At 45.0% G+C, this 139,088-nt stretch overlaps 10 protein-coding genes and 2 long non-coding RNA genes across 17 annotated transcripts; 4 read left to right on the top strand and 8 right to left on the bottom strand.

Annotated features, from left to right (window-relative positions):
* Window positions 1–21,327: 21,327 nt before the first annotated feature.
* Window positions 21,328–30,409, bottom strand: LOC143475587 (uncharacterized). Of its 3 annotated transcripts, XR_013121053.1 has the most exons (6): window positions 29,979–30,409; window positions 29,534–29,616; window positions 28,097–28,294; window positions 27,615–27,709; window positions 26,817–26,893; window positions 21,328–25,568 (listed from the first exon to the last, which is right to left on the bottom strand). It is a non-coding gene; the product is annotated as an uncharacterized LOC143475587 (long non-coding RNA). The 3 variants fall into 3 exon arrangements; XR_013121051.1 differs by lacking the exon at window positions 29,979–30,409 and having other exon boundaries at window positions 29,534–29,888; XR_013121052.1 differs by lacking the exons at window positions 26,817–26,893; window positions 29,979–30,409 and having other exon boundaries at window positions 21,329–25,568; window positions 29,534–29,882.
* A 10,408-nt stretch (window positions 30,410–40,817) lies between these two features.
* Window positions 40,818–51,347, bottom strand: LOC143475592 (uncharacterized). 2 transcript variants are annotated; one of them, XM_076973475.1, is made up of 20 exons: window positions 51,219–51,341; window positions 50,895–51,039; window positions 50,383–50,498; window positions 49,975–50,115; window positions 48,811–48,924; window positions 47,725–47,856; window positions 47,492–47,650; window positions 47,207–47,368; window positions 45,919–46,081; window positions 45,626–45,807; window positions 45,449–45,541; window positions 45,050–45,245; window positions 44,181–44,368; window positions 44,005–44,102; window positions 43,613–43,797; window positions 43,236–43,438; window positions 42,996–43,158; window positions 42,585–42,709; window positions 42,087–42,209; window positions 40,818–41,772 (listed from the first exon to the last, which is right to left on the bottom strand). In XM_076973475.1, the coding sequence occupies exons 1-20, from the start codon at window positions 51,297–51,299 to the stop codon at window positions 41,620–41,622; spliced, it is 2,922 nt and encodes a 973-aa protein (XP_076829590.1). In that variant the 5' UTR covers window positions 51,300–51,341; the 3' UTR covers window positions 40,818–41,619. The 2 variants fall into 2 exon arrangements, with proteins under 2 accessions (XP_076829590.1, XP_076829591.1); XM_076973476.1 differs by having other exon boundaries at window positions 50,288–51,039; window positions 51,219–51,347.
* LOC143474598 (apolipophorins) lies at window positions 51,335–67,279 on the bottom strand. The gene is made up of 42 exons (XM_076972099.1): window positions 66,714–67,279; window positions 66,413–66,570; window positions 65,838–65,908; window positions 65,075–65,240; window positions 64,728–64,865; window positions 64,448–64,625; window positions 64,199–64,338; window positions 63,996–64,099; window positions 63,568–63,733; window positions 63,278–63,463; window positions 63,048–63,200; window positions 62,742–62,886; window positions 62,490–62,648; window positions 62,264–62,382; window positions 61,963–62,178; window positions 61,740–61,892; window positions 61,379–61,563; window positions 61,098–61,280; window positions 60,916–61,007; window positions 60,650–60,819; window positions 60,391–60,544; window positions 60,188–60,267; window positions 59,872–60,052; window positions 59,452–59,607; window positions 59,250–59,377; window positions 58,999–59,157; window positions 58,666–58,849; window positions 58,305–58,516; window positions 57,930–58,118; window positions 57,658–57,800; window positions 57,316–57,475; window positions 57,102–57,185; window positions 56,721–56,855; window positions 53,502–53,618; window positions 53,174–53,394; window positions 52,884–53,077; window positions 52,502–52,726; window positions 52,227–52,375; window positions 51,904–51,981; window positions 51,650–51,753; window positions 51,434–51,515; window positions 51,335–51,352 (listed from the first exon to the last, which is right to left on the bottom strand). The coding sequence occupies exons 2-42, from the start codon at window positions 66,557–66,559 to the stop codon at window positions 51,335–51,337; spliced, it is 6,024 nt and encodes a 2,007-aa protein (XP_076828214.1). The 5' UTR covers window positions 66,560–66,570; window positions 66,714–67,279.
* Window positions 67,280–69,739: 2,460 nt separating this feature from the next.
* On the top strand, window positions 69,740–75,209 carry LOC143474901 (Krueppel-like factor 9). Its single transcript, XM_076972563.1, has 2 exons — window positions 69,740–70,571; window positions 71,266–75,209. Exons 1-2 carry the CDS (start codon window positions 70,070–70,072, stop codon window positions 71,526–71,528), a joined length of 765 nt encoding a protein of 254 aa, XP_076828678.1. The 5' UTR covers window positions 69,740–70,069; the 3' UTR covers window positions 71,529–75,209.
* Window positions 75,210–75,587: 378 nt separating this feature from the next.
* On the bottom strand, window positions 75,588–82,422 carry colgalt2a (collagen beta(1-O)galactosyltransferase 2a). The gene is made up of 12 exons (XM_076972865.1): window positions 82,039–82,422; window positions 81,120–81,233; window positions 80,628–80,745; window positions 80,183–80,317; window positions 79,853–80,057; window positions 79,632–79,751; window positions 78,648–78,721; window positions 78,406–78,512; window positions 77,858–77,990; window positions 77,407–77,534; window positions 76,972–77,178; window positions 75,588–76,026 (listed from the first exon to the last, which is right to left on the bottom strand). The coding sequence occupies exons 1-12, from the start codon at window positions 82,260–82,262 to the stop codon at window positions 75,783–75,785; spliced, it is 1,809 nt and encodes a 602-aa protein (XP_076828980.1). The 5' UTR covers window positions 82,263–82,422; the 3' UTR covers window positions 75,588–75,782.
* A 136-nt stretch (window positions 82,423–82,558) lies between these two features.
* LOC143475758 (uncharacterized) lies at window positions 82,559–91,680 on the bottom strand. 2 transcript variants are annotated; one of them, XM_076973682.1, is made up of 10 exons: window positions 90,364–91,680; window positions 88,769–89,749; window positions 87,713–87,785; window positions 86,847–86,981; window positions 85,031–86,025; window positions 84,788–84,920; window positions 83,950–84,169; window positions 83,733–83,854; window positions 83,462–83,637; window positions 82,559–82,993 (listed from the first exon to the last, which is right to left on the bottom strand). In XM_076973682.1, exons 2-10 carry the CDS (start codon window positions 89,736–89,738, stop codon window positions 82,800–82,802), a joined length of 3,018 nt encoding a protein of 1,005 aa, XP_076829797.1. In that variant the 5' UTR covers window positions 89,739–89,749; window positions 90,364–91,680; the 3' UTR covers window positions 82,559–82,799. The 2 variants fall into 2 exon arrangements, with proteins under 2 accessions (XP_076829797.1, XP_076829798.1); XM_076973683.1 differs by having other exon boundaries at window positions 83,462–83,634.
* LOC143475762 (uncharacterized) lies at window positions 88,397–89,339 on the top strand. Its single transcript, XR_013121111.1, has 2 exons — window positions 88,397–88,605; window positions 88,883–89,339. It is a non-coding gene; the product is annotated as an uncharacterized LOC143475762 (long non-coding RNA).
* A 28-nt stretch (window positions 91,681–91,708) lies between the features above and the next one.
* rc3h1b (ring finger and CCCH-type domains 1b) lies at window positions 91,709–102,078 on the top strand. Its single transcript, XM_076973681.1, has 19 exons — window positions 91,709–91,844; window positions 93,199–93,630; window positions 94,015–94,135; window positions 94,401–94,640; window positions 95,697–95,872; window positions 96,021–96,221; window positions 96,337–96,469; window positions 96,577–96,808; window positions 96,900–97,115; window positions 97,206–97,396; window positions 97,705–98,144; window positions 98,302–98,454; window positions 98,715–98,867; window positions 98,958–99,171; window positions 99,590–99,680; window positions 99,791–99,887; window positions 99,973–100,131; window positions 100,699–100,799; window positions 100,936–102,078. The coding sequence occupies exons 2-19, from the start codon at window positions 93,400–93,402 to the stop codon at window positions 101,093–101,095; spliced, it is 3,309 nt and encodes a 1,102-aa protein (XP_076829796.1). The 5' UTR covers window positions 91,709–91,844; window positions 93,199–93,399; the 3' UTR covers window positions 101,096–102,078.
* Window positions 102,079–104,761: 2,683 nt separating this feature from the next.
* LOC143475761 (putative oxidoreductase ZK1290.5) lies at window positions 104,762–108,214 on the bottom strand. 2 transcript variants are annotated; one of them, XM_076973686.1, is made up of 8 exons: window positions 107,921–108,187; window positions 107,516–107,764; window positions 107,295–107,396; window positions 107,104–107,195; window positions 106,820–107,002; window positions 106,154–106,213; window positions 105,728–105,831; window positions 104,762–105,276 (listed from the first exon to the last, which is right to left on the bottom strand). In XM_076973686.1, exons 1-7 carry the CDS (start codon window positions 107,979–107,981, stop codon window positions 105,736–105,738), a joined length of 843 nt encoding a protein of 280 aa, XP_076829801.1. In that variant the 5' UTR covers window positions 107,982–108,187; the 3' UTR covers window positions 104,762–105,276; window positions 105,728–105,735. The 2 variants fall into 2 exon arrangements, with proteins under 2 accessions (XP_076829801.1, XP_076829800.1); XM_076973685.1 differs by lacking the exon at window positions 105,728–105,831 and having other exon boundaries at window positions 107,921–108,214.
* Window positions 108,215–108,693: 479 nt separating this feature from the next.
* Window positions 108,694–112,168, top strand: extl2 (exostosin-like glycosyltransferase 2). The gene is made up of 5 exons (XM_076973684.1): window positions 108,694–109,058; window positions 109,326–109,738; window positions 109,848–109,918; window positions 110,074–110,186; window positions 110,325–112,168. The coding sequence occupies exons 1-5, from the start codon at window positions 109,054–109,056 to the stop codon at window positions 110,710–110,712; spliced, it is 990 nt and encodes a 329-aa protein (XP_076829799.1). The 5' UTR covers window positions 108,694–109,053; the 3' UTR covers window positions 110,713–112,168.
* Window positions 112,169–120,898: 8,730 nt separating this feature from the next.
* vcam1a (vascular cell adhesion molecule 1a) lies at window positions 120,899–125,965 on the bottom strand. The gene is made up of 6 exons (XM_076973317.1): window positions 125,813–125,965; window positions 125,425–125,700; window positions 125,059–125,337; window positions 122,243–122,494; window positions 121,883–122,155; window positions 120,899–121,746 (listed from the first exon to the last, which is right to left on the bottom strand). Exons 1-6 carry the CDS (start codon window positions 125,871–125,873, stop codon window positions 121,595–121,597), a joined length of 1,293 nt encoding a protein of 430 aa, XP_076829432.1. The 5' UTR covers window positions 125,874–125,965; the 3' UTR covers window positions 120,899–121,594.
* Window positions 125,966–127,696: 1,731 nt separating this feature from the next.
* On the bottom strand, window positions 127,697–135,781 carry cdc14aa (cell division cycle 14Aa). The gene is given in 15 exon segments (XM_076972660.1): window positions 127,697–128,789; window positions 129,184–129,556; window positions 129,760–129,882; window positions 130,144–130,232; window positions 130,891–131,029; window positions 131,706–131,868; window positions 132,088–132,318; window positions 132,568–132,655; window positions 132,804–132,866; window positions 133,110–133,176; window positions 133,508–133,587; window positions 133,725–133,817; window positions 134,611–134,686; window positions 135,172–135,262; window positions 135,533–135,781. Coding segments are annotated over 15 exon segments (1,752 nt in total). The 5' UTR covers window positions 135,579–135,781; the 3' UTR covers window positions 127,697–128,759.
* Between the last annotated feature and the right edge of the window lie 3,307 nt (window positions 135,782–139,088).

The following is a 139,088-nucleotide window of genomic DNA, read 5'->3' as shown; positions in this document are numbered from 1 at the left end:
TGATGTTGAATGGACGCAGGAGTGCGTACTAAGTTGAGTGGACGCAGTTGAATGGACGCAGGAGAGAGTACGCAGTTGAGAGTAATCAGTTGAGTGGACGCAGGAGAGTACTCAGTTGAGCAGACGATGTTGAGTGGACACAGGAGAGAACACGCAGGTGAGTACGCAGTTGAGATTACGCAGTTGAGATTAAACAGGTGAGAGGACGCTGTAAAATGGATGCAGGAGAGAGTACGCAGTTGAGAGTACTCAGTTGAGTGGATGCAGGAGAGAGTACTCAGTTGAGCAGACACTGTTGAGTGGACACAGGAGAGAAAACGCAGGTGAGTACGCAGTTGAGATTTTGCAGGTGAGTGGACAATCGACGGAGGAGAGAGTACTCCGTTGAGTGGACGCAGTTGAATGGACGCAGTTGAATGGACGCAGGAGAGAGTACGCAGTTGAGAATACTCAGTTGAGTGGACGCAGGAGCAGACACTGTTGAGTGGACACAGGAGAGAACACGCAGGTGAGTACGCTGTTGAGTATGCAATTGAGATTATGCAGGTGTGAGGACGCAGTTGGTTGGATGATGTTGAATGGACGCAGGAGTGAGTACTAAGTTGAGTGGACGCAGTTGAATGGACGCAGGAGAGAGTACGCAGTTGAGAGTAATCAGTTGAGTGGACGCAGGAGAGTACTTAGTTGAGCAGACGATGTTGAGTGGACACAGGAGAGAACACGCAGGTGAGTACGCAGTTGAGATTACGCAGTTGAGAGGACGCTGTAAAATGGACGCAGGAGAGAGTACGCAGTTGAGAGTACTCAGTTGAGTGAACGCAGGAGAGAGTACTCAGTTGAGTGGATGCCGGAGAGAGTACTCAGTTGAGCAGATGCTGTTGAGTGGACACAGGAGAGAACACGCAAGTGAGTACGGAGTTGAGATTACGCAGTTGAGATTATGCAGGTGAGAGGACGCTGTTAAATGGACGCAGGAGAGAGTACGCAGTTGAGAGTACTCAGTTGAGTGGATGCAGGAGAGAGTACTCAGTTGAGCAGACGCTGTTGAGTGGACACAGGAGAGAACACGCAGGTGAGTACGCAGTTGAGATTTTGCAGGTGAGTGGACAATCGACGCAGGAGAGAGTACTCCGTTGAGTGGACGCAGTTGAATGGACGCAGGAGAGAGTACGCAGTTGAGAATACTCAGTTGAATGGACGCAGGAGAGAGTACTCAGTTGAGCAGACACAGTTGAGTGGACACAGCAGAGAACACGCAGGTGAGTACGCTGTTGAGTATGCAGTTGAGATTACGCAGGTGTGAGGACGCAGTTGGTTGGACGATGTTGAATGGACGCAGGAGTGAGTACTAAGTTGAGTGGACGCAGTTGAATGGACGCAGGAGAGAGTACGCAGTTGAGCAGACGATGTTGAGTGGACACAGGAGAGAACACGCAGGTGAGTACGCAGTTGAGATTACGCAGTTGAGATTATACAGGTGAGAGGACGCTGTAAAATGGACGCAGGAGAGAGTACGCAGTTGAGAGTACTCAGTTGAGAGTACTCAGTTGAGAGGACGCAGGAGAGAGTACTCAGTTGAGCAGACGCTGTTGAGTGGACACACGAGAGAACACGCAGGTGAGTATGCAGTTGTGATTACGCAGGTGAGAGGACGCAGTTAGGTGGACGCTGTTGAATGGACGCAGGAGAGAGTACTCAGTTGAGTGGACGCAGGAGAGAGTACGCAGTTGAGAGTACTCAGTTGAGTGGATGCAGGAGAGAGTACTCAGTTGAGCAGATGCTGTTGAGTGGACACAGGAGAAAACACGCAGGTAAGTACGCAGTTGAGTATGCAGTTGAGATAACGCAGGTGAGAGGACGCAGTTGGGTGGACGCTGTTGAATGGACGCAGGAAAGAGTACGCAGTTGAGAGTACTCAGTTGAGTGGACGCAGGAGAGAGTACTCAGTTGAGCGGACGCTGTTGAGTGGACACAGGAGAGAGTTCGCAGGTGAGTACGCAGTTGAGATTACGCAGTTGAGATTATGCAGGTGAGAGGACGCTGTAAAATGGACGCAGGAGAGAGTACGCAGTTGAGAGTACTCAGTTGAGTGGACGCAGAAGAGAGTACTCAGTTGAGTGGATGCCGGAGAGAGTACTCAGTTGAGCAGACGCTGTTGAGTGGACACAGGAGAGAACACGCAGGTGAGTACGCAGTTGAGATTACGCAGTTGAGATTAAACAGGTGAGAGGACGCTGTAAAATGGATGCAGGAGAGAGTACGCAGTTGAGAGTACTCAGTTGAGTGCATGCAGGAGAGAGTACTCAGTTGAGCAGACGCTGTTGAGTGGACACAGGAGAGAAAACGCAGGTGAGTACGCAGTTGAGATTTTGCAGGTGAGTGGACAATCGACGCAGGAGAGAGTACTCCGTTGAGTGGACGCAGTTGAATGGACGCAGTTGAATGGACGCAGGAGAGAGTACGCAGTTGAGAATACTCAGTTGAGTGGACGCAGGAGAGAGTACTCACTTGAGCAGACACTGTTGAGTGGACACAGGAGAGAACACGCAGGTGAGTACGCTGTTGAGTATGCAATTGAGATTACGCAGGTGTGAGGACGCAGTTGGTTGGATGATGTTGAATGGACGCAGGAGTGAGTACTAAGTTGAGTGGACGCAGTTGAATGGACGCAGGAGAGAGTACGCAGTTGAGAGTAATCAGTTGAGTGGACGCAGGAGAGTACTCAGTTGAGCAGACGATGTTGAGTGGACACAGGAGAGAACACGCAGGTGAGTACGCAGTTGAGATTACGCAGTTGAGATTATGCAGGTGAGAGGACGCTGTAAAATGGACGCAGGAGAGAGTACGCAGTTGAGAGTACTCAGTTGAGTGAACGCAGGAGAGAGTACTCAGTTGAGTGGATGCCGGAGAGAGTACTCAGTTGAGCAGATGCTGTTGAGTGGACACAGGAGAGAACACGCAAGTGAGTACGGAGTTGAGATTACGCAGTTGAGATTATGCAGGTGAGAGGACGCTGTTAAATGGACGCAGGAGAGAGTACGCAGTTGAGAGTACTCAGTTGAGTGGATGCAGGAGAGAGTACTCAGTTGAGCAGACGCTGTTGAGTGGACACAAGAGAGAACACGCAGGTGAGTACGCAGTTGAGATTTTGCAGGTGAGTGGACAATCGACGCAGGAGAGAGTACTCCGTTGAGTGGACGCAGTTGAATGGACGCAGTTGAATGGACGCAGGAGAGAGTACGCAGTTGAGAATACTCAGTTGAGTGGACGCAGGAGCAGACACTGTTGAGTGGACACAGGAGAGAACACGCAGGTGAGTACGCTGTTGAGTATGCAATTGAGATTATGCAGGTGTGAGGACGCAGTTGGTTGGATGATGTTGAATGGACGCAGGAGTGAGTACTAAGTTGAGTGGACGCAGTTGAATGGACGCAGGAGAGAGTACGCAGTTGAGAGTAATCAGTTGAGTGGACGCAGGAGAGTACTTAGTTGAGCAGACGATGTTGAGTGGACACAGGAGAGAACACGCAGGTGAGTACGCAGTTGAGATTACGCAGTTGAGAGGACGCTGTAAAATGGACGCAGGAGAGAGTACGCAGTTGAGAGTACTCAGTTGAGTGAACGCAGGAGAGAGTACTCAGTTGAGTGGATGCCGGAGAGAGTACTCAGTTGAGCAGATGCTGTTGAGTGGACACAGGAGAGAACACGCAAGTGAGTACGGAGTTGAGATTACGCAGTTGAGATTATGCAGGTGAGAGGACGCTGTTAAATGGACGCAGGAGAGAGTACGCAGTTGAGAGTACTCAGTTGAGTGGATGCAGGAGAGAGTACTCAGTTGAGCAGACGCTGTTGAGTGGACACAGGAGAGAACACGCAGGTGAGTACGCAGTTGAGATTTTGCAGGTGAGTGGACAATCGACGCAGGAGAGAGTACTCCGTTGAGTGGACGCAGTTGAATGGACGCAGGAGAGAGTACGCAGTTGAGAATACTCAGTTGAATGGACGCAGGAGAGAGTACTCAGTTGAGCAGACACAGTTGAGTGGACACAGCAGAGAACACGCAGGTGAGTACGCTGTTGAGTATGCAGTTGAGATTACGCAGGTGTGAGGACGCAGTTGGTTGGACGATGTTGAATGGACGCAGGAGTGAGTACTAAGTTGAGTGGACGCAGTTGAATGGACGCAGGAGAGAGTACGCAGTTGAGCAGACGATGTTGAGTGGACACAGGAGAGAACACGCAGGTGAGTACGCAGTTGAGATTACGCAGTTGAGATTATACAGGTGAGAGGACGCTGTAAAATGGACGCAGGAGAGAGTACGCAGTTGAGAGTACTCAGTTGAGAGTACTCAGTTGAGAGGACGCAGGAGAGAGTACTCAGTTGAGCAGACGCTGTTGAGTGGACACACGAGAGAACACGCAGGTGAGTATGCAGTTGTGATTACGCAGGTGAGAGGACGCAGTTAGGTGGACGCTGTTGAATGGACGCAGGAGAGAGTACTCAGTTGAGTGGACGCAGGAGAGAGTACGCAGTTGAGAGTACTCAGTTGAGTGGATGCAGGAGAGAGTACTCAGTTGAGCAGATGCTGTTGAGTGGACACAGGAGAAAACACGCAGGTAAGTACGCAGTTGAGTATGCAGTTGAGATAACGCAGGTGAGAGGACGCAGTTGGGTGGACGCTGTTGAATGGACGCAGGAAAGAGTACGCAGTTGAGAGTACTCAGTTGAGTGGACGCAGGAGAGAGTACTCAGTTGAGCGGACGCTGTTGAGTGGACACAGGAGAGAGTTCGCAGGTGAGTACGCAGTTGAGATTACGCAGTTGAGATTATGCAGGTGAGAGGACGCTGTAAAATGGACGCAGGAGAGAGTACGCAGTTGAGAGTACTCAGTTGAGTGGACGCAGAAGAGAGTACTCAGTTGAGTGGATGCCGGAGAGAGTACTCAGTTGAGCAGACGCTGTTGAGTGGACACAGGAGAGAACACGCAGGTGAGTACGCAGTTGAGATTACGCAGTTGAGATTAAACAGGTGAGAGGACGCTGTAAAATGGATGCAGGAGAGAGTACGCAGTTGAGAGTACTCAGTTGAGTGCATGCAGGAGAGAGTACTCAGTTGAGCAGACGCTGTTGAGTGGACACAGGAGAGAAAACGCAGGTGAGTACGCAGTTGAGATTTTGCAGGTGAGTGGACAATCGACGCAGGAGAGAGTACTCCGTTGAGTGGACGCAGTTGAATGGACGCAGTTGAATGGACGCAGGAGAGAGTACGCAGTTGAGAATACTCAGTTGAGTGGACGCAGGAGAGAGTACTCACTTGAGCAGACACTGTTGAGTGGACACAGGAGAGAACACGCAGGTGAGTACGCTGTTGAGTATGCAATTGAGATTACGCAGGTGTGAGGACGCAGTTGGTTGGATGATGTTGAATGGACGCAGGAGTGAGTACTAAGTTGAGTGGACGCAGTTGAATGGACGCAGGAGAGAGTACGCAGTTGAGAGTAATCAGTTGAGTGGACGCAGGAGAGTACTCAGTTGAGCAGACGATGTTGAGTGGACACAGGAGAGAACACGCAGGTGAGTACGCAGTTGAGATTACGCAGTTGAGATTATGCAGGTGAGAGGACGCTGTAAAATGGACGCAGGAGAGAGTACGCAGTTGAGAGTACTCAGTTGAGTGAACGCAGGAGAGAGTACTCAGTTGAGTGGATGCCGGAGAGAGTACTCAGTTGAGCAGATGCTGTTGAGTGGACACAGGAGAGAACACGCAAGTGAGTACGGAGTTGAGATTACGCAGTTGAGATTATGCAGGTGAGAGGACGCTGTTAAATGGACGCAGGAGAGAGTACGCAGTTGAGAGTACTCAGTTGAGTGGATGCAGGAGAGAGTACTCAGTTGAGCAGACGCTGTTGAGTGGACACAAGAGAGAACACGCAGGTGAGTACGCAGTTGAGATTTTGCAGGTGAGTGGACAATCGACGCAGGAGAGAGTACTCCGTTGAGTGGACGCAGTTGAATGGACGCAGGAGAGAGTACGCAGTTGAGAATACTCAGTTGAATGGACGCAGGAGAGAGTACTCAGTTGAGCAGACACAGTTGAGTGGACACAGCAGAGAACACGCAGGTGAGTACGCTGTTGAGTATGCAGTTGAGATTACGCAGGTGTGAGGACGCAGTTGGTTGGACGATGTTGAATGGACGCAGGAGTGAGTACTAAGTTGAGTGGACGCAGTTGAATGGACGCAGGAGAGAGTACGCAGTTGAGCAGACGATGTTGAGTGGACACAGGAGAGAACACGCAGGTGAGTACGCAGTTGAGATTACGCAGTTGAGATTATACAGGTGAGAGGACGCTGTAAAATGGACGCAGGAGAGAGTACGCAGTTGAGAGTACTCAGTTGAGAGGACGCAGGAGAGAGTACTCAGTTGAGCAGACGCTGTTGAGTGGACACACGAGAGAACACGCAGGTGAGTATGCAGTTGTGATTACGCACGTGAGAGGACGCAGTTAGGTGGACGCTGTTGAATGGACGCAGGAGAGAGTACTCAGTTGAGTGGACGCAGGAGAGAGTACGCAGTTGAGAGTACTCAGTTGAGTGGATGCAGGAGAGAGTACTCAGTTGAGCAGATGCTGTTGAGTGGACACAGGAGAAAACACGCAGGTAAGTACGCAGTTGAGTATGCAGTTGAGATAACGCAGGTGAGAGGACGCAGTTGGGTGGACGCTGTTGAATGGACGCAGGAAAGAGTACGCAGTTGAGAGTACTCAGTTGAGTGGACGCAGGAGAGAGTACTCAGTTGAGCAGACGCTGTTGAGTGGACACAGGAGAGAACACGCAGGTGAGTATGCAGTTGAGATTACGCAGTTGAGATTATGCAGGTGAGAGGACGCTGTTAAATGGACGCAGGAGAGAGTACGCAGTTGAGAGTACTCAGTTGAGTGGACGCAGGAGAGAGTACTCAGTTGAGCAGACGCTGTTGAGTGGACACAGGAGAGAACACGCAGGTGAGTACGCAGTTGAGATTTTGCAGGTGAGTGGACAATCGACGCAGGAGAGAGTACTCCGTTGAGTGGACGCAGTTGAATGGACGCAGGAGAGAGTACGCAGTTGAGAATACTCAGTTGAATGGACGCAGGAATGAGTACTCAGTTGAGCAGACACTGTTGAGTGGACACAGCAGAGAACACGCAGGTGAGTACGGAGTTGAGATTACGCAGTTGAGATTATGCAGGTGAGAGGACGCTGTTAAATGAACGCAGGAGAGAGTACGCAGTTGAGAGTACTCAGTTGAGTGGATGCAGGAGAGAGTACTCAGTTGAGCAGACGCTGTTGAGTGGACACAGGAGAGAACACGCAGGTAAGTACGCAGTTGAGATTTTGCAGGTGAGTGGACAATCGACGCAGGAGAGAGTACTCCTTTGAGTGGACGCAGTTGAATGGACGCAGTTGAATGGACGCAGGAGAGAGTACGCAGTTGAGAATACTTAGTTGAGTGGACACAGGAGAGAGTACTCACTTGAGCAGACACTGTTGAGTGGACACAGGAGAGAACACGCAGGTGAGTATGCTGTTGAGTATGCAATTGAGATTACGCAGGTGTGAGGACGCAGTTGGTTGGATGATGTTGAATGGACGCAGGAGTGCGTACTAAGTTGAGTGGACGCAGTTGAATGGACGCAGGAGAGAGTACGCAGTTGAGAGTAATCAGTTGAGTGGACGCAGGAGAGTACTCAGTTGAGCAGACGATGTTGAGTGGACACAGGAGAGAACACGCAGGTGAGTACGCAGTTGAGATTACGCAGTTGAGATTATGCAGGTGACAGGACGCTGTAAAATGGACGCAGGAGAGAGTACGCAGTTGAGAGTACTCAGTTGAGTGAACGCAGGAGAGAGTACTCAGTTGAGTGGATGCCGGAGAGAGTACTCAGTTGAGCAGATGCTGTTGAGTGGACACAGGAGAGAACACGCAAGTGAGTACGGAGTTGAGATTACGCAGTTGAGATTATGCAGGTGAGAGGACGCTGTTAAATGGACGCAGGAGAGAGTACGCAGTTGAGAGTACTCAGTTGAGTGGATGCAGGAGAGAGTACTCAGTTGAGCAGACGCTGTTGAGTGGACACAGGAGAGAACACGCAGGTGAGTACGCAGTTGAGATTTTGCAGGTGAGTGGACAATCGACGCAGGAGAGAGTACTCCGTTGAGTGGACGCAGTTGAATGGACGCAGGAGAGAGTACGCAGTTGAGAATACTCAGTTGAATGGACGCAGGAGAGAGTACTCAGTTGAGAGTAATCAGTTGAGTGGACGCAGGAGAGTACTCAGTTAAGCAGACGATGTTGAGTGGACACAGGAGAGAACACGCAGGTGAGTACGCAGTTGAGATTACGCAGTTGAGATTATGCAGGTGAGAGGACGCTGTAAAATGGACGCACGAGAGAGTACGCAGTTGAGAGTACTCAGTTGAGTGGACGCAGGAGAGAGTACTCAGTTGAGTGGATGCCGGAGAGAGTACTCAGTTGAGCAGACGCTGTTGAGTGGACACAGGAGAGAACACGCAGGTGAGAACGCAGTTGAGATTTTGCAGGTGAGTGGACAATCGACGCAGGAGAGAGTACTCTGTTGAGTGGACGCAGTTGAATGGACGCAGTTGAATGGACGCAGGAGAGAGCACGCAGTTGAGAATACTCAGTTGAATGGACGCAGGAGAGAGTACTCAGTTGAGCAGACACTGTTGAGTGGACACAGCAGAGAACACGCAGGTGAGTACGCTGTTGAGTATGCAGTTGAGATTACGCAGGTGTGAGGACGCAGTTGGTTGGACGATGTTAAATGGACGCAGGAGTGAGTACTAAGTTGAGTGGACGCAGTTGAATGGACGCAGGAGAGAGTACGCAGTTGAGAGTAATCAGTTGAGTGGACGCAGGAGAGTACTCAGTTGAGCAGACGATGTTGAGTGGACACAGGAGAGAACACGCAGGTGAGTACGCAGTTGAGATTACGCAGTTGAGATTATGCAGGTGACAGCACGCTGTAAAATGGACGCAGGAGAGAGTACGCAGTTGAGAGTACTCAGTTGAGTGAACGCAGGAGAGAGTACTCAGTTGAGTGGATGCCGGAGAGAGTACTCAGTTGAGCAGATGCTGTTGAGTGGACACTGGAGAGAACACGCAAGTGAGTACGGAGTTGAGATTACGCAGTTGAGATTATGCAGGTGAGAGGACGCTGTTAAATGGACGCAGGAGAGAGTACGCAGTTGAGAGTACTCAGTTGAATGGACGCAGGAGAGAGTACTCAGTTGAGAGTAATCAGTTGAGTGGACGCAGGAGAGTACTCAGTTAAGCAGACGATGTTGAGTGGACACAGGAGAGAACACGCAGGTGAGTACGCAGTTGAGATTACGCAGTTGAGATTATGCAGGTGAGAGGACGCTGTAAAATGGACGCACGAGAGAGTACGCAGTTGAGAGTACTCAGTTGAGTGGACGCAGGAGAGAGTACTCAGTTGAGTGGATGCCGGAGAGAGTACTCAGTTGAGCAGACGCTGTTGAGTGGACACAGGAGAGAACACGCAGGTGAGAACGCAGTTGAGATTTTGCAGGTGAGTGGACAATCGACGCAGGAGAGAGTACTCTGTTGAGTGGACGCAGTTGAATGGACGCAGTTGAATGGACGCAGGAGAGAGCACGCAGTTGAGAATACTCAGTTGAATGGACGCAGGAGAGAGTACTCAGTTGAGCAGACACTGTTGAGTGGACACAGCAGAGAACACGCAGGTGAGTACGCTGTTGAGTATGCAGTTGAGATTACGCAGGTGTGAGGACGCAGTTGGTTGGACGATGTTAAATGGACGCAGGAGTGAGTACTAAGTTGAGTGGACGCAGTTGAATGGACGCAGGAGAGAGTACGCAGTTGAGAGTAATCAGTTGAGTGGACGCAGGAGAGTACTCAGTTGAGCAGACGATGTTGAGTGGACACAGGAGAGAACACGCAGGTGAGTACGCAGTTGAGATTACGCAGTTGAGATTATGCAGGTGACAGCACGCTGTAAAATGGACGCAGGAGAGAGTACGCAGTTGAGAGTACTCAGTTGAGTGAACGCAGGAGAGAGTACTCAGTTGAGTGGATGCCGGAGAGAGTACTCAGTTGAGCAGATGCTGTTGAGTGGACACTGGAGAGAACACGCAAGTGAGTACGGAGTTGAGATTACGCAGTTGAGATTATGCAGGTGAGAGGACGCTGTTAAATGGACGCAGGAGAGAGTACGCAGTTGAGAGTACTCAGTTGAGTGGATGCAGGAGAGAGTACTCAGTTGAGCAGACGCTGTTGAGTGGACACAAGAGAGAACACGCAGGTGAGTACGCAGTTGAGATTTTGCAGGTGAGTGGACAATCGACGCAGGAGAGAGTACTCCGTTGAGTGGACGCAGTTGAATGGACGCAGGAGAGAGTACGCAGTTGAGAATACTCAGTTGAATGGACGCAGGAGAGAGTACTCAGTTGAGCAGACGCTGTTGAGTGGACACAAGAGAGAACACGCAGGTGAGTACGCTGTTGAGTATGCAGTTGAGATTACGCAGGTGTGAGGACGCAGTTGGTTGGACGATGTTGAATGGACGCAGGAGTGAGTACTAAGTTGAGTGGACGCAGTTGAAAGGACGCAGGAGAGAGTACGCAGTTGAGCAGACGATGTTGAGTGGACACAGGAGAGAACACGCAGGTGAGTACGCAGTTGAGATTACGCAGTTGAGATTATACAGGTGAGAGGACGCTGTTTTTTGTGTGTGTGTGTGCACCTGCCTCCAAGCACAATTCTGTCTGCTAACGTGTTTCTTGTGTCCATACACAGGCTTGTCCAAGCGCCGGACTTCCACAGCCAGCCGCAGAACACAGGATCCTACAGACGCCGAGCTGCTGGCTGCATCAGTGGAACTGGACGTTGAAGGTGAGTTGTCCTGCAGGTTGGACTGAGTGAAGTACACTAGTATTGGTACATATAGTATTGAATGTCTTGTTGTTTGGCCTTAATTTGTTTTGTTGTAATGCAGCTGTATTGGAAAGGGAATGGGAGTGGTAAGGTAGGTAATGAAGGGTGGTGGTGCTAGAATAGTCATTCATTCATGCTGCACCTCATCAATATTCATAATCTTTAACTCAATAATTGCATGATATATATGTAGCCCACCTGAGGTATTCGGCTACTAAGCCTGTTTATCTGATTTAGAGTGCAATACTCATTGGTACCAGTAGAGCGCGCCTGGGTATGTTTTTTATGTAAGCACTCCCAGCGATCGTCGTAGTCTGACCTTGACCACTTCACAGTAATTACTGTAGCTGAAGATAACAAAATAGCTCACAGTAAATGAGTGGGAGAGAGAGAAAGGAGCATTGTGAACATTGTGAACCATAGTGAACTGTGAACTACAGTGGAACTCGACGAGACAGTCGTGTGGAAATCCCGGTGAGTTCAGTATGTTAACTGTTAGCCGAAGCTAATGGGGATATAGACAAATTACCTATTGTATGTTTTATTATTGCTAGTAGACACCTTGGATAAAAAAAAACCAATCGGGAGTTCATATGAACGTTGTTTGATGTCTGCTACGGTTTGGTTCATGCCCTATTGTGGTTGTTTAATGAAGCTGAGATCTCGCGTATGCTAATGCTAGCGTTAGCGATTAGTGCTAGCTGTTTATGCTAATTGCTAATGCTAATCGCTACGGGCGTCTGTTCTCTGTGGTTGAATTCGGTATTAGAGTGAGACAGCCCACTGTTATATTTCTATTGTGAGTGTTAGTTCACATTTGTCTATTGTATTGGTTTATTTTATAATGTGTTTTCTTAAATGCATTGAAATTGTTCATCATAATGTTTGAAGCTGATTGTACAGAATATGCTGTTGTGATACTGATGCCTTAAGTATGGGATGAAGCATTGATTGTTTCATTGAGAATAATAGCATTGGATAGTGTCATAATAATTAGACCAGGAACCGAGATATTTACTTTCTACACTATCGTGTAGATTGGTTTTTTAGTGACCTTTGATCTGTGATGGCGAGCCCAGCCCATGATGACTGTGGATGGTGAGACGGTGTGGCCAGCCGGACGCAACCATTCCCAGCAGAACCCGAACTGGACCACATTCAGTGAAATTCAGATAAGATGCATCTAAAAACACTACCCGGGTAGTCACAATTAGAACACAAAACTTGAACACTTGAACACAAAGTAGCCTTCTTTTGGGAGAAATCCCAGAACTTTGGACACTATACCAGGAACCCTTTCCCTGGAAAGAGACCAGGACTCTTATTTTATTTTTGTTTTATGTATTGTGTTTTACAGCCCTGTATAACTGTGTTTATACTGATGAGTGGTGAGGTAATAAACTGTTGCTTGTTCAGCCGTTCAACAGTTGTGGTGATCAATTGAGCATAACTACTCCTAGTACCGAGCCTAGTGGATGTTAGTGCCCGACACTGCACTGGTCCAGAAGGGGCGCTACACAATTCTTGGCGAGCCAGCCAGGAGGGCAGTGTTAAAAGAAAAGAACAACCACAAATTTATGGGTGAACAGCCTGTTTCTTACCTCACCTGTAGATGTTGACATTGTAAGGTCAAAATGGAGGTCATTCAAACGCAAAATGTTAAAGTACCTAATGCTGTTTTGGTAAAGCCTATAACTGGTACTGAGCTTGACAATGAAGTGGTTGAATATTTAGCACATGTTGGTTCTATTGAGCGAGTTATTAAAGTAACCAGTCAAGACCCACAATTTAAAGATTCTGCCATAGTGGAATTCAAATCAGGCGAACCCATCCAGTTCCTACAGGAGAGTTTGCCCTGTAAAAGAACTAGCAGTAATCCCACCGTTGTTCATAGCATTCAGTTGTTATCTGAGATGTATGCTACTGATAGGGGTTCAAGCATTACAAATGCTTATTTAACTCAGCTTCAAGGTATGGCCAAGCTTGCTGGTTTTGGTTTTGAAAAGGTCCTGCTGGATGAGTTAGCTCGAATCCAGAAGTCCACTACAAGTCTTGAAGTCACAGATGTGTCTGATGCTTCTCAAGAGCCACAGCCCTCGGGCGATGTGGCTCTACCTGAACAAAGTGCAAATGAAGGCTCTCTCTCTAGAGGCGATGATATTCTGAACCACTCGCCTGAACATGACTTACCACCATCTGTCATGAGTTCTGGAGCGGCTGCTCCACCAAAAAAAGAGACGGTGCGCTTAAATATTGAACAGCTTACTGCCCCAGAAGTACAAAAGGTAGTAGTTGAGCATGTTATAAAAAACACTGACTTTCCTTCACATAGCCATGTTAAAATCCGACCCTTCTCAGGAAGAATGCCTTGTCCTTACCCTGAGTCTGACTATGACACTTGGCGTAGTAATGTGGAATTCCATCTTTCTGACCCCACCATGTCCAATCAGCAGAAGGTGAGAAAAATCATTGAGAGCCTTGTCCCGCCTGCTGCTAACATTGTTAGGCACCTTGGGCCTAATTCAACGCCCTATGATTACCTCTCCTTACTTGATTCAGCATATGACACTGTTGATGACGGCGATGAGCTCTTCGCTAAGTTTCTAAATACCAATCAAAACCCCGGTGAAAAGTCCTCTGAGTATTTACAACGCTTGCAAATGGCTCTGAACAAAGTTATCAAAAGAGGTGGCGTAGTTCCCAGTGACTCAGATCGTCAACTACTCAAGCAATTTTGCAGAGGCTGTTGGAATAACTCCATCATTGCAAGCCTGCAACTGGAGCAAAAGAAAGGCAATCCGCCATTGTTCTCTGACTTGCTTCTCATGCTTCGTGTGGAAGAGGACAGACATGCAGCTAAGTCCAATCGGATGAAACAACATCTTGGCAGCTTTAAAAATAAAGCTCAGGCAAACCAACTCACTGTAAACGATGGGGCACAATGCAGCCGATGGCCTACCGATGAAACAAACATCTCAAATGTTACTGAAAATCCACCTTCAACCAACACTCAAAACCTTGAAAAGCAGCTAGCAAAGCTACAGGCCCAAATGGCATCCCTGAAGGCTTCTCTTTCTAGCACCCCCACTCAGTCATTCACTAAAGCTGGGAACAGTTCAAAACCCAAGGCCAAGGGCTCAAATAATGCAAACCCTAATTACTCACCTGAAGCCAAACCTGTAAAGAAACCCCGCCCAGGGTATTGTTTCAGATGTGGCGAGGATGGCCACATAGTGTCCTCGTGTGGCAACAGCCCAAACCCAACGCTAGTCGAAACCAAACGCAAAGAGTTCAAGCAGAAACAGAAAGCTTATGAAGAACACCACCACAAACTGTCTTTAAACTAGCCTCAGTTCCTGTTGAGGGACAAACAGGGGCTGAAGCAGGTCCAAAATGTCCCCTTCCAAGTTCAGAACAAGCAACGAACAAGCAAACAAAAGTACTTCTTCATTCCCAAACTGCAGAACAAAAGCAGGTCCAAATACCAAAAGGCCTTGTGGGTCAGAAATGTACAGCTGATGTCACAATTGCAGGAGTCCTGTGCAACTGCCTCCTGGACTCCGGGTCCCAGGTGACCACTGTGTCTTCATCTTTTTATCATGCAAACCTGTCAGAACATCCCATACATCCCATTACAGGTTTAGATGTTGAGGCCGCTAGTGGCCAAAATGTTCCATATCTAGGCTACGTAGAACTAAGCTTGAAGTTCCCAAAAGCCTTTGTGCAAACTGAGCCTGAAGTCTCCACTTTAGCCTTAGTTGTTCCAGATCTACGTTCGAACTGTGATTTGCCAGTGCTCATTGGTACCAATGTACTTGACGTAGTGTACGATGAGTACTGTGATGGAAAAAATCCCAGTGAATTGTCCCTAGTCTATGGCTATCGACAAATAATCCGAACTTTAAAACTCAGAAAAACGGTTAATTCAACTGGAAAGGTTGGCTTAATGATACTAAAGTCCAAGACACCGCATATCATTCCCGTTCAGGGAAGAGTGCTTTTGGATGGATATGTCAAAGCCAACAGCACCGGAGACTGTGTAATCATTGAACAGCCATCTACATCCAACCTGCCTGGCGGAATTTTTGTGGAGTGCTGTCTTATAAATTTACCTAAGCAGCATCCTCAGAAGTTACCTGTCTGGGTTAGGAATGAGACGAAGCATGCCGTCACACTTCCCAACAACTGTGTAATTGCAGAGCTTCACACTCCTGAACATGTTTATGACCATTTACCTATTTCAGGTAGTGCAGATTCCCTCCAGTGTTGTGCTGCCACTGTCCAGCCTACCCAGTCTCCAACCGAATGCCCGTTAGCCTTTGACTTTGGAGAGTCTCCTCTTCCAAAAGAATGGAAAGAGAGAGTGACCAGCAAACTGAATGAGTATGCAGATGTGTTTGCTCGTCATGACTTGGACTTTGGACATGCAACCAAAGTAAAACATCACATAAACTTGCATGACAGCACACCCTTCAAACAACGATCTCGCCCAATTCACCCAAGTGACTATGAGGCTGTGAGAAGACATCTGCAAACACTGCTGGATGCAGGAGTAATTCGTGAATCAGAGTCACCATACTCCTCTCCAATAGTAGTGGTTCGCAAAAAGAACAGGGAAGTCCGGTTGTGCATCGACTATCGCAAACTCAACACCTTGACCACACGCGATGCCTATGCACTTCCCAACCTTGAGGAAGCCTTTTCCGCTCTCTCTGGTTCTAAATGGTTTTCGGTAATGGACCTGAAATCAGGCTATTACCAGATCGAGATGGAAGAACGTGACAAGGCGAAAACTGCCTTTGTATGTCCATTGGGGTTTTATGAGTTTAATCGTATGCCCCAGGGCATTACCAATGCCCCCAGTACTTTCCAACGCTTAATGGAAAAGTGTATGGGAAACCTACACCTCAAGGAAGTGCTAGTCTTTTTGGACGACATCATAGTGTTTTCCAGCTCACTGGAAGAACATGAGTCCAGGCTTGTACACGTCCTCCAGCAGTTAAGAGAGAATGGCTTGAAACTTTCTCCTTCCAAGTGTCGCTTCTTTCAGACTTCTGTAAAGTACTTGGGCCATATAGTCTCAAGCGAGGGAGTCCAAACCGACCCAGAAAAGGTCGCAGCACTTCGCACTTGGCCAAGGCCTCAGACCCTCAAGGAGCTCAAATCGTTTTTAGGCTTTGCTGGGTACTACCGGAGGTTTGTCCAAGATTTCGCTAAGATCGTCAAGCCCCTGAACAATCTCACTGGAGGCTACCCTCCTGTTAGGAAGGGGAGAAGGGCTGAACCCTGCCCTGCGGGGTACTACAACCCCAAAGAGTCCTTGACAAACCGGTGGACCCCTGAGTGTCAGCAAGCCTTTGAGCAAATTGTTGAGAAACTCACTACTGCCCCGGTACTCGGATTTGCTAATCCTGAGTTACCATATATTCTACATACTGACGCAAGCACTACTGGTTTGGGGGCAGCCCTTTACCAGGAACAAGAGGGTGAAATGCGAGTTATTGCCTACGCAAGCCGAGGGCTCTCACCCAGTGAAAAGCGCTACCCAGCACATAAGCTAGAATTCTTAGCTTTAAAATGGTCAGTAGCGGAAAAGTTTCAGGACTATCTTTATGGCACAACATTTACCGTCATAACGGACAATAATCCGTTAACCTACGTGCTGAAGTCAGCAAAACTAGATGCAGCCAGTTACCGCTGGTTGGCAGCTCTCTCTACATTCAGCTTCAATATTAAATACCGTGCCGGTAAGAGCAACCAAGATGCTGATGGTCTTTCCAGACGTCCTCATGACAGTCTGAGTGATGACTATGCATCTTTGGAGGAGAGAGAGAGGTTGAAACAGTTCACCTCTCATCATCTGGCAACGTCACCTAGCCAGGAAGTTCTTTCGGCTAACACAATAAATATCTTGTGCCACCGCCATCTGTTAGGCCAAGCTAAGAACTCACCCTCTATCGCTTTGGTAGAATCCCTTGCCATTCATGTAGATGCAGTACCTGATCTTTATGCAAATGAAGAAATGCTAGGCTGTACCATCATACCAGCTTACACCGAAACAGAACTCCGACAACTTCAGCAATCTGATCCGGTTATCAAAATGGTCATCAGTCTAATACAAGCTGGGGAAACCCCCACTGCCGACTCTTGCTCTGAATCCCTCCACCTTAAGCTTATGCTTAAAGAATGGAAACGGCTTACCTTGAAAGATGGTCTACTGTATCGAGCCCGTCAGTCCAAAGGTGACATCAACTATCAATTTGTTGCCCCTACTTCTTTAAGATCTACCATCCTCACATGTCTCCATGATGATATGGGGCACATGGGTCTTGAAAGAACACTTGACCTTGTCAGATCCAGGTTTTATTGGCCTAGAATGGCCCGGGATGTGGAGCAAAAAATAAAATCCTGTGGTCGATGCGTCCGAAGGAAGACACCCCCTGATAAAAGTGCACCTCTCGTAAACATCCAAACTACTCGCCCCATGGAACTTGTGTGTATGGACTATTTGTCTCTAGAGCCAGACAGTCACAACACCAAAGATATCTTGGTCATAACCGACCATTTTACCAAATATGCTGTGGCTATACCCACAAAGGATCAGAAGGCCACCACAGTCGCAAAGAGCTTATGGGAGCAGTTTTTTGTGCACTATGGGTTTCCTGAGCGCCTGCTGAGCGATCAAGGCAGAGATTTTGAGTCCCAGCTAATTAAAGAACTCTGTGCTCTAGTTGGCATTAGAAAGGTCCGCACAAGTCCCTATCATCCAAGAGGAAACCCGGTTGAAAGGTTCAACCGAACCCTTCTTTCCATGCTTGGAACCTTGAAGAACAAGGACAAGAGTCACTGGCGTGATTATGTAAAACCACTAACACACGCCTACAACTGTACTAAGAATGAGGTGACTGGGTATAGTCCATATGAGCTGATGTTTGGGCGCCAGCCCAGGCTCCCAGTGGACATTTCATTCCACTTGCCTGTCAAAGATGGTTCTCCAAAATCCCACTCTCACTATGTGGAACATTTAAAAACACGCTTGGCAGAGAGTTATCAGATAGCCACCAAGAACTCACAAAAGGTTGCTGAACGGAACAAGCGCCGCTTTGATAAAATGGTGAGAGAATCAACCTTGGAAATCGGTGATCAAGTTCTGGTCAGAAACCTTCGTCTGCGCAATAAACACAAGCTTGCAGACAAGTGGGAGCCAAAAGTATACAGAGTTCTCACCCAAGTGTCAGACTTACCTGTGTACATTGTGGAGCCTATCACTGGAGACGGCCCCACGAGAACCCTGCACAGGGACCACTTACTCCCTTGTGGCAACCTATGTGAAGAAGAAGAAATTGCATTATCTGAACCTAAACCTTGCCGACCAAAAACAAGACGCAGTCTACCTCAAACCCCTGAGGAAAATCCTGACTCTGATGATGAATTACCTTGTACCATTCACTTACCTGTCACTCTTGAGGAAAGGTACACTGAAGTATGTGAAATTCCACGATCATCACCTGTCAGTCATTCCACGTCTCAAACTCAGCCTTACCAATCTGAGCTTCAAGTCTCTGACTTGCCTGCAAACTCTATTCTGACATCCCTGCCCTGTGAACCGACAGTTGAGCAAAACCCAAATAGTGGAAACCTACCGGATATGACAAATGTAAACCCACCTGACGTGACAACCGGAAATGGAAACCTACTGGAAATACCGACTGACAACACAAGCTTACGGGAAGTGACACATGAAACCCTCGTAGATGAGGAAGTTCAACAAGATGCCAATACGGCCAATGTTCTTCCTTCTGAGACCTTTGAGGAGGGAAAAGGAAGTGAAACAGTTCCAGATTCAGACATGCCTGTTCGAAGATCAGAGCGGTCACATCAACCCCCTGACCGATTTCGCTACATTCAGTTGGGTAAACCTTTGATCTCCTTTGCCCAGAGTGTCTTGGACAGTTTTAATAAAGCACTTACTGCTGTTAGTGATGTTGATTATAACCTTAGTCATCAACTACAGCATGAAGGGACTCATGCAGAGTCAAGGGGGGAGGGTGTAGCCCACCTGAGGTATTCGGCTACTAAGCCTGTTTATCTGATTTAGAGTGCAATACTCATTGGTACCAGTAGAGCGCGCCTGGGTATGTTTTTTATGTAAGCACTCCCAGCGATCGTCGTAGTCTGACCTTGACCACTTCACAGTAATTACTGTAGCTGAAGATAACAAAATAGCTCACAGTAAATGAGTGGGAGAGAGAGAAAGGAGCATTGTGAACATTGTGAACCATAGTGAACTGTGAACTACAGTGGAACTCGACGAGACAGTCGTGTGGAAATCCCGGTGAGTTCAGTATGTTAACTGTTAGCCGAAGCTAATGGGGATATAGACAAATTACCTATTGTATGTTTTATTATTGCTAGTAGACACCTTGGATAAAAAAAAACCAATCGGGAGTTCATATGAACGTTGTTTGATGTCTGCTACGGTTTGGTTCATGCCCTATTGTGGTTGTTTAATGAAGCTGAGATCTCGCGTATGCTAATGCTAGCGTTAGCGATTAGTGCTAGCTGTTTATGCTAATTGCTAATGCTAATCGCTACGGGCGTCTGTTCTCTGTGGTTGAATTCGGTATTAGAGTGAGACAGCCCACTGTTATATTTCTATTGTGAGTGTTAGTTCACATTTGTCTATTGTATTGGTTTATTTTATAATGTGTTTTCTTAAATGCATTGAAATTGTTCATCATAATGTTTGAAGCTGATTGTACAGAATATGCTGTTGTGATACTGATGCCTTAAGTATGGGATGAAGCATTGATTGTTTCATTGAGAATAATAGCATTGGATAGTGTCATAATAATTAGACCAGGAACCGAGATATTTACTTTCTACACTATCGTGTAGATTGGTTTTTTAGTGACCTTTGATCTGTGATGGCGAGCCCAGCCCATGATGACTGTGGATGGTGAGACGGTGTGGCCAGCCGGACGCAACCATTCCCAGCAGAACCCGAACTGGACCACATTCAGTGAAATTCAGATAAGATGCATCTAAAAACACTACCCGGGTAGTCACAATTAGAACACAAAACTTGAACACTTGAACACAAAGTAGCCTTCTTTTGGGAGAAATCCCAGAACTTTGGACACTATACCAGGAACCCTTTCCCTGGAAAGAGACCAGGACTCTTATTTTATTTTTGTTTTATGTATTGTGTTTTACAGCCCTGTATAACTGTGTTTATACTGATGAGTGGTGAGGTAATAAACTGTTGCTTGTTCAGCCGTTCAACAGTTGTGGTGATCAATTGAGCATAACTACTCCTAGTACCGAGCCTAGTGGATGTTAGTGCCCGACACTGCACTGGTCCAGAAGGGGCGCTACATATAGCACTCTACTTTTGAGGGTGGGAGGTCATCTCTGCTTATGTCATTAACATAGCAGCTGCACATAATGACAAACTTTCATCAGACTTTTCAGTAGCGCTTGGTGCTTTTGGGTTTATTGGCTGTGTCGGTCGTCCATACAGGCTTACGTACCCTAATGCTGTTTTGATGTTTCTCCCCTTCATAAGCTCATTAACGCGTGTCCTTCCAGCTCCCTCTTCCTCTGCCGTCCCTGCCCCACCTCAGCGCTCCCTACCGACGGCTGAACCGGAGCAGCAGCCTTCCCAAACGCAGCCAGTGCCCACTGCTGAGGTGAGCAGCCCAGCCCCAGCCCTGGGGTTCTTGTTGTAGATTCAGTGAAAATGCGAAGCCCGTATTCTTAACATCTGTCTGTCTGTCTGTCTAAGGTGCTTCTGCACGAGGGCTGGAAGCAGACGCTGCCCAAAGAGCAGCATCAGTGGGTCAGCCGGGCTCTCTTCACCAGAGACCAGTCTGGGAGGCTGGCGCTGTGGTGGTCGCCTCCCGGACTCCAGCTGGTGTACACACAACCTCCATCATGGCCAGACACCTTCTCCCACAGCAGGCTGTTCCTGTGGATGCCCTACCGCATGTGGGCATTCAAGCTGCTGTGCGTGCATCCCGAGTGCCGTCGGCTGGGCCATAAGCAGCAGTGGGGCCACGTTCTCCGGCTACATCATCGCAGGTCCAGTCTGACCCTGCCGAGGACTCCACGTCCGAGCCAACCGAGGAGAGCGTCCCTGGCCAGGTTGCTACCCAGACCCAGGCCTGTACTGATGTAAGTGTAGTTTATTCATTGTGTTAAATAGTAGCAAGTTTCAGCTGTTATGTCCTGACCCTTTTGCCCCAGTGTCAGATATCTGTATAATGATTTCTCTTTCGTTAATTTCCAGGAGAGTCTGGGACCCGACGGCGTCCCATGCACACACACCCAGACTATCAATCAAAGTTTCAATCAAAGTTTATTTGTATAGCACTTTTAACAACCCAAGTTGTCGCAAAGCAGCTTTACAGGATTTACAAGGATAACAATACTATGGGTCCAGAACCCTAATGAGCAAGCCAACGGCGACAGTGGCAAGGAAAAACTCCCTATGATGGTGGGGAATAGGAAGAAACCTTGGGAGAACCAAGACTCAAAAGGGAACCCATCCTCCATTGAGCGGCCCATTAACACACAAATACACAAGTCACACACAATTCACACAATCAGACTAGGTAAAAGGTAGAATTGAAAGTTCTGGGTTTTGATATTGTCACTGTAAATGTCTGTTGATGAATGCCAGGCTTTCATTCCGTGTCGGAGCAGTGATGCTGATATTGTAGGCTCCGACTGCAGTGTTACTCCCCAGGTGAACCCCGGCATCGGCACATCCACCGGCAGCCAGACCATCCCCCAGGTGCCTGCAGGTGCCTGTATCCAATCGTCTTGGGTAGAGCCATGCAAGAAGATAGACAATACAGACTGAGTGGACATGAATTTAAACCACCATTGATTTAAATGTACGTAGCTCACGTGCCAGTGATCAGCATGTGGCTCCGGCAGACTAATCTATAGCAGCATAACTAAAGGGAGGGGTTCAGAGGTGACCACAGGCATGAGGGCTCACTGAGACATTGCTTTCCAGTCAAGTCATAGTCACAAATAGAGTGATGCCAAGACACAGCTGGATGACAGCATCAACATCTCAGATCACCAGAAATCTCAACGTCTGGGGGCCCCCAAGCCCCTACACCTTACAAGGGGAATTTTAGCTGAAGGCTTGACTAAACAGGTGAGTCTTAAGTCTAGATTTAGAGATTGGAACTGTGTCAGAATCTCGGATTTGAGCTGGAAGGCTATTCCATAATTGAGGGGCTTTAAAAGAGAAAGCTCTGCCTCCAGCTGTAGTTTTACTAATTTTTTGGAACTAGGAGAAATCCAGCATTTTGGGAGCGCAAAGGGCAAGATGGGTTGTAATAATCAATGAGTTCACTCAGATATTGTGGGGCAAAAGCATGAACTAGCTTCTCTGCATCAGCTAACGAAAGTAAGTGTCTCAGCTTGGCGATATTACGTAAATGGAATAAGGCAGCCTTAGTGACATTGCATACATGTCCATCAAATGAAAGATCAGAATCAATAGTGACACCTAAACTTTTTGCAGTAGATTTTGGTGTTACTGAAAAACCATCTAGGGTAAGGGGAATATCAGCCCAATTGCCCAAGAATCAGTACCTCAGTCTTGTCAGAATTTAGTTTAAGAAAATTAGACGCCATCCAGTTTTTAATATCCTGGACACAGTTCTCAATCTTGAGAGTTGTGGTGGTATCATCTGGATTAGAAGATATATACAACTGAGTATCATCTGCGTAGCAATGGAAGCTAATACCATGCCTACGAATGATAGTACCCAGTGGTAGCATATATAATGAGAATAATATGGAGCCCAGTACAGATCCTTGTGGGACACCATACTTTACTTTAGAATGCTCAGAGCATTCGTTATTTACTAGCACAAATTGGTAACGATCTGTCAGGTAGGACCTGAACCAGGAGAGTGCTTGACCTCTTATGCCAATGAGTGTCTCCAATCTATTAAGTAGAATATTATGATCAATGGTGTCAAAAGCAGCACTGAGGTCTAGCAGTATGAGAAACGAAATGTGTCCTTTATCAGAGGATATTAAGAGATCATTCAGTACTTTAGTTAGTGCTGTTTCAGTGCTGTGATGAGCTCTAAATCCAGACTGAAATAACTCTAAGACATGTTCTGTCTGTGAGAAGGAAGAGAGTTGTGAAGAAACTACTTTCTCTAAAATTTTGGATATGAATGACAGATTAGAAATTGGCCTATAGTTGGACAGTTCTTGGGGGTTAAGACCAGGTTTTTTAATTAGCGGCTTGATGACTGCAAGTTTAAATGAACTGGGAACATAGCCCAGGCTCAGAGAATAATTTATTATAGTAAGCAACGTTTCTACATTGCTGTGCAGTAATTCTTTAAGTAGATGGGTTGGTACAGCATCTAGTATGCATGTGGAGGGTTTAGCAGATTTCACCAGTGAAATAAGCTCCTCACGACCAATTGGGGAGAAGGACTTTAACAGGGCATCAGAGCTGACCAGACAGCTGTCAAGGTGCATTGGCATGTTGACAGGCTCTGAGATAGCACTACTAATGTTTTCCCTAATTTTATCAATCTTATCATTAAAGAATTTCATAAAATTGTTACTGCTACACTCTAGTGGATTAAGAGAATTGTTTTGTTCATGACTCCTCGTAAGGCTGGAAACAGTTTTAAAAAGGAGTCCTGAATTGTTTTTATGTTTTCTATTAAGGCTGATAAGTATACGGACTTTGCCGTATGGAGGGCATGCTTATATTTAATAAGGCTGCTTTTCCATGATAGTCTATACACTTCTAACTTCAAATTTCGCCATTTACGTTCCAGGATCCGCGTGGCTCGTTTGAGGCTACGCGTGTGCTCATTGTACCCCATGGCGCTATTCTTCTCTCCGTGGCTCTCTTATATCGTAGTGGTGCAACTTTGTCTAAAGCTGTACGAAGGGAAGTCTCGACGTGCTCGGTGAAACGCTCTAGTCCTTCCGGAGCTACAAGTGGATCAGTGTTTGTCAGACCCGGTAAAATATCAGTGAGCGCGGCTATGGTTCTGGGTGTTATAGCTCTTTTAATTTGATAGCGGGCTGGCCGATGAACACAGTCAGTTAAACACAACTCGTACGTTATGAGGCTGTGGTCAGAAACAGCCTCACTCTGAGGAAGAATTGCTAAACTGGATATGTCAATACCAAATGACAAGACCAAGTCTAAAGTATGACTACAGTTATGCGTAGGACCCACCACATTCTGAGTGATACCCATTGAATCAAGAATTGCTTGAAAATGAATGCTAAGAGTCACACAGATTTTCAAAATGGATATTAAAATCACCCACTATAATCACCTTATCGGCTGATAGCACTACATGAGACAGGAAGTCTGAAAACTCCTGCAAGAACTCAGAGTATGAACCAGGGGGGTGGTAAATAGTAATTAACATAAACGACTGTGACACTTTGTTGCTTGTTAAATTTGAAACATTTGATACAATGAGGATGAGGTGTTCAAAAGAATTAAACTTGAAGCCAAATTTTTGAGAAATGCCTATATCAGAGTCATATATTGTGGCGACCCCACCTCCTCGACCATTGTGGCTCTGGTTTGTCAATCCCCATTAACTACACCTACACTACCACTATTAAGCCTAGCAGATATGCTACGAGAAATGAGAGCAGCACCCTCCCAAGAGGGGTGAATGCAGTCTCGCTTCAAAAGGCCAGGCCTGCCCTCAAAACGTGTCCAATTATCTATATAACCCACTTTGTTTTCTGAGCACCATTTAGACATCCAGTGGTGTAACGCCCATAACCTGCTGTAGGTTTCAGCACCACGCCGAACTGGAATGGGACCAGAGCATATTACGGCATCTGACATCGTCCCCGCTAACTCGCACACCTCTTTAACATTATCCTTGGTGATCTCAGTCTGTCTCAATCACACATCATTGGTGCCGACGTGTATAACTATCTTAGAATATTTACGTTTAGCCAGCACCTTTAAATTAGCCCTGATGTCAGGCGCTCTAGCCCCCGGGATACACTTGACTATGGCCGCTGGTGTCTCTAAACTAGTTGCTACGTTCACGTGTCTGAGCTGTGAATCTCCTATCACCAGAGCTCTTTTAACAGGTCGCTCAGTCGGTGTATTACTGAGTGGGGCAAACCTGTTTGACACGGGAACCTGAGAAGGACAGTGCTCAGCCCTACGTTTATGCCCGCGAGACGTCACCCATTCGCCCCGCTGCGAGGGCTCTAATGCCGGAGCTGAGGGCTCGCTAGCTACAGCTGTGCAACCCGGGCCTGCTACGCTAGCTACAAACTCTCTAGGACTTTCTAAAGCCCGGATGCGCTCCTCTAAAAGCGAAATCTTCTCCATCATACTAATAACTAACCTACACTTCACACAAATAAAATTATTATTATCACTACTGACGGAAGAAGAGTAGCTATACATGCCACACTCAACACAAGCAACAAGCGACTCAGACATGATGAAATACTTAGCTTCGGTTAAGATGTCGAAAATGTTTCCAGTCGAAGAGAGTAGTCAACTGTCTTGATAGTGGAAGCACTACCTGTAATAGTTGTCTAGGGAGGCAAAAAGTAAAGATTAGTACGTAAACAGATTATCACACTTTAGAGAAACAATCAAAATTCGCTCCGCAACAGCGTCGGCAGGAAGCAGCGTCGGCAGGACGCTGTGTGTGTGTGTGAATAACTATGACTAACATCCAGGTGGACAAAGCATAACTTCTAGGTTACTCCAGGACTAGGGTAGGGAACCACTGCACAAAAACATTGAGTATACTAGCAGACAAAATGTACACCTGCCTTAGTCACGGTAACAAAAACATCCTGTTTAAAATCTAACAAAGAGAGGCAGGAAAATGGTCATGTAACAATGAATTATGTAAAGCATTTTACATAAAAATGTAGGATATGAGCCCCTTTAATACTAAAATGCTGGCCCATCACTGCACATTCAGATAGGTTTCCATATAGGTGTTGAAAAAGAAAAGGTCAATTTTCATCTTCATTTCCCTAAGCACAGAGTAATCTCACCAAACTCTCAACTGTGAGGTCGCTTTTGGTAGATGTGACAAAATCACACCAGAGCAAACCAGTTATGACCAACTGGCCTTGAACCTGCCAAAAGTACTTGTGGTTCCTTTTCAGTTTGGCCTGACTATTGATGAACCTGATGTGTGTGGCGTCAGATATACAGTCAGTGTTTGGGTATTTGACTTCAGCAAGCCCAAAGGGAGGATCTGCAGAAGGATCATATACCTTAGCATCAGGGCTGGCACCAAGGTAAGGTGCATCAGGATGTATTACAAATCCAGACAGTAACACATCTACATTACACAGGTCACTATACTGCTGCAAGACCTCTGGCTCTAGGTCAATACCCCTCTTCATGGCTGACGTCTGCCGCACCCCCTTTAGGATCCTGACTGCTAAAGCCTGACTAGATGACTCCCCCCGAACATTGCAAACTTCCCCAAATCTGCTGGAGGTCAATCGTGGCTGACGCACTTGCTTCCACAGTGAATTCTCTGACTGGCCCCTTGTGTTCTTCTCAGTGACGCTGGATAACTCACTAGTGATCTGCTCTAAACTCTCTAAATGGTAAAAGTGATGGTAATTTGGAACAAAATGAAGATGTTGTTCCAATTTATAGCCATGTACTGGAAGCTGTGAGAATAAGGGGGCATTACCATGCTTACTGATTTCTTGTGTTACCACTGGTGGACACTGATATGAGAGAACTGAACCATGTGGGACAGGTCCAAATTTTGAGTCCACTAAAGTCAAATCAAATAAGTCGCACAAGACCTTGCAAATTCCTGGTTGTGGTCTAAGGTCTCTTAACAGGGCTCCAGCTGATAAAACTGCTGGGTCAAGGAGGGGTCCTAAAAAACAAATAAACTATCAGTCCTACCAACCGCTAAAAAGGCGTGGGCGATGTTTAAACAACAGAACATGAGAGGGAGTGTGTTATTTCGAATAACATCATCACAGACGTGATGTTATTCGCGATAACACACGCCCTCAAGTGTTCTATTGCTTTCATACAACAGTTTTTACAAAATAAAGAGGATAAATCAAAGAAGCCCTGAATTTCATATTGAATATGCTTTAATATTGACAATACCTTCCACCAAAAAGTAGTTCCACATGTATAACGATTGCTGTCTCTTTAAGATGTTCTGAATAAGGTGCACATGCATGTAGCTCTGCCGAATGCGCAGAGAGAGATGCTGCTGTACACCCGAGACCACTGCACCGTGCTCCTTTCTTATTTACTTACTTTTATTTCTCGGCAGAGCTAGGTTACATGTCTGTACACCTCACTCAGTACATCTTAAAGAGACAGCACTCGTTATACCTGCCATTACATGTGGAACTACTTTTTGGTGGAAAGTATTGTCAATATTAAGGCATATTCAGTATGACATTTAGGGCTTCTTTTACTTATTTTCTTTCTTTATTTTGTTGTATAAAAGCAACACTCGAGGTTGTGTGTTATGTTATCGTGAATAACATTACATCTGTGATGATGTTATTTGAAATAACACACTCCCTCTCGTTCTATTGCTTAATTATACCAAATTATATTATTAAAATACTCACCTGGGTATGCTCGATAGAGTGTAGACTTAACAGCTTCGTCCTGGTGCCTTTGGCTTCCGTATCACAAGTTCATCTATGGGTTCTGGACGAACCCCCTTGAACAAATGCAAAAACAGTCACCAGAAGAGTTACCAGTTAATTAAAACACCTGCCCTGTATCTACCTTCACTGGCCATTTTATCAGGTCAATATATCACAGTGACCTTACAAGTGTACAATTACTGTCTGCAGAGCTGCCGCTGATCTGCAAAATACCCCCTCTGTACCACATTCACAGCAGTGACACTGACATTGTTTGGTATATCAGACATAACAGTCCCATGCAAGTATGGGAATGTTATATATAGTATAAGTATATAGCATGGAGCGTACATGGGCACTAATATACTGTGAAGACCAACTGCTTGACTGCAGGACGCAACTGTATACCAACAATTTGAACCTGCAAACTTTAAACTGTCAAACTGGTTCAGACATCTTACCTGGTTCCTTGGTCTGTGCCATGTTTGAAGGACACTAGTGCATGATAGTGGTGGTGGCACTGTTTTTGCTCCCATTGTGCTGTAGAGTGCAGTTTGAAAAAGCAGTGCAACCAAATGGTTACACAAAGCCTTTCCAGCAGCACAAGAACAGCAGAAGCTGTTTAACACCACAGGCTTCCTAACTGCTTGCAGTACAACCTTGAAAGAAAGAACACCAACATTAGAATAAAAGATGCAGATGTTACACTATAAGAATACACTCACTCTAAGGAATGGTTCAGTTAAAAAAAAATCTAATTCTCACAATTTTCCACTTAAGTGTAACAGATTGGCAAAAACATTTCCCCCTATTTCAGTGAAAAAAATGGAGCCGCAAAGCTTAAAAGACTTTGAATCACTGGATGCCAATTATCACCCAAACCGTTTCCATAAATACAAGCCCAAAACTTCCCTCAATCCACTAAAACAGCATACAAGATCTGTAGGGAGTTCAGACTAGTCGATATGGTTCAAGACATAGAACTTAAGGATTCAGGTGACTCTTGACTTTCAGTAATTAATAGCCACATTAGTCTTGCAGCTTCAGTTTAAAACTAAAGCAAAGTTTGGAAACCCAACATGTATTGGCTGATCAATGTAACAGAAAGGAACAAAAAAAAACTGCAACAAACAAATTATAAACGTTAAACTGTCCAAAACTGCACCCTATTCACTACATAGTTTTGAGATTTGTTCTTTTGTGTGCCTGAAATTAAACTGAGGAACAGTTTAAATCCTACCATGCACTGCATTAGACTTAGGTATCCAATGATGTGGCAATCCTTACAGCCGTCCTGAGGACCCCACAGCATTAACATTTCTGCATTTGCCCTCATTTAGTGAACCTGATTCTACTCATTTGTGATATACAAACAAAGAGTTGCCAGTTTATTAGAACACCTGCCCTGTAACTACCTTCACTGGTCACGTTATCAGGTGTGTAAGAAGAAATAAAATATAATGCACAGACATGGAGTCCTCGGAAATGCCTTTAGGATTGCACTAGAGGGCACCGGCTAATGCATGTGGATGTTTCTAAGGAATACGGAGTAGGACTCCTGAACATTTTTCTCATCGACCGGTAACACCTTGCCTGCACCACTACTTCCTCATTCACTATATCTGACACTGCATTTGAAAGGGGGAGAGTTAGCTTGATTAGCTTTCTGACAACTTCACCTGTGGAGAGCTAAAGGCTTGTTACAGACACATCTTGACATTCGCATTTAAAACTGAAAATATTATGCTGTACTACTTTTGGTTACATTAACGTTAGATAAATAGCCCTCCGTTAACAGCTACTTGCTATAATTACCACTAGTTAACAGGTTTGTTAGCTACTAGTTAGTACAGAGTAGGCTAACTTAGTTAGCTAGCTAATGTTTGCAAGTCACTTACCTCTATAGTTGAAAATAAATTGCTCGAAGAACAACTTGTAGCCTTTGTCCAGCTTGGACCCTTTGACTTGTGAATGTTCCTTCCTGGCCAAATTTAGGCAAAGTCAAGAGTGAACTTGAGAAGCGATGTCCCGACGCCATGTTGTAATGTAACAATTACAGTATTTGTAATGTAATTTATATTTCCTATAATAAACCCAACATTTAATTACAATTTTTTTATTTATAATTTTTCTACAACACTCTCGTCTCCTGGTCCATGAGGCCGTGAACTAAACTGAAACATGAACCGTTCAGCCGTGTATCAGTTCAGGCTGGATACTTTCGCGAGTGACCATAGCGCGCGACTCCGCACACCTCGCGCACAACTTCTGTTCAGTGTTGTCCGAAACGATATGTGGTAGTATAAAGAAACACCCCTCAAAAACAGGGGAATGGACATTTACCTGATGAATTTTAATGTTGCTTTGTGTTTCAGGTTTGAAAAGTGCTGGAATTTAGGCTAAAGTACTAAAGTAAAGAAAATGCTTGAAATTGTAACTACTTGGTTTCACAACAAATATCTGTCTGACTGAACAGTTCTCTTGTATTATGTTAACAAATACGAGCCTCTTGTAATTCCAGGACGAAACATGAGATAAGACGTTAAGATTGGGCGTTTAAATAATGTGATAAAAAAGCGAATTATTTCGAATCATTTCGAGTATATGTATTTAACTAAATTAAGTTTAACGTGTTGGGAAATATAGAAATGGACCTTTATAGTGACGTACAAGTGCAGGTGTATGAAACCGGCAAACGTGACTTTGTTCATTGCGCTGAAACGCGGTGCGCGCGAAGTTTACAAACTTCGAGAGGTGCACGACTTTGCGAAGCGGTGAACGAATCTTTTGAACGAATCTTTTTAGTGAACTGATCTTAATGATTCAGTTCATCTAAAAGAACAGTTTTGCCCATCACTAACACAGATTTAGTGTGAGAATTGTGCTGTTATCAGCACGGTTAGAACACTTCCCAACAAATCAGATTGTGAGGTGCGAACTAATTGTTGTATAAATTGTGATTAAGAACAGGGCTGCCCTCACTGATGCCACTCAGGTCAGTAGCGAGAGAGAGAGAGATAGAGAGAGGGAAGGAGGGAAGGGATGGGTGATGTTCAAGTCACAAGTGTGCCAATGTGTGTGATGTTAAAGTATTTATTACATGTTTTATTGTGTATTAGGTGTTGAGGCAGTACTGTGAGAGAGAGAGTGGCAGACACAGCCAGAACAGTCAGTAGCATAGAGCAGAACCCAAAAGGGGCCGATCCCTTTTGTAGATCAGGAAAAGAAAGTAAAGATCTTAACACTAACGCTAGTGCTTGTTTGTTACAGAGATGGAGAGACTGATGAAGTTGAAATACCTGAAGTTCATAATGACGATGGAAATATGTAATGAAAAGATGGCCTATGAAAGAAAAAGGTTGCACTATGTAGTTGCGAACATCAAACACGAGAGATGGGTTGAGATTGAACAGGAAATTAGTGAAATGCAGAGAAGGATGGAAAATGAAAGAGACGAGGAAGGAAGAAAATGGATAAAAGATGGGAGAAGTTTCAAAAGAAAAAGGACGGTGATTTGTTGCAAAAATATTTGGAGATAATTCAAGAAGAAATAACATCTGATGAATTGAAGGTAAAGGAGACAGCGCTGAACGACATAGATGTGGAACTCCAGAAAATAAAAGAGGAAAGAAAACAAGCCATTTGGGGAGAGAGGCAGAGCGAGAGAGAGCAGAAAACTGTTGTTACAAAGATGGAGAGACTGAGGGCCAGAATGCAGAATTCTGAGGGCCAGAATGCAGATTGCAGACTGAGGGCCAGAATTGCATTCTGCATTTGCAGAATGCAAAAATGATTCTGAGCCAGGCCCAAACCAGGTTCCTCATACATATAGGAACTAGTTATGTATGATACAATTGAGTTTTGCCTGGCCCAAGACATTACAGGCATACAGCAGGCCTCTGAACTTGAACCTGTGAACCATTTCACCTGTGTGCTTAACTACTCAATATGTCATGTTTCCAGTTAGATTTGAGGCATAAAATGATTCTGGGCCAGGCCAAAAACAGGTTTCTCTTACATATAGGAACTAGTTATGTATGATTCAATTGAGTTTTGCCTGGCCCAAGACATTACAGGCATACAGCAGGCCTCTGAACTTGCCCCTCTGATCCATTTCACCTGTGCACTTAACTACTCAATATGCCATGTTTCCAGTTAGATTTGAGGCATAAAATGATTCTGGGCCAGGCCAAAAACAGGTTTCTCTTACATATAGGAACTAGTTATGTATGATTCAATTGAGTTTTGCCTGGCCCAAGACATTACAGGCATACAGCAGGCCTCTGAACTTGCCCCTCTGATCCATTTCACCTGTGCACTTAACTACTCAATATGCCATGTTTCCAGTTAGATTTGAGGCATAAAATGATTCTGGGCCAGGCCAAAACCAGGTTGCTCATACATATAGGAACTAGTTATGCATGTGTTATTTGTCTGGCCCGACGCCTTATAGGCATACAGCACACCTCTGAAATTGCCCCTCCGAACCATTTTAGTGCGCTCTCTGTGCACTTAACTACTCAATATGCCGTGTTTCCAGTTAGATTTAAGGTACAAAATGGTGTTGGATCAGGCTAAAATCAGGTTCCTCTCTTAGGGAGTGACCTGTTCTTCATGATGCATTTGTTATTTCTCTGGCCCACCATCAATAAGGCTTTCAATAATCCTCTGAAATTGCCCCTTTAAAATGCGTTCACCTATCTGCCCACTGCTCAATATGCCATGTTGTGTGCTGGTATTTCTTCTTCCGATTATTTGTGTTCTAGAACAGCATTTCTGTGTTTTTAGTTTTCAAATCTAAGAATATGTTTCCTTACGTTAGAAATGTTGACGAATTCAATCATCATGTGCAAACTGCATACAATTGAAACGACTTGAAATAGAAACCATTTTACAAATGAAATGCTTTCATTATATTTTTATTTCTTACATTCACAAAATCAGTATGGGAAACAATAACCTCTTAAATGTCTGCTCCTACGCTCGTTTAATGTAACGTTTAATCTATCGCTTTTAAACAAAGTGCGCAGCAAACACGCATCGTGAACATAACCTTTTTGAATAAGTAACCAACTTCAGCCGCCGAATACGGAGCTGCGAATAAGTAACCAAACGAATCTCAAACTGCGAATAAGTAACCAACTTCAGCCTCGTGAATAAATTGTGGTATTCTCAGATACGAAGTGTAACCATAATATTAAACTTATGTTGTATTGCCCTTGAACATAATAGCTGTGGTCACTAACACCTGAAATTTGGTCATTTAGATGGTCAAATGCCATTGAACAATTGCACAATTCAAATCAATCTATCCCTGTAGATATAATAGAATAAGTAGAATAATAACAAGATATGGCAAATATAGTTTTTGGAGACATTGATTTTAATAGTTTGAGAAGACTCAAAGATTTGGTCATATAACATGAAGATTTACTTCAAATGTTGAAGAAGAGAATAATCCAATAACTGAAGAGATACATTGTTCTGGATTATCTCAAACTCACGGTCAAGCCCTAATAAAAATGTGCCATTCTTATTATCAGCCGCTCTGGAACTTTGCGGCTGTCAGTAGAGCAAATGTATTCTTATTGTTTACTTTTGTCACATTTTACAGTGTTACTTGTGTGTTTTAAATGCATCGTGTATAGGAACAAAGCAGAAAATGGCAATTTGCAAGTAAACTATGTCAAAACTCTGGTAAAAAAAAAAACTACATTACAATTTTCTGAATTATTTAGTGGAATGAAGGATTGTTTTAATCCATCTTTGAATGCCAGAGCTATGTACTTAAAGAACTTTAGTATTGTGACGGGAACAGATTAATCCACACGGCTTCATGCGGATATGGAAGGGTGATGTTGGAATAGGTCTGTGTGGACCAACATCATACCACACTCTAATTATTCTCGCAGATTTAGGAATTTGAATTATCACCAGCAGAAAAAAAACACAGTGCGGTATGATTGCGACTTGGTGCAGTAAAAAACGACAAGGGTCGCATATATGAAAGTGCATCCTTGCCAGAAGCGACACCTAGCGGTGATTTAGAATTTATGTTGTTTGTGTTGTCTTTTTTGCATTTCTGTGTTGCATGTTCCACTTTCATTGTTTTCTTGCGCATAAAACCCGTTCCTGTATGACGTTTTTGTCAATTTATGCTGCTTTAGGCTTGTTTATTTCCGTATGTGCACACGTTATTAGTTGTCTTTTATTAGTTTTCCTAATAGAAATGTATAATATATACTAACATAAATGTTAGTAGGCCTACTCCTAAGTTATGAAACCATCGTGTAGATTAAGGCCACACATGCATTTCAGAAAGAGGACTGCTACTGCAGAGGATCTAAACGGAGTAAGTAAGGTATTAAAGACATGTACTTGTAAAGAGATGAGAAATCTTGTTTCCATAGGGACCCTGTCTTGAGTTTCAGCTGGAATGTCTTTTACATCTTGCAACTATGAGTCACGAAACATGAGACACCACTCTGGAAATACGTTACTTTCACTGACCTATGACCCAAGTCTGCTGTTTGATAGACTGCACATGTATAAGCCTGGATTTTACAGCCTTTTCCAACATCCAAATTTATTGTATTCTGGCAAAACAAAACATGTAATACAATAAGAAATAATGTGGCACTCAAATTGAGAGTGTGACATGGATAAAAATGTTTATAAATAGATGAGGAGCTGCAAAAACACTCCAGAAATCTCCACAACAGTCAGTACATAAACAGATACCGGAACCATAAACCTGTTTTTTAGGTACAATAACATGGATTTTTTTTATACCAAACTAGAGGATAAGCATGTGCACTTTTGAAGAAAAGTATCTGAACCTTTGTCAGTTCCCTAAACATGATTCTCATGTAAATAATATTATTAAAGCACTGATTAAATAAATATTTGATGGGTTACGGGTTACAAAAAGGTCTCTAAAATCTGGGCCTCCACTGGTCCAGTTACACAGATTGTTTACATTTACACAGATTGTTGTACGAACAGGAGAATGACAAAGATCAGTGATACGAATCAGACGATAAAGAATCAGACGATGAAGAATCAGGCGATTGACGACCCTCGCGTGACAGCAGACATATCATTTCGATATTTGTCAGTAATCTCTATCATATAGTGCAGTGGAGGAAAGCAAATGTGCTGCACATCAGGTTTCATTATTCAGATTAGACTTATGAAAGAAATCAAAACACTGCACTCCAGACCATAATCTCACCCATCATCTCACCCATAACCTCACGAATAACCTCACCATAATCTCACCCATAACCTCACCCATAACCTCACCCATAACTCAATTACTCAGAGTTCAATATTCCAAGTTAAAACAGAAGAGAATGTCAACACGACGAAAATAGTTCATTCATCAATAGTTCATTGCCTTAGAACAGTCTTGTAGAGCATTTTATTCTATTCGAGGCAGGGCCGGCCCTTCCATTAGGCGACATAGGCAAATGCTAGGGGCGCCGGCTGTCCAGGGGGGCGCTCGCGTGCATGCGGTTTTTTTTTTTTTTTTTTTTTAACAAATGAACAATTAATAAATGTGAAAACAAGCAAAGTCCACATAATCACAATTTCATTGTTTAATAATATTAGTCAAATTAATAATTCTAACAACAACACAAGACACCTCTCACCCGCGCGCCATCCCGCCCTCTGCGCTCTGTGCACCTCGTTACTCGTTACTGTTTCTCTGTACACCGCAGAATGAGTGACATCTCCCTGTAAAGACCTCAAAAAGGCAGAAAAACAGGTAATATAATGGTAATATGTGGTGAATTAACACTATACCATTGGCGAATCGTCAGGGACTTCAACGCCTTCTCTGAAGGTTAATTGATCTTAAAAAGGATGCTTTATATATTATATGTAATATATGTTAATAACGCTTCACCAATAATTTGTATTTTTCCTATAAATCGGCTTTCAAATCCACTTTTCGTACTTGTGCTGGAAAAAAACCTCAGCGGTGAAATAAAAAATCAACCAATCAGAATATTTTACACCGTTGTTTCTAGGTAAAAGAGAGAAAGGCCCTTTTACACTGAGAGCTTTTATTATAGATTGGCAGTTTTATCAACCAATCATATTATCGAATTAAAATCGTGGGGGCGTGCTCCAATGGTTTCCTTTTTATTTGAAACAAATCCAAAATGTTGCCAATCTGTAGCTGTTGTGTTTTTCTTTGAAACCAGCTCGCTTGACTCACAACTAACACTCAATCGTCATTGTGGCTTTTCCCCCTCTGTATGATCTTAGTGAAAAGAGTCATCATACTGCCCAATCCTAGTAGGTGCTATGATTAGCTTAGCTTAAAATAAATATATACTAAAACACACATATGCTCCTCTGTTCATTGCGAATGCACTTTTGAAATAATGTTGCAGTAGGCAAATTGCCCTGATTTGCACTGGTGGTAGTTGTTGTTTTTTTATTTTATTTATTTATTTATTATTAATATTTAAAAGTTGTTCTCTGCACTACGTTATGTAAAATAGTTTTAAAATATTTTTTGTGCAACACCTTTATATTTATTGCTTGTTATATGGTAATATTTAAGTCATTTGCTTTTTATTTGTTTCTTTAATAGTGACACAATCAACACAATGATTGATGATGCAGGGGGCACCAACCAAAATCTCGCCTAGGGCACCACATTGGTCAGGGCCGGCTCTGATTCGAGGGATTTTCTAGATTTTATGATTCCCCTCCAAATCTGAAACAGCTAGCCTTGCTTGCACAAATATACCAGTTGTCATACTGTGCTATGCAAATAATAAAATCACAAGCAAAGCACACTAAAAGTATAGCATTTCAGTCACAATAATCCTAACATTTCTATTTCTAAAAATTATTCGAGAACACTGATTTGTATCGGAGAAAATGAATTTCTATAGAAAAGTATTTTTCTATATTTTTTATGCAGACACAAACCTTCATTTAGGCTACCTTTTGTCTTTGTCTGAAATCTCCTATAAAAATTGGATGTAGCAGTTTGAAATGGTGCCGTGGGATTTTGTGCAGTATATCTTTAAAGTTTGCCTTTGAAATGATATAGTGGGGTTTGTTCTTAACAGAGTGCGTCAGTGCGTTCAGGTGGTTTTCCACAACCCCACAGTCGGGTTTAACTTATATTAACAAGGCTGCGTATTTCAAGCATATACCTGCGGCAGAAGGAACTGGCACATGGCTGGGAGATACTTGCTCTGTGTCTGTTGTCTCGCTTTAATTATTCGGTCTGTAGTGGACGCGACAGGCGGAACCGGCACACGCAGCAGGCATGACAACAGCACAGTCGCGCTGCACACTTCGTCTTATGTTGCAGGTAATGTTCAAAACTGTTTTCTTCCACATTTTGCTATAAACTTTACTATTTCTATATTTATTTAATTGTATTTACTCTTTACATCCGATACCTTAAAGGTTCTAAAAGGCTATATTCAGCAGACAATAGACAATAGATTTAAATATGCCAACTTTGATTTGAAAGCGTTTTACGTTTCTTGTAGAAAGGCTTCGTTACGCCCCAAGTGGAAAATCACCTGCTTGGTCGTTTACTTGGTCTTTAAAGCCCGTGTGAAATGATGGTCAATGTCATGTTTACGCACGAACGACGCGGTTCTTTACGCATTCGAGCTGTTTGCCTCAACCTGAACCCCGATTTTGCCGACTTGTTTCAAAACAAGATCAGACCTTTCGGGGCACTTGAGACACTATGGCAGTAGTGAAAGTATGACTCGTTACTTTCGTTGTGGCATGATTTTGGACCAAAATATTACGACATATGTGATATATCCTTGAATTTATCTCTGAATGAGGATTTGAGCCACTCTTTAATGTTAAATTTTACGAATTATAGACGGTCAAGTCTTATTCGTACCTTTGCAAACACAGCGAAACAATCGGAGGTCTGATTATAGGCCTATAGTCTGATATCAGATTAGACAGCCTGACAATTAGTTGGGATGTTTTTTTTTTGCGCGGGAACAACACAGAGCTGAAATGTCATTTGTAGATTGAGATTGTAGGGGCCCAAGTGGGTCCACACAGACACAGTGGGAACTATTTATCGCTTTACAGGGTGAAAGTTACTCACATAGCTTAAAACAAATGGTTTCAATTAAACTTATTGACTATAGCCTTGATTCTTAACACCAAAACCCTCCGGGGTTCGTGTCAAAATGAGTTCTGTGGACTTCTGGAGTCAGTAACGTCTGGTGTGATTTTAGATCAAAACACACACGTGGTTTTAGTCAGTGGTTTTAGTCAACCTATTAAACATATCTTTATTGACAACACCTTGCCCGTTCTCCAGCAGGATCATGGGTTCAGGAGAAACCCAAGCGGATCTTCTCCAGAACACGCTACCTGCCTCCGGTGCGATCACACGTGCACGTACGTTACTCCTCACCCCGGACTTTGAAACGCCCCTCACGGCGGAAATACATTAACTAAGTTACAAGATTAAACTGGTCTTCTCATCTAGGCCTACCGACACCACAAGTGGATATTCCAGGTTCAGAAAGCAAAAGACCTCGCCAGGATTTTGCTCAGGCTTCCTGGATTGTGTTAATCCCACTAATTTGACCTGGATTGCACTAATTAGAAAATCCAGCAAGCTAGAGTAACATTCTGGTGAGGACTTTAACTTTCTGAACCTGGAATGCCCACCTCTGACATTAGTCGAGCCAAAATAACCGAGACTGTGTGTGAACTGTTACAGAGGCCTGTCCCCGACCCGCCCGGTGAGGCCCACAGCCCGATTCGCCGCTGTGCCCGTCGTAACGAGAGCTGCTCGGTAAACACACCGTGTTGTGAGTCGTGTGCGTCCTGCCACTGCAGGCTCTTCAACACGATCTGTCACTGCTGGAGGCTGGGCGCCTGCCACAGAAGGACATAACGGAGCCGGAACCGAGACCGCGTGGCGGGCTCGTTTCTGAAGCGTTGCCAGGGGACGCTGAATAGAGCAGGTCATAAATAGAGCTTTTCACTCCGCACATGCTTTCTGTACAGTTTGTTCTTAAATGTCTAGACACCCACAGACAGTGAAATACTGAAATCTCCGTAAGCTTTGTAGTACCGAATAACACATAAGCCTTCATTTATATGGAATATACATAGAGATACTGTTATATAGCTGTATAGTCTATCTATAATCATGCATAATAGACATTAAAGGGGAATTATTGGGCTAATTTTCAGTGTTTCTAGTTTTATTTTGGGGGTCCACTAAAATTGATTTACATGCTTCAATGTCTCCAAAAAATATCTCCAGTCTGGTCTGACTGGTCAGTTTGCCAACCACAGTCTGCAATGGATCCCACACTTTTCAACATCTGGTGACATAAAAACATGTTTTGACACAGTTTTAGGCCTGCAGCTGATTAGCAAAACCAATATAACATAATAATCACTGTCATGCTAGCTCGGATAGCCAAGAAGCTTACAACTGAGTGGTGGGTCTTCAGTTTAACTACAGCTACGTACTTGAATGCTTGGACTATCTTGTTTGCTTTAGAAATCCCAAATCCACCAATAATGCTTACATATAGTCTGCGAACCACAGTCTTCTGCTGGACCACACAAAGTTAGAACATGTCCGTCCTTCAGGATGAAGAGTGAATACCAAGCTCTGAGCTTTGCGGTGCAAGGGGGGGGGGGGGGGGGGGGGGGGGGGATTGGGGATTTGTCAGAATGTGAAGAGAAATTTGTCAGAATGTCTTGCCAATCATTGGCGAGATGGCTGCACAAACAACCAAAGAAACCCATTTTAAACCCATAAATATAGAAAATATACAATAACCATAATCTTTAATATAATATCAATGTGCTTTCATAACATTGACAGTTTTGCATTTTGGCATTTTCATATCAACTGAAAATGGATGCCTATAGATCACTTGAGACAGATCACTGTAGCTGTGGACATAGTGGAACTGTGCCAAACACTCTTTAGGACTGAGGACATGAAGTCAGAACTGACCACCGTCTCTAGGAATATTGCCAGTGAGAGACCTGTGGCTAAGACATGCCTCCAACATATAGCTGTTCTTGCAGTCACTGTGGGTCATACTGACAAGACAGAAACAAAAAATTAATATTAACACTGTTTATTTTCCTTTAAAATTAATAAATTAAATAATTTATTACTAATACCTCTTTTTGGGATGTTGTCTTCAGTTTGATTAAATTCCCTCTAGGTGGGGGACATGTTCAATTTAATACACTATTCATTGAATGCAGAGTTGTTGGGAGAACACAGATGCGTAAGGCACTGCTAAAGTGAATGTCAGATTGTTGGTGCTAAATAAAACTTGCTCTTCTACACACCATTCACTTGAGTCAGAGCAGCGTTTGATTAGTCATGACTGGATAGCCCAGCGTTGTTTTGGCATGAACATTTAATACTGATCTGTCTAAATTTTGAATATCTAATGCAGAAACTCGATGTACAGAAGCAACACTGAGAAAACTTCACTGTTTGATCAAATTTGACACATTATGCAATTGTTCATGTTATATAATCTAAATTATTGTCACAAGGGTGCAGAGCCTCCCATTAAGGAAAGGTTGTATTCTGCTTTGAAAAATTATTTTACAAAATGTCTTCATGTCATACAGAGTTGTTAGGAAAAAGCTCTCATATACTGGCATTAGACCAAGGTTGTGCTATCTCCATGGCAACTGTGGTAATGATTGGATATGGGAGGGACCCTGGTTCTGTTTAGCAGGTTCAAAGTAATTATCTACAAGCATCTTATGTAATGCAATGGGGCATCTTATGCAATGAGTTTGCAAAACGTAAACGACCTTGAAGTCTCACATTGTAATGAAATAAGCGCAAAATCTGTCTTTAGTTCATTGTCGTCTGATGTTAACCCCACAAAATACCTCAGACCAAAAACCACTGGGACTCTTCCAGAGGTTTTGACCTTCCAGATAATACATGCTCAGAGTGTAATTAGGGACAAATGCGTTCTTCCCTATATGTTTATGTATTCAAATCAAGACGTGCGATCTCAAATGAGGTTCACATTTCAAAAACCACTAATCATGCGAGGGTTAGAACTCAGGTTCAATAAAAAGGCTCTTAAGAAATAACAAAAGGCCAATATTTAAAAAATATGCTAAAAAGGAATAATGTTGAGAAAGCATGTGTGATTAAGACAATATTAGATTTATTGCCTGCAAAACATTTTCACAATAGATTAATTGCCTAGGAGACATTTTCATTTTCTAAGATTACATTTTTTGTTTGCAGTGCACATGTATTTTTAAGGGTTAGAAAAATGTTGAAATTGATGCTAACACTGTTAGCTGTCCTATTCTGTAGCTTGTGTTTACGAATCCAGAAAGTATAGCTTGCAATCTTGTCTCCTCCACACCCAAGGTCACTGAACATTAATCTTAGTCATGTCATGTTCTCTGAATTTAACATTTTACAACCAATGGATTGTAATTTGCTGCAAGCCACGCATTGGAAAAACACATCAGTTTAGATACATGGGCGAACAGGATTTTGATTTAATGTGCTCATGGTCAAGGTTAAAATGATATTCACATTAATTTGTGTATTGTACAACTATCTTGTGTTTTTGTTGGATATTTAATTTAATCGACACTTCTCCTTGTTAGCCCCCAAATTGAATAACCAGCAGTTTTCAAAATTTGAAATCCGTCTTAAATAACAATAAACTGAAAAGCCAAGAAAGCAAAGTTCTTAAAAACCCATTATTACTTTGTACTGCAGTCAGGTACGAGTCTGAAAAAAAATATGGAAGAAAAATGAAAACACAAGAGCTTCAAGAATCACACAAATGGGCGACAAGCTGAAATCAGCATGTGGTTTCGTGCTGTACACCTCATCAGGTCTGCTGGGGTAAGAAGGAACCTTCTGGCATCCAGTAATCAAATCCACGTTTTGCACTCCATCCGCTGTAGACGCTCAAGGCCAGTGAAGGTGACCCTAAGCACACTGTGTGGGCATCTCCAGGGGAACGTAGCTCCTCAGACACAGCTGAATGTACGCTGAAGAAAGCCTGCATGGAGCACTGCTGTGAACGTCTGTGCTGCCACAGCTGAACTTCTCGCACGTGGTGAGAAACTGATCTGGGTCCACCTGAGAGAGAGACATGGGGAAGTGCTCTGATAACATGTACTATAAAATAACACATCATGGAAAAACAAAATTACAAAACACGTGTGTGTGTACTTTACTGATACCCGATTTGCTTCATCACTCAAGCATACAAGGTACATTAAGTCAAGAGGACACCACACTTGTACTTGTAAACGTCCAGCCTGTGGTTATAATACAGTGGTGTTGCTACAGGCTGCTGGCTGCATCTAGCACAATATGGGTTGATTCACGTGCATCCACATAGACAGATGAGTATTGTGTGAAAGGGTGTAGGAGATGTAGCTAGTGATTACCACTCTGAAGCAGGCACTGAGGGGAGACCGGGTGGAGGAGAACAGAAATGCACACGACGGCCCCTCCGTGCTACGCCGCCTCTCGCAAACCCCCACCCTGGCACGGGTGCAGCTGGAAGCCAACTGTAGCAACACACACACACACACACACACACACACACACACCGTACACAAGTCACACATGTACTACACCCGATAGGGGTGACCTGTCCCAAAGGAAGGCAATTTGCATGATAATATACATGCACTTTTTATGCATACTGCATAATGCATGGAATAATTAATTAGCAGGTATTAGAATAAATAAGATGCAAAATTCCATAATTAAAGTCTGTCCTACAGCATAGCACTAGATCCAGACTGCTCCTATGATTTATTGTAATTACCAGCACAATAAAAAATGCATCAAGGCGCACCACAGGCTTTTAACACTGGGGAACACCACGCAGTTTCGGCTGCCCTTTGGTCCTAAGAGACAAGCGGGCGTGTGTTTCTCACTTGTGGGCTTCCCAGTTGCCAGGCGAGTGTGAACTCGGTCATGCTGTGCGCCTGGGAACCGTCCAGTAGAGGGCGCTCGTTACCTGCTTCATTGTCATTGGTGCCCAGCAGTCCGTGAGACAGCCCTAAAGGGGTCAAGACCAAATAAGTAAGCTAAAAGCCAAATGTCTAATTACTGAGAAGTCTTGTAAAGTTAAATGTTTAAAAAGTTGAGTAAGAAATGTGGATGAACTAGATAAAATATCTGTAGTTTCATGTTTGGTTTTTTTGTTCAAAATGGAAATATTGTTGTGTTATACTGCAATGTTCTGCAATACTTCAATTAATTTAATTAATTTAATATTGTATATACTAGTCCACTACTTGATTAAGGGTTTTGTTATATGTAAAGGGTATTTATAACCATCTTACCATGTAACCAGCCCTCTAGAGATATACGGCACACGTTCACATGGGTGTCGCACGACACCGATAATCCCTTTCTATTGGACACTGTAAGGAGATTCAACTCCCTCGTTACAGTCACGTCACGGTTAGTGAAGGGTGTGTTCACGCCATGACAGTCGACCCCCACCTTGTAACAGGACATCAGACAGAATTATACCCTTAGCACAGACTACACTGGTTCAATGTATTACAACGTGCGCATACTTGAGCGTTAGGATGAATCTCAACAGTCGTGTTTTTCAGCTGCACCACTAGGGTGCGCTGTTTCGGCCCTTTCGATTGTAGCGTGACACTGAAGCTGTTCTTGATGACATCAGCTGCTAAAATAAGGTTGCAGAGAGCTGGGAGTTCAAACACACGTCCGTCGAAGGACACCGCAAATTCATCTGCCACCAGAAATGCTTGATCTGCACAGGTGGAAAAGGATGTCAAAGGAAACGATGAAATCAGCAAATAAGACAACATTTGCATCTTAAAACCTTAAATCCTGTTGTGGACAGGTTTACGAAGAGCTCAAGAGATTATTAGAGATTATGTGTCAAGGGAATTACGTTCCTGCATACTGCTGTTCAGAAACTCACGGTTGAAAGGGCTGTCCATCAGTCTCCTCTTGAGCCTGTAGAGGTCAGCTGTGAGGCTGGCCGAGTTCAGCGCTAGAAGGGGCTTCAGCAGAAAGTCCTCCAGCAGGACCTCCACCACGCCAGCCCATGATCCCTTGGGCCAGGGGTTCCTCGGAAGTGGAAGCTTCATCCTCACCTCCCCGTCCCTGTGGTAACGCACACACAGTCAGCTCACGCATCACACTACATGTCTTCTCGGCTCAGGGGTCGTGATAGCCATGATTGTCCTTCACAGAGAAGAGGAGCCTAAACTAAATCATACTTATGGCACTGAATATCTAGTCTGGTTGGACTTTTAGTTTACACCTTTACACCACGCGCAGGAGGCATTTCACCACAGATTTTGCACTCACCTTCTGGAGAATTTGTACATAAAGGCTAACTGCCTCCTGACACCCACCAATATGGCAGCAAACCTGGCCTCAGCCCACTGGACTGTCTGCTGGCTGACCTGAAGAACATGACAATGTCAATCAATGTCACTGTCAATGTTCAAGTGATCCGGTGAGCTGCACTGGCTCTAACTCACCAAGTCCAGCGCTGCGATCGCCGTCTGGAGGGAGGTCAGTGCTGGCTCCCTCAGGTGGTGATTATGCAGAACTACAGGCAGCAGTTGCGACAGCTCTTTGCTCCAAAGCTGTAGTCCCTGGTGCCACACACTGTCTAGACGTTCGCCAGTCACATCATGGTAAGCTCCAGCCAGTGTGTTCAGTGGCTCTGTGGGTAAAACAAATCCCCAAAAACGTAAACATGAGTATGCCTGAACTAACAGAAACCCATTATGGCAAAAGTATAAAGCAAAAGTAAAAGAGAAGTGTGATTTAAGCAATATCCATATATCTTGAAATGTTGAGGGTGGGGCGTTGTTCCATTCATTTGGTAAGTAGACCGCTATATAGCCTAACTTCCAATATGTTTAGTTATTTTTGTATTTTGTGGAAATCCAAAGTGCAGATCAAAAGGAGGTTTAGTGGAACTGATGGCCTAGCAGGACACAAGACGTCTGCACTGTGTCTTCCGCTGATCTCTCTACACTCCTTCCTCCACCCTGAAAAGTTACTTTTTACCCCTCATAACCTTTACTTGAAGAATTATGCTGCTTGTAAAAAATAAATGGCACGGCATGTGAAGAGGATCTTGATTTATTCAGAAAATTGCCTTGAGCCTTGTAGACATGACATGAAATATGTAGGCCAGATGGGTGCAAATCCGGGCCCGGAGGACAACGTTTCCCCCTGCACCACTTCCTGAGAGTCACCCACAGATGTTCAGACGAACACGTTAAAGGCAGAGCTGAAGTTAAGGCCGCTCCTGAGTTCCACGTGCACCCAATGGCTCGTGGACCAGAAGGTGAGCAGTGACTGGGTTTCCAGGGTCTGGATTAGGGGCTCCACTCACTCCGAAGCTCCTGCTGGACCAGCTGACTCATGTCTTGCACCCACTGGAGGATCCGGGGCAGGTCGTGCGTGAGGGCGTGGCGGATGGGCCCGTGGTCCCAGGGAAGAGGCGGCGGCCGCAGTAGCAGGTGCTCGGCCCTCCGGGCCAGACCCAGGGGCCCGTCACATAGCTCCTGCACGGCCTCACTTCCCCCAGCCTTATAAGAAGAGAGACTATTAATCTTTTATGTTTTGCCCACATTTTTGCATTTCCATATCTGATAGAAATCGTTTGTCTAAGAGTGTGAATAAAACGCCTGTGAGTTATGCTTAGATAACAGATGCTGTGGAACTGATAAAAAAGTGATAATAAATCTGGAAGAATGCTTCGTGTAGATGTAGACCCTCCTCTTCTTCTAACCTGTCTCCTGAAGTCCAGCAGAAGATGGTGTACCTTCTGAACTCTCTCCAGTAATTTCCTCCTCATATGGGACCTCAGCTGCTGGAGGCGGGCCTGTCCACAGCGCATTAAACGTCAGTAACACAAAACCTAACGCTGGGCAAACTTAATACTTAATTTGCAGCTTTGGCAGTCTACCTCTGTTGCTAGCAAGCACTTTTCACACCCCTTGGCCTGAAAGATAAGACTGCGATTGGCTATTCCCATGGAGATGATGGCAAGAGCCTCATTCTGAAGGCCGCGTCCTCCCCTTTGGACCTCAAGCGTGAGCCAATGGCGTTCCTCCATGCAGAGAGCCATTATGAGGTCATCAGATGAGTCTGGGTCAAGCCATAAATCCAGAGGGTTTTTTTATGGACTTAAGAATAGTTTTTTTATATAGGTACAATCAAAACACAATTGATGTGTAATTGGTTCTGGAACATTCTGACCCCCAACATGACCCACAGCAGCCTCCAAGCAACGCCTGCTCCGTCTAGCCTGCAGCCAGAGAAGCTCGCCCTGGTCCAGTCCGGCCCGTAGCTGCAGGCCCGTGTTCCGGTCCGAGGAGTACGCACCGGCCCCCAGCTCTGCACTCCAGTTCCCCACCTTCCACTACCATGGCACATACACAAACATAACGACAAAACAGTCATCGCACCATCATCATCATCATCATCATCATCATCATCACACTCCAATATATATGTTGGCAGAACTTTGCCTCTCATGAACATTCGGGCACTCTCCCTTTTTATCAAGGTGTTCAGGGATGAGTGCTGGGATCGGGCTTGTGGTGGTGGTGGTGGTGTTGGGGTGGTGGTGGTGTTGTGGGTGGTGTTGGTGGTGGTGGTGGTAGTGGTGGTGGTGTTGTGGGTGGTGGTGGTGGTGGTAGTGGTGGTGGTGTTGTGGGTGGTGGTGGTGTAGGTGGTGGTGGTGGTGGTGTTGGGGTGGTGGTGGTGGTGGTGTAGGTGGTGGTGGTGTTGTGGGTGATGGTGTGGTGGTGTGGTGGTGGTGGTGGTGTTGTGGGTGATGGTGTGGTGGTGGTGGTGTTGTGGGTGGTGTTGTGGTTGGTGGTGGTGGTGTGGGTGATGGTGTCGTGGGTGGTGGTGGTGGTGGTGTTGTGTTTGGTGATGGTGTCGTGGGTGATGGTGGTGTGGTAGTGTTGTGGATGCTGGTGTGGTGGGTGATGGTGTCGTGGGTGGTGTTGTGGTTGGTGGTGGTGGTGTTGTGGGTGATGGTGTCGTGGGTGGTGGTGGTGGTGGTGGTGTTGTGTTTGGTGATGGTGTCGTGGGTGATGGTGTCGTGGGTGATGGTGTGGTGGTGGTGGTGGTGGTGGTGGTGGTGTCGTGGGTGATGGTGTCGTGGGTGATGGTGTGGTGGTGGTGGTGGTGGTGGTGGTGTCGTGGGTGATGGTGTCGTGGGTGATGGTGTGGTGGTGGTGGTGTCGTGGGTGATGGTGTGGTTGGTGGTGGTGTCGTGGGTGATGGTGTGGTTGGTGGTGGTGGTGGTGGTGTCGTGGGTGATGGTGTCGTGGGTGATGGTGTGGTGGTGGTGGTGTCGTGGGTGATGGTGTGGTTGGTGGTGGTGGTGGTGGTGTCGTGGGTGATGGTGTCGTGGGTGATGGTGTGGTGGTGGTGGTGTCGTGGGTGATGGTGTGGTTGGTGGTGGTGGTGGTGGTGTCGTGGGTGATGGTGTCACCATCACGTGGGTGGTGGTGTGTTGGGGGTGGAAGGAAACCTGAGCGTGCAGGGAGTAGTTCCCACGCTGACTGCTGCCAGATTTCTTGAGGGCCACGATGAAGGTGCTGAGCGGGTCCTGGTCCACCACTGACAGAGCAGTGCGGCTGTGCAGGACGTCTTTGCCTGAGTTCACGCGATGAGAGCCAAACCACGACAACGCCTGTGAACAAGGAACCCATCAACATCACTCGAAAAGGCCCAACAGCTTCTTAAACGCATGCTGCACATCCACAAATATAATATTTCAGTAATGTCAGTAATTCATTACAAAATGTGGACTCACGGGCTGTGGAGGGCAGAGTCCTAAGAGCATATGGTGCTCCAGGAGGTCTCTGAGGTTAGTGCGTAACTGGGCTTGCAGCGTGTGAGAGGGACACGGGCTGGGAGACACATTCTGGACCCCTGCCTCCACCTGGACAGTGTGGATTCCTCTGGCTCCTTTCTGTCCAGAACAAAGTGCTTCAGCGTCACATCGTATTTGGGTCAATAGGCCATCAAAAGGCCATGCTGCGTTACCTCATACTTCACGCCCTGTGTGATTATCTTGTCACTCCACTTCAGCTCAGCACGTTGCGAGTAGGACGCCTTCCCTTCTTGTGACAACGAGACGCAACCCTCAGCGTCCACTAGAGGGAGCACTGACCGCATCTACAATTCACAGTCGCAGCGTCATTGTGTGTTTAACCTGTTCGTTCATCGTTCCCCTCGTTTTGCACGCGTTGTACTAGCCAATTTTCAAAGTAACATCTAGGATACTTGGTAAAAATGCTCAAAATAGCCCATCGTGTCAGAAAATGTGTCTTACACATAAAATTTCCTCAGAATGCAATGTGTGTGACAAAGAGAATGTAGTATAACTGAAGAAAAAAAATAATAAAATCAAGCTGTAATATTAATCATTTCTTAAATGCTTAAAAACAGAACTGCTGGGGATTAAACTTGGAATAACATGATGGATATCACTCACTTTCAAATATGTCAAAGTATGGCTACCATAGAGAACACAAATGACCACATAAATTACAGCACGTTGTACTGCATTCAAAACACGTGTAACCTGTTTACACTGATAAACTTGATCTATGTGATGTTGATTGTCAGCATCGATTGTACTAAACACTGCCCCCTAGTGGAAACAGTGGAGAATTAGAAGTAAACTCTTCATAGCACTGGCTTTATGCCTGACATCGCAAGCCTTATTACGTATTAGACCAGAGGTGGCCAACCCGTCATAGACCAAGAGCCACTTTTCTTACTGTGTTACGGCAAAGAGCCACATCGTACATGGGCGAGTGTAAATTATTAGCTGTGAAGACAATCAAATGCGTGTTTTCCACTACGCCGGTTTTAAAAGTATTAGCGGCTCGCTAGGCTTGTAAACTAACTGCGCACCACGAAAATGTAGCAGTGTGTCACCCCGTTTGTGCAGGTGAGCCCGCGGACCGGCTGGGGAGCCGCATGAAACCAGGCAAAGAGCCGCATGCGGCTCGCGAGCTGCGGGTTGGCCACCCCTGTATTAGACAGTCATTTCCCAGTTAAAACATTGTGTTTGGGAAACGTAAATGTGGAGTTTGTGGAAGAATGAAGCACGTTTCACTGCACCTGTCCAGGTGACACGAAGACACAAGCCTGTTGACTGCTGGAGTCACTATTCCAGTGCTTATTCAGTGTCAAAGACACGTTCACAGGTGTCCCGCGATCCCAGCAGAGATGGACCTAGGAAACACAGACAGTACAGAGACAGCATTGGTCAAAATCACCATTGACCCGTTAGTAGCAGCTGACTCTTGATTGTTAAGCATCTCACACAGTAACATCCTAGAGAGATTTGCTTCTATAGGAATGATTGTAACCTTATTACCTGGTTTAGATCTGATCTCTCTGGCCATATTCAATGTGCTTAGCTAACACAGATCAGACTCAGTCCTCTAAAGTTACTAGTGATGTTCCCAGAGTTTTGGGCAGCTTTTTTATCATTTACGTTTTACCCCTTTTAAAAAACATATTCCCCTCTTCCACTCACTTCCCTTTCTGATTGTTTCTTGGGAATTAAATATTGGCTTCCATAGACTCTCCTCAAACATAACAGCGATCAAAGAGAGGTCCTCCTCAAAGGTACTGAATCTAGTCTGGCTAACAGTTTTTCCTCTGACCAATGATCATTCTTTTCCATTTCCAATACATTTATATTTATATTTTTAGGGAATTTAGCAGACACACCATGGCCCAAGGAGCAGTTGGGGTTAAGTGCCTTGCTCAAGGGCACTTCACAGCCTAAGGCCTGGGAATCGAACCCAGTGTGAGTGTGTGTGTGTGTGTGTGTGTGTGTGTGTGTGTGTGTGTGTGTGTGTGTGTGTGTGTGTGGAGAGTGTGTGTGTGTGAGAGTGTGTGTGTGTGTGAGTGTGTGCGAGTGTGTGCGTGTGTGTGTTTGTGTGTGCGTGTGTGTGTGTAAGTGTGTGCGTGTGTGCGTGCGCGTGTGTGTGTGGGAGTGTGTGCGCGTGTGCGTGTGAGTGTGTGCGTGTGAGTGTGTGTGCGTGTGTGTGTGTGAGTGTGTGTGAGTGTGTGTGTGTGTGTGTGTGCGCGTGTGCGTGTGAGTGTGTGCGTGTGAGTGTGTGAGTGTGCGTGTGTGCGTGTGTGTTTGCGTGTGAGTGTGTGTGAGTGTGTGTGAGTGTGTGTGCGTGTGTGCGTGTGAGTGTGTGTGCGTGTGAGAGTGTGTGTGTGTGTGTGTGTGTGTGTGTATGCTGGATGCATGGCTGTGATGTGCACCTGCTTGCTGCTGTTGTGTGCTGGGCTGTGTGACAGCGTGTGCAGCTGTAGGTGAGACAGCACAGATGTGAAGGGCTGTTCAAGCTCCAGTGTGGCCTCCACCGCTACGTCTGTGGAGATCCAGGATCCCGCAGCTCTGACCTGCACACACACACACACACACACACACACACACACACACACACACACACACACACACACACACACACACACACACACAAGCACAACACAGACCTCATTATAACACCGCCAGCATAAATTAAAGCAACAATAAATTAAAAACAAAATGCACAAAGTCGGCTGTGCACATCACCGCTGCGAGGAAGACGTCCGCACGCAGGAGACAGAGATGAACTTGCTCATAGGGCATTAAGAGGGAAGTGAGTTCTGGCCCGTGTCTGTCATCACCTGTTCGGTTCCTCCACCCAGAGTCCAGTTGACCAGCACGTCCCCACGCTTGCTCCCCTCCCCTCTCTCAAGACACGCCTCCAGCCTCCACCCATGGGCCCCGGAGCTGGACTTGTCTGATGAGAGGTGTGAGCGAGATTATTCACAGAAGGCCTGGCTAGTCACCAAGACTTTAGCCCACACACATTTGTGCTACTGGCTATCAAAGGACGCTAACCGCTAGCTCAGTGTGACTTATGAGATCATGAGAGCTGATCCTCACTAAGTTTCTTCATTGGTAGGCACTTTAGCTATGAAGGCCATTGTTGTAGTGTGAGAACTGTGTAAGATCATACTAATGCCTCGTGGCCCAAAATATGTCTTGCAGCAATTTAATAATTGAAACATTAAGTTAAGTTACCTCTAATCAAATCACTCATCCCAAAGCAACTTATTTCAAGTTTTACTTTCAAATTAAAAGTCTCTCTATGGGAGAGATAAAAGTGGAAACATGTCATGAATGTGTACTGAACCCATATCACGTGATTTGACGGTTTGTAGGCCTGCAGGTCCAGCCGTGTCCAGATCCGCCCACTCTGTGTGGTGTGTTAAAGAATACGACCCATTCTGCCCTGCGTACTCTGTCTTTACTCGAACACTGCTGGGAACCAACTTCATCTGTACATTCAAAAGTTACGGACAAGACAAGAATGCTTTCACAACGGTGCGGTAGGCAGTACCCACAAATATATTACACACATCTATAGGGCATGGTGATTCTGGAAATGCAGCTAGTGTGTACGTACAATGGTAGAATATATCAAAAGATTGTTTGTTTAACCGTTTCCTTCTAATACCTGTGGTAAAGAGTGGTGAAGCTCTAACATCTGCTTGAACCCCATCTTTGTGTGGGACACCTGTCCTTCAAAACACACCATGGTGCTGCTTGTCAGTAGCTCCGCCTCCCCCTTAATCAACGACGCTGATTCAGCTGTGCAGAGTCGGACACACAAGATTAACGGCCAGGTGGCAAAACAGATGGAAGAAACACACAGGCCAAGTTAAACCTCACCTGTGATTTAGCCCGAAACACACGCGGCACAAAGCGTTGTAAGGAAGAGATGTTGTGGTTAAGGTTCACCATCAGCCCACCGCTAAAATGAAGAGAACGCCGTTCGGAGTCACAACTCGTGATGACAGCATGGTAGAAGCTTATGTAACAGTGTGTAACAGGACATGCGAGTTACTGCTTTTCTAATGTTTATTATGGTAGGTGCGGGTACTGAACCTGGAAGAAAGATGGTGTCCTTGGATCTCAAGTGATGCCAAAGAAACCTCTGAGTTCTCTTCCTCGATGCGAATGGACTCTGTCAGATTGAGCCGTACATCCATCTGCAGTGTGCATAAAGAATGTGTTGATTTGGCTACCTCGGTCCATTCAGAAACACTCTAAATCTTCTAACTCGGTTCTGGTTATCAAATCAGGAAAACGTTATGTGTTCACGCCTAAATAGAGGAACTCTGGGATCATCTCTAACATACCCACAGTGACTGGTCCAGTGCTTCTGAGTAGCAGGACCCTGAGAGATGGTCGGGGCTGGTCCCCACGGTGCAGTTCACCTGTTTAAACAAGCTGGCTGTCAGTTCAGTTTGTCTTCCTCGTAGGAGAGGAGTCTGGAATTTCCCTCTAACAACAAGCCAGCCCACATGAAGAGCACGAGGTCTCCAGGCCTCCCACACCAAAGCTAACATCACGCCTGCCCGTCGCTCCAAAAACACAATTCTTAAAGAAATAAAACTTCTGAGTGCCACGTAAGAGTCCAGCAACTTCGATGAAAGTGAAACAAGAAGAAGGGAGTCCTAACCAGCAGGTGACTGGTGGCTCCCGTGGGTCGCCCTTCTTTCCGCACCGTGACCTTCAGTTCCCGGGCCCCCGCGTGAAGGTGAGCCCTGGCAAAGAGGCCCCTCCCACTGCGGTTCACGTGCACACCCGCGCTGGCCTCGGCAGGGAGCCCTGGCCCGAGGTGGCAATGTACCACAAATCAAACAAATGTTGCTATAATATAATTGTTTGCAGTGTTACCGATGTCCATGGCGTTGAACTTATAAAGCGCATATGCAATATGAAAAAACAGCAGACCTGCCGTCAGTAGCCAGGGGACGGAGTGGGAGATCTGGGCTTGGAGATCCTTCTGCACGTGCTGTCCAGGGCTGCTGTGGATGCTGACGCAGAGCCTGGGCCCCTGGGCCAGTGCACAGAGCCAGGGCCTCTCCCACACACGTGTCCCCCCAGAACCATCGTCCTCCAGCCCACGTGTCAGCTCCACTCCGTACACGGCCTCATCCACCGATACCATCAGCTCCCCTAGAGAACACCAGCGGGCAGTTGAAGGGTTATACAACACTCCAGTTTAATTGTGAGTCTTCAGTGGACCCTACTGCACTGCATAAAGGTTCAGTGAGACATTAGACATTTATTTTTCATTATGTCGGGCTTCGTTTTGGGGGTGTCTGCAGCCTACCCTTAGCGAGAGCCGTTGAGTGATTGAAAAGGCAGATTGCGCTGGAGATATGTGGCAGCCCGGGAAAACCGGGAAGTGAGATGTTTAGGTGGCCGGAGAAAGACAGCTGGAGCCATGGATCACACATGACTGCAGTGCTCAGCTCAGCTCGGAACATCTCCTCTCTCTTTCCCACTACACACATGCCAGAGAAACTGAAAGAGCACAGTCATGGCAGACAACAAGCCTATAAATGGAGCAGTTTTAGATGAAACATCCACAATATTAAAGTAAAATTAACAACATATAACCTATTTGAGGAAGCATTGGCACTGAGGTGAATGTGGCCGTCTGCGATCACCACAGGAAGTAGTGTTTGCTGAAAGCTTAGGTCGAAGACGACTGCACGAACACCCGTCACTACAGTGTTGGCTAGGAAGACATCCAGCCTAGCATTCTTCTTGCCATCCGTCCCAATAAATATGGAATTGTGGGTTTTACCATCAGTAGACCTCTTGACTGTTAAATATGCCTGGAAAAAAAGTCCATTGACATGTGCAGATCATGTATCATGATGAACGGTGTGGTTTGCATGCAAATATATAAATGGCAAAAAATTATACTATTAGTAGTTTTTACATCGTAATCTGTATCATCCATGGTCACTTTTCCCTTTGCAGAATATTCTGATTCCATACTTATCCAGTGATTTTTCAGCAAACTGGCATCTAGGCTTATGGAAGACGGAAGGTCCAGCTGTAATAGAATGGGTGTTGTTCAGTCAAGCAACCCAGTAAAGACAGACCAGTAAAGGAATAATTAGAGGTGAGAGCTAGCTGAAGATTACTGTAAAAGGTACAGAGCAAGTATAAGAACAAATGGAACACAAGTGAAGCTGGAATGAAGCAAAGCGTTATGTGAGAAATAAGTTATCTAGGATCGTTAAAAATAGAGATGTAGATAGACAGATGTAGACGTAGATGTAGTTGTAGATAGACAGATGTAGATAGACAGATGTAGATGTAGATGGACAGATGTAGATGTAGATGTAGATGTAGGTAGACAGATGTAGATGTAGATAGACAGATGTAGATGTAGATGTAGGTAGACAGATGTAGATAGACAGATGTAGATGTAGATAGACAGATGTAGATGTAGATAGACAGATGTAGATGTAGATGTAGGTAGACAGATGTAGATAGACAGATGTAGTTGTAGATAGACAGATGTAAACAGACAGATGTAGATGTAGATGGACAGATGTAGATGTAGGTAGACAGATGTAGATGTAGTTGTAGATAGACAGATGTAGATAGACAGATGTAGATGTAGGTAGACAGATGTAGATGTAGACAGACAGATGTAGATGTAGGTAGACAGATGTAGATAGACAGATGTAGATGTAGATGAACAGGTGTAGATGTAGGTAGACAGATGTAGACAGACAGATGTAGACAGACAGATGTAGATGTAGATAGACAGATTTAGATGTAGATGTAGACAGACAGATGTAGGTAGACAGATGTAGATGTAGATAGACAGATGTAGATGTAGGTAGACAGATGTAGATGTGGGTAGACAGATGTAGATGTAGATGTAGATAGACAGATGTAGATGTAGATGTAGGTAGACAGATGTAGATAGACAGATGTAGATGTAGATGTAGGTAGACAGATGTAGATGTAGATAGACAGATGTAGATGTAGTTGTAGATAGACAGATGTAGACAGATGTAGATGTAGATAGACAGATGTAGATGTAGATGTAGATAGACAGATGTAGATGTAGGTAGAAAGATGTAGATGTAGATAGACAGATGCAGGCCCGTAGCCAGCATTGTGATGGGGGGGATCTTTTTCCCCCAAAAGTGGAGTGAGGGGGGGGGGGGTTATGTCTTATATGTTTCCTCTATGCTGCGCCTATAGCGATCGATCGCCAGTGGTTGGCGCCAGAGCGAACTAGTAACTCAGTGGGTTTTCCATCCACCGAGTTTTTGCGCATTTTGAAAATGCGCATGAAAAAAGCTGGATGGAAAAAGACCAAAATTCGAAAAATGCCCCAAATATCGCAAAAAGATGTTTACGATAGGAGGAGGTGGAAAAGTTAGACTATCGCATCGCCAAAATTCGGAAAAACTGGATGGAAAAGGGTTTTTCGCATAAACGATGACGTATCATGCCTCAAGTCAAGTGGTTCTGTACATGATCGCGATGTAAATATGGCAAATGCATACAAAAACAGTTCTGGAGAGAGCAAAAATTGAATTTAACTTCTCCATGTAAAGAAAAGAAAAAGAAAAAAATGTTTCACAACCTCAACGTGCAAAAATGCGTAACTGCCAGATGGACGTAAAACCACTATTGTTTGGCGTCCTCTCACGTGATCTAAAGTTTATTCGCATAACTGTAATGAATGGAAACAAGGCTTAATTCACATTTTTTTCTGCCGAAACTTGGAAATTGCGCATTATTTTTTCGAAAGGTTTGGATGGAAACCCGAATCATAGATGTAGATCGAAGATAAATAAACTAGATTTTTTTCAGCGTGAGAAATCGGATGTATGGCGTGAGAGCGTGCGAAAACGGTCAAATGCGCGTGTCTCACGCTCATTGCGTGAGAGTTGGCAACACTGTTATAAGTTTGTTGTGAGTTTATTGTTGCTGTCCTTATTTGTTTGTCTGTATATTCACCGGAGATTAACAATTAATTCATTGAATAGCCTACCTATCTTGAGGGGCATGTGTGTACGGAGGGAGGGTGCGGGGGCGGGGGGGAGGGGGGGGGGGATCGAACGAACCCTTCGATCCCCCCTGGCTACGGGCCTGAGATGTAGATGTAGTTGTAGATAGACAGATGTAGATGTAGATGTAGATAGACAGATGTAGATGTAGATGTAGGTAGACAGATGTAGATAGACAGATGTAGATGTAGATGTAGGTAGACAGATGTAGATGTAGATATGTAGATGTAGATGTAGGTAGACAGATGTAGATAGACAGATGTAGATGTAGATAGACAGTTGTAGATGTAGGTAGACAGATGTAGATGTAGATAGACAGATGTAGATGTAGATGTAGGTAGACAGATGTAGATGTAGATAGACAGATGTAAATGTAGATGTAGATAGACAGATGTAGATGTAGATGTAGGTAGACAGATGTAGGTAGACAGATGTAGATGTAGATAGACAGATGTATATGTAGATGTAGGTAGACAGATGTAGATGTAGGTAGACAGATGTAGACAGACAGATGTAGATGTAGATAGACAGATGTAGATGTAGATGTAGGTAGACAGATGTAGATGTAGACAGACAGATGTAGATGTAGGTAGACAGATGTAGATGTAGGTAGACAGATGTAGACAGACAGATGTAGATGTAGATAGACAGATGTAGATGTAGATAGACAGATGTAGATGTAGATGTAGGTAGACAGATGTAGATGTAGATAGACAGATGTAGATGTAGATGTAGTTAGACAGATGTAGATGTTGATAGACAGATGTAGATGTAGATAGACAGATGTAGATGTAGATGTAGGTAGACAGATGTAGATAGACAGATGTAGATGTAGATAGACAGATGTAGATGTAGATGTATGTAGACAGATGTACAGTAGATGTAGGTAGACAGATGTAGACAGACAGATGTAGATGTAGGTAGACAGATGTATACAGACAGATGTAGGTAGATGTTAGACATCTGAATCTCTCAGGCTTCAATCTAAAAAAGTAAAAGCAGATGATGATTTAGAACAGCTAATGCTAAAGAAACAGAAAAAGAAGAAGAGGAAAAAGAAGCAGAAGAGGAAGAAAAAGAGAAAGAAAAAGAGGAAGAAGACAACCCTATTTATTAACCTGCAGCAACTGAGTGAAGTTGAATTTGACTGCAATAGTTTGCTGAGAAGCTTCATTATGAAGTTGGAGCTGACCAAGAACTACCAGCCTCTCCTCCTTAGCAGTCCATAGTCTCCCACGCAGCTGATGAACAGTCTGTAAGAAGAGATCACGTTGGGTCCAAACAAGAATGAAGGAATAAACTGAGTTTTACGTCAGTGCATTACAATCATCAATATATTACAATCTACATCAATGCATGCTTAGACTATTTAATAGCCTTTAGATGCTTTCCTGATATACTGCAGTGTTAAATTTTTGCATTTTAATTTTTACGAATTAAAGTATTCATCATGTAACTTTTATTTATTTCACGACAAGTTTTTTTTTTTTCATACTGACCTGGTTATTTAGAATACTGATGCAAATCTCTGAGTCTCGTGGGACATAGTCCAAGTTAAATGAATGAATCAGGGAGGAACACACCTAAACACACAGAACATTAGTGGCGAAGACTGGGTCAACAATCCCCTCTGACTTGAGAATGGCCAATGATGGACCAGAAACAACAACAGGATCTACTGTAACAAATAGTGATTGGTCAGATGGAACTCACGTGAGGATGCTGAGATCGAGATCCCAGGGTCAGTACGTGAATGGCTTTTCTGTTGTCATGAAGCAGTGTTTTGGACTCAAGGATATAGATTCCTTTAAGTACATCAACAGTGAAGGTTTCCTGGAAGAGCAGACTCTGAGGGAGGAACCTTAATGGCTGCCTGTATGTTTGCAGACAACCAGTATAAACGTTATCTACTCAAATGTTATTACCATCTGCTCTGTTATTGTTTCAGTGTCCATTACCAAGAAACGTCGTTATTAGCATTGATATCACATTGAACGAGCAAAACACAGAAAACATGAACATGAAAATATAAAGATCAAAGCTTTCCATAAAGACCTGAAGTGTAGCGCCCATCTTTTTTTATAAAAGTGTTTGTCCTTTCTCATCTCTTCCACTCTGCCTCCCATCTCCAGCTCTAGATATGAAGTGTTTTGTTCCGAGAGAGTCACACTCATAACCACCAGCTTCTTCTTTAATTTCTGCAACAAAAACAGAAATTAATTTACAGACGTTCCCTCACCAGAAGGAAGAAGGATTGGATGTGTAATGATGCTTAAGATGCTTCATTTGGTCAAGGTGAGCTATTAGTAGGATCTTCTATCCGGTACCTTGTCCAGAGTGTTGAGTCTTGCAGAAATGTTGAGGGTCTGCTTGCCAAAACTTGTATTCACAGCCAGAGTCTTCAGCTCTTTTCCACTGCCCAGTAAAATCTCCCCTGTCATGGCTGGCGTCCAGGCTGTGCTGACGGAGCATGAAGCATTAACGCTGTGTTTTCCCAGCATGCTCTGGGCTCCAAACTGGAGGAAAGGTCAAGCCATGCGTGGGTTAGTAGTCTGTTAGCAATGCTAATATTTAGGTCGTCCCTTGTACTCTGCATTTTAGAATCTAGTCACAATCTGATATGGACAGAACGTTGGGTGAACGATGCTTTCAGCAGAACTGTTTCTACCAGAGTACACAATACACAAGATACACAAGTACACCTTAAGATAGGTGACGGCAGGTGTGAAAACATGTAACTGGCCCTCCACATCTCTGCTTCTCTCTCGGAAGAGACCCTCCATCACCAGGTTGTGAATGGTGATCCACTTGCGGGTGGTGATGTCTGACGTAAAGCGGGTGGCGCCATACTGGGGTTGAGTCAGTTTGTGAGCCACGTGGACATACAGCCAAGGGGTGTCCATGTTGAAGGACCCTGTGGGTGGAGGGTCTGATGCTTAGCACGTTAACCATGACACAAGTCCTTTCACAGTACGGTTTTCCTGGAAATCTCTGCTCCAAATGTATGATATGTTGTAAGTGTGGGGCTCTTGGGGGGGGGGGCGGGGGGCGATATATCTGTACCTTCCCATTTGCGCAGTGAGGCTTTTGCTGACATGTCTTTCCAATGAAGCCCAGCCACCAGGGGAATCTGGTCATTGTAGTTGACCTTAAGGTGGGTGCTGCTCTCAGATTTCCTTCTTTTCTGGTGGGAATGTAAGAGCTGGGTTTTGTAGTTCAGTTTTTGTTCTGGTATTCGTAGGCTGAACTAGAGAACCAAGACAGAACATTAATTTTATTAACCCAGCTTTAGAACTGACATCATACTATATTGTTTTAAATTAAGAAAACATTATTAGTCAATGCATTAATAAATTTTGTTTGATTTTAATAAGCCATGTTTAGAAAAGGGTTCACCTCAAGAGCATAACTCGTGAGACTTGGTCCAGACTGGTTCCTTATTGACTGACTCAGAAGGACTCTGTCTTTGTTGCTGGCCTGGTTCCAGTGTTTGCCATAGCTCAGATCCAGGGAAGACTGGATATGAATTGGACTCCTTTCATGTCTGAGCTGTATCTGTAATTCAAAATGCACAATAATGGACAAAGCACATATAAAAAAAATCAATGATAGTGAGAACCTATTGAGGCAGGATTCGTTGATGCTACCTTGTGGTTAATGGAGGAGATGTGGGAACACACAAACTCGTGCTCCACTCGCACGCTGTGCTGTTCCTCATCCTGCCTGACCTCCTCTCTCAGGTTCTGAGACGTGTGACACTCTCCCATATTGTCCTCTGTGAAAACACGAGGGTCCTGATGATCGAACCCCCCCAGACGTGTTCCAGTCCCATCGGGATGGTTCTCTCACCTGATAGGCCGTATCTGACCCGGGAGCCCAGGCTCCAGTCTGGCCCCCTGCGTCCCAGCATCCCCAGGATCCTCATAGTAAGTACGTTAGGTAAGAAGATCCCAGCATCCATGGAGTACTGCCTCTGGCCATCATCCTGCCTCCGCCCCAGCTGAACTGTGAGTGAAGTCACATTCAACATTAATTTCATCCGATATCTGTGGCGCATAAAGGAACGCAACTTTCGCTCTTCAATAATATGAGCTAAATTCCTTAGCTAAAAACATTAATATAAAATGGGGGGGGGGGGGGGGGGGGGGGATGCTGTTTAAAATTCTTTCCCAACCCTTGATGATTAATTATTAATCACCCACTACCGACATCTTCAAATAATCATGCAATATTGATAAGAATAAAAATATTGAAGTTCTAATATCTTGCCTGAAAACGAAGCATCTTTACTGAAGACATTTCGTAGCTTAGCAGATACACTGATCTTCTTGCTTGGTCCATGTGTGACATTGACAGACAGTAAGACTGGAAGCCCATTAGCTGCAATCTTGGCCTCCAGTTCATAGTGAGTTCGTGTTTCTGATGGAAAACTCGTTGTCTCCTTCAATCCCTGATGTCCAGAGCAAGAATAAGTGGTAGACAGATGAAATTTACTGCTTTAATAAACTTGATAAAATGCAATCTAAAGGTAGCAGTCCAACACGTTTAAAAGCTTTGATCTGGTAGAATGCTGCTAGCTAGTTACCTTGAGATAATAATGGTAGCTGTCATCTACAAGCAACTCAGCTCTTCCCGAACACAGACCGTTCAGTTCAGTGAGCTGCCCTGTGGTAAAAACACATGAAACTAAAGTTAACTTTTAGTAATTTGATTGTGTATCAGAGTGCACATTCTGTATGTACGCATATGTTGCATGTATTATTTTTTCTGATATGATAAATCCATCACCTTGAATGAGGATGGTTTTCAGAGGATGGGTCATTTTCAGATTGAGTCTGTGAGGACTGAAACTGAAGTCCACAGAAACATCTCGTGGAATAGAAGATTGTGGTGTGCCAAGGAAAATGAGCAGATTGGCTTCCAGTGGAATCCACGAGTTTTTCTGAAACATGCAAACAAGAGCAATTCCACATAAAAGAAACAAGTGAGTATATGTTTGTATCTTCTATACTGAAGTGGAGGTTAAATTACTCTTGCCCAGATTTACCTTAAGAACAAAAGCATACGCAGCCTCTAATATGTACTTTTGAAGACCTTTGTCCAGTTTTTGAAATCTCAGAGTGAACAGCACTGGGCCAGGTTGGGGAACGTCTCTCCCCATCAGAGACACAGGATAGGTGACATCAGAGCACAACTGCCATCCAAGCATCTTGGACCCTGGGGCATGATAAAGAAAGATAAAGATATTTCTGAATGTCTTATTGAAACAAAAGGTGATCAATTATTACTGGTACTATAAGATATCGATTGTACATGTTTTGGGGGTGCATGTGGTCTTCTCCTTGAGGGTCCTCGAGGTACTGAGCTCCTCTCTACTCTCTCCACTCACGTGATACATTCTAGAGCTGTTTCAAGACGAAGATTGATAGTCTATTTTAGATTCATAGCCAACATTTTTTGTTACTCTGTCTGTATGAAACACAATGACTTCAGACCTAAAGAATATAACATCCATGACATCTTCAGGTACGTTGAGGACCATCTTTAGACTTTGTCCATTGTGCATATATGCACCTCCATCCAAGCTGGTGGAAGACCTGACCTGGGTGGCCCATTCCATCCCTGCTCGTCCAAGTGCTCCATCCACACCAATTCTGGCTGAGATGCCAGCATACGCGCTGTTTGAAAGGGTAAAGCACAAACGAGAAAGCTCACTTCACATCACAGCTGAAGACACCTGGCAAAACTCTCATAACTAATAAGACTTCATGTTTACTTTGGTTTTATATAGCCAGCCAAGGAGAACTGAGACAAGTCTTTATAGCTAGCAGTGCCCTTTACTCCAAGAGAATAGAAAGAGGAAATGTTGATGCTCAGCTTGATGGGCACCCCAGACAGTGATGGTAAGACCAATTCTTCCACAAGCGCAATTGCCCTGTAGTTTAATTTGACCTCCTGACCCTGAGATGAAAAAAAAGATTACACAGATGCAAGATATATCATTTTAAGAAAATGGCGCAAATTGACACTTACAAGCATTTTGGCAACTGATTCATTCTCAGAATACAACCAAAAGCCACTTTATATTATTCTAAGAAGCCACCTCCTGCAAACATCTTACACAAGTTCTCTCTCACCTTTAACAGCTTCACGGTGAAACCTGCTAAGCTAAGTGACAAGTCTCTCATTTGGCCAATGAGTTCATTGCAGGTCATGAAGGAAATATCACTGCCGAACATCTTCACATTAATCCAACATCGGAACTCGCTGTGCCTCCTCTGTCCTGTGGACTTAAACAAAACGCTCAGTCATTCCTGATGACAACAACACCCACCAAATCGCTACCCACCGCACCCTCACCTTAGCTTTTAGGGGGTTTAAGATGGGGCAGGTCTCATTTTTGTCCAGTCTTTCTTCTGGGTCTGACCACTTCTCCTCACTTCTTTCCCCCCTATTCCCCCTTTTTCCCCCATGTGATGTTGATTGTGTGCCATCAGCAGGTTTTCCGTTATGAGAGTCATGACCTTCAAACATTCTCCAGAGAAAACGCTCTGCATTTTCCATCCTTAGAGAAACCTGAAATCGACACAGGAAGACAATGAGTGAAAATATCACCCTTTGCTGCAAATTGCATAAGATGAAGAAATTATTATTTTGCAACCTCTAATAGATTAAATGATCTGCCCAAGATGTGAACGGTCATGTTAGACATAGCAGAACGGGGCAAAAAGGACATGGGAGAGAAAACCAGAGCTCCTTCAACGTTGGTGACAGCCACGCCTTGCAAACACAAAAACAATGGCATTAAGGACACTACAAAAACAATATGAACATGGAAAAAATGTTTATTCATAAGCATTAACCTATAGGTAGTCGTTGATAGATACCAGTGTCCATTGTAAAATCCATGTGTGAAGAATACTTCCAGGGTTCAGCATCAAAATCTTTACTGATGATATCGTGTGGCAGTGATTCCATTAGATCTTTCTTCAGCGGGTCTTCTGTCTTCTGGAGATTGGTGAGGTGACTCCAGACGAAGGATCCAACTGAGTGGAAATTGTGCCAGAATTTATTAGGATGAACCATAAATGGAAATTACCACACGTAGCGGTTTCAGACATACTGTTCAATGCTAATACCTTGAGTGGATGTCTCATTTCTTAAGGTAGCCCTTACGGTTTTGAACACTTCCTGGTCGGGACAGGACATGAGCTGTTGATAAGCAGCAATCCTAACCTCCACGTCCTCGTGCTGGCGCTGGTATGCCCAAGTTAGAACTCCTCGCTGAAGAAAAATTTGCATTTTTTGAACTTTTCCTGTGATCTACCAGCCATTTCTGTGTCAAGCCTAGGCTTATGCAAAGGACACCATTGTCTGACTTCAATTTTGTAAGCTAACATGTTTACAACTATTATAAAACCATATATTTCTGCATAAATACACACTTCACTGTGGCAGGGGAAGCGTCTGAAGGCTTCCACAGCGGCTAGTCGGAGTTCTAGCGGTGTGGAGAGGTTGCGGATGCAGGTGTTCAGCTGAGGTGTGAGGGTCCCAGCGGCTGCACCGATGTTCCCCACTGCTTTCAGAACATGCAGCACCTGCGTCGAATAAAAGAAGAGGTCCGATTAGTCTTAATGGAAGCCCGTGAAAGCATGTGTCTTTTGTTTGACGGTACCTCTGTGATTCCTGGAGCTTCCTGGCCTCCACAGCCAGACTCAAGGCTTCCCTTCAGAACGTGTACAAACTGCTGGACTTCAAGAATTTGGTTACATGAAGTCTGAACTTTTTGACAAAGGCGGTACACCAGTGAGGATAAAGCCAATATCGTCTTTGGACGAAGCAGAGGGTACTTCAGCAGACCCTGGAGAAGAAGATGCCAGATAAATGAGGGTGTCCAGGTGGTTTTTGCTTTTTTGGTTTATTGCTTTGCACGACCTTCCTGTCTTCAGAAGCAGAAGAGCTTACGCTAATGTGGCTGATCATGGACGGCGAGGGATGGGAGGCAAACGTGATGGCACCGAGGAGAGAGACCACGTGATCACGGTCGATCTCCTCGTTGAGGATGAGGCTAGTTGTGAAGTGGACACATGCCTCAGAACCACAAGCAGGAAGTGCCTCCAACAGAGGCTGCCTGTAAAAACAATAAAACATAAAATAGTATATAATTAAACACGATCAAGACATGACGAGGAGACTGACAAGTTTGTCGCAACTACAGCTGCATTTTTGATTACAAGACATAATGCAGATGCTCCTGTATATCAAGCTTAACTTTTTCAGTTCACTGAGATGTTTCCATAAAACAGAAATGGTCTTATTGAAATGCATTGCGCTTTAATCAACTGACAGATAACCAAGAACTTGAACACTTGAAGACAGTGCGAGACACTGACCAGTCATCACGGCACTTAAAGGAGATCTCCTGCCAGATGTCCTTCAGCTGCTGTAGGCTCAGGGATCTCAGCTGGAGAACCAAACTCAGAAAAAGTTCTGATTGCTAGGATACAGCAGAAAAAAGAGACCCAGACACAGTGAATGCATGATCTGACCATTGAAGGCATGCTGTCAGACCATGAACCACGAACCAGGCCCTGACCTGTTGCTGGTCAGCTGAGTGAGCACACAGCCTCCTCACGGTGCCTGAGACCTCCTGGGCAGATCGTGGCCCGCCTCGCGTTGGGTTCTCACTTTCCACTTTGAACCTTAGGTCAGTCAAATAACCTTCATCTTGCAGCCCTTGGCAGAAAACGCACAGCTCTCATTAGCCCCCCACATATAGTCCGATGAAAAAGTCTTACTTTCAAATTGCTTAAATCCACTGTCAATCGGATACCCATCAAGTTACCTGGATCTACTGGGATCCCCTCCAGGGTTCTGAGAAGATTCAGAGTGGAGACTGTGCTGGTTTGCACCTGGTCCATTGACCCCGAAAGAGGCACCAGTGCCACCGTCTCCGTGCAGTTCACCTTGTCCATCACGGCTGGGCCATGAAGCTGGGTGCATTTAACACTGGCGTCCACTGTCTAAAAAGAAGCATGTGGAAAATGAAGCGCACTTCAAAATGAACTGTTCACAAGACCGCTCAAAATACGAAGTGCAGTGTGTGATGAAGAACCTGGACCTACCATGCCGTCCTCGATTGGTACCGACTGCCACCAAAAATCATTAACGCGCTCTGTGAGACACTGCTGCACATGCCGAGTCTTCACCAACAAAGGTCCCTTCAGCTCGTAGGAGCTCATGCAAGTGCCATGAACATCAGTCTATGGAAACATGAGAGTCTGATCTGAAGAGTTTTCCACCAGTAAAGGACATCAGTAACAGGTTTGATACTTAAAAACTGCAATCTGTAGAACATTAGAATGAGTTTAATAGCAAGTATTTTTCAAGAAGAACATGTTTTTAAAATACAGCGCACATGTGTGTGAGGGGAGCAAGCCATGTATTGAGATGTTTGACCGATGGTCTTCACCTCTTTCACTGTTTCCTGGGCTCGTCCAGAGTGGGAGGTCTGGAACATGCTCAATATGGCTCTCTTGATGTTGAGAGTCCACACCTGCTCTGCCTCCCGGGGACACAGGCCTGTGACCTTTCCTCCTTGGAGCAGGAAACGCAGGGGGTTCTTCTCCAGTGCCTCTCTGCCAAAATCACAAACACCAGATGGGCCATCACCATCTTAGCCTGTATGAGATGACTGCAGGCCATCTCGCTGCCTCAAAGGTCCTGTGCTGAGCATATATGAAGCAGTCCATTGCTCTGAGCTTGGGGCACTGATGACTTTATATAATACATCAGTCTAATTTAACTCTATGTTTTACCAAGCAATGACATACAGATGTAGTTGCTTTAGCCATTTTCAGAGGTGCTTAGAAATGTTATTAGCCAGGACATAGTGAATCAGAAAATGAAACAATATTACCACAAAATAAGCACAAAGACAGAGACATACAATGAGAAAGAGAGACTTGCAAAGAGACATACAGTGAAAAAGAGACACAGTGAAAGACATACAGTGAGAAAGAGAGACATACAGTGAAAAAGAGAGACATACAGTGAGAAAGAGAGACATACAGTGAGAGACATACAGTGAAAAAGAGAGACATACAGTGAAAGACATACAGTGAGAAAGAGACATACAGTGAGACGGTCATACGGAGAGGAGCATCAGATACTGAGAGAACATGTAGTAAATAAAAAATAGAGATGAGAGATCCTCTCGAGATCTTTTACGTTACCTCATGTTTTTCTGACGTAGCACAGAATTGTCCCTTTTTAATGAACTTTGCTTAATTTGGGGATTCCTAAGCTGAAAAAGATAAAAGGTCACAAAACGGGACAAGCTCCCACTGAATCTGCTAATATGAGCAAATCACAGGCCTCAACTCGAATGTCCAGGGCCTTAAACATACCACCTCCGCATCGAGGTCTGAGAGCAGAAGGTTCAGAAATTCTGTTTCTCCTAAACTACTAAAATCGTACATTTCTCAGCAGCGTGATACATGACAAATCTGAGGAAGAGAAGTGCAGGAAAACACCAGGGAACTCCTGGACGGCAGCTTTTGTTGTTGTTAGACTCCAGAAAACACAGCTCTGTAGGAGGCATCTGCACTCTGCCATCACCAGCTGTATTTATAGAAGTAGCCACGGTTCATTCTGACACAGACAATTCAGCATTCACAACTGACTACAAATGAATCCACACGTTTACCTTGTTTATTAACTTGTTATTCATTAAATACAACAAAGACAGGAAAGTGGAACGTGAAGAGAGAAAATATCAAGTACAAGTTGGAATATACGAGAGATGTACCCTTAGGACCATATCCGGGCATCCAGGAATGGTGCTGATGTCGACCACGCAGTCGAACGCTAGCTGACAGCTTCCTTGAGAAGAGTCTTTTAGGGAGCTGGTGACGCTGGTGCTGAACCTGTACGTGTGCTTCTGTCCTCTCTGCATATTCCATGGAACTGAAAGCATACAACATTAACACGGCTCGTCGCCCCTTAAAGGAAAACCCTGACATTTCGGTTTGATCACTGGAAGATCAGGAATCGTTTCTGAAAATATGCAATATGACAACAGCTAGCGCTTTCCTCATAAAGTGTCTCACCAGAACAAGCAGACTTGCACAGATGATCCTGCTGGACTTTATGGCATTCACCTAGTATGGAAATGTGACATCATGAGCAGACACAAAGCCACATCACCAGGTTTAAATAGTTACATCAATTTAAAAGTGATAATCATCACAAACAGGAGGAGTTGTATTTTTCCCCCCCAAAAAATTGCAGGATTAACATCAAACTATTACATTTTTGTGAATAATACCTAGTCAAATACCTTACAGTGGTTTTTGTGTTCAGACCCCTTTGCTAAAACAAGCGCAGGTTATTATGGACATCTGTGCAATACTCTAAAGGTTTCACTCTCAAGGTTTCAGTTCTTCAGGCACTTGGAATCAAAGCAACTTTGCAAATAAGTCCACTCACCAGTGAAGATATTGATCACAAATATTATGCAGAGATCTCGAAACAACAGAAGACCCAGAGAAGGCATGACCTCGAGGAACCGTAATCACCACAACGGCTCAAGCTGAACCCACTCAGGGCAGAACATTCCAGAAGAGACGAATGCATCAGTGAATGAGGTGAGAAGACTTAAGCCTATGGAAACCACCAGGATTCACAGAAACCAATCAGAGGAAAGTTCCCCAGCAGGACACATCAACTCCAATGGCACAACCAACTAAACCCCAAAGCACAGCAGTGATCACAAGGCCAAAGTCAAATTGACTGGATTCCACTTCTCTCCTGAACACACTTCAAAATGCCTAACAGAGAAAAAAGGTGTATGTATTGTCTGTGAATACGTTTTGATGACTCATGCTTATGTCTAAATGAAGGCCTTTGTTTGCTTAATTCTGCAGCTGGCCTTGGGTAGAAGACACAAGTTCTGGTGTCCTAAATTGGTATTTAGCAATAATTCGTACTTTCAAAGAAACAGACAATTTCCTATTTCTTGTGAGAAAAGTTTGAGAAATGTTTTATTCTAGTAATAAAAATTATTTGCTATGGAAATAATCATGTCCATAGACCGTCGTCTTAAGTGCAAGGTTGCAAGATTTAGACTTTATCTCTTGATATGAAACTTGGGCATTAAACAATACCACGATCCAAAGCCCGGCACGGTAATGCAGGCTGACAGCTATAACTCTGGCGCCATCTACTGGTGCACATATTCTTCGAGGATGACGTAATCAAAGAAAGCGTATTAGATTTGTGCACGTCAGGTTTTGCTTTACACTGACATTTTTCTGTTTATGTCGCAGTTGTAATGAGTACTGAAGAGTTATGCTCACCAAAACCGTAATAACCGAATTATTAAGCATTTATAAATCTATACACTTGTAGCGAGGGTCAAAATGGTTTTATTTGTAATTAGTTATAGTCTGCTTTGTCAGGAAATTCCACGAAAACTGCCAATCCCCTTCTCATTCACAGATATAGGATCATTACATTTCACCAAATGAAGGCAGGAATACAAGTAAACAGCCATGCTTTCCCACTGTTAACCTCATTAGACTTGCTACAGCAGTTTGAGAGCTTTCTTTTTTAACTCAAAACATCTGGTGACGGACTTGTTTGCATAATTAGGATTATATAGCTGAATATAGCGCGAGCTGGCGCGTTGCTACCGTGGTTGCACTCGGTGTGTACTGCAGGCTGGTCATTCTGCCTTGTCAGCACGTATTTACATACCGTTCCTTGAATCGTAGCCCATATATTATTTATTTCAATACATTGAAACAGATAACATATATCTGTCTTCTATATATTATCTGTCCAAGTAAAAAATAATAAAAACAATAAAAAACACGATAAACCATTCCCAAGGTTTATTTGTTCTGAAATGACACAATGACAATCTTAAAACACATAGCACAGGTCTCATTACAGTTTAAATATTACATTGCCTGCATTTTTGTGGTATATTAACATAGATATTGCATAAATTTGCTTTCTTATGGATAATAAGGCATGAGATTCTCGAGAATATTTCCTTGAAACGCAGTTCAGTACTGTTCAGTATAGTGCAGTACAGTTCAGTATAGTGCAGTACAGTTCAGTACAGTTTCGTGTACAGAGGGACGTCAATGTCTGTGAATAATGAATATCTGCGCCAGAAATGGAATTCACAGTCAAGGCAATTTCTTAGCGTGAGGGAATCGGGCTTTGACTAAACAAACAACGTACATTTGATCACAGGGCCGGACATCCTGTAAGCATCCCGCCCTAAATTTCACGGGTCTAAAGTGGGACAGTAGCCAACCTCCACGCCCCCGACACATGGGCGTTCACCCAAGACCCCAGGCGGAGGCCCGACGGGCCACGCTAACGACACACACGCAGTCCGGTTCTCTCGGACAACATCGCGCAAAGGCAACACCGAGCAACGTTCAGATATCAACACAATGACATAACCGTCACCGATTGCGCATTGCGCCGTCTCCCCCATCCCCCCCCCCCCCCCCCGTCATTACTCAAAGTTGTTTAAAAAAATAAAACCTGTGTTTCCTTATCACCGCTGAACCACGACGTGCTAAAAACACATCGTCCCTAATGACAAAAAAAAACCGCATATACAACACGTTCCGGATTTTCACGATCGTTTAGTTAAGCTGGGCGTACACTGTACGATATTTTAAATCGTGTACTCAGCTCCAGCTCAAACTGTACGACTAAATCGCAGGGTTTAAAAGTTCACAGCTCACGATTCATATACTCACACTATACGACCCGACGCTCTCATGCGATCTCACGAGGAGCGATTTGAATTTCAAACATGTTTGATATTCTTGCGACGCTGCGATTTCTGATCGGGAGTTGGTCGTGAGGTGTGAATCGCTCCTCGTTTACCTGTGTAAACTATACGATGCACGACACGCGATTGAGCAGAAACTCGGCCCGATCGAAAAATAGTCGCACGAGTGAAAAATCGGCTGAAAATGGGCCAAAAATCGCACAGTGTACGCCCAGCTTTAGTCAAAAGCAAAGTACACGCTTTCGTAACGACCCGGGTTCGCTCCACGCCCGCTGCGCGCGCGTCAGGCTGCGACGTCACGGGCTGCGTGTTCCCTCTACCGGGGGGGGCGCGTGCGTTTCCACCGGCTTTAGCGCAGACACAATGAGACCAGCAGCGATGTAGGACACCACGTTGGGGCCTGAGAGCGCAGACACGTTGCTGGGATCCTTTTTTTTAACGTTTATTTTTTGATGAGTTATACGCACGTTTTGATTCGCCGTGTTCGCGTTCGCTCGGTTCCGAGAGCGACGGTCGTCGCTGCGTAGAAATAAAAAGAGGGTGCACCGGTCAACAAGTTTTAAGTTTACCAGAATCACCCGAGCGGATCAGGAAACGAGGTTCGTACTTCGCTTTGTTGTCCATCGTAATTACTAGCAAGATATAATGTCGATGTTTGCATATTCGGATTATCTCGCCGCCGAATGTCTGGTGTCGATATCCAGCGGTCCCGTGCTGCATCGGCCCACCCCGGTGGCTGCGGCGGTCCGGGCCACTCCTCGAGGCCTTCCCCCCGGAGAACCGGACGGGTCGAGCGAGGACAGAGAGGTACGCGAGACCCTCAGACTGGAGGGGTCCAATATAACGACGGTGGCGGAGATCCTCACGGACCTCCACGGCAAGTTCCGACCCATGTCGGCCTATTCCGAGAGCAGCAACTCCTCGTGCGGGGAGAGCGGCTACACCACGTTGTCCGACTCCACCACCCCTACCCCGACCATGACCCCCTCCGCCACCCCCGTCCCGGCCCAGCACAACACCCCCCAGCAGATCTGGGGAGGGGGGGCGCCCCGGTCCCCCACCAAGCGCCACCCGTGCACGTTTGACGGTTGTGACCGGGTGTACGGTAAATCGTCGCACCTGAAGGCGCACATCAGGACGCACACAGGTAAGACCTACACCCGAACAAAGGCGTTCACGGGTCTCTTTTTTTACTTGAATGCGCCGACGTGGCTGTCGTAGCGCGAGCAAGCGCACGTGCGAAACGGCGGTTATTAATAAATTCGTCCGATTTTTCGTTTCTGGTGCCGTGACGTGCGAGCGAAGTTATTGTAACGGGCGTTTGTTGACTGTTGTCAAGGGCTTCCCGCACGGCTCGCATCGCTCGGGTTGCTGTAAAGACTTTTTTTTTCTAAGTGGCCTCGTATATAAAGGGTAAATCGAACTATTTTAACCTTAATGTGAACAAAAGAGATGAAAACTGCCAACCGAGGCCCCCGAACAAAGACATTTATGAACAAAGGAAGAGCGAGCGAGGGAGGACCGAAAGGCTTCGTGACGGGCGAGAAATTTGCATATGAAGGGAGTTCGAGTACAAACCGGGCGCGTGGTGGTGCTGGTTAGGTAACACAGGTTCGACTTATAATGTCCTATATAAGACAAAGCCCAGGGCTCGTATGAACCTTTATTTAGTTTACAGTTTTTTCAATTAGGAGGGGTGGGGGGGGGGAGTTTGGAAAAGTTGGAATAGTGAAACTTGGTGGTCTATACAGTGTAGATAGTGTGTGTTATGGTGTATTGCCAGCTGTGGGCTGTGTGTGAAACGGTGTTTCAGGCCTCATCTGTTCTGCTGTGTTTTTTAGGCGAGAGGCCGTTTCCTTGCACATGGGCCAATTGTGAGAAGAAATTTGCCCGTTCCGATGAGCTCGCCCGTCACCTGCGCACACACACGGGCGAGAAGCGTTTCCTGTGTCCGCTTTGCGACAAGCGCTTCATGCGCAGCGACCACCTGATCAAGCACGCCCGCCGCCACCCCGACTTCCACCCCTCCATGATCAACCGCAAGGGCTCGGGTCAAGGGTCAGCCCAGGGTCAAGGGTCATCTATTGATGCAGAGTCGCAGTAAGCCGGTGCCATTGTCTGCTCTGAGACTGGACCCGCCTTGTGGCTCCACTCCGCCTCCCGGTCCTCAGTCGGATCCCTGATGCCACGTTTTCCAGCACATCCACTTGACCTCTCGTTTCGTTCATAGCCCTCAGTCCCGCGTGCTGGAGTGGCTTCGGGACAAGCTCTTCATCTCGTCTTCCTCCACACCCCCCCCCCCCTTCAACCAATCAGCGATGACGTTCAATTGGTCTTCAAGGAACGATGACCGTCTGCCTCAAAACATTCCTCCTCGAATCTGATCTGTGTGATTCTCATCAAGCATGATTGACATGTGATGTCAAATAGGTCGCAAAACATCTGCTTTCCATTCAGAGGATCTGGCCAGGCGAGCGCTGTAAAGTTTAGCCCTCTAGCCTGAGCTGACGACGGACTCTCCAGCCAAAAGCACAACACGCTACTCCTTGAAAGCAGTTACAAGCCAACAAATCATCCTTCAACACCGCAGCACAAACCTTGCACTCTCTGTTGTGCCCAGATGACTCATGCTGTCTGATTTAGTCACGTCCACGTTTGAGAGGACACGGATGCTCTTTTCCTTGTATGAATTTGTGTGTGCAGTCTGTCCTTAAGTTAGACATGGTTCTTGTTTGTCATTCCAGTTCTAGGCAGATATTATGCACCCCGGGTTGTCTCTTCCTCTCTCGCCATGGCGTGTCTGAAACAACGGGGTTGACATAAGCAGGTCTTCACCTGCTCTGTTTTTTCTCATTCATTCAGTCTTTACATCATAGAGATCAAACCAAGTTATTGGAGATCCAGTTGTGAAATTGTTTGGTAATACCTGGTCATTACATAGTCCTTAATATGCTGAACTTGCATCAATTTTTCAAATTGCGATTTTTGGTTGGTTTACATTAAATAAGCCACTGAGTTTTACAATGTCCTGTGATTATGGTTTTCTTTATTCATGTTATTAATCAGGATAGTTAATACCTATATATGCTAAACATTGATAACTAAAAAATGGAAAGTGTATAATGTTTCATTTGGATAGAAACATTGGGCCTGTAACATATGGGGAAGCATCGTAATTCCATGCTGTACTTGTGCTAAGTGAGGTCTGTAATATTATAATAAGTTATTTTTTTTATTTGCAGTTGCTTTTTTTGGTTGGCAATTTATACATATATATTTTTCCTCCTGTAGAGTCAACACTGATGTTCCATGGCAACTAAAATGGTTCAGAGTGTTAATTTTAGGTCATTTGTATTATTAGCTTTTCATATAGAGCAAACATTTATTGTTTTTGTTTTATTATCCTTGAAATATCCTCATATTTGGACATGCATCATCATGTCTGATTGTGTTGCAAATGGCTTGTGTCTGTGTGTAAGCGTGTGTAAATGTATGTATATATTATATATATATCTATGCTAAAAGCTTCTACAGTAGAGATGTTCTATAAATTGCAAGGAGTGGTGCGTGTTGGGTTATAGACCTTATCTTAGGGGTTATAAAGTAAACACTTGCTCTAATGGATAGGCTAGTGCTGCTTGCTTGTTTTTTGGTTGTTTGTTTACTGTTTTGTATGTATGTGTGTATGCGAGTCTTGCATCAATATGTATGTACGTAGCAGAGAGACTGCTCTCCAAACTGTCCCACAAGTGGACACTTTGCCTCTATCTCAGAGAGAACAATATAACACATCAGGAATCTCAGAAAGCCTTAATTCTATCCAACTTATTTTGCACCACTGTTTACTGTCATACATTTTCTACAGGTAATGTTTGCCGTTAGGCATTTTATCTTCCTCAACTAAAGAAAATACTCATGCAATATTGCACTTTTTCTTATAGCTGTTGATGATGATGGTATTTGTCTGCTAGTGTGATGGGCAGCACTGTTTAATTGTACTTCCTGCTAAAAAGAAACACTGTGGAATTGGATCGAGACCTGTCACAATAATAAAACCAATGCTTTAGTCTCAGCACGCACCTTTTTCCAAGTGCTTGGACAAGTGCGAGAAAGGAAACCATGGACTTGTTTATTCAAGAATTACTCATTTCTCTCTTTTTTGGTAATAGTTTAATTTTCTCTCTCTGTACTTTGAAGTCTCTTTTTGGATCAAATATCTGGTTGATCAAAATCTGGGTACAAATGTCACCTCATTTACATATTTTTTGTGCAGTGTGCTCCTGTTTGCAGCCTTTAATAGGGTTTGTCCGTGTCAGCTTGTGTACTAGCATCTGTGCTAACTTGAGGCGCCGGTGCGGGTCCTACAGTGCAGGTAGCTGCTGGCAGTTATCTGGGAGGCAGTGGCGTTCGCCACTTTGATAAGGACAACAAGTCTAATGGCGACAAAGTTCTTTGTTGGTGAAAACACAAAACTACAACTTTTGATCTGTTTTTTCCCCGCTCGCACAGGTTGGCCTGTTCCCTGTGCTGCTCTCGGGGAAATGTGTTTTTGCCTTGGGCGGTGCTGGGGGGGCCACACGCCTGTTTCTCAATGCCTTGGCGTCACTCGAGTCCGAGTTACAATGCCTCCTTTCTGCTGTGGCATCAGCCCTGCGCTGGATGCCTCTCTTATTTCCATCCAATCTGCATTTAGTGCTGTGGACCCTCAGTCCAGTAAATGCCATCGCAGAGACCATAGCAACAAATCTTGACGTTTCTTCGCTTTTGACCTTTTTATTTGTATTCCCATTTGCCTATGCCTTGAATTTTGGTGACATATTTGTAGCGTTCTGATTTTTGTATTTGAAAAGCATCACTGCTTGTGCTATGTATTAGTACTCGGGTATGAAAGGAATACTTAACGCAGGGTCGCTAATGGACGCTAGTGAGATTTAGTTAGCGTTATGCAAAAGAAGATTATGCTAACTGGTCTAGAGTGCACTGGCCTGCACTCGTTGTTAGCCGTGTTAGCGTCTGTGGGTGAAGCATTCCTTTGATAAAGTGTAGAGGTATGCAGAGTGCCCTATAGGTAGATTAGAATAATGCCCACATGGGTGGGGCATATTTTAGCTGTAAGTCTAGCAAGGACAGCTAGTGTACTGTAGGGTTTGGGGTTCGGGGAGTGTGTTAGGGGTGCTGAAATGTTCACAGTGCCCAAGATCTGTTTGTACATCACGTCTGTATATCTATGAATTTGCTTGTTTGTGTGTTTGGAACACAGCTGATGCAAGAGTGAAAATTCTCTGCTGCCTTTTTTGCTTGATATTGATACAATCTTGACCTTGTTCATCCTAAAGCTGAAATATTTTATTTTTTACTTTTCATCTTTTTTTTTTTTAACACACTAAACCAAATATGCATATACTCAATGAAATGTACTTTTGCAGGCCAGTGATCACATTAAGATGATGTCCGTTGAGACCCTGTCAGGGTATCTTACCTACAGCCTTGTCTCGCTCTTGGAGAGGTAGTGGAAGACAGACATGCGCTTTAATGCAGCTCCTCAGGTTTTAAAAACAAATGCTGAGAAAATCCTCCATTCTTCGTGTGCAGCGCTGACATCTAAGGATGCTTTTCTTTTTTTACTCTGCTGATTTAATTTATTACATGCTGTTATGTGTGATTTTTACTTTTCTTCTTTTTGAGGTATGAAACTTTACTAATACTTGGGTTAATTGTTTGCCTCAAACCACAAAAAAAAACTGCCAGTGCTTTTTAAGTAATAAATAAAATTATTATGACTGGGTATTTGATCTTTTTTGTGTGTTTTTTAAATAAATGATTAAGTCATAAGATGCTATAGTTACATGTTTTACTATATGGAAAATTTATTTATTTATTATCTATATTTATTTACTCTCTGTTCTCTTATGAGGAGCTTTTCGATGTTTGGGAACTGCCATACTGTTAGCCACATTTTGCTAATAACAAATTAAACTTACCAGTATCTAAATTAGATCCATTGTCTTATACGATATTTGGGTCAAGTTTTCTATTAAAAATTCCCAGCTTTTGCACAAATGACAAACGACTGACACACACATGTGTATATATATATATATATATATATATATATATATATATATATAATATATATCAGTGTATGGACACACACTTGGCAGCCTGCATTTCACATTAACCGTGCTTTTATGCATTTGTCAGCATTTTTGCTATGTATATATTCACTATACATTTTTTACGCATAGGGAATATGTGACAAGGTTTGGCTATCCAAAAAATGTAACAAAACCATGAGCCCTCACAGAAAATAAATTATGCAATAACAGATGCAGCAATTTTCTGACTATCACCGATTGGTTCATAGTTCATCTCCATGGTCCCTGTCAGAGATGGGTGTGGGACCTGCGTCACCACGGTTACTATTGACATGGATGCGCTGACGGTCCCAGTCGGTGTGGGTGCTGTCGTCGTCCCAGATGGTGGAGGTCTCTGTGTCGCTGACATAGCCAGGTTCGCCCGTGTAGTGGGTGGGGTAGATGAGGAGAGGCTCCACAGAGAAGGCCAGCAGGTTCCTCTGCTCAAAGTGAACCAGGTACTCCTCCCTTTGGACAAATACAACACGAGTTAGACGGGCAGCGGCGTGTAGCCAACAAGCTCCAACAGGATTTCACTCCCAGTGAGATGTAACATGACATGTTAGCCGATGATGTGACATTAACTGCTGTTCTAGTTCATTAAGACAGTGTGGGAGACAGGAATTGCTTTTGCATGCACATTAAGATTAGCATTAGGATGGGATGATCTGAAAAATGTGACAATGTTGCAATCGAACTATGACCTGTTCAGAAATGTGATGCTTTTTAAACACCATATAATCCTTAACTCCTCCCCCATGCTGTACGTACGCACTTAGGTCTCTGCACTATATGATGTCAAAGCGTCATCCTGAAATTTAGAAGAATTTACAGTTCTGATTCCATTGGTTACTGTTCTCTGATTGGGTGTCGCTGTCCAGTGTTGTCAAGGAGCAAGACTTTTCCTCAGTTCTGACCATCCACGTGCTTATTTTTAACCCGTGGCTGCCCGATTGAATAAGGAAACTTGAATTGAATATGAGCATACAGATTCTACAGCATCTTCGAGATAAAATATTGAGCTCCAGAAGGACCATATGGAGACTTTTACGCTCACAATGAGAAAGGGCACACGGGGGCGGAGAAGCATTAAAGCGAAGAAGAAAAACAAACGCTGGAACTGAAAGGGCCTTTTTGCTCTTGGCATATATTGGTGGCTATTTATGCAAGAATCGTGCTTCCAAGATTCTAGAGATTTATGTTTCTTTGTAGTGACTACAAGGCTGCTTGAGATAACCTTATATATAATGGTTTAGTCACCTCCTCTAACCATACTTCCCAGATCACAGTTGGTATTCTGTGAGAAGTTTGAGAACACCAGCCATCCTCTCACAATGACTTTATTCTTTAAGATGAGCCAAGTTAGAAAGGATCCTCAGATAACAGTGTTGTGTCTGCTGAAACATGGCGTACTTGGGGTGCTTGTTGAACATGACGGGCAGGAACTCGTCAACGGGCAGCATTTTGCCCAGGGGTTTGACCTCCAAGAGTTTCTTAGCCCCCTGAAGGGAGAGTGCATAGCCCAGGGTCCAATATGAGTAGTCAGGCTTAACCAGGTTCTTCAGGCCCTGCACCCAGCTCTCCGGACGTGTCACCCGCATCCGCTTACGTCCTATATATCTGAGAGAAAAAGAAACAGAAAAACGTTAAGGTCAATAGTTTAAACTTTAAAGAGTGTCCAAGGCTGCTTCCATCATTACATCCCGTTGTCTAATAGTTTTTTAGGCTATGTTTTCTTTGACTTAGTTTTTATAAATCAGTTTGTGATGTCCGGAATGCTACATGTATACTAAATCCTGAAAGTAGCCTTTAAGTCAACCGTGCTTAGCCCGCCGACACGACACTGACATCAGGTCCCAGTCGAGCAGCGCGCCACCGACATCCTCCATGATCGCCTTCAGGCGGCTCTTGAAGTTGGGCTCAAAGCGGATGTCATCCTCCAGCACCAGTGTCTGCTGTTGCTGACGGGCCACCACCTGTAGAAGATGAGAAGAAGGCCAGCTTATGGAGGCGTGGTGGTTAGCAGGTTTGGCTACCGTGAATGCTAACTGGCTAGTTCTGTGAGGGTGACCAAACAGAAACCCTCAAATAGCTATTTGCTAAAGAAATATTTTCTTACTAGCGTATGCTATCAATCCCATTTTACATAAACGGCCATAACTCTGTAAAAAATGTAAAACAATATACATACATATGTGGATTTAAATGAACATATTGTGTGACCTTAAAAGTTAGTACACCAGAAAGTGATGATTAAATATTGTGTATCTGCCTGCATGGCGACGCTTATGAAAAACACCTGAGTCCAGATATTGTAGTGGCTGAGGAAGCAGCCAATCTCTCCTCTTGTGAGCACGCGGTTGGAGTAGGGGTCTTTGTAGCCAGGTAACATCTCAATCCCTAGATCCTGGAGCTGAGAGGAGTTCAGAGCTCTGGGAGGAAGTGAGAGATATGAAGAGATTTTACAATTAGGCAAACATACTCACTGAGCATTTTTAAGGACGTAAGTCCCATTTGAGGGCGCGCACAAATTGTAACTGGTCCTCAGTGTCATTACTCATCAGTCTCTCACCCCAGGAGCATTGCCTTTTGGGTATTTTTTTTGGTTAACACACAACTTTCAACCCAATAGTTGCGCTGGTGATAATGTTTTCCACCAAAACACACAACAGATCAATAGGGCTGATGTAGCCAGACTCCTACTGATGAATGAGAAAATAATGCCTGGCAACCAATGGATTAGTGTAGGTCCAAGGTGCTTCTAATAATCTGATTGGCTGGTGCGTTGTGCTGGTGTCTGTGGTGCACAGTGTGGTTATACGCTTTCAGTAGTTTAAAGTATCGTACTTGCCATCCACTGCATCTGTGAGAGTGACTTCAATACCCAGCACCCCCAACATATGCATCATTCGTTCTCGGCGGTCCACACGCCGCCTCAGATTAATCACATATATCTGACAAAAAGAGAAAAAGAGAAAGTTACAGTATGTTCCTAATACAGCAACATTCTTCTTGTGAAGTCGTAGTGAGGCACAGCAGCCCAGATGTAATGGGTGAGGGTGTAAAATACACACAGGCATTATTCATACCTCACTGAACGTCATTCTGTCTTTGTTTCTGGGAGGGACGTTCAGGTAACGTGAAGGCTCCAAAAAAACCTCAACTGGGGATGATACAGAACAAACAATGAACCGGATCAGAACACATCTCAAACACAGGAGTCTCAGGGGTCTTCTGGGAGAAGGTTCGGGGCCAGAGAAGGAGAAGGTGAGTGGAAGACCACCCTTCTGAGCGGAGTTACGCAGGGGTGAAAATTCAGTCCAACATGTGAAAGTCGTCTGTGTGAGAACAGGAAGGGGTTTGTGTGAGCAGACAAGAGAGAGAGAGAGAGAAAAGAAAGAGTGAGAGAAAAAGGGGAGAGAGAGAGAAAAAAAGGAGAGAGAGAGAGGTGAAAGGGTAACGGAGATAAATGAGGTCATAACTAAATCTACTTTCACTTTTTCACTTCAAGGAAACAAAATATTACAAATTGACTTTACTTTGTAGGCGCTACCAAAGCAATATCCTATAACCACGTATATAGAAACATTTTTGCACATATACATTAATAGCAATAACAAATTCTGAAGATTTGAATCTACTTTAGCAGTTTATTTATTTATGAAAGATTGTGAGCTATATTTAAGTACCAATCGATAATGATCATTTTCATCACTTCAGCATCACAATCCAATGAATAACTCCAAAACTGAGCTGCATTCACCAAATTATGTGTGAATGCGTGTGCTTAAAAATGCAGTACACGCATAAACCATATATAGCTCCTGCTTGTCAAGTACAGTGAACCTCCAGTTCACTTTTAAAGCTACAGCTAAAAGTGCTAACATAGCTAATGTCACATTTCGAAACTTAGCATTATGCTAACAAACCCCTCCCTGTTCTCCCAGATATCCCCCCCGCCCCAACAGCAAGGCGCTGAAAAATACATAAATCTTCGGACGGGGGGTGGGGTGGGGGGGGGGGGGTGGCGATCTGGGAGAACAAGGGGAATGAGGTCTCCGTATACCACTTACGAATGGCTTCTGTGAGAGTGTGGCTGAAGCTCTCCGCCTCTTCTGCCAGAGTCTGTTGTGACCGCAGTGGCACAGGCAGGTAGCCGTAGCGCTCCCGGTTACACACAAACATCTGCACGCCTGCCGAGATGAGAGCAACCAGGATGCTGTGGCCCCTTAACGCACAGGAACGTATATTCAGATAAATCTGTGCCCCAGGCTCCAAAGACGAGCTCACCTACCCGCCTGCCGGGCAGAGAAGGAGAAGACCATGATGTCGTCCAGGGCCCAGGGGTAGTGGCGGTGTGCTGGGTAGAAGGCCAGGGCCCGGGAGGCGCTACGTCGCAGGTCCAGCAGCAGGGTGGAGTGGATCATGGGTACGGCGTGGCAGCCTGTGCGCTTGCGGTTCCGAATGGGGACGTACTCTTCCGTTCTCCTGTAGTAGCCCTGGGGAGACGAGAACATGCGCTGACATCTCCGCTGGCTTCGTAGGTCTAAAGTGCTGAACATACCCACATAACACGACACCGGGAAAGTGAGTGACACCAGCTGCACTGGGTGGACGGTTGTACCTGCGCAGTCATGCCACACCAGAAATTGGAGTAGAGCGTCCTGGATTCCAGCATCGGGGCCAGCAGCGTGCGGTTCTCGGCCATCAGCTGGGTCAGCACTTTAGGGTTGGTCAGCAAGTTATCGCTGTCTGAAAACTAGAGGCGACAAGATCGCAACGGGCGAATGAGTGGACGGTTGTACCGCATGCACCCTGACAGACGCGCTGCACGCTTCAGTTAAAGCTTCTACAACCCCTCAGGCCACGTAGACCTGTATATAAACACACACATCAGGGCTCTGAAGCTCAAATCATGGGGACAGCTGCACAGGTCGGTGTTCTCTCTGCACCATGAAAATATGCTTATTTTCCAAGCAAACTTTTAAGAGATGGTTGAGACTTTTACAGTAACAGACTTCTAAGGGATGGTTGGTGTATATCGTAAGGCAGGCAGGTGGTCATCTCACCAGGACGTAGTCGGCCCACTGAGCCCGGGCCGATCGCAGGGCAGCTTGCTTCAGTCTCATCACGTGGTTGAATCTGGAGTCTGGCCACTGCTTGGGACCCAGCTCATCCACATAAGAACTACAGGGGCAATTAAAAGCAATTGCATACATGGCAAAGGCATAAACCAAGGATGGAACGGTGAAGCCCTGGGGGGCAGCACACGTTAGCCGTCCGTCTCCTCCATCACACCTAATCCATCTCATCAGTTATTTATCAAGCTCTTCTCTAAATCACTCGGAAGTGTTAGAGTGCTGTGGCACTTCACGACCGCCATGAAGCTGCGTGTGATCGCGGCCTCTCCGTACACCGTGTCACTTACGTACCAGGTTACGGCACGTCACGCCAAATAGAAGAACGCGGTGAAACTAGACGTCAAGATCCACCGTATAACTCCACTCCAGGAGAGGGAAGACCCCAGAGGTCTCCAGAGACTTAATGGGCGGGGACTTTACCTCCTCCCCTCCTCCATAGTCCTGAAGCGTGTGGAGTGATATAGGCTCTCCACCCTCGACAGCCACTCCTGCAGTATGGCGCTGGTGTTGTCAACATTGTGGTCGGTGGCAGCCCTGCAAAAGAGGCGAAGCAACTTATACCAGAGGGACACATGTTGTCTGTAGAAATGGGCTTGTTTCTAGGTAACTACCCTTATTTTTTAGAATTGCTGTGTTCTAATATGTGTTCTAGTACTCCACACGCCAGAACTGGAGTTGAGTTCTATTAGTTCATAGTTCTATTTCTCAAAATGAAACTATCTCCCACCCTCCCTCTCTCCCACTGTCTCTCTCTCCCCTCTCTCTCTCTCTCTCTCTCTCTCTCTCTCTCTCTCTCTCTCTCCTCTCTCTCTCCTCTCTCTCTCTGTCTTCCTCCCCAAATTCTTTCACTGCACTGTGACTCTTCTCTTCACTTCTTGGTGACACAACACTGTTTACTTTCTGAGCACAGCATATTTTAGACTAGGGTGCAAATTATGAAGCTACTCTCAGAGTGCCCATACAGTACAGTACAGTAAGCACCTTCTGGTGTCTATGACTGAATCGTTAGTTAAATGCAAAAACATTTGCCTGGATTAAGACAGTAAATTATGTCAGGATCATATAACATATCATTTCATATAACAATAATCTCTATCTTGTGCGATATATCTGTTCATTCATGCTATTAGCCACTAAATTAGTTAATTCTAACTAAATTAGTTAATTCATGTTAACTTTTTTTAAGCAAACTTTTCAAGCTCAGTTCTTTAAAACATAGAAACAAGATATTATCCTTAAACAAGTAACTACATAAAATCAACCACAAAAAAACACTTTAAGAATAAAACACTCATAAAATACTAGACATAAAATAACTGAACACATGAAAAATGATTACCAGATAGCGATTCGGTCCTTTGGATAGTCCAAGCGTTCGATGCAGCCCAGGTAGTATGGGAGACTGTGTTCAGAATTTCGAGCCAGAATCACAATCATCACCTTCGGCTTGAGGAGCGAGGACTCCTCTCTGACAGGTTCCAGGTTTACGAGAGCGTCTGAGAAGCTGAATACGGTAATTAACGCTCTGATCAAAAGCAGAGCGGATACGCTCCGAGCCGGCATATCCGAAACGGTGTGTCTGCTGTTTTTTGACAGGGAGCAGGGGCGGGGAGAATGTGGCACTTATCACGGGTCTGAAGGGACTGTTCAGCACTAGTGTGGCACGAGTCACCAATGAAACACGCCTTCTCTACTACATGTGGACAGACAGACAGACAGAGAGACAGACAGGGAGACAGACAGACAGACAGACAGACAGACAGACAGACAGACAGACAGACAGACAGATAGATAGATAGATAGATAGATAGATAGATAGATAGATAGATAGATAGATAGATAGATAGATAGATAGATAGATAGATAGACAGATAGATAGGTAGACAAACAGACAGATTACTTAATCGCTTACAATGTATCACTTTTATTCAGTAGACATTTTGTAAACAACACACAATACTATACATGCTTCACGTTTGGTAAGTGTTGGCTTTAGATTTAAGGAGAAACACTACTGATAAGGGATATCACAACCACATGGACATATGGTACAGTCTCATTTACACTCATTACGCATCGTGCCTCTAACACCCGGGCACTTTAGTGTTGGACCCAGCGGTGCGGAACAGTCCGGATGGTGGCCGTGTTCTCGCGGGTCATCACCCGAGTAACCAGGTCAAGGCTCATCCCTGCCACCTTCTCACCATTCACCTCCAGGATTTCATCCCCTACCCCCAGAAGTCCAGTGTAGATGTTATCTGTGGCACTACCACCAACGTGCTCCACATATATCCCTGGGGAAACATCCATTTGACCCCTGTGAAGAGCTAAACCAATTCTACATAATAAATCAATTCTACATAATGCTTCTGTTCACAATACTATACAATTCATTAGATATAATTAATCTTGAATCAGACTGACACAGAAGCTGCACAGAAAATGCTTGGGAACAAATGCCTACAAATGTATCTAATACACAAAGACGTTTTTCTTTAATAGATTAATATGAATGATTGGTCTTTGTCGAGTCACAATATTAATACTGATTATTTCCAATACCTGTTTTCCTTGATGACACTACAAGCATTTTATTTTTTGAAACAACTAACCAAGGTAGCTAGGTAGCTATCCAAATGGGTTGGTTAAAATGAGTCTTATATCTCCCCTGCGCAAACATCCTCCACAGAACATGTATTTGTCATGTCAGTACTGCAACATCCGACTGTATTCAGCCGTAAGTAGAGCAGGGCAGGTCTTACCTGGGTCTAGGCGACCTTTGCCCCTTGAGATGACAAACCCAAAGGGTCTGTTAGCCGTTCTGGTAAGCTCTATCAGCAAAGTGCCATCAGGAAGCACCTGCACCAGTCGCCCCACTGGGCCTGCTCCATGAGTACCAGCCAGCGCTTCTGTTCCCTCTTCACTCTCATTCTCCCTGCTAGCACAAATATTTTTGTTTGTGCAAATATGCACGTTTGAAGATAGAAGTCAAATAGAGATTTTGGTGAGAACAGATTTTGGCATTCCACACACTTGGGCCCCAGACCAAGAGGCAGTGGAAGTTCTCCAGGCACGGCTGAGTGCTCCAACTTCCTCTTTGGTGACGGAAGACTCTGCACGGAGGTGGCCTTGCGTAGCTGAGCAAGAGAGGAACCCTGGTAGAAATGAAAGACAAGAACACGTCACACCCAGAGCACCATCCTAGAAATAACGCGTCCCGGCGTCAGTAATGAACACCAGCCATACTCACTGTGTGGAGGTGCTGCAGCGATGGGGTTCTCTGCAGCGGGCCTTGGGAGGCGGAGCTAGAGGGGGTGTGGCTCGGGGAGGCGGAGCCATGCCTGGATGGGGAGGAGCACAGGTGCTCCATGCTGCTGGATCGGGCACCCTTGACCAGCTTACCCACGCTGTTCAGGCCCATGGCTGAGAAGAAACGCCGCAGAGACAGCCTGGGCTTGCCCTCTGACCTCCTACACAAACGTCACAGGCGTAACACTACGTCGTTCAAATGTAACACTTAATCGCGTAACACTACATCGTTCAAATGTAACACTATGTCGTTCAAATGTAACACTTAATCGCGTAACACTACGTCGTTCAAATGTAACACTTCATCGCGTAACACTACGTCGTTCAAATGTAACACTTCATCGTGTAACACTACATCATAAACAACAATAAGCAACATATCCCCACTTCTTTGTTATTTCCTGTTGTTGACATGGCTGGACATGTGAACTCTTCTTAAATTCATTTTTAAGTCTGATGACAAAACCAATGGTATAGTTCTTTCACTTTTCTTTATTCATTTTAAATGAATGTTTAACAGTGAGTTTACAGGCTATAATAAAGTGCACTTGGTTTCACCAAGGAAACATATGACATACTTAAGAAATAAGTTCACACATGGTTAAAAAAAAGGGTTTAAAGTTCTAATTATTTATTTCTAGATGTGAAGAAACGCATTTGCATTGTTCATTTAATATGATATATTAATGAATTTAACACACTACTCACAAAATTCAAAATAACCCAGAAGCATCTCGAAGTAAATTATACTGAGACTTATACAGCTTTAGGAGACTCACTTATCCTCCCACTGTAACTCCGCTTTGCGGTGCTCTGCTCTGAGAAGCTCCGCCCTCAAGTCCTCAGCCTTGGACATAGCCACGCCCCTCGTCACAGGCGCCCGGGGTGCACTGCTGCAGCCCTCCTCCCGGGCTAACGAGCAAACAGCGTGTCCGCCATGCTTTGATTATTCATTCATACATTCAACAACCATTGGACAAACATGCCCGATGTGAAGTTACTCTACTCATGGCTGTGCTTACCATCCACTGGGTCCACTGCTTCCCGTATTGCCACAGCCTGGGGTTCAGGAGTCAGCGGAGGTGAGGAGAACTTCAGAGGGGAGGGGAGGTGTGACCCACGGATCTGCATCACCCCGTGTTGTCCCGCCTGCCTGTTCTTCAGAGCCGACTTGATAGGTAGCTGTAGGCCGGGCGAGTTTCTGGCAGTCCTGGGCTCCTGAGAGGTGTCAAGGTCAAAGGTAACGTGCACTGGGGCTTCCGTCTGTTTGGAAAGAGGGCCGACGATGTCCTCCAGCCCGGATCTGGTCCGTGAGTTGCGTCTCTGGGCCAGCAGCTCCTGGCGGCGGATGTAAGGCCCGTGACTCGTCTCCACTCGGTTGTCCCCTTTGCGGGACCTCCGGCGCAGCTTGCCGAAAGCCGACGCCCTTTCCCCGGCCACGCCCACCCCTGTAGCATCCATGCCCCCTGACAGGCTGCAACCCCCAGTCAGCATGACTCCCCCTAAGACGTGGCCTGGGGTAATCCATGGAGGAGCCGCGTTGCCCTGGCCACGTGCACCAACGAAACCATCCCCGGAGGAAGATTCTTTGGCAGGACCAGCCGCCACGATGCTCCCGCAGGTCCCGCATCTCCTAAAGCTTTCTTGGAGTGTCGCACCCTGTCCATCGTTGATCAGAGTGGCTGCTGGGATTCCGACACCGGCCACAACAGCTCCGAAACCTCGGCTCGCCTGCAAGACATCGAGGGCGTCTGCTTTTGGCTGCTGGCTGACCTTTGACCTGCACGCCACCGCTGGCCCACGCTTGTTCGCCTGGTCCAGGTGCCGCTGCTCTTCCTCTTTGTCTGACTCATCCTCGAAGTGCACGTGCGCAGGAGACCGGCTATGCCTCTGCATAAACTCCACATGCACGTTTGTCCTGCCACCGATTTCAAGCAGACGGAAAGATGGAGGCGCTAACTGTTCTTGAGGGTGTGGCCTATGTGCTGCAGGCCAATCATTTTTAGGTAACAGCTCCCTATATAGTTCAAGCACAGAAGCATTTAGGAAAATTACTCACAGTACTGAGGAAAATTTTCACATAAGTTTAATGCAATCTTTTGTTTACTTGAACTTATTAGTCTTTATTCTATGGTGATGTGTTATATGTAACTTGTTTATTTTACTTTGAATTAAAGCCCATAAAACAGACTTTGTACACAGTTTATAATCAAACTGGGCAGTCTGTGAGTTCAGTGAAACAATTTTAACACATGTGCAGATACATCTATGATATTTAAATGAACACACATTAATAACACATTAATAACAGTAATAACACACATGCCCAGCAGTGTTAAAGGCAACCACTTGCAATCTGAAGCTTTTTTTGACCTCAGGAAAATTTCGGCCAAAAATAAACAGCTTGCAAACAGTAAAGACAAAAAAGGTCAAATAAATGTTTTAGCTGCTTTACTATACACTGTACTAGTGAAAATTATTTTTCTTTATTCCACATAATGATTATTTGACAGATCACACACCTAACTTCGTTACAACAGGACGTTGCTACCTATACATTGTTATTTGATGACAACACCTTTACTCCAGTTTTGTCCTATTTCAGCGATGTATGAAAATACATCCTGTAATTTAACAGGGCATGAGAGCATTATTCCACGTTAAATGGATTAACAACAGTGCCCACAAATCAAACATAAGAGCCTTTGGGTTGATTTTGCATATGTGTATGCATATACATACATATTCAGCTATTCTGGATGAGCAGAGAGGCAACTTTATAAAAAGCCAGGACCCAACACCATATTGATGATATTGGCAGGTGGAGTGAGGACTCACAAGGGGTCAGCAGAGCGAGTGGCGTGGACGCTGTCGGGGTCCCGAGCGCGAGCCTTCCAGCGGGCCCTCTCCAACAGACGCTTGGCCCGCTCGTGACGCCAGCTGAGGTCGGGGTCGGCGGGTCTGGCGGCGGGGCTGAGGCGCGATAAGAGAAGGGGCGGACGTGTTACAGCGAAACGCGTCTGTGACAACGGAGCACAGCAGGAGAATTTAACCAATTGCTCCATTCTGCCATTGTCTGGGACACAAAATGTAGCCCATTGGCAGGTCACGTAAACCCCACGTCACGGTACACGGCACGTAATGCTGCTGTATATAATCTCTCCCAGGGGAGAGTACTGTTTGTGATGAATGAGCTTAATCTGAGGGTGATGTGAACTGTGTCATATGGGTCCGTACGCTTCGCCGGTTTATCTGTTACATCGACCAGACACACGGTAGTCTATATGTATATGTACTGAGGTTTTGTGTCTTGATTGTGTGTGTGTGTGTGTGTTTTAACTGAAAAATCAGAAATCAAATGCAAAAAAATCAAATACAGGTTGAAAGAAGGATTGTTGAAACTGTCATGGCGACAGAAACAAACAAACAAAAAGACGCTTTCAGATGTGGTACTGGTTAAACTTGTTTGTTTATTTTCCTGTTGCATCAGAATTAGTGTAAGTATTTTATTGCTTCATACTGACCTCCTCATTATACTGTCGTTATTTAATATATACAACACCCACTTTAAGGGCCCGCCAAATTCTACATAGACCTAATCCAGCCCTCACGACAGCATTGTGTCTAAAAGCGCAGTGGTTAGATGTCCTAGTGCCAATCTTGTGAGAACTTGTGGTGTGATTGACGAGGATTATGACTCCCACCTTAAAGTGAGGTCGGGTCCATACGTGCTGACGGCTGGCTCCCAGTCGGCCTCTTTATATGATGGAGGTAAACCTACATCAGGGTGGGGGGAGTGGGTGGGGGAGTGGGTGGGGGGAGTGGGTGGGGGAGTGGGTGGGGGGAGTGGGTGGGGGTGTGGGTGGGGGGAGTGGGTGGGGGAGTGGGTGGGGGAGAGGGTGGGGGGAGTGGGTGGGGGTTGGGGGAAGGGAGACATCCATTCATCTCACTGTGGCTGCACAATGAGCTGTAGAAAAGAATACAATATTCTCTAGAAAGAAAGTTCTCAAGAAATAATAATAAAAAAACTCTATAATAGTAATACATTTAATTCTTTGGCTTTCTCAAATCCAGAGTCACTTCGCAAAAACGACATACACAATATTTCACAAACACAATCACCAAAAAGGAGGTGTTAAACGAAAATTTAAAAGGCGTAAAATGAAAATGAAAACAAACATCTTTTAGAATCTGTTTCCTGCTATCTCGTTCCGGACCAGCAGCGAGAGCGACCCAAGGGCGAACCTGTGTCACACCCCTGAAGCTGTAGCCTGCCAAACCGTTTTTGCGGCCGTTTCCATGGTTACACAACACCCCCATGAAGTGGGGTGGCAGATTTCTGCCTTGGGTTTCACTGACGTGGTATTAAAACATTATTATCTGACCAGACCCTGCTCCCTCCCAACCCCCACGTCTGGAATCAGAGACAGAATTGGGCCCATCTGCTCAGAGGGGTTACAGACTTTCTCCTGTAGTGACTGCTGGCTATGGGACCCATGGCCCTCTAAAGCTGGTTATGTCAGAGGAGATTACTGCCTGGGACATCGCTACCACTGACCACCGCCAAGGAAGCAGTGCCATGTGTGAAGCATTGTGGGTAAGCTTATCTTTCCCAGTCGTGTTCCCTTGATTCTGTTCAATATACTGTGATAAATCTCTAGCTGAAAACATGGCAATACTTTAAAAGGAACATATTTTCTTTGTACACTCTCTGTCTGCCTGTTTAACCTAATATTGGTGGTCTGAAGACTGCACCTCACCTCTGTATATATGTTCTGGATCTTGACATACTTCTGTGGATTTTGCTGCTGTGTTTTTGCATTTCTCTGCATTTTTCTGGTCTATCTCAACCTTCTCCATCTTGGGTTCTATAGCACCTACTGTCTTCCAACCATCTGCCCTCCAGAGCTGATCCAGGGTTTCAGCTGGACTGGCTTCCCTTTGGCAACGTCTGTAGAAAGCACCCTCCGAGCAGTTTGACCTTTGCAACTCCTTGTGAACTTCAACACCTCCAACCTTGGGCTTCGTTCTCCTCCACAACTCCCCCTCACAGGTATGTGTCATGTTCTCCAGGACTGTGAAGGGTGAAGGAGCACCCTGACTGTTTAAGACCAGGCACTCTGGCCAAGTCAGTCTCCAAAAGTCTCTTGGAGGCTCCCAGTGCCTTGGAAGCGAGGTTGGCTTTGGTGGGAGGGAGCTTGCAGTCCCACCTGCCACGTTTTCCAGACGGGATCTCTCTCCAAGTCCATGCAGGAGGCTAGCGACCCAAAGAGAGGAGTCTTCTCCTCTCTGTTTGTCACAGGTCTCCTTCTGGGTGCCAGTCAAGAAGGTGTGCACGTGAAAAAGAGGCTCAGGACCCTTATCGTCAGTAGTGATCGTTTTCTTCCTCTGTCCCATGGGCAGAACTTGGCTTGCCGATGGCTGGCCCTTATCCACATGCTTTTGTGCAGATTGTTCCAAGGGCACTTTGAGAAACTGGTCAGGTTTCTCTTTCCCTTTACACTTCCTCTGCGACATTTCTTCAAACTTGCAGTGCAAGGCAGACACAGCCGAACTGGGCTGAGTGGGAGAGGAGCCGTGGGAACAGGAGGAGGGAGGAGGGAGTCTGGGGCCATGCTGAACAACTGCAGGTGTCCCATGTTCTTCACGCGTCTGAGTCCTCCTCTCCACTTTGCTGGACTGCACTGCCGTACCCGTGAGGTTTTGTGCTTCAGGCTTCTCACCCTCCATTAGCAGCACCTCTAAAGGGGGTTATGAAATGAAAGGATCTGGGAATAAAAAACTAACCAAACAGGCAAAGCAGGCACTGAAGGATTTTCCATGAAGTGGACTGAATTTGTTTGAATCGTCATATGTGTTGTGTTCATAATAAATGGCTTAAAATTGGTCAGTTATTTTTGAGATATGCTAGAAAGTTGATGTTTCTTTTAGAAAAGAACAATCAAACATGTAAACGTATTAAAATGTTATGTTATGTTATGTTATGTTATGTTAAATATATACATTGTTCATTTAAGACTGCAAAAAAGAGGACTATGGACCTTATAATATGTACAGTATAGAGCAGGAGTATAATTTCTTTTGGCATAAACAGAATCTATTTCATTACATGAGGGCAACCACCTTTATCCTAGGCCTATTGTGGTAAGCAACTCAAGTCAACACATTTACACAAGAAATTAGAGAGTCGTAATGAGTTTTAACAAAGACATAGCCTGGTGTATAACATTTATAATGCATTAATTGCATATATATATATATATATATATATATATATATATATATATATATATATATATAATTGCTCAATCAATTACATAAAAAATCTGTTTATTACTCTTCAGGAATAATTTACCTTATATTATCCGTTGTTTTACTATCTGCCGTATGACGCAGCCCGAGGACGCGCTATGCTCCCCCAAATCTTCGCAGGTGATTGGCTACAACGGACGCTTCTTTCTGTCCCTGCCTGCACGCGCTGTTCCTCGATGCAACGAATGCGTAAACGCATTTCCCCTTTCACGTCTCCTCTTAAATGTTTGCGCGCGCCCAATATTCATGACTTGCCCGTTAATCCTCTCAGAAATCACACGGATTAGACAAAAATAGAAATTAATGGGTTGTTCTTTAAATCCTTTGATGCGAACTTCGTTTATTGCGTAAGTCTGTGTAATACACATTACATGCACTTCAAGACCACAGTATGATATGCATGGTGGCATTGACACCAGACCAGTACAAAAGTGAAGTAATTTGTAAATAAATCGATGGCATGGTTTACAACGTATAACCTAAATAAAGTTTAGTTTTTATGAATTAAGACAGAAAGATACACAGCCAACACTGTTGATGGCAACATAATTACTATCCAAGATAAATTAGAAATGATTATTAAATAAAAGATAAATAGAGCCTCATTCATTTATTTAATTATTTAACAAACGCAGTGGCAAAATATTTAGAGAATGTTCTTTCTAACATGCTTAGGACGTTCAGAATCTTAAAGTATGATTATTATACCGATTCGGGAATTCGCTGAACCACTAAAAACCAACACCGAAAAAATTTTCAATCAATTTCACACGCAGCGCGCATACATTAAATCCTTCCATCAACCCCTCAGTGAGCGTGCACAATAAATACAGTATGTTCAAAATTAAATGTCACCTTTGTGCATGAGTACGGAACAATTACCTGCACGGAACGTAGTGGGGAAATAACACTTTACAAAGAAAGAGGTAAATATGTATTTGGATTTCTGTATAATTCAATAATAATATAGATGTCATATATCACATTATATAATCAACATATAGTTTTATTTCACTATAATATCTAAGTTTATATTCTCCAGATTCCATGCCTACAACAAGCGGGTTTTGTTAACCAATTCAGCGGCCTCTGGCTTTTCGGTGATGAACTGCAGGCAAAATCCAATTAAAGAAGCACTTTGTGAATAAGCGATGTGTCATGTCGACCGTTCATGAGTTTGTGTAATGCTTTACTTCACTTTAGGGTTTCGTCTTTACACTCGATAATTAACAGACGTTTCTTAAAGATCCAGTTGGTGAAGTTCTTCGCCTCCGAGCCTCGCAGCCCTCGTTTGTTTACGCCTGGGCGAAGCCCCGCTGCGGTGCGCGCTGCGGCCGCTAGGGGCGCCAGGGCCGCCCCGCTCGCTTCCTTGCCGGATGATTCTGCCCGTTTTTTGTGTGTGTGCGCGAGGAACTCCCGAAGAACTTCGGCAACTGCTAGACACGGTCGACATGGCGGCGACCCGCGGAACAACTCGGCGCTTTCTAAAGAAAAGATGAAGACATCCGCACCCGCTGGGGATGAGTACGTACGGATGTTTTTCCCCCCTCCCCGCACAGCCGTCCCTGGAACCGCGGCCGACGTGCACTTTGCGTCCGACATGTCTATATGTGGGTGTGGACCGGCGCTAGGGCGCTAACGCTAGCCCGCCTTCCCCTGCGCGCCGCGGGCTGCATCGAGCAGCCTGCAGCGCTGGACGAGTCCGCTTAAAAAGCGCCGTTGGTCGGTGTGTTCCGACTCCCCCGCTCGCCCCTCGCCGTCTGGCGGCGGTCCGCGAATAAACGCGGGCGGGTCTCTCCGCGCCGCGGGCTCGTCGGTGGTGTTTTTAGCCCGCTAGGTTCACCCCGTCCCTCGGTTCTCCAAGGCGGCGAGCGCTCGGACAACAACGCGGGCCTGAGCTTCGGCACCTTCTGGTTAAAAACAAAAACACAACCCGCGCGTTTGGGTTTTTTTGGGGGGGTTATTTGGCTTAATCCAAACGGCCCGGTAAATGTTGGAAGTTTGAGGCGCTCGCGTTACATAAGCGCCCGCCGCGGTGAGTGTGGCTAAACCGGCTACGCGGGGCTCTCGTGTCCGGGGTCGAGGGGTCGCGGCCGGACCAAACGGCCCCGCTCGGGCGGGATTCACACCCTCCGCTCGCTGCGTGAACCTTGTTTTATCTCGGTAGCGCTGCTGCTGCGCGGAGCCCGGTCCGGTCGTGTTAGCCAGCGGGCTAACTAGCCTAGCTAAGATGCTAATGTAGCGTTAGCTAGGGAGCTAGCCGGCTCGTTTAAACACGCTACCAGCAGCCGTGTCAAAACACCCCGAGAGCTGGCGTGTTATCCGGCGGCCCGGGAGACCGGCGTGTCGGCGTTAAACCGGGTCTTCAGCGGTGTTAAACCCAGGACGCAGCGAGGTTAGACAGAAGTGATACGGTGTAAACGGCCGCGCTCGTGAGGCGCGTTGCTATGCTACCCAGTGTTAGCCAGCGCTAGCTAAGTGCGCTCGGTGTTGGCCAGTATCGCTTTACACGTCAACGATACGCTTCAAAATAACGAATTAATAACGTCAGGTAACACGATGTCGGTACGTTTCATGTACTCGTTACGTTTACGTAATTTTGTCGAATCGTCCCGACCCGAGTGGGTTTGAAATGCGTTTCTGCAGCTGCTTCGCTCAGTTGTTTAGGCAGCAACAACTGCCAGTCGGTCCTTTGTCCCCATTTTGGTTAACCTAACATTTCCTCTTGGTCCTGATATTGGGGGGACGTGAACCGGCAGCTCTGTTTAGGTCGAGGAATAGTTAAAACACCACGCTTTTCTATGATTATGATAATTATATGATAATCGCCGTCATTATCTGTTTCCATTAACCGTGACTCTGCTTATTTTTGTTCCAGGTTTCAGGTTTCACACTATGTGATGAGCACCCTGGACGTGTGAAATTATTTAAGAACTCCTGTGTTCAGAAGATTTTTTTGATTCCAGTGGAATCTTCCAGTTTTCTTTTTGTTTAATGAATTTCCCACAGTCGCACACACACACACCCTCACACTTTTAAGGAACCCTAGCTCTTCTTACATGTAGACCGTCTAGCTACGATGCCAGTGCAAGCTCCACAATGGACAGAGTTCTTACTGTGTCCGATATGCACCCAGACGTTCGAGGAGACGGTTCGCAGACCCATCAGTTTGGGCTGTGGCCACACCGTCTGCAAAATGTGCCTGAACAAGCTTCATCGAAAGGCCTGCCCCTTCGACCAGACCGCCATCAACACCGACATCGAGCAGCTGCCTGTCAACTCGGCCCTGCTACAGCTGGTCGGGGGTCAGGTGAGATCTTATGATGGATTTCCAGACTGCAACCAGACTCTGATAAGACTTCATCTAAAACCAAGGGTGTTTCAGTCCATTGCAGCCGTCCGTGGACTATCTAGGCCTTGCTGTCTTCAGAGACATGGGGTTCAGCTGATTGGCTAATTGTCTGGCCCTTTATGAGGTCACCCAAGTGTGTCAGAGTGGGAGGGACAGGACACTTAAACATTTCTCACCCCAGGCCTGGGTGATAATGATATAAAGGAAGTGTAAAATATTTTAATCTCTGCTATATATCCAAATCTGTGCTCAGAAACTTTACGTCTTGGTAGTTGCATTTAAATGGGTTGTTTTGTAGAGTGATGGCACTTACATGATCTTTGTGTACACGTCTTGTTTTAGGCGCCCAAGCTGCAGCCGGTGGCACTGATTACTAGTCCAGAGGACTCGAAGCATTACGATGAGGCGCGGCAGTGTGTGGAGGAGCTGGCCCTCTACCTCAAACCCCTCAGCAGCACGAGAGGTACCGCCCACACGCTTTTTCACGTCCGCGCTGCACCTGCCGACTCGAGTTTTCTTCGTGTACATTTCTGCGTTTTTATGTCTGAAAACTCACCGACTTAACATTCGTAGTCTATGAGCCATTTCATAATCTTTGGCGATCCCTTTTATTTTCCTTTTTCGTTAGTTGTGTTTTCAACCGTGACTGAGCGGAAGATGCGTGCCAGTGTGCGGAGTTTGCTCCTTTGTTCTTAAGAGTCTTGTCTGTTTGCTTGCGCCCCCTGCAGGCGTGGGGCTGAGCAACGCGGCTCAGAGCATGCTGAGTCGGCCCATGCAGCGCAAGCTGGTGACGCTGGTGCACTGCCAGCTGGTGGAGGAGGAGGGTCGCGTGCGGGCGATGCGGGCCGCCCGCTCCCTGGGCGAGCGCACGGTCACCGAGCTCATCCTGCAGCACCAGAACCCCCAGCAGCTCTCTTCCAACCTGTGGGCCGCCGTCCGCGCCAGAGGCTGCCAGTTCCTGGGCCCCGGTAAGAGCCTCACGCGCCATGTTTAGGTTTGCGTGGGTTGGAGATCTACTGCCAAAACCCCCCACATTATCTAAATACTACTGTTCGAGCTGCTGAAAATGAAAAATTGGACAACCAACTATTTAAATACGTTAATCGACAAATGATTGAATTGAATCATCTCAAATACAGCTTGTAGAAGAAAGACTGTAGCAAATCATTTAGCAAAACACTGATCTATAATTTTTGAACATGGTTACTATGCTCACAGTAGCTTTAGAAATAACTGTTATGGTAACGACTTTCAACATTGAGTAGCGTCTAATGTTTTCTCACTTTACTGCCGAATAGGTATCCAGAAGTAGTACGATGACCTAACGTAGCACAAAATGTATTTATGTGGGCTGTTTTTAAACTAATATTAACCAACCAGTTTTACATAGCTATATGATGCCATAGCTACACTGCCGTACTTTCAAGGTATTTGAAGCATTCTGGTGCTTATGTCAAACATACACTGATTTTGGTTTACAATATTCCAAAGACCAGCTTTACTGGTGATAGAATAATTTTAGAAATTATAACGTTGATATGTAGCCTACCTGTTATTTTGTCAAATCAGCCCAATTTGCGTGTCGTCATGGGCACCGGCGTGGAGATGATGTTTAATTAGCTACTGTTAGCTACTTGGCTACTAAAAAATCATATTTGTACTCTTTAATGAAATGCACCCAGATCATATTCCTTTTCGAGCATTCAGGTTAAGTCTTACATTAACTCCTGGTGATACACCATTTGAAAGGTTAAGAAAAACCAAGGAAACGTTAATTTGTCATTGTCAAATTCTTTCACTTCTAATTACTATATACGATATTGCCATAGTACACAGGATATTATTTCTTATGATTATGTAATAACAGTATATATTGCATATAAAACCACGAGGGATAAAAAATGTTGCAGGAATCCTTCCTAGAGGTGGATTCTGGGTAGTTTTGCAGCCGAGAGCTGTTTTCACCGGAGGGGCTTTTGGTTGTTCCTCCCCTGACGTCTCCTCTGTCTCGTCCTGATCTGCAGCCATGCAAGAGGAGGCCCTGAAGCTGGTGCTGTTGGCTCTAGAGGACGGTTCTGCTCTCTCCAGGAAGGTCCTCGTTCTCTTTGTGGTGCAGCGTCTAGAGCCGCGGTTCCCCCAGGCCTCTAAGACCAGCATAGGGCACGTGGTGCAACTGCTCTACCGGGCCTCCTGCTTCAAGGTGCTCAGCTCCTTCACAATGGAACCACCAATTTGCCCATTTTCATGCATTGCCTGTGTTTAAAAATTATCGTTGTTCAAGAAACTCGTGAGATTTTCGTTCTTTTGCACCCGTGACAAACCGCTCTCCTCGCTGTGGCTGGCTGCAGGTGACCAAGCGTGACGAGGACTCGTCCCTGATGCAGCTGAAGGAGGAGTTCCGCACCTACGAGGCCCTGCGCAGGGAGCACGACTCCCAGATCGTGCAGATCGCCATGGAGGGCGGCCTGCGCATCGCCCCGGACCAGTGGTCCTCGCTGCTGTACGGGGATCAGTCCCACAAGTCCCACATGCAGTCCATCATAGACAAGGTCCGTCATGGTAGTCGAGGCCCCGCAAATGAATCGTTTTTTTTTTTTCTTTCATCAAGGCTTTGTGTGATTGTTGCTGATTTGCGCTTGAGCTCCGGTTTCCGCTGTGCCTCAGCTGCAGACGCCGGCGTCGTTCGCCCAGAGCGTGCAGGAGCTGACCATAGCGCTGCAGAGGACCGGCGACCCCGCCAACCTGAACCGCCTCAGACCTCACCTGGAGCTGCTGGCCAACATCGACCCCAGCCCAGGTGCGCGGCAGAGAACCTCCGACCTTAACCGACCATTACTCTGGTTCCGTTAATCGTAGATCGTTGCGGCGGTGCTGCCGTTGACCCCTCCCCCTTTCCGTCCGCAGATGCCCCGCCCCCGACGTGGGAGCAGCTGGAGAAGGGCCTGGTGGCTGTGCGCACCGTGGTCCACGGCCTGGTGGACTTCATCCAGAACCACAGCAAGAAGGGCGCTGAGCAGCAGCAACCGGCCCAGCACAGCAAGTACAAGACCTACATGTGCCGGGACATGAAGCAGAAAGGCGGATGCCCGCGCGGGGCCAGCTGCACCTTCGCCCACTCGCAGGAGGAGCTGGAGAAGTGAGTGTCGTGTCGTTTTGCGCACGCCGACGAAGAAAATCGCCGGTGTTGGCACGGCGGCCGTTCTGAGCGCGCTCACTCCCTCCCGCAGGTACCGCAAGATGAACAAGCGGCTGACCCCGAGGCTTCCGTGCGGCCTGCTGACCGAGGAGCCCTCGCCGCTCACCAACGGCATGGTGCCGCCCTGCCCTTCCACTCCGGTGCCGCCTCTCCTGGCCCGCGGGCCCGACCCGTCCGCCTACGAGCTCCTGCTCAAGCCCAAGCTGGACTCGGCGGGCCTGAGCGTGCCCGGCTCTCCGCCCGACTCGTGCGTGACGCCACGTCTAGCGGTTTTGCGCTGCAGCTTTCGCATGCCGCTTTCGCTTGGTTAACCTGTGCTTTGCTCCCTCTCACGCAGCCTGGATAAAGGCGGTGTGCCCCTCCACCCACACACGGCCTCCCACCCCAGGATGGAGCACCCGCCCCTGCCCAAGCAGATGGCTGGCGTGCCCCGCGGGGCGCCACCAATCTACCCGCAGCAGTCTGAGGTATTCTACCCGGAGACCAGAGCGCCCGCGGGGTCGCAGTACGAGCACCAGTACTCCACTGGTAAGTGTGTTTGATTGGTCCCCGTAGGACACGTTTATTAATTAAACACAGGGCATTAATACCAAAAAGTCAAGTTAACTAGATGTTTTTGGAAGCAGAGTAATTCTTGTATTCAAATCTTCACACTGATTCCAAATCACGTTTTGCACTTCGGTCTGACTTAACGTGGCCAACAGTAACCCTAACCCTTTATGTTTGAGGAAGAGAACTGTTGGCAGGGTTTCTGGTTATCCCGTCCTGTAATTCCTGTCCTGTTTCAATGTCCGCGTCGTGTCGTCCTGCTAACACGGCCGCTTTCTGTTGCTCAGGTAATCCGTACCCCTACCAGCCCACTCAGTACGTCCCGCCCCGTTATATCCGCAACCACGCCGGCCCGGGCGAGTCCGGCGTAGCCCCGTATCAGGACCCTTACTCCTGCTACGGCCCCGAGAGGCAGTACACGGGCCCCCACGCTGGCCCGCCTTTCTCGGCAATGAGCCCGCACCCCTACCCCCCACCCTCCCACTACGACGGCCGTCGGCACGGGCCCTACGCCGGACCCCCGCCCAACCCTCAGTCATTCGCCCCGCCCCGGGAGGAGCTGGTCCGGATGAGCCCCGTGCCCCTGGATGTCCCGCCCACTCCCCTGCCGCCCCCCGTGGCCGGAGGCGCCAGGTCCGTCTACCACCCAGAGTCGGTGACGCGGGAGAGGTACCCTCCGGAGGGGTACTACCCTCACGCGCAGCACCCTGCACCAATCAGGTCCCACGTGAGTACGAGCTGGTGTTTTTCTCTCATATTTAATCATCTCTGCGATGACCAGCTCATAATTTAACAACTGAACGCCAGCTGTAAACCAGGCGGTCTGAGCACCGTACAACCCCAAGGCCCACAGCCTCAGGCCGCTAACGTTGCGCCCCCTGCAGGACCTGTACGGCCGTGCGACGCAGCCCAGCCTGGACTATCTGCACCGCAGGCGTAAAGAGCTCCTAAACCAGCTGGAGGAGAGGAAGGTGATCTCGCCTCCGCCCTTCGCCGCCTCACCCACCCCCGCCTTCCACGCCGACTACCCTCAAGAGGTGAGCGCGCCGCAGCTCCTAAACTCTCCAACACGTTGGCCGTCTTTGCGTCACGTTTACCTTAAACTGGCTTCTTAAAACCCCGATAACCATGAGCACAAAAATCAATACTAAACTAAGTCGGCCTGGTGCTCAATTACGTCGTGATGCAGCAGTAGGGAACTGAAAGATGAGTAGGAAAGTATCGTAAAGTATCTCCTCCATGTCTGACCGCTCGCAGCGTTTCAGAAGATGCCTTCAAACCTGCTTTTGCTTTGCAGTATGTGGAAGACGGGTCCAAAGGGTTCGGGGGCCGCGAGCCGGACTACGCGGGTCAGTACTCGCCGTGGTCCTGTGACACCATTGGCTCTTACATCGGCTCCAAAGACCCGAAGCCCAAGGACGGCATGGCGGCTGGTGCCGTGCAAATGATGGTAGGGGAAACTTCTCTGCGGCCACTTCCGGGGACTCTTTGCCGTTGTCTTCGGAGAGTAACGACCCTCCTCTTCCTCGCCCCCATCCAGAGTGTGGAGGGGAAGGGCCTGCGTGAGCTGGACGCGCAGCGACGCACCGCAGAGGTCAAAGACGACGACCCCATCATCCCGTTCGGGCCCTTGCCCACGGTGTCTCCCTTCGGGGCGATCTCGCGCACCTCCAAGACGGGATACCAGACCACGGGGCCGGTGCAGGCCATGGCCTCCTCACAGGCCTCCGGCGCCAAGCACATGAACATGGCAGGTGAGTGTAGAGGCAGCGGAGAGAGCTCAGCTCCACCTGTCCACACGCCCTGATCTTCTCCCTTAATCCGAGATGTAGTACAGATTTGATTTCTGCAGCCGAACAGACGTTAAGGACGATCGGATTGCCTTGGCAACCAGACTCTGAAGACCGAGACCGGTAGCCATTTCGCATATATAAGTGTTATTTTTATCCAGTTACTAAGCAACATTTCTCTGTTTGTATCTGTGTTTCTCATGATGTCTGTGCAGGGTGGCGCTCAAATACCAATAGCAAATAGGCATTTTCGAAGTTATTCTAGCACCGACATGATCGTGCGTTAACAACCTCCAGAGTTCAGTTGAAGCACAGGTAGTACTAGAACGTCTGGTGCAGTCAGAGGAACATCTGAACCAGGCTCTGCGTGTTCCTCCCTCAGCCGAGTACTCGTACGGGAACCGCGGAGGCTGGAGCAGCGCGTCCTACCCGCAGCACCAGAGTACGCCCCCCGCTGGCCACTTCACAGACCGGTACGTCGCCCCTGTCCAGTCACACCGCACGCGTTTGGACTGCCGACCGTGGAACTCGCCGGTCTGATGCCTTTTTTTTTTTTTTTTTGTTGGTCGTGGGTCTCCTCCAGCCTCCCCGTGTCCGGCCCGGATCGGGAGCAGCTGAAGATCGAGCTACAGCAGGTCAACCAACAGATCAGCCAGCAGACGCAGATCCGCGGCATGGAGGTGTGTGTGGCGCCGAGCTATTTTTGGAAGGCGCAGAGATGATGTGTGTGTGTGCTTGATCTCACGCACCCCTTCCCCCCTGTAGGCTGCCAGCAACTCGGCGCTGCTCCAGAGAGAGGCCAGCGCCCTGGCTGCACAGCCTCCTGTCACCAAGTGGACACCAGGGGGCGCTGTTTCCAGTGAGCAGCTCAGCCTGGAGCTCCACCATGTAGAGCGCGAGATCGGCAAGAGGACCCGAGAGATGGTGAGTGAGGCGGGCTGGGTAGGCAGTGCTAATGAAGCCCATTGGTCGACAAACCGCTTGACCTACTGGTTGTGTTCTCTTATTGGTTTACTGCTTGGGTAGAACGTTTTTTGTGAATGGCGTATGGCGCAGATGTTCAGATTCCTGTTCTAGGTGTGGGTGATGGAGGTTGAGTGAGTACAACTTGTTTATGACAAACATTTATGCATTGAGGGAAAACAACAGGACATCGATACCTTCTGTGTCAACAGACAACAGCATTAAGACCGGTCATGTCTGGCAGTCATGTATCGGTTATGTCTGGCAGTTGGAACGCAAGCCTGCTATGATTTCAGTGAATCCGGATCAGTTTCTGTGCTGGATCAAATGTGAGGTGCAACGTCCCGTGTCGGTTCACCAGCAGGAGGTTTTATTACAAACCAGATGTTGGTGAATTCTGCTCCACCTGGGCTCGTCGACGAGGGGCTGTTGTTGGGCGGACGTGGCGCTCACCCCCCCCCCCCCCCCCCCCGTCTTCGCCAGCGAAGGTGGCGATTATGTGAAAGTTGACCGTGTTTGTCTTTCCAGGAGAACCAGGTGGCCCACGAGGTGCAGTACAAGCTGAAAGCCACAGAAAACGGGCAGGTCGACCATAAAGTGCAGCTGGAGGAACTCTCCTTAGCCCTGGGGTGAGCAGAGCTTCATTCACTCCTTAACATGCGTCATACCCAGAAAGCTCTAGAACAAACTCTTGATCCAGCTGAATCTGGAAATAATGTCCCCAACATGTCCCTAAGGCGTAACTTGTTTTTTTGTTTTTTGTAGTGACGTATCTAACGGATCGAGTGGCATGGGGCCAGCCAATAGCGTTGGAGGCTCTATGTTGTCTTTGACCAATAAGACATCTTCACTCACCCTTTCCTCAGGTGACCAAGCAGCGAGTGGCTCAGATCTCCAAAAGAATGGTGTTCATTCGTGCTCCTAAGTGTGGCCCCACACACACACACACACACACACACACACACACACACACACCCCTCTAAAGATTCAGTAATTCTTATTACTCGGCTGCACACATGTCAAAACGTGTCTCGACTGATTTTAGAGACCTGAGATTAGAAACTCTTGAAATTTGTAGGCCGAAGACAGTTGAGGGACAGACACACACATACACTCACAACTGCATGCTGTTACATGCATGCACAGACACAAATTTCTCTTTGTTTTATCTAGAAAAATGAGCAGTATCTGCCGTGATATGAATTTTCTTTCTTTTTGTTCTGTGAATGAGCTTTTTGTTTGGTTTAAATGACTTCTCATCACCTGGAAACCAGGGCTTCTGATTACAACACCCCCCCCCCCCTTTTTATGTTTTTCCCTGCCCCCTAACATATTTAAGTGACAAAGACAAACCCAAAGCAAGCATAGAAATAAAGGAATTAATAGATCTATCAACTGGCAGCATAGGAAAAGCGAACAGAACCTTTTGTAGACTCTTGTTGTGTCCGGGCTCTTCCTGCTGTTCAGTGGCTCCGGTTATGACGCGTGTTGGTGGAGCTAGGGAGCTTAAACCTCCTACACAGTTGGGCCTGTGTTGAGACGTTTAATCACATGCACCCGCCTCATCTCCCAAAACAAAATCTGTGCAGCCTTGAATATGAACTGACTGACCAGGCACAATATAGCATGGAGAGCCTTTAATCGATCCATTTTGTATGGACCTTTACTACAGGTTTTCCCCAGCAGGGATCTCACTCAGCCGTGGCGGGCGTTGGATCGCAAACAACAGGCCTGGGCTCCTGGGAACACAGGGGTTGAGCATCAATAATCAATTATAAGATTTCAATTAATTTGTGGTGTGGCTACAGAACTGTTCAGAATTTGTAAGTTGTAACACGTCTAAAGCATTCTGTTTTATAGAATGCGTACAAACGTCTTAAAAAAAAAAAAAAAAACCCACCGTGAGCACTTTTCCATGTTTTTCTATGAGTGTGTGCTTTTTTATTACAGGAAGAATGACACTTTTAGATCCATGTGTTCCCTGGGGCTGGGGTTTGCTGGTTTTAGGATGAATTTCCTCCCAGTGCCATGTCTGTTTCACGTGATAGCAGCCTATTCGTGCATTTTCATCGATTCTCCTTAACTTCTGTGAAGTTGCTTATTTGGGGTTCCTGGTCATGTTTTGTATATTCGGGTCAGTCGCTGCACAGAAACCCATAGCATGAGGTATCACTGCAACAGAACGGGCCCAGGATGGTAGAACGCTCAAACTGGAACCATATTCACACTAGACATCGGCTGACGGCTACCACGCCCAGAACTGATTACCGTAATCTCGTCTAGACAGCAATTGTTTCAATTAAACAAGGCCACCCTAATTGCTCTCCTACGATCAGGCTTGTAAATGTGCTCCTCGTCACCGCCCAGATTTACTTTGAATTGATTCTCCAGAGACGTTTATTCAGCTTGAACCTGTATCACTTCGCTTTGCCCTAATGTGTGGTTTTGCACATAATATATTCTGACTATTTAAACGGAAAAGGGGGATGCCCCAAATAATGGAAACGAACAAGCTTTGAAGTCTTCCTATAGTGATGACATTCTTCACGTGTGATTATTTTGTTCTAGTCTCTTGAGACCGACAATATTAAGCTCCAATTTTGGGTGCAACCTCTTAACATTTATTTTTCCTTTGTGCTGTAGCTGTTGATGTAGTTGATTATAATGACGTCTAGTCATGGTCGATTTTTATTTTTTTTTGGCCTAATTTCTTTTGATGTTTGATGTTCTTTTGATCTATTGCTCAAGAAGAGCATGCTGGCTTTTCAAGAAATCCTAACGATCGGCAACGAACCACGTAGACATGCGGGGACGGTTTTGAGGTCTAGCGATTGTGCTCGATGCGTGCATCCTCACAGTAGCTGTGTGCCATCGTCTTTTGTTAGAACTGGATGCTTGGACCTAGTTGATTATCTTGTGTGGATTTTTGAAATCTGCACCAATCTCACTCTTAACGACGTCTCGCGTCATGTTCTGCACATCTTTTGCTTTGTATATCTCTGCTTTCCGTGAACAGCTGATGCGTCTCCTGTCTGTTACGGCTACGTAGTGCTGAAACATTCTACTGGTGAGCATTTATATTAAATGACCGACAATCTGCCCCAAAGTCCTCTATAACAAATACCGAGATTGTCCATTTTCTTCCCTCTCTTTATTGATCACTGCAGCAGGAAGACGCTCTAAGTTAACTGAACCAATATTTTGTTCAAAGTACATTAAAACTGGCATGGAAGTACAAAACTTTTAAGAAGCCTGCTTGGAGTTTATAAAATGCTGAAATACAAGAGCTGGCTAGTCAGCGTTACCTTTGCATAGTGTGACCTGTAAACTCAAGTATGCTTAATGGCACCTCTAGGCTTTGGTTTTCCTTGCCTGCTATGTGAAGAAAAGGAACCGTATTAGCTTTCCGAGACCCCACCCAGCATGGCTGCTCCCGACTGCACAGAGTATTTGAGAATTCTTGACGGATCGGCATATGGAAACGTCCGTCCCAGGTGCCGACGCAGTTTTGCCCTGCCCTTCCCGGGCGGTGTGGCGGGCGTGTCCCGTTTTTCCATCGTTTGCTTTTGCTCGGCCCTCTCTAGGTGGTGTGGCTAGCGCGGTGGGCGTGTCCCGTTTTGCTCGGCCCTCTCTAGGTGGTGTGGCTAGCGCGGTGGGCGTGTCCCGTTTTGCGATGCTGCATGCAGCTGAAATGGTGCCACGTTACGATAGTGTTCAGCAGGTGTGTGAAGATTTGCTTTTTTTTTTTTTTTTTTTGCATGGCGCGTCCGTGACTGGCACAGAAAAGCAGTGATGCTTTTCTTTTAACCTTTGGATGATATGGGAATGTGCTTTATGTATTTAATATTCGTCAGCAAATTGGCACTTGTTTGGGTGCTCTAGGGTGTATTTGTTTTTTCATCAGAGATCTCACAGGCTTGTATATTTTTCCCCTTCGTACATTATTTTCCCACTGTGTTGCCACTTAATGTTGTGTTTTCTGAGCAACAACCCCCCCCACCTCCACCCAGCTGAGGAGTCACACACAATGTGATTTTGATTGAGAATGGGTCCGGCTCTAATGGTCGACAGTCCTTTCTCTATCCAGATTGTGTCTGTTTTGAGCAGACCCGTAGTGCTCATTTAAATGTAAAACAAATTAACTCATTTTGAACCTTAACACTGTTATGGCTGTGTTTTTTTTTTTTTTTTTTGTCTTTTTATTCCTAACTTTTTTGGGAACTGTAATGGCTTTTTTATGATTACTTCAAAGTTGTCTTGTAAAATCTCTTAAATTAAGGTACAGGCTTGATTTCAACAAGGAAAGGTTTTATATATATATACATATATATATAAATATAGATTATACTCCATTAAGGAATGTTTAGGACCATCTTACTCCAATGTGGATGTAGCCATTATTACGCCATTTTATGACTTTGTAAAACAATTCACTGTGTGAAAATTGGTTTGCATTTTTTGTATAATACAATCTGCTCTTTTGTTTGTTTGAGAGGTGAAAAAGTTGGAGAATGAGGAAAAAAACCTGTGATATTAAAGAAAAATGTAACTTGTGTACAACAGTGATTCTAAATGAGAGGGAAGAATTAAACAATATTGACACTTTAATATCAGTGTGGATTTTTCATTAACCATAAATTCTATTAAAAATAATCTTAAATGTCAGACTTTAGAAGCCATACACTTTAAGACGGCGTGAATTAAGATACTTTTTTTGCTGTCACAATGATGTCCATCTAAGTTCCTTTGATGTTTATATAGAACTGGTTTCCAAGAGACATCAAAACACTTTTGAAATACAGCTAGATTTGCTACAGCCATGTTGAAATCATGGCTGAACAGGTTTAACGGTACTTTTTAAAGAAAGTTTGATTCAATGATTCCTAGAAAGGCACAAATGGTTGTTAAATATTACCGAGGGTCAATTAACTCTGCTCCAAACTCCTGACCCCCTTTCATAGTCAATCAATACAACAGTTAACACCAAAATCACATGAGTCCTGTTTATCCTCTCCAGAATGGGTAGCTGAGATGAATTAATTTTGTGTTGCTGTGCAGCTGTGAAATGCTAGCCATGTCCTCCTCTGATAGCGTGAACCCGAAAACCTGCAAACAAAGCATAAAGCTCAGTGCGGCGAAGAAGACCGGCATCATGACGACGAGCAGCGACCGCTTGAGGAAACAGACGGCCAATCAAAGTCTGATCTTTTCTCGAGACAACCTTTCTGCTTTTAAAAACTGGCAAATTAACTTGGGTTCTGAAATATGATTCGTGTTCACGAAAATCGTATTGTTAAAATCATAAGAGGGACAGTGTTAAGTGTAATACTCCCTCTACTGTTTAAAGATGATCTTTGCATTAGGCTTTTGGGAATCCCATATATAAATAGGCTGAGAGAGAAAGCGAGGCAAAATACTCAGTGGAAGTAATCACAGATCCTCTATGGCTACAGTGCAGCAGCAGCGTGAAAAGAGTGAATGCTATGTGTAATAATGAATGACATGTATATGTATGTTACATATTCAGACGGTGCCATGCCACTATCAACACACACACCAGTGCGGTCACTTCACCCGGGTGGGATCCCAGCTCACATGCCTCCCATCATGCAGTGCGTGCATGGCTGCCATGTCTGTCTCTTCCAGTTGGAACTCAAACACCTGCACACGTGGAGGCAGTCTCAGTGGGCGGCACGCAAGCTCTACACAGCCAAGATCAAAATGGCCTCCGTAGTTTGAAGAGAACGCAACGTACACCTACATTCACCTTGCAAGCCAAACGGCTTCATACACAGAGCTACAATCAAGCGTGCTTCTGTTTTACAATGAAGCAAAACCTTTTTGTTGTTGTTGTTGTTTATTAATGCCTTATTATTCATGCTAATTCACGATTATTGCCCTGCAAAAAATATACAAACAGAACATGCGTCCAAAGCTGCAGCGTCGCAGCTGGATTAAAATTCTTTGCAGATGTCTGACTTACTTTGCAGTTCTCAAAGATCCTCTGGGGCTTGGTGGACTTCGGGATTGTGATGACCCCGTTCTGCAGAGAACACCACCCCATGGTGGCAGGGGGCAGTTGTTTCACACAATCAGTGTCGGACTTTTGACACATGCTGATAGTTTATGATTAAGGACTGTTATGCTCACCCACTAATATTGTACTTGTTTAACTAAATTTTACACAAAACAAAAAATTAACTTGTTCATTTCACTGAATATACTGTATTTAACAGTTTTGCAAAATGTTATCGGTCAACTGAATTGTTCTTGCATTTCTAATTGGCTTTAAAGTTTAACACCGGGAGGCGTGACTGCTCACACATTAACAGCCCTCAACCCGACAGTGCTGTGGGAAGTTCTGATGAAAAATAAGCAAAACGGCTACAGATCACGGACGTTCAGTGGAAATTTGAACCAAACTGTTGACTTCACCGTTAACCATTATTCGTGTCTGGCCTCCTGGTTTATATGAAGTTCAGTACTTTCATTCTCCCCACTAAAACATACTGAATATTATGGATCCCCAGATTATAACAGTATTTTGGGGGCATGGCTGATCCATGCTGGATGCTAGCTGACAATCATGTCTTGCACTCCACGTGCAAGTTCCACGTAGACGCGCAGAACCGATTTGGTGCGGCCGTACCTGGACGCTCCAGCGAATGCAGATCTGGGCGGCGCTGCGCCCGTACTTCTCCGCCAGCTGCAGTATGAGCGGGTGGAGGAGGGCCTGACCTTTGGCCAGGGGGCAGTAACCCTGGAATGCGATGCCTTCCTTCTGGCAATAGTGCACAAGTTCCCACGGCTGCTGGAAGGGGTGGAACTCGACCTGCAAAAGGAGCAGAGACGCTCGCTACCGTGCCGGTGAGCGCGAAAGGGGGCGTGAGGCGTCGCGCGTTTCATCGCGGGTTTCCTCTGAAGCTCGCGCACCTGGTTGACGTGAGGCACAACGCTGCAGTCTTCCTTCAGCTCGTCCAGGTGAGGCACCAGGAAGTTGCTCACTCCGATAGCACGGCAGAGTCCTGCAACGTTGGCAAAAACGCACTCAAGCACAAGGTCCTAGCCAAACGTTCCACGCGCGTTGTTAACTGAAATGCAACGAAAAAAATAAAAGTCTCCACCTTCATCGTACATCTCTTCCAGTGCTCTCCACGTCTCTGCTCGAACTTCCCTGTTGGAGCGGCCTGAATCCATACAGTCAGGCCAGTGCATTAGGTACAAGTCTGCAAAGATGACGAATCAGACTGGTATCAGATTATAAATCAGTGTCAGTATCAGAAGGCTAACACAAAACAAACCTTTGCCCATTGCCACCGGTCCAGATGGAATGAGGCGCCCTTACCCAAGTAGTCCACTCCAAGCCTGACCCTAGAAGCCCGGCAGGCCTCCTTGGCGTTGTGGTACCCGTAGTCGCTGGGCCAGAGCTTCGAGGTGATCCACAGGTCCTCCCGTGGCACTCCGCTCTCTGCCACCGCCTTGGCCAAAGCCTCCTCGCAGCCATAGCGCTTGGCTGTGTCTATGTGCCTGAGCCCGCACTCGCGGAGCGCGTACACCACCGCCTCGTGGGAGTAGCCGCCCATATGCGACGTCCCTGCAAAGAAGAGGTCAAGTCGTAATTAACCGCACCTTATGCGTTACAGCTACCAGTCAAACATGTGAAGTAGCAGCGACACAAAACCACAATCTCTTTATATTTGCTTCAGAAGTAGCAAGCTGGCGAACTATATTAATAACCGACAGTACTCACCTAAACCGAGTATTGGGATCTTCCGTCCATTGGAGAGGGACACAAGGGGACAGGGCAGCATGGAGGCTGTGCAGACGGAGACACTATTCCTGCGTGATTAACTGAGGGAAGATCACTAGCAGTGTCGTGTCTGATAACGAGGGTGAGGACAGTGGTCAACTTGTCCGAGCTTTGGCGATTCGCGATCGAGCCGTCGGCATTTTAAAACCTCAATGCGCGCACACACAGAAGCTTACGGTACATGAACGCGCACAGTATAACAGGGTTGCTCCCAAATCGTGGAGAGTTGACGTTTTTGTGCATTTTAACTTCATAATCTTTTTTTTCTTGAATGATTGCATGGGATGGTACTATATTGCATATTGCAAACCGCTGCATACTGAACTATATGCATGGTTTCACTCAAGCCAATACATTGGAACTAGTCTAAATAAATAAATAGATAAATAAATATAAATTGCTATTTAAATTACGCACTGTAATTCACGCGCGCAAGGAATGCATTATTGGCCTAGTCATCCTGCTGTATCAGATTGCGGTTAAATAGATCTTAGGTCACCATTGGCATTATGAGAGGATTGTTAAAAATTCCATTTTAATTTAAATTAACTCATTGGCTTTAAATGACTAATACACAGATTTATATACAGATTACGTTTGACATTATATCCACCACATTCGAACTATTTGCAATTTCTCAAAATCTCACGTTGTCATAAACCGAAACCTCAAAATCAAGTTGAGCCAACAGCCCAGGAATTGCCGTATGTCGTAAAACAGGCGAAGACTCGTGTTTTGCGACAATAGCCTTCTCGTTGGGGGCGAGTACCTGGTGCTAATGTGATTTTACACTCGAAAAGGGAAAAAAGTCTTATTTTAAGCTATGTGTTTGCCTGGTGTAACCTGGTATTCTGTTCATTTTATTTTAAGAAAGTTGTAGGCCAGTGTCATGTGAGGTGCAATCTAAATATATTAGGTGCCTTTATAAAGATTCGCCGGACTTCAAATAGTCCCAACAAAGTCGCGCAAGTCTACGGTCAAGGGATTAAGCGCTTTGCGCATGCGCAGTGTGTCTTAAAATTTACAAACTTTCCTCAAGTTTTCCTGGGCAACTGGATTCATATGGACGAAGTATGAGGTAGACGGAGATATGCAACGTTTAAATGATCTTTATGAACAAACGTTACATATGGTGATCAAACCTGCTCTTGTTTTAATAACTACGAGCAAACTGCAAAAAACATGTACATTTTAACACGTTTGCAGCTGCTGTAGTTAAAATACTCCAACGGTTTATAGTATTATTAGGTTATAATATTTAGTTGTGGTTGGTTAATTCTAAAAATGCATCAATGGTGTGCAATGCAATTCGCACTTTGACACCCGTTAAACCTCGTTGTTGCAGGATTCGTGTCCCAGGCTTCAGGCGCGTCCCCCTGCGGCGGGCGTGCATCCTCGCCCCGTTGTTGCTGCTGGTGGTTGGGGCAGCACTAACGTCTTTACTCCCGTCCTCAGAAGACCTGGGTGTCTTCCGCCGCCAGGATAACGGGTCACTGGCGCACCCACCACGGGAGGACTCGTTTACCATAGTCATGCAGACGTACAACCGCACGGACGTGCTCCTGAAACTACTGAACCATTACCAGGCGGTCTCTCGTCTGCACCGGATCATCATCGTGTGGAACAACGTGGCAGAGCCGCCGCCTTTGGCCCTGTGGGAGTCGCTCCGACCCCATCCGATATCCGTGATCTTCAAACCGCAGACAAGCAACCGGATGCGTAACCGGCTTCAGCCCTTTCCTGAGATAGAGACTGATGGTGTGTGTGGCCAAATCAGTTTGCAAACAATTAAAAACCAGTTAAATATATACATATAAATGCTTCAAAACTGTTTTTAAAAACTTTAAATGGTTTCTCTCCTTAACAGCTGTGCTGATGCTGGATGATGACACGTTGGTCAGTCTCCCTGACATTAGGTTTGCATATTCCGTCTGGAAGGTGAGAGGTCACCAAGGTGGACATTGAACAGCTGACACGGTTTCATAAATTAATCGAAGTGAACAATATTTAGATGTATTTGATCCATGTCTTTTGTCTCTCTTGCATGCACATGCACCCAAACCTGCAACTATCCTCTGTAACTGCCATTGCAGCAATTTCCAGACCAGATAGTGGGCTTTGTACCAAGGAAGCATGTGACCACAGTCTCGGGTGTGTACAGCTACGGCAGCTTTGAACTCCAGGACCCTGACATGGGTGGAGACAGGTAGATCACAGGCCATTATCATAAATGTTTTTGAATGTGGTTGTGAAAGTGGCACAATCCATGAGTTCTAATCGACAGAGTCATTGTTGTTGTAGATGTTTTATAATGGTTGCTTAGCTTGTCTTTTCTTCTCTGCAGATACTCCATGGTGCTGGTGGGCGCCGCCTTCTTCCACCGCCGTTTCCTGCAGCGGTTCCAGACGCAGCCTCCCGAGGTGCACGCCCTGGTGGACGAGACGCAGAACTGCGACGACATCGCCATGAACTTTGTGGTGGCGCTGGAGCGGGCCGAGGGCCCCCGCCGGCCGGCCGGGGTGTTCGTGAAGCCCGTGGACCTGAGGAACCTGGAGAAAGACGCCAGCAGCGGCTACCTGGGCATGTGGCACCGGGCCGCACACCTGCTCCAGCGCTCGCACTGCCTGAACAGGCTGGCGCAGATTTACGGGGAAATGCCCCTCCGGTACTCCAACATCATGATCTCGCAGTTCGGCTTCCCCAGTTATGGCAACCACAAGAGCAGGAACTGACCATGAGGAAGTCCTTTATGTGATAATCCAACGTCAACCGGAGTGTTTTTGTTTGTTTGTTTTTAAGCAGTCCACTGTGAAGTGCCGGACACACAGTAAGTTAACTGTCGCAGTGGAATGAACTGAAGTAAAAATCAATCTCGAGGACTTTTTTAATCAACGGATACTTTCACTCAGCACAGACTGCAAATCCGTATGGCTACAAAACTGTACAAATTCGTCCCAGCTTCAAGTACTGGCTGTGCTTCTTGTGAGGGTGAGCCAAGCTTGCCAGGCAGTATGGAAATTGATGTGAGATTGGGTCATCCTGTAGCAAAGAAAATGGCTGAAACTGCAACGAAGCGTTTTTAGGCAGCTGAGAAACTATGTTTCTTTGGGAGAGAGTTACTCTGGTGTGTTTGTGACTTTGCAAAACATTTACATGCATAAAAACTAGATGCCAGTAAAAGAAAGGGATAAAGCAGAAAAGCAAAATATGTCTCGTTTAAAAGTCTTGAAGGTTTTGAGTGCTGCTGTACAGGAAGCTTTTGTAAAAGTGTTTTTACAGCAGTTTACATCGTTTCTCACAGCAAAGATGTATCGGACATTTTTTTGTTTGCTTTTTTAAATGCAGTTTTTAAGGAACTAAAACGCTTGAAGGAGTTTAGTTGATGCCAGTTTTCAAAAGTACTTTTGCACTGTTTTAATCTGGTGTTTTATAGAATCTGCTACCGAGTCCACTGTTGGTGGTGGTGTAATTGCAATGCGTAAATTTGTGATTGCCATATTACAACATAATGAAATATCATAAATAAAACATAATAAAATGATTTTTTTTTTCTCGTTTAGCTCTGTTGTAAATGTTACAATGATTTCAGAGAGCGTCCTGTAGGGGACCCATAACTGTATGGGTATTCCTACATTGCTGGTCACATTTCTCTTCTTTCTGGTGCAAGACTGTAAAGAGCAGATCTAAGCCTACCATTAACATTGTTGACCATGTCACACTTAAATGTTTGTATTAAAGGGTATCTATAATATCAGCATCAAAGCAGGCTGTTCATGTAATGTCACACTTTGTTTTGGTTTCAGTTGTCATGCCCCCTCATTCTCCGTCCTTTATTGATCCCATCTGTGTCTTGTTAGTCCTTGTTAAATGTGTGTATTTAAACCCTCTGTGTTTCCTTTGCAGCATAGTATGAAACCCCGCCTTTTAAATTAATTTAATGTATTTTTTATCGGTAAAATGTCAGTTTCTTTAGCCTGCTGGTTTCTTGAGCCAACCAACAGGCTCAAAAGGTTGCTTTCTTAAAGACAGTGTGTGTAGACTGTTTTTGCTTTCTGTTCGTCATGTGTCGTACTCTTAGTGTTGGTAACCTGATGCTGGACTGTCTTGACGACATACGATATTGGATTCGCCCTTAATAAATCTCGATCTTCTTAGTGCATGCGTACACCTCATGCTCACTCCACTTTGCGCTCTCAGGCCTGATAGTTTTCAGGCGCCACGCCGGAATTCCGGCGTACCGACATGTCCGCGAGAAAAAAACATATTTTATATATATTTTATATTAAAAATATTGACTGAAAAATCCGTCAAATCATAATAAACCACACACATGCGCGTGCTGTCTGTTTTGAGGCTGAAATATGATCCTCTCACTGGCGCTCATCAGCGCTGGATGGATGACGGCGGTGTCATTTGATTGACTTGCGGGTCATTCCGCCTTCTGATTTTCGGACTTTACTTAAAAAAGCTACCTCCCTCCTGCCTTAAGTCCAGTTTGTTTTGGTCAGTTAATGTTTTCAACTTGATTGGTCGTGCCGAAGACATTAATGCATAAACATCATACAGGCGGTCCAGGGGTTACGAGGTTCCCAAGTTACGATTTTTCGTGGTTACTACACATCTCTTATTTACTGTTTAAAGACTCGTTTGGACCCAAGTGGTTCTGCGTCGTAAACGGAACTTGGTGTTTGGTGTGCGCGGTGTCAGGATTAGTTAAACGCAGCTATGGATAAAGGTATTTGCCAAAAGGCTAGCTTTAGGATAGGATAACTGCGTATAGTACGTTATTTACGTACAGTATGTACGTATGTTCCGATTTACACCGATGTTCCGATTTTAATCGATTTACGACGGATCAACGTCGTAACCCGGGGACCGCCTGTATTTCAGACATCGGAAGAGCTTCAGAGGATAAATTCAGTATTTTATCTTTATTCTGATTAAGTTAAATTTTTATCAGAAATATAAGAAAGTGGTTTTTTTTGAGCCGGTACAGGTGGTCAGACGATCTGGTTCATCTTGGCCGCCTTACGGCGTAAGGTGTAATACATGAACAAAAGCACAAAATGTATGTCCTAATAATCCAACACAAAATATTTATTAAATATTTTATATATTAAAACTAACTATAATCATAATACTTGTAATTCTTTTAAACTTTATTTGCATAATTTCTTTGAGTTGTCTGGTATCCTATAATTTACTAACAGTAATGAATAAATAATTAATCATGCCTGTTTTTAACATTGTGTCTAATTGTGTTAACAATCTTTAGGTTACAGCATTTTCTCAGAATATTAATAGAAATTGTTTTTTTTATTTCACGATAATGATTACCTGACATATTTATTCTTAATTAATTTAAAGGGTAATTATTAAATATTCTAAATATGGTACAATCCCCCCCCCCCCCCGCCCCCCGCTCATAAAAAGTTCAGGCTCAGGAATTTTTCCCACTATCACCGCTGCGCTCTGCCTTTCGTGTCCATAAAAACAAAACACTGATCAGAGATGGGAAGTCAAAGTCAAATTTGTTTATGTAGAGCTTTTTACAAAACATGTTATCACAAAGCTTATAATCATATCATATATACCCTTATTTTCCTAAACAAAGATGGGAAATCTCAGTAAAATTTTTAACACGCAATAACTGTGTCTTGGTTATTCTGAGGAAGCTTATTATATTGTGAAATCATGATATGAAATGCGTTTTCTCTTCCCTCAGAACCATAGCGCACTTCTCACGTGTGCCCAACAGATGGCGTGTCTACTTCCATTTTTTTAGCCTCATCAAGCCAACACAGCATGTATAGGCTACTACAATAGAAACACAAACTTTGGACCAGCACACACTGGCCATTTATATTACAGCTGAATTATCTACAATTGTCAGTGATCTCTGACCCCGTTGTGGTTCTAACCACATGTTGACTGCTGACTGGATTTTATTTGGACGGTGTAACAGTTTTAACACCCCTTACACTGAAGGTAGTGTCATCACGTTGGGTGTGGAGCACAGCAGGGTGCCAGAGTTACTGGACAATATTCAGCTAAAGTATGAACAGGTTGCATTAATGGTCCCCTCAACATTTGTTTCTCCGGGTATCATCTGGTTAATTTGTGAACAGAAAACGTTTGTATTCCTTTCACTTTCAACTTCATATACTTCTGGGAATAAGAAGGAAAACTGTTATACAACACAATGGGAAATTCCTCCCAGGGTCAAAAACGTTTCACCCAGACAGGATGGCGTTGACAACGTAAATGTTGGTTGCCAGATAAGGATGGTCCATAGGCAGCATGCAAAAAGATATACAATACAGGCTGAGTGTGTGGACATCAATTTAAACAACCATTAGTTTAAACATACATAGCTCACGTGCCAGTGATTAGCATGAGGCTCCGGCAGGCTAATCTATAGCAGCATAACTAAAGGGAGGGGTCAGAGGTGACCACAGTCATTAGGGCTCACTGAGACATTGCTTTACACCCAAGTCATTGTCACAACTGAGTGATGCCATCATGACACTGCTGGACGACAGCATCAACATCTCAGATTACCAGAAGTCTCAACATCTGGGGGCCCCCGATCCCCACACCTTACACAAGGGGAATATTAACTGAAGGGAACATTTTAACATGCAATTTATATCGATAGGTACATCTTGTGGCATGATTCAGTCTAAAACAACAAATCTAAAGTATATAAAAGTATAACACTTCTAAAAATTGTCAATTTAAATGTCCAATCAAAGGATGCCTGTCTTGATTAAATAGATAGATAAAAGTTTTTACGGTTTTTGAATGAGGTGTGCATTTGGTGAGTTTTAATCATTACCATTAGCAGTACTGAGTACACAGCTTTTAGCAGATAAGCCAGAAGCAATTTTATCCTGCTGTGATCTGCAGTACCATCTTCCAAAGCAGAGAAAATGACTATTGAAAATCACTCATACGACTGTTTTACAATCCTTATTTTCCTAAACAAAGACAGGGCTCTACTAATTGTGTGTGACATTAAGAAAATCTCAGTAAAAGGTATTAAAATGTAATAACTGTGTATTGGTTATTCTGAGGAAGCTTATTATATTGTGAAATCATGATATGAAATGCATTTTCTCTTCACTTAGAACCACAGCGCACTTCTCACGTGTGCCCAACAGATGGCGTGTCTACTTCCATTTTTTGCCTCATCAGGCCAACACAGCATATATACTCAGTGACGTCAGTAACGCGGTACTATAATCTTACCACTTTTTTCTGTAACGAGTAATACAACGCGCTACTATTTCCAGTCCAGTAATCAGATTAAAGTTACTTATCTAAGTAACTGTGTGTTACTATTTTTATTTTCCCTAGTAAAAAAATATATATTTGCTTTCTTCTTGGCTCAGTTCTACTTTTGTGTCTGACCGTAGCGCTCGACTCCGCACGCTGCGCGCGACCCTGTGAGAGCGCGAGCACGTTTTACAAGTCATTTTTTGCAGTGTCCTCCCGTAACGATATGTGGTAGTATAAAGAAACACCCCTCAAAAACAGGGGAAGGAACATTTACCTGAAGAATTTTAATGTTGCATTGTGTTCCACGTTTGAAAAGTGCTGGAATTTTGAATAACGTAGCCTACTTTAAAATGCTTGAAACTGTAATGGTAAGGACTCAAGGAGTCTTAGCCCTTTAAGTGACACGGGGGGCACTGGCGTAGGGGAGGGGCACGCAAGGAACGCACTGCGGGGGGGGCCCGAACACAGGTGGGCCCCGCCTAAAGCCTGGTTTATACTGTCGCGAGCGACCGTAGCGCACGACCCTGCGCGAGCGGTGTAGGCGTTTATACTTTCGCGAACATCGCGAGCGTCGCTGCAGTGTTCTCCGAAACGATAGGTGGCAATAGGTGGCAGTGGAGAATAAAAAACCTCTGCAAAACCGGGGAAAGAACATTTTTACCTGACCAGAGACCGTATATATACACCAGGCATCAAACATAAATATGGCTTTGCAATGTTGTCCGAAACGATATGTGGTAGTATAAAGAAACACCCCTCAAAAAAAGGGGAATGAACATTTACCTGACGCATTTTGATGTTGCTTTGTGTTTCAGGTTTGAAAAGTGCTGGAATTTAGGCTAAAGTACATTAAAATGTTGAAATTACGTTAACAAATACGAGCCTCTTGTAATTCCAGGACGAAACATGAGAGAACGTGACGACGTTAAGATTGAGCGTTTTGAAAATAAACAACCATTAAATAATGTGATAAAAAGCGAATTATTTCGAGTATATGTATTAATATTTAACTTAATTATGTTTATCGTGCTGGAAAATATTGAAATGGACCTTAAAAGTGCCGTACAAGTGCTTTAATTCCACCTTGTTTAGGTGTATGAACCCTGCAAACATGACTTTGTCGATCGCGCTGAAGCAGCGGGAACAGGAGCCGGCAGGCAGGCAGCGGGAACAGGAGCCGGCAGGCAGGCAGCGGGAACAGGAGCCGGCAGGCTGGCAGCGGGAACAGGAGCCGGCGTGGACAACCTCCTCCGGGTCGCGGGTACAGGAACAGGCCTGGACCTGACGTCCTTGGGGGGCGGAACCACCGGGCTGACGTCCTCGGGGGGCGGAACCGCCGGGCTGACGTCCTCGGGGGGCGGAACCGCCGGGCTGACGTCCTCGGGGGGCGGAACCGCCGGGCTGACGTCCTCGGGGGGCGGAACCGCCGGGCTGACGTCCTCGGGGGGCGGAACCGCCGGGCTGACGTCCTCGGGGGGCGGAACCGCCGGGCTGACGTCACCGGGGGGCGGGACCGCCATACTGACGTCACCGGGGTCCGAGCCGGCCACTCTTGCCGTGAGTGTCCACTACTCCCCCCCAAAAAATTCTTTGGCGTCTTAAGGGGAGAAGCTGGCAGGATCAGAGGAGGGAGGTGCTCCTCATGGAAGGCGACTTCTTCATGCGCTGCGGCGACGGGGCTCTGAACCGGGGGCGTGGTCTTCCTCCTTCCCCGGTCTGGTCTGCGCCTGGAAGAACATACAGACACAACTGCTTCTCGGTGGCTTTCATTGTGACTCCGCCTCGTCAGAGGTATCGGGAGCTCACAATGGCTTTTGAAAGCCAACCGAGAGCCAAGCCAACGCTCGTCTGCACATTCCTTCCGTCTACCCGAATCTCGCGCTACAGGTTGCTCCTCCCTGTAGCGTGTGTCGAGTCGGGCAGACACGTAGTGCTTATCAGGGAGTTCGTCGCTAAAGCTAGAAACCGAAAGTGATTTCGCTTTGTTTTTACAGCGACGAGACTCCCCTGTACCCACAGCGCAAGGGGAATTCCTGTCTCTGGTTCGTTCACGCTGTAATACCGGAGAGTCGAACCGAATTAAACCAGCCAACATCTCATTACAGCGATTGAACCTACCAGAGTCTCGCTCTCTCGCTGTGTCCTGGTAAGGTCGGTTGTTATGTAACGATCTGCGCTGGGCAGAACAGGGAGGCGGACACAAACGCTGAGAAGAGCGAGATTTATTACAGGGCATTCCATAATCGTAGTCGAAGTCACAGGCAGGGGTCACAACGGGAGAGCCATCCAGATGAGACAGGTACAGGGGCATGATAAAGACAGACACGAAACAAAACCAGGCTGAAATAACACTGAACAGAGAATAAACCAACAGAGAGTATAACACCGGGAACAGGGCACACGAATACAACAGCGCGAGGGAGAGAACATCCAAAACAACCGACAACCAGACTGGGGAAATACAGGGACTATATGAACACTGAACTAAACTAGGAACAGGTGGGGACGATGATGACAGGGGCGTGGCGGACAATCAGGGAATCTCGGAGACAACGAGCGGGGCAGGGTAAACAGGCACGGAACACAGACACGAGGGAATCCGGAGTGACAGCTAAGGGAGGGGCCGCGGCCATACGTAACAGTAACTAAGTTACTTTTAAAAGGAGTAGTCAGTAATCAGTAATCGGATTACTTTTTCAAGGTAACTAAGCCATCACTGTATATACTACAATAGAAACACAGTTTGGACCAGCACACACTGGCCACATATATTACAGCTGAATTGTCTACACTTTGTCAGTGATCTCTGACCCCGTTGTGGTCAGTTTCTAACCACATGTTGACTGCTGACTGGATTTTAGTTGGACGGTGTAACAGTTTTAACACCCCTTACACTGAAGGTAGTGTCATCACGTTGGGTGTGGAGCACAGCAGGGTGCCAGAGTTACTGGACTGAGGTACTGAGAGTTACTGGACAATATTCAGCTAAAGTATGAACAGGTTGCATTAATGGTCCCCTCAACATTTGTTTCTCCGGGTATCATCTGGTTAATTTGTGAACAGAAAATGTTTGTATTCCTTTCACTTTCAACTTCATATACTTCTGGGAATAAGAAGGAAAACTGTTATAAAACACAATAGGAAATTCCTCCCAGGGTCCAAAACGTTTCACCCAGACAGGATGGCGTTGACAACGTAAATGTTGGTTGCCAGATAAGGATGGTCCATGTGGCCAAACTTGTGTCATGCAGAGAACTGTTGCCTCATAATCAAGGCTCACAGAAGATTGCATTTTTAGCTCAACCTCAAATTAATTTTACACTTCCACCGACAATGAAAAGTAGTTAAATAACTATGAACACTATTATTATTATTATTATCAAACCTCCACCCCATCCTTTCATATCACAACAGCGTGTATCAGTTAAATCAGATAAACAATCTTATAGAGAAGAGTTGTCAGTTACGTAACGCCGCCAGCGGATACAAATGCTGAGAAAAACAAGATTTATTCAGCGTAAATCCAGAGTTATAAACGTTGTGACAGTCCAGGGTCGAATAACCAGATATATCGACGGCAGAGAAACGACTTACACGAACAGGTTTAGACATACTAGAAATAAACAACTAGAGATAAAGACCAAACAAACACTGGGCAAAACTGGTAGAACCCAGAAAACTGTAAACTCACAAACAATTACAGGAGCTGCAAAGATAAGACAAAGACCAGCAAAGAAACACTCAAAACACGGGGTATAAATACACAGGGAACTAAACTTGGGACAGGTGACAATGATAACAAGGGGTGTGGTTACAAATTGACAGGGGCGTGGCAAGAGAACATGTGGGAAAACCAAAACAAAGACATGACTGACAGGTGGGGGCGGGGCTAGACGTGACACATTATTCACAGTATGAAGAAACACATGTGCAGGCACTGTACAATCTGGCCAGAACATCTGAGAGAAGACCAGTGGAAAATGGACCTGCTTGAAAGGTTCAGTGGAATAGCTGTGTGCAAGGTACATATTGCAAATTATGCCAACTTTTTTCCTAACTTTATTACATTCCAATAATTAAATGTTAATATTCCATGCAACAAAAAGGAATGACCTTGATTCTTGCTAGACAACACAGTGGCATGGTCAGGAAAACTACTCCAAGATTTCACATTCATATATATCAACATATGCGCGGCTAAAAGCGCTAAAAGGATTCAAGCAACTAACCAGAGCTGGACATCCATAGGTTTGGCCTGTTTATGAGTCCTTTTAGATTTGGGGGTTTGTGGGTAGGAGAGGACCTCATATATAATGCTGGGAGAGACTGGCCTCAAACCTGGGCAGAATTTATATCACTCAGTGTGCAGATATGATCTATGGTTAAATATGTGCTTTTGCAGTGAATTATGATGCGTGCGATATAGCTTTGTCACCCTTTTCACTGTATTGATAACTGAAAACGTCCCCTTCCAGTGTGCACAGCTCTGATTTCAGAGGGAACTGTTGCCTTCAGAGCTGACTGTGTGAACAAATCAGAGGCTGTTTGACAAATGGCCAAGTTTTTTCTCTCTCTTTTTATATCCGTTGGTCTTTTCGTCTTTTAATGTTCACAGCGGTGCTATCCCCAGGAAACCTGGATCAAAGCTTTCGTTTGCTGGCATCATTTGAGCACTGCCTATGAGAGCAGTGGCGCATTGTTTTCAGGGGATTAGGAAAAAGAACTAATCAAACAACCATTTCCTAAACGAGAAGGGTGGGATAAATAGTCAATAAACAACTTTGTGAAGTTCATTCATGGATAATACATAAAGTGTGATGCTCTTTATTATTGATTTATAAATATTTATAAATAATAATCATCGGAACTTATAATCATTCTTCTTAGATGATAGGTGATGCACACACACACACACACACACACACACACACACACACACACACACACACACACACACACACACACACACACCTGATCTAAATGAACTTATTCCCACATGTCCTTGTCCCACAATGATATCCACACGCCAGACCCACCAGGTCAGTGCTGGCCAGTGTACAGTGCTCACAAATGTTTTGGGCAGATGTGAGCGTTGGCGTTTTTTGTTCTTGGTTTACAAGCAAACCTCAGAGTGTGTCTCGGCTCTCTCTGGGTGACAGACGTCAAATCCTGTGCTCCATTCTCCATTAAACCTGTTCTAAACCAGATATACTCCTTCTGACCAAAATGCTATTGCCTCCACGCTCCCCTGCTCCTATGAATCTTAGAGCAACAATCCCTCTTCAGAAATATTCTCCTTCTGTCAACACCGTGCCTTTTTCCTTGAACCCCTGGGCTTATTCTAGTCATTAATCCACTTTATTGTTATATCTACTGCCTTCCTATTCTCTTTCAATAGACCTGATCGGCAGTCAAAATTATTAATAGAACACATCTGATGTGTTCTGACCGTTAACCTTGGTGATTTGTCTTGGCCGGTGCTCAGGTTGAAAGTGATGTACAATAATTCCTGCTTTTGTTATGGGACAAGAAGCAGCCTAACACTATGAAAAATAAGGAAATACCAAAGGCTTCTCTGAGTGATAGAAACAAAGATAGAAAAATAGAGCTGAATTTACACACACACACACACACACATTACTGCAGTCCATTAATATGGACCAAACACAGTTTAGTAAACACGTAAAGATAGTAAACACGTACATACAGTAATAACATTTAAAAAGTTCAAGACTGTTTATAAGAACAAGAAAAAAAAAGTGTCTTCTTCTTCTTCTTAACAACCAGGACTAAAGGCTTCAAATCTGTTAAACCGGTAGCCTACTATTAACATCAGGAAACTGATGTGCTAATGAACTGCAGTGTTCCACAGTACCTCCTCAGAACACCTTTTGAATACAAGCTTTCCTACACAGGGTTTATTTAAATTTATAAATTTGTGTGCATTTCCAAACATTATTTTGACACTATTAAAATATTGTTCATGTATATTGATTACTAAATGGATTTAGTAAGTCAATCATACAGTACTGTTAGGTTACCCTTCGTTTATCTTATCGCAAATGTAATGATAAGATAGCTGCCACTGCCACACGCAATAACTCCTAAAAGCCCACCGGGAACACTGTCCGTTAATGACATTCAGAAGGATAACGCACTATCACTATTTTCACTACATTATAATATAGTAAAAAACATACTAAATTGTACTTTGCTATATGGATCGCCAATAAATGTCATTATTAAAGGCCAAGTCATAAAACAATCTTAGCACTTAATAATAAAAAAATTAGAAAAATTATGAAGTGTTCTTAAATAAGCTTATGCTTGAATTTATAAATTTAATTCATCGAGGACAGAATCCTGCGATTTCTTCTTGAGTCTCCACAGGTATCGGATTAGCACAGCAGCAGCGCCCAGCACGGGCACGGAGCCGACGGCAGGAATGATGGCTTTGGGCAGGTTGGGCGCAGCAGACAGCCGCTCTGGGGAAGAAGCCAACGGCGTTAGAGAGATGATGCAGTTCTCCAGGGCTGATGGTTGGTTTATTAAACGTGGTGGTATATTAAAATAAATCGGGTCCCACAACCGAGTGAGACTGTGATGTTGTGAATAACCTACCTTGAACCTTGATGTCAATACTGCTTCTGTTGCCGCCAAATTCATTGAATGAGTCACAGTGGTAGAGCCCAGAATGCTCTCGCTGAATTGAGGGAATATTTATGGACACGTAGGCATGATCAGAACTTAATGCCTTGCTGTAATTCAAGGAGGTTCTAGAAATCGTCAAATTTACAGAAGGAATGCTGTCCAAATGACAGAATATGGTAATATTGTCTCCTTCCCGGGGCTCGGTCGTCTGACTTAGTCTGATCTTGGGAACCTCAGGAGGCCCTGCAAAACGACAGACACCAACTTTTCAGTCGGTCACCATCTTTTTTAAATCTATTGCAACACGGCGGTAATGCTAATTGCACCTACCTAGAATGGTCACGCTAACGTTGGTCCGTCGGCTTCCCAGCTCGGCCCTCGCCTCGCACTCATATTTCCCCGCGTGGGACCAGTCAGCCTGTTCGAACACGAGCTCTTTGTCATTGCCAAGAACAAGCGCGTGTTTCGTTCCTAACTTCGTCCACGTTACATTTGATTCCCTGTCCGTGTCACACCTCAGTTCCAGGCGCCCACCGACCCTCACAGCAGTGTTGCCGGATATAGCGACGAATTGTGGACCATCTGAAAGAAATCAAGAGAAACTGCTAAGTGTCAAAAACACATCTGATGGTTGGGTAGCTATTTCTTATGCAGGAGGTGTTGAAGAATGACGTAAGACCCCAAACGTAAGGTCTTCTTGAGACAACTCCTTCTGTTTTCCTCAGCTATCCTGAACGCTGATTCTTGTGCTGTGGTTTCTGCTCATTGGGCCCAATTAAACTGAGTCTAGTGACACCTACTCTGGGTTTGATGAAAGTTTAGAAATGCATGAATGGCAAAAGTGAAATAGAACTCCACACCACCCCTATCTCCAACATGTACGTGTCTATTTGTTTATGTTCTGGTTCTGCATCACACATGCTTGTCTGTTTTGATTTAGGGCCACTCTTCTTTTAAGTGGTTTGCGTTGTCTTTTCAGGCAACATGGTAGCTTGGTGGTTACCACGTTTGCCTCTCAGCACTGGGTATCAAGTCCCTATCTGAGTAGTTTTCATGTTCTCCCTGTGTTCTCCTTGGGTTTCCTCTGGGGTCTCTGGTTTCCACAGTCCAAAAACTTGGAGGTTAGGTACATAGTCGCTGACAAATACTCACTGAATTTGTGTGTGTCATCCATCCATTCTCATCCGCTTATCTGGGTCCGGGTCATGGGGGCAGTAGCCTAAGCAAAGAGGTACAGGTTTCCTTCTCCCCAGCCACCTCTTCTAGCTCTTCTGGGGGATACAAAGGCGTTCCTCAGACAGTCGAGAGATATAATCTCTCCAGCGTGTCCTGGGTTTTCCCCAGGGTCTCCTTCCAGTTGGACATGCCTGGAGTGCCTTCCTAGGGAGATGCCCAGGTGGCATCCGGACCACATGCCCAAACCACCTCAACTGGCTCCTCTCTACGTGGAGGAGCAGCGACTCTACTCTGAGTCTCTCCTGGATGTCTGTACTCCGCATCTTCTCGCTACGGGAGAGCACGGACACCTTGCGAAGAAAACTCATTTCGGCCGCTTGTATTCGCCATATCATTCTTTCGGTCACTACCCAGAGCTCGTGACCACAGGTAAGAGTCGGAACGTAGACTGACCAATAATTCGAGAACTTTGCCTTTTGGCTCAGCTCCCTCTTCACCACAACGGTCCAGGACAGTGTCGGCAATACTGCAGCCACAGCACCGATCTGTCTGTCAATCTCTCCATCCTTCCCTCACTCGTGAACAAGAATCCGAGATACTTGAACTCCTCCACTTGAGACTCACCCCCGACCCGGAGAGGTCACTCCACCCTTGTCTGACTGAGTACCATGGTCTCAGTTTTAGAGGTGCTGATTGTCATCCCAGACATCTCGCACTTGGCTGCAAACTGCGGTGGCCGAAGGCGGGGGTACTTTGGCGTACCTTGGCATACCGATCCTCGATTACTGAAGCGGGCTCTTGTGACTGTCATGTCCAATAAAAACAGTTGTCTGAGTGTCTGTGCATGAATGTGTGTGTGCTTGTATGCCCAGTGGTGGATGGTGTTCTGTCCTGGGTGTGTCCCCTCTCCCCTTCCTGCACCCCATTCAGGCCCCTAGATTCCAGTAGAGAGTACACTGTGTGCAATTGGCTTCTTGCCGGTGAGTGATTGGTCGTGTAAGACTTGTACCTGTGTTAAAATTATAAATCAAACATTTATTAATTCATTCTTTTTCGCCACCTCGGGGCTGTTATGTTAGTGTGTTGTGTCTTATTTAAGTCCTTATTAAACATGCATCCGTTTGTTGGTCACCAAAGTTACTGACGTTTCTTTCGTTATACTGTTTGGTATCGTTTTCGTTCTATTCATTAGAGGTTTTAGTTGAAGTCCAGCCTTTGCTTCCGCCTTTTTCCTGTACATTCTTTGTCTTTGAGGCCATACAGGATATTTGATTTCATTTCACTGTATTTTATTAGCTACATTTGATTACCATAGGTTGTGGGAGAAATTAGATGCATGTAAACTACATAAAAATTATAATGAAGCAAACCACTAACATACATTTTAGTGATTTATAAATTTTTATACTAATTTAATTACTTTTTTTGGTACTAATTTTACTAATTATTTGGACAGTTACCTTTACCAGTTACCTTGGACAGTTTATTTAGTAGGCCTACTAGACTCAGAGCTGTGAAAGGTTATTCTTGCACTCAGAGCTGTGATACTGTAATCTTGGATTTAAGATGTGATAACAGAGACAGTAAGTATAGGTTAACACAGAGAGATGCTAAAAGAACAGCAAAATGCACTGTTGTTTAAAAAGATAAAGTTCACAATTGGTGATCACATCAAAATGAGCTGCTTGGAATAGACTAACAAACGTTGTATATTTCCCTTCAATAACTTTAAAGTTAAATTCCAAGTTCCAATGAAAACAGCATTTACCTTAAAATATATATCAGCTGTTGAGTAATAAGAGTAAAGGTAATAAAGTGCATAACAGAGGTGCATAATACCACGCTTCTTCTGTCATTTACTTTATACTTTATGTCACAATACGTTCATCTCATCAAAGCTGAAGGTTCCTTCCTCATATGAAAATAAACAAATAAATAAACACACATGTTCGCTGAGCTGAGCAACTTACATTGGACTGTAACGGTCCGCACCGCGCGGTCCTCCGGTACTCCATCCATATTCAGAGTAACTTTGCACGTGATGTTTTTGCCGCGGTCTTCCTCGGTAGGTGTGTAGGTGGAATTAATATCCCGCACGACCTCTTCGTCGGTATCTGTTTTTTTGCCCGAAATGTGAGTATCTCCACGAAACCACTTGATGTTGAACTTGGAGGGAGGATACACGTTGTGTGTCACACACTGCAGGTTCAACGCGTCGGCGCGTGAAATCACAGGATCAGTTGGAAATGCTGCAAAAGAAACGCAACTTTCATTGCACCGAAACGCCTTTTATTAATGAGTTCATGTTCTCATATAGTAAAAATGTGCGTACTTACAATATATTCTTATTTTTGCCTTGTTTTGTTTATTTTCTCCACATTTAACGTTGCAGACAAATGTTTGATCGTGTTCTGTTGTTAACTTGTTGAACACCAGACGGGACACTGTTAGGTTGGTCTTTATTTTGGCTCCAATAGAATAGTCAAGTAACGTTTTCCAGGTGAATATTATTTCTCCCGAACATCCAGTCACCGTGCATATCAACTCGAAGCTGTCGTTAATATGTTTCGTCTTATCTTTTGGCTCCAAGAATACTCTCATCGCATGTTTTCCTGAAAATGGAAAAGATTGTTCAACAGATTCAACATAACAATAATTTAATGTAATTGCAAACACGATGGGTTGTATTCGTGATGAGGGAAAAACGAATTAAACGATTCCCACCTGTAAATAAATTCAGAGCTGCTATGCATAAACCAAAAACAAAAAGACTTTCCCGGTTCATTTTATGTCAGAGGTGTAACTTCAAATACATGAATTAAAGTCCGGCTCGTGCATGTCAACGTGTGGTTCGGCTGTGGGTGGGCGGGATTTATAAAGTCCATCGTCTTGGCCCTCGTCCAATCACAGCAGCGGAATTCAATCTCGACGCCTTAGATCAAGTACCTAATGTTTTTATTTAGTTCTCATACCATTTTTAAGTTTGTAAAATTATTCATACACCTGGTTTGCTGAATAAACCCATTGGTAGAGGAACCGATTAGATAAATGCATGATAGTAACCTATAGCATACGTTTCAGAAACTCCTAAGGTGGTAGAGTTATTGGTGAAGTACCCTTGCAAAAAAAAAAAGAAATAAATGCAAAATCAAAATGAAGACAAAATGAGATGCGGTGTCCTTCAGTCTGCTCTACAGCGCCCCCTACAGGGCAGGCGATGCCAAAGCGGTGCTGACACAACAGTCTAGCAGTAGCTGCAAATGCGATTTGTCATTGTCGCGTCTCCGAATATGGGTGCTTGTGAAAAAATGTCTGTAGATCCCTCTTTTAATAGTTTCGTACTTAAGAGGTGTTAGTGAATTTTTAAAGGATTATAAGTCCTGGTTGTTTGTTACCATAGAAGCATAGTTATACATTTTAATCTGGATTAATTAATAAGGTAATATTAATCTTAATTAAGGATGTGAAAGAGCTACTTTATCATATGTGAAGCATCTTAGCTTTTTGTGCTGTGGCGGGGCCCCAGAGCAACAGCAGGGGCCCTCTCTTGTGTTCTGGTGGGCTCCTAAGTCATGCATTACGGGCCTTTTTCCCCAGTCCTGCAGTCTGAATCATTCATTGTTGAACTCCCCGTGACTACAGCATCAGGGAAGAACTGAGGCCCTGTCCTGGTGAGAATCAGATACAAGCATCCAGCCTTACTGACTGTCTTTCTCACTCCGGACATTTCTTGTGACAAACAGAAGTGAATGATGTTATATTTTTAGATTTTTGAGTGGCACCGTGTCCACACTGGAACATCACTGGGAGGACGTGGTAGTGCTCGTAGTGTCACTTTCATTAGTGTCACTTTCATGGCATAAGTACTTGTAGCTGACAAAGTGTCTCTTCTTAGGACTGACAACCTTCTCAAGTTTCCTTTGGGTGACAGACTTTGCAATATTATATATTACCCATAAAACTGGGGTGGTGTAATCTGGGTTTCCTTTTGGGAAGATGTAGGAAAATATCCATCAACCCCATCAGGTCACATTAGGATAGCAGCCTGTAGCACTACGTACCCAACATAAAGAGGAGGTGTAGGACCTTCTCCAGAGGAGCAACCCAACACGTTTGGTTTTGTGTGGCCATGTGTGAACACTTTACGCTCTGCAGCAGTTTAAATGTCATTCTTAAATACAGTGAGTAGAAACCAAATCCAAAGTAATACACAGGACTAATATTTTCATGCCACAATTGAGACTATTTATTGAATTAAGTATATAATAACAAAGGCCAGTAAAAACAAGACAGTGTGTTATGGGCAGATTGACAGATAGTGAAGGTTACTAAAGTATCAGTAAAGAAACTTTAGTCCTTAGTGCTGAAACTGCAAGAGGCTCAGGAATTTGTAGGTTATACTAATGCTATAATATGCAATTAATAATAATATGCTAATGCATTCTGTTTTAATATATGTATTATTCATATAATAATAATACAATATGCAAATAATAATAATAATAATAATAATAATATGTGAATGCATATGAATTAATAAACCATATAAACTTTTTCTGACATAAATGACCTTATCAGAATATATTTTAAAAATAAATATTCTCTCAATCTACTTTGGGATATGGCACATACCACGCCTACTAGTAGGCTACTTATACCGTTGTTACTATAGTAACCACAGTACCGTAGTAACACTGTTTGAACTTAATTTGGCTGAATAATGAGGTCCATTTGCATATTTCCAACTTATGAGAAATATCATTTTAACCACGTTTATGCTCGGTTTCAGTGTCTTTTAGTAATGAACTATGACCTAAAATCAATGCAAGATAAGCTACCTGTGCAAGCCTTGTAGTATAAATAAATCAGTGTCTATGCAGTCATGTGACGGGCATATTTGAGTGATCATGTGGGCATGCGGGCATATGCATAGCATACACGTCCATAAAAACCAGTGCAAACACACGCGTGTGCACACACACGTGTAACCACGTATTCCAGTATCGTGAACAGACACACATGATGGCCATATCTAATGTATGACAAATGTGTGTGTGTGTGTGTGTGTGTGTGTGTGTGTGTGTGTGTGTGTGTGTGCGCGTGTGTGTGTATGTGTGTGTGTGTGTGTGTGTGTGTGTATGTGTGTATGTGTGGGCATGTGGGTACAACAGTCCCCTAGTGATCACTAGTATGTGTGTGTGTGTGTGTGTGTGTGTGTGTGTGTGTGTGTGTGTGTGTGTGTATGTGTGTGTGTGTGTGTGTGTGTGTGTGTGTGTGTGTGTGTGTGTGTGTGTGTGTTAAAAAAACATAATAAACATTTCCTTTTGGTTACTTACATAGGGTCAGGTGTAAATATAGCACTGTTTAGCTAAAATAAAGTAATATGCAAGTAATCTTGCATAATACATAAGTAAAATCTTATATGTAAAATGGCCTAAGTAAAATCAACAAAAAAAATACCATTAACAAACACCAGTGTCAAGACTTTTTGACATTGCTGACACTTGTTGATCTCCCGTTTTGTTTGCGTTTTGTTTATTATTGCCACAACGCTGCTAATGCAAGAGTCCCTGTGAGCGCAGCTGCGGGAAGCAGCTTACTGAGGTGAGAGTGGAGAATTCCAACCAATCAACAGTCCCGACGGGAATGGGCCCGGCACGTCGCTGCAGTCTTAGTACTTAACGTATTCCGACTGAAGGGACTGTGAAAAGACAGAGACACATGAGTCAGCAGAATCCGTCTGTCTTCCTTTCTTACTCAGGGCCCAGAAAACACACGTGAACCACACACCAGACGTCTACAGGTGCAGTGTGCGCACGACCACATGCATGAGCATGCACATTCAAAAACGCCTCGATTAAAAGAGTTATGGAATAATTAATGGAAGAAGAGAATATAGGGATAAAGAAAAATCAGAGAAACGTTTACGTTAAAGAAAAATTAGAAAAACGACATCTGAAAGCGAGAAATATCTTCGACAGTGGAGAGTCAGAGAATGGGGAGGAGCAACGAGGAGGAGGCGTCGGCATGGGTGGGGAGGAGCGGGAGGAGCGGGAGGAGTGCGGGTCGCTCTCCCGAGCCGGACATTCACTCACGGGGTTGGAGCGGCTGAGGAGGCGGCCAGGCGGCCTGCCGAGCCCCAGAGAGGGTGGGCTTCGTTCACGGCCAGACGGGCCCCCGGGCTTGGGACCGAAGGCTCTCCTCGCTGGCCTTAGAGCATGGGTGGGGTTGAGCGTCCTGGTGCCGCCCGGGCTGCCGTCGACATCCTGGTGGAAGTTGGGGCTGGAGAGAGGCCAATGGGGGTCAGAGGAGGGGTAGCCGAAGCGGGCCGGGGGCGTGGCGGAGGATGAGGGTGGAGGCCCGGTAGGCGGACGGGAATAGGGAGAAGAGAAGCTGTCAGACTCCTCCTCCTGGAAGTCGGCGGGGCCATAGAGGTTGCCAAGAGAACGGGTTAAACGGGGCTTGGAGCTGCGGAGAGGACAGCCAGAAATGTACATGTTGTCAATTGACTGGATGCAAGTTCACAGTGCACAATTAGACTGGCATGAATTTTTATTTCTTTACCACGCATTGATCAAGCAGTAAACCAATTAAAGAACAGGTTCCCTGTTAACCCGAAGAGGTTGCAACTAATCGCATGTGTTTGGTCATGTGTTTGGTCATGAACTGACCCCTTCGGGTTTCCAGCAGAAGACGAGGGACTTCGCATGATTCTCCGCGGCGATGCGGCAGCGAAAGAGAGAGGGACTTTGGACGACTTCCAGGGAGAGACGTAACTATGCACTGGAGACATCCTACCAGAGCAAAACAACGACAAACTACTGAAAACAAAACGTTCCGAGTCATGGCAGCGCTCCAGCATTATGTACACAACGCACAATGCCTAAAAGGCCAGTGTGCGATAATGTCTTTGCCTGTGCGGACCACACCTTAAACCTTGTGCAATAGAAGGAAATGTCCAACACCTCCACCCTATATCATGTGTGTAGTAATATAATGAGGAGAAGCGAGTCTCGTAGCGAGTCTCGTAGCGAGTCCCGTCGCGAGTCCCGTACCTTAGTGCTAGCGAAGCAGCTCGGGGAGGACGGCTGCCCTTCAAGGCAAGAAGTTTATCTCCTTGAGTTGGGCTCACACTGTCTTCATGCTGTAGTGAACAGGACAACATCAGTCAGTTCAGGACTGACTTTATTTCACCTTTAGCCATGCATTTAACATTCATTTAACATTTAAACATTAATGCCAAAAGAACCCATAATGGTAATAAAAGGTGTATGCATTCAGTGGCTAATATAACGGCTAGTATAATGGCTAGGATAACAAATAAAATACACATTTTAAATATAAAAAATGCCAGTAGAGGCAACCACAGCACCGAAGAAAAGCCTTAATTTATAACTCTCTTCAGGTTTCACCACCTACTTTCTGAGAAAGGCCATTTTAGGTATTATGACCTCACTGATATACAGTTACAAGTCTACAGGCCTAGAGCTCTATTTCAATACACAACTAGTGTTATCTTGTCATCAACGGACAGTTCCTGACCACAGGACAGGCGACAGACCCACTCTCAGCCAAGCAGAAGTTCTGGACCCATAGTATTGTTAACCTTGTAAATCCTGTAAAGCTGCTTTGCGACAACTTGAGTTGATAAAAGCGCTATACAAATAAACTTTGATTGATTGATTGATTGATTGACCTGAGGAAAAAAAGCCGCACTATGGGGCCTGATATCAGTACCACTCAAACACTGACCAGTAAAGTGCAGGGCAGACAGTGGTAGTCAAACTGTAGAGGTGTCTCACCTCGTCTGTTAGGACTGTGCTGGTGACGGAGATATCATCCATGGCAGACACGAGGTGCGCCAGCTCCCTCTCTTGATGTGGCCACGGCCTCCGTCGCTGTGGCTGCTTGGAACGGTGCAAATCCCCCTCCACCCACATGCTATTCCCAGTGAGGGAGAGAGAGAGAGAAAGAGATAGATAGATAGATAGATAGATAGATAGATAGATAGATAGATAGATAGATAGATAGATAGATAGATAGATAGATAGATAGAGAGAAAGTGAGAGAGAGAGAGAGGGGGTGATATAGAGCAATCAATCTGCTGTAGGTGTAGAACAGGGGTCGTCAACCTTTGAGACATGGAGTGCCAACTTTAACATGTCCAGTCAATGAGTGTGCCACTAGCGAGTTTAAAGTTGTTGACCGGGAGGGGAGGTGTAAATGTACAAATTAAGTATTATATCGTGATTGATCGCCAAGTATAAATGCCTCCAACGAGCAGAGCGTTAAGGAGCGATTTCGATTGGAGGATCGTGCTCTATTTTTTATTATTAATTTTTTTTTGCTGATGCTGGTCCAGCGTATCGCGTGCCAGTGTTTATGCCTCGGCGTGCCATAGGTTGCCGACCCCTGGTGTAGAACATTGGATAATGTGTTTTTAAATCAGAGGTTCTCAGATCTGGTTCTGATCCATCTAATCAGAAGCAGATGTTTTGGGAACAGTAGGACCTTGAAGAATCTTGCAGAGCATTACTGTAATTGGACCTCTGCTTTAATGGTTTTGGACCAGGATCGGATGCCTCCATGGCATCATTACGCATGACCTGAATCCCACGCCACCTTCTTCAAGTCCACTCACTCTTCCAGGAAGTTCTGCTGGGGTCCGATGATCGAGCCGGGCCTGCAAATGCGTATCCAGGCAATGGACTCTGCTGCTGTGAAACGGTAGTGCTTCATGAGGTAGCAGCCAATCAGCGTGCCTGTCCTGCCAAGACCCGCTGTGTACACAAGTTAACGTGATCATGATTAGCGTGGAAGGTGAGCAGGTAAGGTGATGTAGTGCAGATGACATCATGATACCATTCAGATGCATGTTGAAACCTTCATTGAGCAAGACTGCAGCAAAAAATTCAACATTTCATGTATTGCATTTAAATCAAGTCTGCGGTCTTTAGCCAGAACCACTGTCCGCTAGGGTTACCCAGCAGCCACCTCACCCTTGCAGTGGACGGCGACGCCCCCCTCAGCGCTTTCACAGATGTGCAGGAACCGCTGGATGATGAGGTCACTGGGGGTGCTGCCATCCAGGAAGAACAGGTCATGATGCCCAAAACCAGCGTCCATGAAACGGCTGCCTTCGTAGATCTTCCTGTTGAGCCGGACCACGTCGGTGACGTTGTGCTGGCGGAAGTAGGGGAAGTAAGCTTCAGGCGCGTGGACCGGGTAACCTGAGAGAGGGCCGGGGGGCGGGGGGCGGGGTTTGGGGGGTGGAGGTAGATTAGTCCTTTGCCATTGTAGACCGTGCCTTCAGGTGGAGGCTTCGGTTTGAGGAGTGATTGATGATATGTGGGAGAACTGGGGGTCAATGGGGCTTTGAATGGGTCAAAGTGATTTCTTTGCAAAATGGTGCAGCTGGTTGGGCTCAACAGAAACAACCACATGGTCGGAGAGGCCACTGCTTGGCCAACCACACTCACCGTTCTCGAGTTTGCTCTTTGGATGAGGCCCACTGAATGCCAGCAGCTTCCCTGGCACGATCCAGTTAAAATCCCCGTTTTCTACACGCTTGAACAAAAATTGAAGCAAAAATGTGCTCAGGCCAACTGGTGCCAAAGACTTGCCACATATTTAGTCATTTTACATAGACAGTACACACAAGCATAATCACATTCCACTTTTACTGTCAGAGATACTTCCAGTCTGTTTAATGTACCTCATAATGCTCGTACTCTTCGACATCAAAGGTCTCAAAGTCAAAGAAACCGTGTTGCAAGGCCTGCACAAAAACCATGTCGAACAGTCGATTTGTGTGAACAAGGTTTTCCAGCCTCATTTCAAACAGCAGGTGAATATCACTCAAATGAGGAAAATTCCACAAATGGTTCAGAAAAAAGTCTACAATTATTAGAATTATTGGCTGTGCAATATAATTGTGTAACAACAAATACATGTATTATTAACATGCCCTATATCAACTTTATAACCCCTTATAAATGAGTCTGAAGGAATAAAATCTCACCTTTCGGATTCCTTGTAAACAGTCAAAGATGGTTAGATTGTATGAACAGCTTCCAAAGGCTGCATCTCTAGTGGGATACAAAGACCTTCTTGAATTACTGATGCTTAGCAGTAAGCCTCAGGGTTGTTTCATAATAAACCTTCTCAGCTTTATGCTATGACCAGCCTTTCATGAATTGAAAATGGACTGGTGTGTGAGGTTTCACTTTAAGAAAAGATAAGCTCATCTACATCACCAAAGTTCAGCCTTTGATAAATGGTGGAGTGCATCAAATTCTTCTCTAAAACATGATTAGGCTCCATTTGCCTCTTGAACCATGGCAGGTAACTACAGTCACCTTAAACTACTCTAGTGGACGTATTTAGTGACAGGTGTGAGGTCGGGTGCAGGTGTCCCACCTAAAGGGCACATATGAGACGCTACTTCCAGATACCAGGGCTCGATAAACCTCTTCTGGCATCCTCTTTAAGTATATCACCTATGGACAAAACCAAAAAAGACAGAGAAGAGGTCAAGAGTGTGTGTGTGTGTGTGTGTGTGTGTGTGTGTGTGTGTGTGTGTGTGTGTGTGTGTGTGTTTGTGTGTGTGTGAGTGTGTGTGTGTGTGTAGACTCACAGCATAAGCACCAATCAGGAACGCAGCATTAGACCTCTTCTGCTGGTCGTAACCGGTGTAATGGACAATACGCTTCCGGGACAGAGTAAAGGACTAGGAGGACACATGAGACAGCTAGTCTGAGCTATGTGAGCATCTACCATTCAGCCATTCATGCTGTCTTGCCAGCCTTCATCAGGTTTAAAGCCACAACCTCTGATTTCAAATCTTTCTCTTTACACTGTTGTTAAATTGTTTACCATTATTTCCAGCAATTCCAGTCTATTGCATATTTCCCTCAGGCATCAAAGTTACGCTCAAGTACATCAAAATTCTTTGATTGATTTCATAAAAGGCCTTGCTATTTTTAACTGCATATTTCACCATGAAAAATAATTAAAAATCAACAGAAGACATCACAAAGGGATTTAAAAGGTCTGAAATAAAGATGGAACCTCTGAATGCAAATGAGTTAGAGCTGTATATGCCAGAATGCTATTTATTTATTTTTTACACATCCCCTGAGTCCTCTGACAGACCCATTTAACTTCGTGCGTGACAACAGTAATATTCATGTCAGCAGCGGATTGAAGACAGTGTTCTATTCAGGAAAGGCCACTCAGGATATTTCTTTCATGAATGCCAAAACCTTCTGTTCTTATCTGATCTGACCCTAATGGCTTTGTTTTCCATGAGAATTACGATTTCCTAATAACAGCTACGTGCAGAGCTGTCAGCTCTACGTTATCATTAAAATAATCTCATATACCAAGTCAAAACTGTCTAAATTTATCTCTAAGCTCTAAGCCAGTACAGAAATGTCCAGTGGAGGCGGACGAGGTTAACATCACTGATGAAGTACCGGTAAGAGACATAACACAGAAAGACAAATGCAATCCAATCTTACCTTCAACTTCTTATTCAGTTTACAGCAGTATCGATAGACCATGGCCAAATTAAGAGGCCCAAAATCTGCATAGAAGCTGAAACAAACAACATATATAATGATGTACAGACCGCAACACTTTTTAATGATCCTCCACTAATCTGTTATAGACAAAAACATTAAAGACATGCTGTTCAAGGGCCATTCAGATTTCAACTGTGAAATTAGGAAATTAGTAAATTCAAAGAAAGAACTGAGCTACACTATAGGAACTTGAGAACCTCATGGAATGAATTTTATGATTTTATGATGAAGTGGTTCCTCCTCCTATTGATTTAGAAGAAGGACCCCTGATCGAAACGTGCTGTTTCTCTGGAAATATCAATGAACGCTCAATGTAGTTTTATATTTAAAACATAGCTAGTTACAGTGATGCCAACATTACGAAAATGTAGAAATCTAAACCCATGCTGTTTGTCTTCTCTGTTGAATATAGACTACCTTACAGCCATACACGTTTATAGGGACCTGGTAGCATGTCTTTGTCGACATCCAGGAAAGTTAAGTGGAAGACAAACTCACTTTTCATAGACAAATTCGTCATCCGTGCAGAAATAATGCGTGTTCGCTGTGCTTTTGGGTTTGCTTCGGAGAGTAGCAAAATATAACCGATCTGCAAGAAAACACGAAGGAGACGAAGTGTTTGTTGGTTTATGTGAATTAGGACACGGCGGTCTCAGAGGCCGTCTTTTTATTTATGTAAGCAGTTTTGCAAATTACAGTTTTGAGGGGAAAATAAACTATTCTCTCTCTCTCTCTCTTTTTTAATGTGACTGTTTAGGCTGCCTACAAAACCTCAGAATGTTCTGTAGCCTAATTGTCCAGACCACGGATTTCCTCTACACATAGCCTACGTTTCCCCTCTAGCCTGATAACTAAATACCTCTGATGAACTCGGCAGCTCCGAACAGGTCATTGTGATGTGCCATTTCATGCAATGATCTTGAAAAGTTTATCACAGTGATTCCGCGAGATTTAACTTGTTTGTTGCCAGTTAAAATACTTGTGAACAATCTCTGATGGACTTGGGAATGGAAAAGAGAATTTAGTGAATTACTAGAGTGTACTACACGTTGCAGTCGGTCTCTGTGTAGAAAACAACTCGCACTGTGCGATGAAGAAGCAAAATCACTGTAGTTGTAAACTATAGCAGCTTATGGGTCAGTGTCCCAGCAAACAAAAGTAATTCCATGTCGTGTGGCGACGGTAAAAGTTCATCGAAAAAGCGACTGAAAACGCCGCATTTAAGTAATTCAATTTCATTCACGTCTGTCCACTGAAAATGTCTTGTTTTCAACCTTCTTTTCGCGTAAAAATCTTAGTTATGCGCTCACATATAGCAGAAACAACGTAACAAACTTCGCTGTGCACTATTAAAGCGCCATCGCTTAGTAACCACGTGTCCTCCCACCGCACAAAGGCAGGTTGCTATGGATAAGTTTACACTGACCAATGAGCATTGGGGACGCGGCGCCCGACGTAAACACGAGAGTGAGGTTTTGGAACGGCGCAAGCGAATATCAAAGACAGAATTTGAAGCTTCCGATAGAGCCGTCTGCGTCTGATCAATGACATACGATACTGACTGTCTGGCCTAACGTAATAACAAAAGTATACCTTATATTATGAAAGGGTATACTCATAAACGTACTTGATATAAGGATAATTTATATACGCGTTGCAGTTTTATTGTTATTATTTATATTATTATTATTTATTACTAACAATAATAATAGTATTACACTTCGTTACTAGTCTCAAAGCTACATTTAAATGTTTTCTTTTAAAAGCAGTGAATTCCATGTATGTCTCATGGGCTTGGCTAACTGTAACTTTCTAAAATGAATGTCTCTAAAACTGCTTGATGAGTGTATGCTCAAATTTTAATTAGATCCTGATGGACGTCTAATTGGACACGTAATTAACCTAATAAGATAAATAGACTAGCTAGGCTAATGTGATGATGAGCATGGTGCACAGTAGACTCCAGATTGCAGCAGGCCCAGTTTGAGAGCAGCTGATACTGAATGCCTGCGAGGCTACGTGAAGAAGACACCTCTGCCTGGCAGGCATCTCCTCAGCAGCTGATGCACTATGGGGCTAATATGGCGGAGTGTGATTAATTTTATGCTTATGATTGTATGTAGTACGCATTAGCCACAACTTTGTGACGTGCCAGCTCACGTGTGACCCCTTTCCTTCCGCACGCATAGGGCCTAATATGCCATGTCACAATCAGACAAAAATTTCAAAGAACCTGGAAAAACATCCTACGCACTAAAAAATTTGGGGCTTTAATGAAATGTCTTCCTGCAGATCCCAAAAACCAACTTCCACAGGCATCTTATAATATGATATAATATTTAAGTATTAAATATTTTTTAAAAGAATGAAAAAAAAATGTGTATGAAATATCCACACTGATAATGAAGATTGCGTTAGTAGGAGACGTTTAATTCCACGTTAAACAAGGAGACCTACCGGCTATGTGTGAAATCCAAGCCACTGGAGGGGAGGCTGCTGGGGGCCTGTGTTTAAATCGCCAGTGTCCCCCCCAGACAGCCAGACGTGACATGGCTTCATTGAGGTCGGGAAAGAGACGACTGCTTGCCGAAGAAAGTAAAAATGCAGAAAAAAAAGGAGTCACTCCTCCACATCAGCGTAAAGTTATCCAGGCGCAAACGGGCCAGCTACTATGACAAGGAAGACATCTCCATGAGCCGTCCAAGGCAGACAGGGAGCAGCATTCCGGGACAGTGCGAGGAGTAGAAGCCCGGGCGTAGGAACACACTTGGAGTCTCACCTGACAACACGCCGCCGAACAAGGCTAAGAGCGGCTCAGGTGACAGACTCAAGTTACTGCTAGAAAAAAAAGGAGGTCTACTGTCCTGACACAGGCATTCTGTTACATTCGAGCAAAGGGGTGAACAATACTCGTTTACAAGTGTCCTGAACACGTTTGCACAATAGCAGGACCTCCGCTTTGCTGGTTTTATTGTATCTGCCCCAGTAGTGGCGATAAGACGGGAGAAAGTTGTTCTGTTGTGTCAGAAGTAGGCAAAGGTCGGTTAGGGTGAGACAGCAGGAATGCAACACTCTAGATGATGAGATTGTGTTGGACGCCAGAAGCAAATTGGTGCTGGGTTTCGATCCAAGGTCAAGGGTCAGCAGTTGAGTTACGGGGGGAGGGTATCAGGACGGTGCGGCATTTTATGAAGAACTCAAGATGGATGATTCAGTTATTGCTGTGTCATTTCAACACAAGTCTGCTTCAAGTGAAGAAAGCAACAAAATGGACTGCAATGTGTCCTCAATTGACTCTGAACTGAAGTTTGAAGTTCACATTTTTCCTTCCTGTCCAGCAGGATAGCATTGATTAACAATGTTTATTAGCCTTATTTAACTTGTACAATGCCTTGCAAAAGTATTGAAACCTCTTGAACTTTTCCACAATTATTCACGATACACATTATATTACAAACGTAAAAGTATTTTATTGGGATTTAATGGGATAGATGAACACAAAGTAGAAAGTAAAGCGAAAAGACAATAATGGCTTTCAAAAATGTTTACCTAATAAAAATCTGGAAAGTGTGGTTTGCATTTGTATTCAGCGTCCTGAGTCAGGACTCTGTAAGACCGCACCTTTCACTGCAATTACATCTGCAGGTCATTTGGCGTGTGTCTCTACCAGCTTTGTACATGTGTCGGTGAACAGCAATTTTCAAGTCTTGCCACAGATTCTCAATGGGATGTAGGTCTTGGCTGGGTCATTCAAACACATGAATGAGCTTTGATGTAAACCATTCCACTGTAGCTCAAGTCTTTATGTGGAGGGTGGTGGTCCTGCTAGAAGGTGAACCTCCACCCCAGTCTCAAGTCTTTTGCAGCCTCCAACAGGTTTTCCTCCAGCATTGTCCTGTATTTATCTCCATCCATCCATCTCCATATCAACTCTGACCAGCTTCCCTGTCCCAGCTGAAGAAAAACATCCCCACAGCATGATGCTGCCACCACCATGATTCATCATGTGTTTTCAGGGTGATGTGCAGTGTTAGCATCCACCACACATAGCGTTTTGCATTTAGGCCAGGGCACATTCTTCCACACGTGTGCTATGTCCCATAAATGGTTTGGGACTTCTTATAGTTTGTTGTCAGAAATGGTTCCCTTCTCACCACTCTTCCTTAAAGGCCTGGTTTGTGGAGTACGTGACAGATTCTCCCACCTGAGCTGTGGATCTCTGCAGCTCCTCCAGAGAGACCACGGGCCTCTTGGCTGCGTCTCTAACGAGTGCTCTCCTCACCTGGACCTCCCTGCAGGTGGACAGCCATGTCTTGGTGGTTTTGCAGTTGTTCCATGTGCTTTCTATTTTAAATGTTCATAGCTTGGGATATGTTTTAATAACCAAACGCTGCTTTACACTATTTCATCCCTGT

Source organism: Brachyhypopomus gauderio, chromosome 14 (genome assembly GCF_052324685.1).
Source record: "Brachyhypopomus gauderio isolate BG-103 chromosome 14, BGAUD_0.2, whole genome shotgun sequence".
Classification (NCBI taxonomy): domain Eukaryota; kingdom Metazoa; phylum Chordata; class Actinopteri; order Gymnotiformes; family Hypopomidae; genus Brachyhypopomus; species Brachyhypopomus gauderio.
The sequence above is the reverse complement of the archived record's forward strand: the minus strand, read 5'-3'. Positions and strand labels throughout refer to the sequence as shown.

What these genes read in the sequence shown, in the direction of transcription:
- rc3h1b (XM_076973681.1), top strand. Translation starts at nt 93,400, where the DNA reads ATGCCAGTGCAAGCTCCACAATGGACAGAGTTCTTACTGTGTCCGATA. An exon ending in GCAAGAGGACCCGAGAGATG is followed by an intron (nt 100,132 to 100,698) that starts GTGAGTGAGGCG and finishes TTGTCTTTCCAG; the next exon opens with GAGAACCAGGTGGCCCACGA. An exon ending in GAACTCTCCTTAGCCCTGGG is followed by an intron (nt 100,800 to 100,935) that starts GTGAGCAGAGCT and finishes TGTTTTTTGTAG; the next exon opens with TGACGTATCTAACGGATCGA.
- LOC143474901 (XM_076972563.1), top strand. Translation starts at nt 70,070, where the DNA reads ATGTCGATGTTTGCATATTCGGATTATCTCGCCGCCGAATGTCTGGTG. An exon ending in GCACATCAGGACGCACACAG is followed by an intron (nt 70,572 to 71,265) that starts GTAAGACCTACA and finishes TGTGTTTTTTAG; the next exon opens with GCGAGAGGCCGTTTCCTTGC.
- colgalt2a (XM_076972865.1), bottom strand. Translation starts at nt 82,262, where the DNA reads ATGCCGGCTCGGAGCGTATCCGCTCTGCTTTTGATCAGAGCGTTAATT. An exon ending in GGTGTGGCATGACTGCGCAG is followed by an intron (nt 80,058 to 80,182) that starts GTACAACCGTCC and finishes TCGTCTCCCCAG; the next exon opens with GGCTACTACAGGAGAACGGA. An exon ending in ACTACAATATCTGGACTCAG is followed by an intron (nt 77,535 to 77,857) that starts GTGTTTTTCATA and finishes CATCTTCTACAG; the next exon opens with GTGGTGGCCCGTCAGCAACA.
- LOC143474598 (XM_076972099.1), bottom strand. Translation starts at nt 66,559, where the DNA reads ATGCAGAGAGGACAGAAGCACACGTACAGGTTCAGCACCAGCGTCACC. An exon ending in TACCAATCGAGGACGGCATG is followed by an intron (nt 64,626 to 64,727) that starts GTAGGTCCAGGT and finishes GCTTCTTTTTAG; the next exon opens with ACAGTGGACGCCAGTGTTAA. An exon ending in CTCAACGGCTCTCGCTAAGG is followed by an intron (nt 52,727 to 52,883) that starts GTAGGCTGCAGA and finishes GGTGTTCTCTAG; the next exon opens with GGGAGCTGATGGTATCGGTG.
- extl2 (XM_076973684.1), top strand. An exon ending in TCCTGAGATAGAGACTGATG is followed by an intron (nt 109,739 to 109,847) that starts GTGTGTGTGGCC and finishes TCTCCTTAACAG; the next exon opens with CTGTGCTGATGCTGGATGAT. An exon ending in CCTGACATGGGTGGAGACAG is followed by an intron (nt 110,187 to 110,324) that starts GTAGATCACAGG and finishes TCTTCTCTGCAG; the next exon opens with ATACTCCATGGTGCTGGTGG.
- LOC143475761 (XM_076973685.1), bottom strand. Translation starts at nt 107,981, where the DNA reads ATGCTGCCCTGTCCCCTTGTGTCCCTCTCCAATGGACGGAAGATCCCA. An exon ending in GCTTGGAGTGGACTACTTGG is followed by an intron (nt 107,397 to 107,515) that starts GTAAGGGCGCCT and finishes TCATCTTTGCAG; the next exon opens with ACTTGTACCTAATGCACTGG. An exon ending in GCATTCGCTGGAGCGTCCAG is followed by an intron (nt 106,214 to 106,819) that starts GTACGGCCGCAC and finishes TGTTCTCTGCAG; the next exon opens with AACGGGGTCATCACAATCCC.
- vcam1a (XM_076973317.1), bottom strand. Translation starts at nt 125,873, where the DNA reads ATGAACCGGGAAAGTCTTTTTGTTTTTGGTTTATGCATAGCAGCTCTG. An exon ending in AGCTCTGAATTTATTTACAG is followed by an intron (nt 125,701 to 125,812) that starts GTGGGAATCGTT and finishes TTCCATTTTCAG; the next exon opens with GAAAACATGCGATGAGAGTA. An exon ending in CGTTAGCGTGACCATTCTAG is followed by an intron (nt 122,156 to 122,242) that starts GTAGGTGCAATT and finishes GTCGTTTTGCAG; the next exon opens with GGCCTCCTGAGGTTCCCAAG.
- LOC143475592 (XM_076973475.1), bottom strand. Translation starts at nt 51,299, where the DNA reads ATGGTGTGTTTTGAAGGACAGGTGTCCCACACAAAGATGGGGTTCAAG. An exon ending in TGGGTGGAGGAACCGAACAG is followed by an intron (nt 50,116 to 50,382) that starts GTGATGACAGAC and finishes GTGTGTGTGCAG; the next exon opens with GTCAGAGCTGCGGGATCCTG. An exon ending in GGCAACTGGGAAGCCCACAA is followed by an intron (nt 42,210 to 42,584) that starts GTGAGAAACACA and finishes GTGTTGCTACAG; the next exon opens with TTGGCTTCCAGCTGCACCCG.
- LOC143475758 (XM_076973682.1), bottom strand. Translation starts at nt 89,738, where the DNA reads ATGGAGGGTGAGAAGCCTGAAGCACAAAACCTCACGGGTACGGCAGTG. An exon ending in GAGTTACAGTGGGAGGATAA is followed by an intron (nt 84,170 to 84,787) that starts GTGAGTCTCCTA and finishes ACGTTTGTGTAG; the next exon opens with GAGGTCAGAGGGCAAGCCCA. An exon ending in CCTCTTGGTCTGGGGCCCAA is followed by an intron (nt 83,638 to 83,732) that starts GTGTGTGGAATG and finishes TATTTGTGCTAG; the next exon opens with CAGGGAGAATGAGAGTGAAG.